Source organism: Lissotriton helveticus, chromosome 3_1, assembly GCF_964261635.1.
Source record: "Lissotriton helveticus chromosome 3_1, aLisHel1.1, whole genome shotgun sequence".
Taxonomy (NCBI): domain Eukaryota; kingdom Metazoa; phylum Chordata; class Amphibia; order Caudata; family Salamandridae; genus Lissotriton; species Lissotriton helveticus.
In genome coordinates, this window is record NC_136061.1 from 776,404,557 (window position 1) to 776,548,735 (window position 144,179).

The window sequence follows — 144,179 nt, forward strand, 5'->3', positions numbered from 1 at the left end:
GAATCAATCTCAATTCCCAGAAAAGACATGGTCGCGCAAGGACCCATTGTCTTCTCTGGCGCCAGCGGCACCCCCAAGTCCTCCATGAGCTCTTGGAACGTGTCCAGGACTGCCTGGCACTCCGTGGAGCCCGGGAAACCAACGAAAAAGAAATCATCCAAATAGTGTGTTACTAACTCATGATCAGTGAATTGTGTAAAATACCATTGCAAGAAAGTGCTGAAACATTCAAACAGAGCACAAGACATTGAACAACCCTTTGGCAATGCTTTGTCCAAGTACCATTTACCAGCAAAACGGATCCCCAGAAGATTCCAATCATCTGGAAGGACTGGAAGCAATCTAAATGCAGATTTTATATCGCATTTTGCCATCTCTGCAGTTGTGCCCACGGTCACTACCAGTGACATAGAAACGTCAACTGAGGTATATGAAACAGAGGCCGCCTCCTCATCAATAAAACCGTTGACAGAAGAGCCCTTAGGCCATGATAGGTGTTGAATTAATCTGTACTGTCCTGCCTCTTTCTTGAGGACTACCCCAATCGGGGAAATAATCAAGTTCTCCAAAGGCCAATCATCAAATTGCCCTGCCATCCTCCCTTCCCGCACCTCCTTGTTCAATTTTTCTTGCACAACTGCCTCTGTTCATCAGCCGATTTCAAATTCTTTGACCAGCGCCGCAGCCGCGGCCCATTGTAACCTAGCCGAAACCCATCCTGAAATCCCTCCAGTAGTACCCTTCTCTGCCTCACACCCCCATACCCCTTCAGGCCTTCTACTAATTGCAGTATCTTAACCGGAGTAGGAGCCTTTGGGCCCAGCCCCTTGTGGACCCTTACCCCCTCTGGTACCTTGGAATTGCTGAGAGGAGCCTGGAGTGGTGGTACTTGGCTGTTGCCACTGCTGACTGCCTGTATTCTTAGCCCCCTAACACTTGACCAAGGGATGCTTTTTACCACATTGTGAACACTCATGCCGGAACCTACAGTATTCCCTTGTGCACATGCCCTTGTTAAAGTCCCAGCCCCAGTTTGTGTTGTTGTTGCGCTCCCCACCCCTCCCCGGGTGGGCTTTCCCTGAAAGGGCCGGTATACTAACGGTAGACCACTAGCTGTGAATATAGTCTTACCCCCAGCCGGTGCCCCCATTGTGTGTTGCCACAAATCAGTATCCAACTCTCCCCACTTTGCCTCCGGATCCCATGGGCATCGTATTGAGCCCACGCAAAACCACTACCAGTGATCTGAGCCTTCCTAATGACGTCCATGTATTTGAAAATGGAAATGCAGCACTCCGTAAACTTTTCACAGTAAACGCTGGCATAAATTTAAAATGCTGCTGTCCAATTTTCAATTGTTAAAGACACCTTTGGTCGCTTAGCTAACTCGTACTCCTCCTCTTTGGGCCCCTCTTTTGAACGTACTTCCCTGTGCAATAGTTTTCCAAATCCGCTCCTTGGTTGCTAACATCAAATGTGCACTTAAAGGCTTTGTCACGTCCATATAGGGGAGCTTATTCATCTTTAACTCCTTGCTATGTAAGGGTTCTTTACCTGTTTCGACCGCCTCAGTGTTCATCCCACTCTCCACCTTAGTGCTCATCCCACTCTCCACCTTCCCCTTCACTAATGCCCACACCTTGATCTTTAACATAACAACCTTTGTAAAGCTTCCCCTCCCCCACCCCCTTAACTTCTTCACCCCCAGTCCCCACAGACACCATTTTTGGTTTGGCCCGTGGTTCACGAATCTCACCTGGCTCTAACAAGGGGGCCCGCCAGGGCGCCGACCGCCATGACACTTGTTCCACGTTGTCCACCATCCGTGGAGCCCTCACCGAGGGGCCGTGCTCTCTTCTGGGTCCAAACACCACTGCCCTCCTAGGCTGCACCACCTCTGGTGCCTGCAAAAAACTATGAGAAACATGATAAACCCCCCCCTCCATCCTCATTATCACACAGTTCCCCTTCGTCGGGCTATCCTCATTATAATCCAGGACCAATGGCCCCTTTCTGTAAACCTGGTGGGGTCCTCCATCTGTGAAGGGCCAGGCACCAACATCATACCAAGGGCCTTACCGGACCCCTCATGACCTGTAACGGCCCTAACGACCCCTTTCTGTAAACCTGGCAGTGGAGTCGACTGTACTCGCCGATACTCCCCCAAACGTTGACCACACCTAGAATCTCCATCCGCTGTCCATTCTGTCCGTCGTGACTGAATTATAGTTTGGGCCAGCGAGGTTGCGCCGGACTTTCATCTGCTGGCCGCGCCGGGGTCCCCCGACGGTATGGAATGTGCCGCACCAGGCTCTACCATCCCTTCTCCTCGGTGCCACTGGGCCGCACTTCGCCCTACCGAGTCTGCTGCTCCGTAACACTCCCTGCCCTGTGGAGAAAAAGTTCAGACTGATGTACTGGTTCCCTCACGTCTAACTACCCCCCAGTTCTCCCGCCTACCTGAAGTACCCTCACCTGACCACGTACCCCCACTCTGCACCACATGACCTACACCCCCCATACTTACCCCGTGAGCATCAGAGGGGGGATTCCCCCACTTCCTCTTCACTACTCCATTCCAACATTGCTTGAACCGTCGAAACCGACGGACCAAGAACTTGGCCCCATGACCTTTGCCACCTGCGCTCGGAAAATCCTTTGCTGCCTCAACCCTACCTACCCTAACCCCATATGACCTGGCAAAGCATCTGTGCCCGCAACTCGCTGATGAGGACAATCAATTTCCCCACCCGCTCCTACACCAGCACCCCTTCTGCCCAAGATGGAAAAATATCCAAACCATCCCAGGATCTGCCCTCCCCCTCATGCTCCCTTTTCCCCACCCTTGCTGTATCCACCACCTTCACACTACCAGCGCACCCAGAAAAAGGCCCTCCTGAAACCCAATTAGAGGGTGGGGTGGCAACAGCCCCGTATTATGCTCAACCTCTTGTGTGGGAGAAATAACCCACCCGTGCACCTGGGCCTACTCCCCCTCCCCCACAGAGCCACTAGCTACTGCTGCCACATCACCCCTATTAGAATACTGAGGAGAAAAAAGGAGGGGGCTCAAGGGAACCATCTCCCCCCTGCCACATACATCACTATATCCTGTATGGCCCTGCTGCTACCTGCTATGCTGATTGGCCCCATTACAGAAGGGGCCCGCACAGGAGTGCTGATTCCAGCCCCCCTTCCCTCCTGGACCTTGGCCTAACACACTGGAAGCGGAGTGCAATCCCTGCACTGCTCCTCCCTTGCTGGTACGACATTCTTCTCCCATTCACGAATGGGAGAAAAAGCTCTCAACTCCCCCTCCCTCCCTCCCTCCTCCTGGCGCTGAGTCCACACTGCCCTGACACGAACCGCAGAAGCGGGAAGCAGCTCCGGCAGTTTCACAAACACTGCGCCCTCCTCCAAGGGACACCTACCGCCTTCCTGCTCCAACACGGACACAGCGCCAGCATCAAGCACCACAGCAGGACTTAACCCCCTTAGCCACTTAACCCCCGGGGCCGCCTTTTTAAAGCGCCGGCAGCCCCGTTCACTCACCGTCTTAATCCTGGGTCGCTTTGGGGACATGCACGCAGCCACGACCGCTGCGACTTCGGCGGAGGCCTGTCACGCGGGGCACGACGGCCCGACGCGTCCCCATGACTAAGTCCAGTCTTCCTGCCTCACTCAAAAGCCTGATGGCTTCAAGTACCCGGTAATCCTCGGCCACCATTGAATATAAAGGCAATAACAACCCTACCTCTGACAATATACTCCACAAAAATTTAACTGACTAAGAACTCCCAGCCACCAGGTCACTGAACCTAAAATGGTGGCTGGGAGAAGGAGCCCAAAGCATTTATGCTTGGGCTCCCTTTGGGCTACAAGAAAACAAGCTCAAATTGAAAAGCCCGCCTTGCCTGCTGCAAACCCCCTCCCCCCCACCCCTCCTAACTGCCCAGGGGGGACCTCCCTGCGGTCGGCTGCCCCCCCAAACTCCCTCTGTCATTGTTAGTGAACATGGTGCAACAAACCAACAATGGCAATAAATTGAGGTGTTTCCATTTGGGTCCTCTCGCCTTCTATTGTACTGACCCACCACACGCATTTTCTGAGACCTTCCTTCATGTCCTATGTGAATTACACGTTCCAGCACACATGTTCTTTACAACAAACTAGTATCCGATGTTACTTTCCCTGGCTGACCAAGCATCTTGGAAATATACTAGCCCAAGGACATGCAGATTATGTGGTGCTGTAAAAGAGGACCTTACCCGTCTGATCTGTATATGTCCCTTTTTAAAGATTGCTTGTGTTTTACTATTAAAAAATGCTTTTAATGCTATGGGCATTGGATCATGCAGAACAGCCATAATAAAAGGTGATGATCCAACCCACCCTCAGCTCAACTGCAAAATGATGACATTCTTGATTCTATTTGAAAAAAACAATTTGGGCAGAACTTCTTACCGGCCCGCAAGATACCTTGGTTACAGACTGCAGGTCCTAAAACTTAATGTCTCTTATGACAGCCTTCACTTACAAAAATCATGGTCCTCAGGAGTAGAACGGCATTTTGTGATGTTTACCAGTCAACAACCTCTGCAACTGCACAATCTAAAAAACATTCAAGAACTCCGACACCCTGGCTGTTTCAATTCTCATATTTGAAATAGCTGTTAATAATGACTCCTTATTATTAATTAAATTATTATTATTTTAAATTTATATAACTATGGCACTAACTGACGGAATTATGGTGACTTTACTTTAGATCAAATGAATGATGAGTCTTTTATCATTAATCCATTTGCTATTGCTATATTTTAACAGTACAACAGCACTTTATTGCGGGCATTATGGCAGTTTTACTATTGATGAACTTACTGTTTATAAGGTCCTATTAATAATTGATTTAGGTGCGGATAATTTCTGGCCTCATTGTAGACACAATGATTGTATTGTACTCCCGTAGTTTGATTTGATCACCAGGTCAGGGTCTCGGTGAATCAATATCCTAAGTATTTGTCAGGGTCCTGACTCCACATCAGTGGAAATTCCAGCAGGGCATCCAGGGTGCACGGTATGAGCGGGAATATGGTTGACTTTGTCCATTTAATACTCAAATCCGATGTATTCTCTAATAAATGGTGACAGGTGTCATCAACATACAAGGAGATAATTATAGGGTGGAAGCAAAATTAGTGGAGGAGTGTGGCTCACTGATTAGAGTGGCAGACCCTGATGCAGAGGTCTGGCCCGGGACCAGGGTTCAATTCCCGACGCGGCAGGGTCCTGAGCCCAAAATGTCCACGGACTCGATAATTCTCGCCTCGGTGCCTATTCTAATCATGGGGTCCCACGCTGCAACTCTGGGCAATAGTTGCTTAATCTCCACTACAGCAGCCCACCCGCTGCGGGATGCTTGGCTTTCACCCTGGGGATACCCAGTAGGGGTTATCTTCTCAGGGAAAAGCCAGGACGGGTTCCCAAGGCAAGCGCCTTGATGCCTTCGGGTGATACGTGCGCTATATAAGTTGCAATACATTTACAAAATTGAAGAGACGATGCAGCATGCTTTTGACAAAGAACACAGGCCTGTGGTTCTAGCATTAACGTAAATAATATGAGCGATAGTGGACAGCCCTTTCTTGTACCTCCGCTAATAGGGAGTTCCTGAGATATGTGCCATTGATGAGTATGTGTGCTACAGGCACAGTGTACAGTAGGTGTATCCAGGGGAGTAACGCCTCTGGGATTCTCATACGTGCAAGTACAGTAAACATGTACTTCCATTCTATGGAATTAAATCCCTTTGCGGAATCCTGTTAAACCGCCCCTGCCAGCAGGGAGGGGTTGATGCAATAGAACAAATACGGTGCATAAGTTAGTGAACCCAGACACCAGATTGGGAAGTGGTGGTTGTAGTAGGGTGGCGATTATTTTGGCTAAAAATGTATTATCTATGTTGATTAGGCACTGGGGCCCATATGACTCACATTGCTTCAGAGGTTTGTCAGGTTTCAACATTGTTACTATAAATGATGCGTGCAAGTTGCCGCATGATTTACACCTCCTCATACATAGCATATAGGTGTTGGGCCAAATGTTCTGTATAATCCTAATAAAATTCACCACTCAGACCATCCACCCTGGGTGCCTTAGCTTTGGGAAGAGTGCATATACTGTCTTTTATCTCCTCTACTGCGATTGCTAGTGCCATTTCCTCAAGGAAAGCTTCTACCTCCTCCATTTTGCTGCAGAGTGAGTGCCATAGAAGTATGTTTAAAGTTATTCAAAAATTGTTAATATGAAGGGTGTATAATATTGTTCACTCAGGGCCGTAATCTCTACAATGTCGTCTGACCCTTTAGTCTTTTTCAACTTCCTAGCTAGACTGTGCTCTGTGCGCTTTTCCTCCCCATAGGAGTGTGCAATATAGCATTTGGATAAGAACTGCAACTCTTGTGCATCTGAGTCTTGAAATTCAGTTACTTTCTCCCTAATCGCAGCCAGGGTGGTATGATGTGGGTTGGTCTTGTTAATATTGAGAAAGTCAATGTCATTATGAATAACAATACATTCATGTATAAAAATGTATATGCATCTTTATTGATGAATTCGCCCGTTGTGAACTCCACATCAACCCCGACTCAGGATGCGTGGTTAGGCAGGCCCTGAGACCCAGACCTGAGAATACTGATTGACAGATCAGAGGTGAGGGTAGCACGTAGCTGCATAGCAACTTGCAAACAGGAAATTCCAGATCAATCCCACAGATAGGCACAGCAACAACACAATGGTCCAGGAAGATTGACCCCAATAAAGCATACATGGCTGTAGGCGTGCATGCATTCCCAAAGCACCATAAAGTCAGGTGCCACATGAAGTTGGGAACACTTAGCCAATCAAGACACAGCAGACACAGTACATACAGTGATCAAGCGCTCCCCATGCTGAACATCTAGACATTTTACTCACTGGCCGCATTGTGGCCACGCAAGGTTGAGGCCCACCCTGATTCCACATCCAAAACCCTAATTTATGACTTCAAAGACAGAGGTACACACAGCCGCTGCAGGTAAGAGCGGTGTGTGGTGGGGCCAGGTGAGGGGGGATTTCAAGAGACTACCAAGAGGGAAAATTAATTATTTATTTTTTCATTTCATTTTCCCTCGTGGTAGTCTCTCAAAATCCCCCCTCATCTGGCCCTACCGCCCACCGCTCTTACTTGCAGGAGCTGCAGCTGGGTACACATTACTTACCAAAAAGGATCGCCAGAAACATTTTATTACTCTCAATGAACTGTATAAAAGTCTGTGTTAGACCAATTGGACAATGAGACAATCCTCAGACGCTATGCCTGTGACTGTGCTCCCGTCCACATGTTTTAATTAAACAAACTGTTGCTTTTTTGCCAATTGTATCCTTTCTTTTTTTCAAGGTATTTCATGTTAAAGCAACATTCTCAAAGTCTCTTTCAAGGGCCCGTAAAGTACATTCTGTCTTTTGTAACTGAGTGTGTGTTGATTTTAAGACCCCTGCCTGTGTACTGATGCATAGGCCTCTAATCGTTTCCTTCCCACAGAGTATCCTTCCCCTCCACAGAGCTGATATTATTTAGAAAGTATCCAATAATTGCAGCTCTGAGCCCCTCTTGAACACCACATCCAATAGGGCAGTTGCCTGAAATCTCCGGGTAAATGAGATATGTGACACTGTGGGGACTAAGGGCTAGGTAAATCTATTTTACCACTTCTTAAATATCGAATTTTACCGATTCGGTATTTAAGAAGTGGTAAAATAGAGGGGGAGAGATGTAGGTAATTCCAGATGTGGAATTACCGAATCGGTAATATTCGGTATTTACCGATTCGGTAAATACCGAATCAGTATTTCCTATTGATTCCTATGGGCTGTGAAGCCCGTAGGAATCAATGGGAAATACCGATTCTGTAATTACAGAATCGGTAAATACCGATTTTAGCAAGGGTGCAGGGGGTGTCACTTTGACACCCTCTGGCACCCCAAAAATTGACATGTGCGCCATGTGGCACACAGACATGCCCTAAGGGCATGTCTGTCTGTCACATGGCATAGGTGTGCATGCACACATGTGCATGCACACCTGAATTCGGTATTTTAACACCCAATTGAATTGGGTGGTAAAATACCGAATTTGTAGGGCCTTTGGGACTCTGAAGAGTCCCACCTACATGTGAGATTTACCGAATCGGTAAAAATACCGATTCGGTATTTTACAGAATCGGTAAATTTACCGATTCTGTAAAAAAGTGCCCCTACATACCAAAAACCCATTTACCGGTCGGTAACGGCCGAAATCAGCCGTTACCGGTCGGTAAATGGCTCCTACATCTGGCCCTAAGAGTTTTAATTTCACTGGTGTGTGATCCGATAATGTTCTGGGCATGTGTGTGATCTCCTCCACCCACAGCCATATCTTGCGAGAGAAGAGTCAATACTCCAGTCTGAACCATGACCCATGGACCGGGGACGTTAATGTTCCGCCCCTCTGTGTCGGGTTTAGTAGCTGCCAAATGTCTTCCAGTTCATATTCCTTAAGTCCATTACGTAGCACCATTGCTATTTGCTACCTGTGCAAGTCACCACCGTGGACCTATCCATTGCAGGTTCTCGATACATGTCTCCTCCCCAAATTATATTGGTAGGGGACAGAGTGTTCACGGAAGCCATATGGACATAAAAAACTCCAGGTTGTCAACATTGGGAGCGTAAGTGTTAATTAAGGTTATGTGCAGTTCCAGTGCGAACTGGCGCTGCTCGTCCACTACGGATTGAGTCACCACAAAGGGTATCCCTTTTCTGATCAGTATCATGATCCCTCCAGAGTAAGTATGATTACATCAATCTACAAACTGGCCAGAAAGAGCCTATAGTGTGTTCTGTACTACATGTCAGATGCGTCTCTTGTAGGAAGACGAACTGTACTTTATGGCAGTCAAGGTAGGAGAGAACTAGTTGTTGTATTATGTGAATGTGGAGCTCTGTGTACAAGTTAAGACCCCTGCGGGCCTCGTGATAGGGATCGCATTGGTGAAAACGATGGCCACAAACATATACCCCCTCTAACCCCAACAAATACAAACAGTCATTGAAGCACTTCAGTTTGCATTACAGACAAAACAAATACAGAACAGTCAGAAGTGTGTAACATGTAGCATGTGATGTGCTTTTGCAACCTAGGGGAGATATCCCCCCCACCCACTTCAGCATCCCAGAAAAGGGATCCTGAATTCGCTGGGCGTGCCATCCGAGCCCCTTAGTCAGGCAGCCCAACACCTGCCACAAGGTCACTCCAGTCCCTCTTAGTCTCCCAGTGCTGCGTCTCACTCCGCACCAGTATGGGCCGCGTCGCACTAACTGCCTGTGGCCAGACCACTCCACCGGGTCCCCATCACATCATGTAGGAGCCCCCAGCTGATACCAAACTCCAGCTCTGCAACACCTCGGGGGCACCAGTTCAGTCCTGCCGCACCTTTTATTATTCAAGCACCACAACTCTACTGCGCACTTGCTTATCAGTGCCCTGTGGCCCACCTCAGCCCAGGTCCTGCACACCAGACGTCACCATGTTCAGTCCTCTGGCCACTGCCTCAGCTCATTATGCAGCTGCTCTAACATGGGGCTAGTCCGCTCTTCTTTTTGCCAGCTGCAGCAGCAGCTCCCAACCACAGCCCCACCACGTCAGCAACCACAATCACTTTAGTCTCCTATCTGGCGCACCGCCTCACCACCATTTTCTTGCTGCTCAGGCCCATGCACGGCTTCCCAATCCATACACCATATTAGCGTCACCTCTTCTCTAAATGTTTTTTCCTGGGTTGTTGTGGTACCTGTTGCTTCTTATTAAATATGCCCCTACATTTACAGCGGATGGCAGTCTAATTGCAGGATTATTGGAAGATTGGAGTTCCTTACTGGCAGAGCTGCACTAAAGTGCGGGAATCTTGCCGTGGGCTCTCTAGAGCCCCCAGCACTTTGAAGCACCCATGTTGACATGTTGCACTATACACTATCTTGTATAAATACGTACATAAAAGGTTATTTTTGCTCAAAATCCAGAATGACAGACTTTTACCCTTGCAGACAAGATTTAAGAACTCTGGAAATTCTACAGCACGGTTGATTGCAGTGCAAGAGGAGGCTTTTTGTCATTCTCAAGTGGATCCACCTGCAAAAGATGGAAAGCCCTAAAAAACTCACATGCTTGTGCATATTCACCTGCAACTGACAGTAATTGCACCATATTGTACTTCTGTATCTACTTCCAGGTTGAGAAAATGAAAATCTGTTAAATTTACACATGCAGAAATGGGTAAGTCATTGAATTCTCATTGCTAGTTATGACTTACAAAGACATCCCACAGTATATCTGTAATTGCTCCAGGGTTTAAAAAAATATACTCTATCCATACAGCAGAGATCTTCAAACTTTTATAGGCTGAGCCCCCCCCCAGATGAATTTTTTCACATGATGGGCCCCCCACCACCTGGCGGAAGTTTCTGGAATAGACCCCCACGCTCATATTCCAGGCATATCCAGTGAATAATGTTCAATAGAATAAGAGTGTTTAGTAAACTGCAGGTTTGTGAGTGGGTGTGGTGAAATGACAGAGGCGTATTACACAGCTCAAAACATCACGTTCCAAGATAAAATGTTCGTGAATTGTTTTTACTAGAATGCTTTGTTTTACACATGACATAGATTGATAATAACACCACCAACATAAATGTGACAGGTGTGCCTGTTTTTCAGACACGGTCAATTTGTGGATGGATTTTTACTACTGCCATCCTCAGGTTGTGCCCCACATCCAGTCTTGAACGGTATTTAGCCTTTAATATTGCAAGTGCTGAGAACCCAATCTCACATAAATAGGACGAGCTGAAAGGCAAGATATTTTTATTAGCAGTTTCTCCCAAAGCTGAATATTCTGCAGACATTTTCAGCCAAGACAGGGACTGTAAGGGAGACAGTGTTGTCAGATTTTTCGAGCACTCCCTAGCTCCGAGCTGATACACGAGAAACAAATCTTCTCTAGAAATCCTTACCAAAGTCTTAGGCAGCATTATAATGGGAAAATTGCCCACCAACCAGTTATGGATCCGAGGACAGTTGAAAGTCCGCAGAGAGGGCGCTGAACGAACACCTAATTGAGTGTTCCTTAATGGTACGATAAGTTGCTTGCCTGAAACAATGGGGTTTAGGACACGTCAGGCTTATGTTTAAAAAAAATAATAATAATAAATTAATGATGTTGTCTATTTTACTTCGGAGCAATGTTGTCTGACAGACTTTGTGATGGCATGGACAAGTTAGAGATTTTGGGTGCCCTGGGCCAAAACATTTTTGGGGGGCCCTGTTCAGTACAGATTTGAGTTTAAATGATTTACTTTCAGCTCTGCCATACCCTTTTTAGCCAGGCTACTAACGGTGCACAGGCGCTGTAGTCGAAATTCTAAAAGCGTTTACATCTAATATTCAGAGATAGTGATGTGTTTTCACTGTTGTAACTAAGCAGCAGCCCACTAATTTTACAGTGAATAATATCTGTTATATCTTCCAATTTCTCTTATGTGAGGACCCGCTTGGATGTAACTTTTTTATAGTTAACTCTGTTATGGTTGTTGCATGAAACAAACACATTTCTTTGCAAATAGTAATAGACTCCCTCACATCCATCACATTAAACAAAACAGTATTTGCAAGAATCTGTTTAGGAATTATTCCAGGCCATCAGGGTAAAAACAGAACTGTCTCTATCAGGGGGCCCCTGGATGGCTGGATTGCAGTGCATGTAAATGTGTCCTTTTGTAATTTAGGATGAAAACCTTGATGGGCAGGACATTCCCATACTTGTTTACAGGGGTGAGTGAGGTGACCATATGAATTTGGGTGTGCATGTTAGTGCAGAGTGGGACGAATGAATGTATGGTTAGTGGTAGGCCTATTTGAGTGAGATTGCAGATTGAGCAGTGAGGGGGACAGGTGAGTGAAGTGTCACGAGTGCAGGTTGAGTGGGTGCTCGTGTGACTGCAGGGTGAGGTACAGGGTGAACAGCGCAAGTGCATTGTGAGTGTAGAGTGATCACTGTGAGTGGAGGGTACGTGGGTGAATGGTGTGAGTGCATGGTGATCAGTGTGAGCCATTGTGATTGCTGTGAGGGCAGAGTGATCACTGTGAGTAGAGGATAAGTGTGTGAATGGTGTGAGTGTATCAGGATCAGTGTGAGGGTGAAAGTGAAGTTCGAGAATGAGGAGCGAGTTGTCTGAATGCAAGGTGCAATCCCAGACACTTGAAATAACTCAGCATGTTATTGGGGGCAGTGTAGGGTTTCAAATGTGTTAAACTATTGTTATTATGGCCGTAACCAGGGATCAGGGCGGTGGAAGGAAATAATGTGCTCATCCCTCAACAAACTTCCAGTCTTATGATTAGGGTTGCCAGCTCATTATTTTGATGTCACAGATGGTATAAAAATAAGCAATCATTTAAAGCTGTATTTTTAGCACTTGTCTGTACATACTTTGAACAGCAAATATAAATAGAAAGAACTTTTAATTGTTTTTTTAGAGCTGCCTGAATGATCCATGACTGATAAAAGGGAACAAAGACAGAAAAGTCACATTACAAATTAATACATATGGGGCCGGCTTTAGGGCAGTGCAACAGGTGCGGCCGCACTGGGAGCTGAGCTATGGTGGCTGTGCCGACCTCGTGGGGAGGAGCTGTGTTTAGCAATAACTTATGAATGGCACATATGCCTGGTAGTGAGAGAATCCGAGGAGACAGTCATTGGGTGTGGGGGCACCAAAAATGATTCTCGCACCAGGCACCACCAGCGCTAAAGCCGGCCCTGAATACATACTATTTAGTGTCAAGACAAGCAATTTGCACGCTGTTTAAACAGCACATGGCAGGTTGGCATTTTGCGCGCCTGCCTGTGTATTTTTAAAAGAAACTTTCAGGGACGTTTTAAGGATTTTGGGGGCCCTGGGCCAAATGTATTTTGGGGGCCCCAGTTCGGACCAGCTTTGATTTTATGATCCACTCTCAGCTCTTTCATGCCTTCTTTGGTCAAATACTAAATGTGTGTACATCTGATGTTCAGAGATAGTGATGTGTGTTTTCAGTATGTAACACAACAGCAGTTCACTAATATTACTGCAAATAATCTCTGTCACACCCTCCCATTTCTCATATGTGAGGTCCTGTATTGATCTAAAATAAACTTTTTACATGGATTTTGCATGACGCATAAACACATTTTGTCTGCTAAATGTCTGTGATAGACTCAACATTAAAAATGCATGATTGAAAAACGCTATTTACAACATTGTGTTTAAAAAAATGTCAGGGTCAAAAGGGCAAGACTCTGTAGAACAGAGCTGGCTCTTTCAGTCACCCCCCCCCCCTTTGAAAGGCTGGGGCCCTGGGCCAGAGCCCACCTTGCCCATGCTTTAAAGCGTCCCTGGAAACTTTGCCTCCTCTTTGGGAAGAGCTAACTCTCCCGGGAGGGGGTTACTTCATAGTGCTGAATTGCTTTAGCTGCAATGGCAGGGAGGCAAGGGGTCTTCTCTGCTATGATATCGTAATGGTTTTAGCAGAGGAGACATCCTGCCTCACACTGCAGCAGATGCATTTCAGGTCTAAGAATTAACCCCCTCCTGGGAGAGTTAGCAAGACAAAAGCATGGGCACAGTAGTGCCCCATCGATTTCCCCTCCCTCCCGCCTCCAACCATACCAGAGTTCTTCAAGGGAACGAAGGTCAGATTACAGTGGAGTGCACGCCCCCCCTGAGATGGTGTCATGCCCCCCTAGGGGGGCGGGCCCCACAGATTGAAGAACTCTGTCATAGAGTAATCATAATGGAGTAAATGTTTGAATGACATCCACATTTTTGTGGTTGTTTGTTGATGGGTGGATGGGATAGAGACCTACCTTTCCAGCTCAATATCTCCCACTTCATCCAGAGGCAGGGAATGTTCTGTTTTTCCATCGTCAAAGTCATAGTTGGTTTGCCCATTCAGAAAGCTGGCATGGTGTTGGAAAACTTGCTCTATTTAGGATGAGCTTTCTGTTGCCATGTCTGCCCTTTATTTTCTCCTGTTCAGGACTATTGCGGTGTCATACAGGAACCACAATGTGCCCCATGAAGTGAATAAATATCTGAGCTACTCAGGTGTCTTGATTTTTTTTACAAACACTTTTTCTTTGTTTTCTTTTTACAACTTCATTCGGGTACAAGGATCTCTGGACCTAAATCCACTCAAATTGACTGTTATTTTGTGTATACAGTTCTGGAAGCCTATTCTACTATGCAATTTTGTTACTCTTTAGCTACTATGTTTCTTGTTGTTTCTTTTCTCATTTTGTATGCTTACCTGTTGTTACATGTATTTAATGTTTGCTTGTCCACTTGTTGAACATGGCTGGTTCTTTTTATAGTTCTCTGATACCCAGACGGGTCATGTTTGTGCTATATAAAACTTCTCAAATAAATAAATACCATGCTGTTGACCTTCTGGGAGATTGACTATCCCTGTAAACTTCCTCAGAACAGTCAAACTGCTCAGATTCCAGGCCGTCAACCTGAGATGTTGAATTTGGATGGATTACTGGGAGAAGAGGGAACTGAAGAGGGCATTTAAACAGATAGGTGAAGATAATCTCATCTAGACAGAAAGATTAGGAGGGAGAACCAAGGCCGTCAGGGCCAAAATGGTGCTACAAGAATTCCTGAAGTCCTCTCCTCCTGAATCTTCTGAAGAACCTTCAGAAATAGTGGAATCAGAGTGAAGGCATACAGAAGCTCCTTGGACCACCAGACAGAGAGGTCATCTACTGTCCAGGCTTGAGTGCACCCTATCTATAAACAAAATACCAGAATCATCGAGTTGTGTACTGATAAAAAACAATCTATCCACAGTGTTACAAACCATATATAGATATATCTCATTGAATTCCTGGTTAGACTGATGATACATCTCAGAGGATGGAAGGTTCCCTGAAATTCACTCATCCCTGTAAGTACACTAGGGCAGATTTAGAAGAAACCGATGCATCTCTTCATCATAGCAGAGATGCATCAGTTTACTTGTGTCATGCAAAAAAAGGATTGACAGATGCATCACGCATCTGGATCTGTTGGCACAAAGGTCACCCATTGCTGGAGTTGTGTCGCAAGCACAACACAAATCTACCAATGCTCAGGAAGGCATATACCTATTGTGCTGCATCACTCCTTATGCCTGCTTCAAGCAGGCATATGGTTTTGATGCAGTGGCATCGTAGAAGTGGAGCAGTGAAATCATGTAGATTTCACTGCGTCACTTTTACGAGTCTTTCTTACGTCGGATCACCCACCCTGCATACATTATACCTGACTCGGGTATAATGTGGCGCAGGGCTTAACAATGTGACGCATCTGTCTAGATGCGTCACGTTGTAATCTGTTGCAACGTGGCACATTGTTTACACCACCGCTGCCTCACAAAAGTCGCGCAATGAAGGCGCAAAAGTGTTGCAAGGGGCTTATAAATCTGCCCCACTGTTGTTAATGCGAGGAAGTGACCCTCTGCCCAATAGAATATTTGTGTTGCAAGCAGGTTGAGACTAGTGTTGTTTGTCCATCCTTGTCAATTCAAATATGTTCTTGTCACCTAATTGTTGGTCCTGACGAGAATATTGGAATCTTTTAACTAGTGACTCAAAGCCTGCAGTTCTTTCCACTCTGCCACTATGTCTCACCAGTTTGAGGAGTGTAACTTTTATTCCTCCAACCAATGGCCCTATATCGCTAGATCCGCTAGGGTTGCTCACCGCCTCCAAAAGCTAGCATCAATGGTAATCTGCTTTGGGGAGGCAGCAGAAGCAGACCCCTCTTGGCAGGTTGCCTTCCACCAACAACCACTGTAATTTCTGATGTATTTGAGGGGTCACCAGAACCTGTTGATTGAACCACTGAGAAGTTGATAACCAATGGAAAATCAAGTGGTTTACCAAGGGCTTGAGATGCAAATGTGTCCAAGAGACTACTGCTGTAGTTGCTGCCATTAGTCCCTGAACGTTCAACCACCCCCGCCGGCTTCCAAAAAGTGATGGATGCCCAATTGGAGCAGGATCAAGATTGATTTGCATATGGCAGGAACCAAACTGAGTTGGTATGGTGTGAAAAACAACGAAGGACTGGGATTGCTAGTGGCTGAGCTTATTTTTTTTTTTTTTTTTTTTGTAAGACGTTTATTAGTGTTCAAAAAGTGCAGTACATATAGCAAAGCCTACAACCCCTCGGGCCGGCTGCAAAAAACGTAGTAGATCTCAAGGGTGATGGTTAGCAGGGGAGGGTGCCCTGTGGCGCCCTACTTGTCTCAAGCACGCTGGTCTTCAGGCATTATAGTTACAGTACTTTTGTGCAGCAAATAAACAGTTCCATAAATGACGTCTCATTTTACAATTTTTCTATAATGAAACCATGAATTCTACAAACAAATCAGAACAGTTCGCATCGGCATGTCTCGATGACCTATTTGTGGCCGCTCCGCGTCGTGCCAGTTCTACATATACGGTGCCAAAAGGAGACCCCTCTAGATGGTACAATGCACTCTGATAATGTGTCAGGGTGCTGAGGGGTCTGTGGTGCGCATGTGCTGATGAGCGCAGGCAGGTTGAGGGGCAGCACCTGTGGGCCGAGGTACCTCGCCAGTCGTCAGCCTGGCTAGCAGTGTGTGTGGCAGACAAGTGGAGCAGTCTAGCTGCTGTTGTGTCAAGTGTCGCCCGCGCTTGGACTCAATGTCGAGGGCGCGGTCAGTGTTGTCTTTCCATCTTGACGTGGAAGGGTGTTATGGCCACAGCTGGGAATCAGGAGTCCGATATTAGAAACATGTAAACATAAGAGGGGGGGAAAGGGTGGGGGGGGGGGTGGAGTGTACCTGCGGGAGCGTTGTCAGTGCCTTGGAGCTGGGGGTAAATCGTGAATCGGCGTCTGCTGAAGAGCCCTCGTGTGTGTGGTTAACCGCATCTGCGGTCTGTGCACCCGGGGGTCGGCGGCCAGGTCGGGGGGGGGGGGACGACGCGATGTGTGGTGTCGTCTGCTGAGCTGTCGCCCCTGTGGCGCCCGCCCAGCACCGCCTCCGCTACGTGAGTCCTCTGACTGCTCCTTCTCCCTGTAGGGACCCCAGGATGTCGTCCCAGAGCTGCGCGATCGGGAACTGCCTCAAACCCGCTATCTCCTCCCGGTGCAGTGCCGTGCCCTCTGCTCTGGCCCAGTTAGTGAAGGACGCAAACCAGTGTGCTGGGGTGGGTGGTTCCCGCCGCTTCCAGTGCCTGGTGAGCAGCCGCTTGGCTGTGATGAGGCCCAGATCCCAGAACCGGGCTTGTGTTTTGTTCAGTTTAGTCCTTCTATACAACCCAAGAATGCATGCCTCCCACGTGTTAGGCAACCCCGGGCCCGTGCTGTGGGCCAGGAGCGATGTCACCTCCCCCCAGTATGTGGCCAGAGATGGGCAGTTCCATAGCATATGTAGGATGTCCGCGCCCAGCAGGTCGCATCTGGGACAAGCGGCAGTAGCGATCGCAAAGTATTTATTAATCCTATCTGGTGTTAAGTACGCCTGGTGTAATATATACAACTGGATGACTCGGAAGCGGGAATTGCAGGGTATGTTCACAGGGCTGGCTAGAGCCAGATTCCACTCCCTATCTGTCCAGTCCCTCCCATGGTGGGTTGCCCATTTATCCCTGATCCGCTGCGTGGGTTGTTGTGTGTGAATGAGGAGTGCCTGCGCCAGCCAGTGTGTAATGTGTGAGCCTCTGCCCATGACGTGTAGGTATTGTATTAGATAATGCATTGGCGGCTCTTCCTGGATGTCCCCCCAGGAGTCAGTATATGCCCGCAGCACCGACGCGTGAAGCAAGAATTGTCCAGCTTGCAGGCCTGTGCCCTCTGACAACCCCGCAAATGGAAGCAGGGCCCCATCTGCATACAGGTCGCCCATGGTCTCTACTCCAGCTGCAGTCCTATGCTCTAGGTGACGTGGCGTCACCATCCCACTTCTCCGGGGGGTGCCCACCAGGGGGAGGGCAGGTGCATACGGCCTGACATTTTGCGTCAGTTTTAGGCTACGGACAAAGCATTTGCGGGCCACAGCCACGTGTAGGGGTAGAGGGTGGGGTCCCTTCGTCAGTGGGTGAAACAGGGCGCACACCTGTGGGTGATTCCATTGGTAGTCTGCAGTGGCCGTGTCATCGAGGTGTGTGCCGCTAAGCCAGAACGTCACCCATTGGAGCTGTGCGGCCAGGTAGTAGAGCTCCATATTGGGAACTGCCAGCCCTCCCTCCGCGGTCGGGGAGTACAGTTTAGCCAGAGCCACGCGTGGGCGTCCCGTGTTCCAGATCAGGTCGCGAAGCATCGATTCTAGTTCGTGGAATATACGCGAGGGTACATACAGTGGGATATTCGCGAAGTGGTATAGTAGCCTGGGGAGCGCTATCATCTTGGATAACGCAATCCGGCTGGGCACGTTCAGTGGCAGAGTCTTCCAGAAGGCTACCTGGGCCCGCAACGAGGAGATAGCACGCACCAGATTGCCCTCTAGTATGGTCTGCGGGTCCCTGTAAATGTGGAGCCCGAGGTATTTAAATTTGGTCGGGTACCATGTGAGTCGAGCGCCCCCAAGGTGCACATCACACTCCCCTAAGGCCTGGCTGAACGAGTATACACCGGACTTGGTCCAGTTGACCTTGAGGCCCGACACCTCCTCAAAGGACCGGACAATGTCCGACAACGCGGCGGGCACCGCGGTAAGGTCTCGCACATAGAGTAGCAGGTCGTCCGCATAAAGCGAGACCGTGTGCATTCCATCCGCTAATGGGATCCCCCACTCCGCTCCTCCGTCCCGCAGCAGAGCCGCCAGGGGTTCGATGGCCAGGGAAAAGAGGAGGGGCGATAGAGGGCAGCCCTGTCGGGTGCCTCTGCATACCCTAACCCTCTCCGATAGCAGCCCGCCCGTCCGCACACGGACACTGGGCCTCTGGTAGAGTAGCCCGACCATGTCTTCGAAGGTATCCCCCAATCCGAATCTCTCCAACACCGCCCCCAGGTATGGCCACTCCACAGAGTCAAAAGCCTTCTCCAGGTCGAGGACCAGACACCCCGATCTTGGCCAGTGCGTCATGGCCCCTTCCAGTACCCGGAAGAGGCATCGTAAGTTGCGGGAAGTGCTCCTCGCCGGCACAAAGCCATTCTGATACGCATGCACCAAGGTCTGGACCTCTAAGGCCAAGCGCCGGGCCAGTAGGGAGGTGAAGATTTTATAATCTGTGTTCAGCATGGCTAATGGCCTGTAGGACCCCATGCACGTGCCATCCCTGCCCGGCTTCAGCAGTGAGACCAGGTTTGCCTCATTGAGCGAGTCAGGGAGCGCCGATTCCTCAATTGCGTTATTGTACAGTTTGAGCATTTCCGGGATCAGCACGTCCGAACATGCCTTAAAGAATTCGGTGGGTAGGCCGTCCGGTCCAGGGGACTTGCCATTGGACAGCGCGAAAATGGCTTCACGCATTTCCTCCGGGGTGAATGGTGCCCCGAGATCGCCCTGTTGGGCGTCTGTGAGGGATGGCAGCGGGATGTCCGCAAGGTATTCTATAATGCGGGCCGTGGAGACCCTCAGTTGTGATTTGTACAGGGTCTGGTAGTGGCCCACAAACGCTTGATGTATCTTGTTTTGGGTGTACACTATCTCCCCCTCAGCCGTACTGATAGCAGACACCGGCTCCGTGCGGTTCTCCTGCCTGACCAGCCAGGCCAGCAGTCTCCCGGGTTTGTCACCGTATTGGTGCACTCGCGCCGAGTGGGCCGCGAAGTTGACATGCCTCAGTCTTTCCAGCAATGCTTCATGCTCCGCTCGGGCCTCCCTCAGCCGGTCTCCCGCGTCACCCACCGCCTCCTGCTCCCATCGGAGTAAGTCTGCTTCTACCTTGCGCAGGTCGGCCTCCAGCTGTTTCTGCATGCTTCCCTGAGTGCCCAGGCAGTGTCCCCGTATCACCACCTTGAAGGCGTCCCACTCCACCCTCGGGGAGGACGCTGTGTCAGAGTTGTCAGCGAAGTATTGTGCTACGCTGGCCTGCAGGGAGTCTCGAAAGGGAGCGTCTAATAGCAAAGCAGGTTGTAGACGCCATGTAGGGATGGGTGGGTGCGGGCGGTCCCAAGCCATGTGTAGGGTGTGTGGGTTGTGGTACGAGTGTGTTCGGCCTAGGTATTGGGAGTCAGTAATGTGCGGCAGCATTTCTGTTGACACCATGTATCTGTCCAGGCGGACGTGCAACGCGTGCGCCCCTGAGAAATAAGAGTATACCCTAGCATCGGGATTGTGCGCGCGCCATGCATCTTTCAGGTCCCACTGTGTTGCCCATTGTGTGAGTGCCCTCGTGGCTCCCAGGGATGTTGCCTCTGGCCTGGGCGGGACCGATCGGTCCATCACCGGGTCCAGTACCATGTTGTAGTCACCCCCCAGCACCCACGGGACGCCATGCCAGGGTGCCAGTTTCTCCGAGATGCGTGTCAGGAAGTTACCCTGGTCCGTGTTCGGAGCGTAAATGGACGCCAGTACTATAGCTTGCCCGTCCATGCGGCCCCTCACCAGAACATACCTCCCCTCCGGATCCGTGTGAACTTCCGACATTGTGAAGGGGGTGCCCGGCCTGACCCACAACAGCGCCCCGCGGGCAAATGAGGAGTACTCAGTGGCATATAGTTGTCCCCTCCATCTCCGCCGCAGCGCAGCCACCTCCGCCCCACACAGGTGCGTTTCCTGTAGGAGTGCAACCTGCACCTGTTGCCTTTTCAGGTAGGAGTAGATTTGATACCTACGCGCAGGTGTGTGCATGCCTCTGATGTTCCAAGTACATAGCTTTATCGCAGTCATTCTAGCAGTATATACATCACCCCATCTGCTCTATTAACAGCAGCTTCACCAATTGCGCTCGCAGCAGTTCTCCCAGCCCTCCCGTATCCACCCCCCCCAGTACACTCTGTAGTGTTCAGGAAGACATTAGGGTGGGGAAAAACAGAAAATAACAGTAACCAACAGCGGGCGAGCCCCACTAAAATGCCAAAAGGGCAGTGGCCAAACGGGCCACCGTCCATGCTCTCAAGTGAGAGGAACGACCTTACTAATCTAAGGGGCAACGTGCACTAAGCACAGTCTCGGCTGTGAAGGCGTACAGTTAGTTAATGGAATCAGGCCCCATCCCCGAGCCTCACTATGCAAAGTGCCGGTGGCCACTGCCCGCCCTCCGTTGCTTGAAGTTGCTATGCTCGTGGTGGGCTTCACCAGTGTGACCCCCCGCAGGTGGAGGGCAGAGTGTTACAGTACGGGATCCCTGGGCCCCCTTTAGGAGGAATCCCCTCCCGCCAGGGCCCACACATGGAGGTGACCTAGGTCGGGTGCATGCTGAAAAAACAACCCCTTCAGTACCCTCCCCGTCGGCTATCAGTGCCGCAGGGGGCATTACTCACTGTTCCAGATGTCCATTGTTCAATCGGCAGGTAGGGGGTGGGGAGGGGGACATTCCCAGCAGTGGCGAGCATCAGCTGCGCTTCATCGTCCAGTCGGCCACTGCCCGACCCCCCTCACCATGGCAAACTCCTTGCAACCTTCCCCAACGGAATCAGTGAATCAGGTCAGATGCTTGCGGTGTGACTATAGGCAGGTCCACTGAGATCTGTGAGTTTGGGATCCCATATATGGCCTCATCTTCATCGCTGTGTGCTGTCTGCTGGCCTTCCTCTAGGAGCGCCTCCTGGGAGGGCGGGTTGCTCAGCTGGGAAGCCCTCCGGAGTGCGTCGCGCTGTTCTTGGAGCATCTGGTCCTGCGGGGGAGAGTGTCCCGACCCCGCCCCTGTCCGTTGGGACTGTTGATTTCTGTGTCTGCGGCCACGCCGCGGCCCGCGTGGCCTGGACCTTGCCCCCCCTGCACGAGAGTGCTTGGGCGCCGTGTCCGTGCCCCCGTCCAGCCACTCACTGGCCTCCTCTGGGGTTCCAAAGAAGTAAGTGTTATCTCCCGCCACCACTCTCAGTTTCGCAGGGAAGAGCAGAGAGTACTTGAGACCTGCGGTGCGCAGTCTCCGCTTCACTTCCATGAAGTCGTGTCTCTGGCGCTGCACCTGGATGGTATATTCAGGAAAGAACATGACCGTCGCATTTTCTATGCGTATTTCGCCCAGTCGTCTTGCCTCACGCAGCACCGTGTCCCTGTCTCTGTAGTTCAGTATCCTGAAGAGCAGTGGTCTCGGGTTAGCGCCGGTGGTATGGGGCCTCGTCGGTACTCGGTGTGCTCGTTCCACGACGAAGTGCGGCGACAGCGATCCTTTGGGCAGCAGGGTCCGGAGCCAGTCTTCCACATGTTGCGCTGGGTGGCTCCCCTCCCATTTTTCAGGGACTCCCACGAGTCTGACGTTGTTGCGTCTCGCTCTCCCTTCCGCATCCTCAGCCCTGTCCTCCAGGAACTCCACCCTGTTCAGGAGATCCTGCATCTGTCTGTCCGTCTGGTTGACCTTGGGCTCAATCTCCTTCACAGCACCCTCCAGGGTCTTGGTCCGGTCGGATAATTTCCTGTGGTCGTCTCGCAGGAGGGTTAGATCCACAGCGACACCATCTATTTTTGACTCCAGGGAGGTTCTGGTCTGCTGAAGTGACTGCTCCATTCGCTCCACAGCTGCCAGCACGCTATCCAGTCTCGCGGCCAATTGTTCGGCGGCCATTTTGTGTAGTGATTTGCCTGTCCTCCCCTTCGGCGGGGCCCCACCAGTCCCAGTGCGGGTCCGCACCCCCCCGGACATGGGCAGGGGGCGTCTGTTTGGCAAAGTCGCCGCCTGCGCTGCTCCGGTGGTGCCCCCGTAGTCACTCCTCTCCTGTGTGGGGGGCCTGGTGCTCAGCAGTTATCTCCACAATGGAAACTATTCAGTGTTGCGATCGGGGGGGGGGAGGCCGCCAGGCGGGACCCCACCTCACCATCCCATGGTGTCTCCTCACCGGTCCGGGGGTGGCAGAGGCCGAGGAGGCTTGCGCGATGTGTGAGCCCAGGGAGTCTGAGCGATGCTATATGGGCCGGATCCTCCCACCACGTGTGTCTCGCCGACTCCTGGACCGCCTCCACCCCCCGCGGGACGGGGCCCGCAGGTGGGCCCGGTGTTGGATGCCTCTCTGTGTGCCCCCGGTGCAGGGGGGGGGGCGGCCGGCCAGGCCCCCACAGTGGTGTAACTCCCGGGCCCGGGGTCAGGACTGCGGCGGCGGGCTCGGGGACGGCCGCTCCCCGCCGACCCCTCTGAGTCCGTTTGGGGCCTGGTGAGCCCACCGGGCGGTACCTGCTGCTGTGTAGCTTCCCGGAGGATGGCCTCAGTCCGTCGGGGCTCCCGACTCCGCCCGCACCGCTCCTGGGGCGATCCCTGCCCCCCAGCCGCTTCGGGTGCGTCAAGGGGGGGAGGCTTGGGTGTGCCTCACCTCCGCCAGGTGCAGCAGGCGTGTGGAGGTCGCGGTGTGGGTGAGGGACGTCCGACCCCCCCTCCGTCCGGGTCCGTCACTGGTGTCCTGCGTCCACGCAGGGCGTCCCCCGGGCCCTTGGTGTGTGTACCCTGTGAGGCGGTGGGCAGCCCGTGGGTCCCAGGCAGCGCAGTATGGACGCACTGGTGGGGCCTTTACGCCAGGCCCAAGCCTCGGTCTCTCCCGGCTGTTCCGCCGGTCAGGGTGCTCCCCGGCCCGCAGGAGGGCTGTAGGACAGGTCGGGGTCGGCCCCTTCGACGTCCAGAAACGAAAGTCCGCCAAAGTGTCGCAATGGGCTCCGGGGAGGTCCGCTCTTAAATTCAGGCGGCCACGGTGGAAATTGCCGGAGAATCGGCTCGGGGAAGGGGAGCTGATCACGGAGCTCTACCCAAGAGCGTCCGTCGCCATTGCGTGCTTAGCCACGCCCCCCGCTAGTGGCTGAGCTTAATGCATGCATTCCATCATTGTTTTTGCATGTACTTCTTTAAGTAAGAGGATATGTCCAGATGTCCGTCCTGTGCACACAGTGCCCCTGGAACCAAGCTACACCAACTGATGAGTCTTAATAAGGGTGAAATTGGTCTTGGGTTGCATGTGTTCGATTTCTGGGAATACCTGGCCTGGGTTCGGGCTGGACTGTTCCTATTGGAGTAGGATCAATACTGATTTGTATATGACTAGATCTAAACTGAGGTGACATGGTGTGAAAAATAACAATCGGCTGAGATGTGGCCCAAACAATTTCCAGTGGATGAGATTAATTCAAGTATTCGATCCATCAAGTTTTTTGTATGCTTTAGTTCAATCCTATTGTAAGGCAAAAATAATCAACCCAACTCAGTATTGAATTCTGCTCCAATAAAAGTCTTTATCGGCAGGGATTAAAGCTGAAACTTCTGAAGATTTATCATGAAATCTATTCTCTCTAATAATTTGATCACATCCTTGATATCCTGTTGGGCCTTTGAGACAGAAGAATCAGACAAAAAAGCCAGTCATCAAAATGCGGACACATGGACGTACCCTTTCTTGAAGTTAAGCAACAACAGGCGCTAATACCTTTGTGAAGACTCTGTGAGATGTTGCAAATACGAAGGGAAGAGCCTGAAACGGTAGATGTTGATTCTCCACAGTGAAATGCAGGATCGCCTGCCTGTTCGGATAGATAGGGACATGGAAATAGGCATCCTGTAAGTTGAGAGTCACAAGAAAATCACCTTCTGATATTAGTGGTATAATTATTATAATAATTATAATAATTATGATGGAAATCATACAGAATTTTTTCACTAGGAAATATTTGTTTAATGCCTTTAGGCCCCATACTAGCTGGTATCGCCCATCTGCTTCTCGCGCTAAAAAGAGAATAGAATAAGACTGTGTTCATCTTCAATATTCTGGAACAGGAATTACTGCTCATTGCCATAACACTGCTATAACAGTGCCTGAATCCCCTTTGTAAATCTTATTTTGGTAAGGATGTATTAACAAACTGGTACCTGGGTGGCTTGTGACAAAATGTAATACTCCTGCTTGATGATGTTGAGAACTCAAGTGTCCAAAATGCATTCCAACCTTCAATGAGCAAACAGTTTGAGCCTCACACTGACTCCGGCATGGTTACTTTTATGACTGTCCTCGATCTTGGGGCGTGACTGGTCAGGTTTTATTAGCGAACGGAGCTTCCCGACTTCGTGTTCAGCCAGTAAGGAGATATTTATCCTGTGCCATCTGAGGCTGTTCCTTTGAGAGGAAAGGATTCTTTCCTGAGAACAGCTTTATTGGTTTAGGAATTTTCTTCTGCTGCTTTTTGAACCATGGTATTTAATTCATCACAAAACAACCTGGGATCCATGACGGCAATTTTTTTAATTAGAGATCTTTGAGATGGGTCAAGCTTCCAGGCCTTTATCCACAGCAAACATCTCTCTGCAACTGGTGCCCTGGCTCAAAAGGATGCTTTGGAAAGGAGCTCGAACTTAGCCAAAATGGTAGTAGGATCACCATTCTCCTGAAGACAATCATAGAGCTGTTAGAAGTGCTTAAGGAGAATCTGTGTGTCTTATTCCAGGTAGGTGTTAGCTCTAGTAGCAAAATTAGATGCTGCAAAAATTATTTTGAGCATTGCCTCCACTTTGTTATCGACCACTTCAGGTAAAGACACACATTTTGAGGCCACAGAGGATGTAGAGGCCATCAAAGCCAGAATAGTGTTCACTTTAGGAGTTTGTGGAAAATGAGTATTAAAGTATTCCAGGAAATATATTTTTTTATAAAGAAATAAAAAACTGACCGCTTTTTGTTAACAGTTCATTCTTTGAGTAGGATCTGCTTTAGCACATCATATGAGGCATGTAATCCATTATGCTGGGAATAAAACCCATCTTCCTGTGAAGATTTTTCCTCAATGCCAGGTACCTCCCTGCTATGTCTCAGGAGATCACACATTTAACTAACTTGTGCATATTGCCCCCTTTGATCAGTCTCTTGATCATCATCCTGATCCTCCCTCATTTTCTTTGTTTGAGGCTCTGCAAGAGCGTAATTAACCACCTCTTTGATCAGGACGTGTAGGCCTTGTCTCGATATCTGCAGAATCTCCCCTTTTTCTTGTACAGGCTTTATATAGTTTTGTTTAGAAGAAGCCTTTCCACTTTCTATAATGGTCAAAGCTGAGCCTTCATACTACAGATGAGAACAGCCAATCTGAAACTTTCCTACACACCGGATGCACTAGAGTAGTGTCTCTTAAATAAAACCTTCTAAGAAATTCTTACCAGATGTTAGAGTAAAACAGTAGAAACTGGCATCCTTTTTGCCTTCCTGCGCCTGCTGAGCCAACCTACACCAGCGTGGGGCTGAGACACCACTCTTGGTTCCCAAATGGCTCTAGTTGCCAGCACTATCAAAGCTCCCGGTTCTAGCCCAGCACGAGTCGGGAATGCGTTGGTGACGGGAATATAATTGTTCCAGCAGAGAGCTCTATTGCGTCTTCTACTGTAAGTACAGTGACATATTAATTGCTTTAACAATATGTTCTAACCACAATAATTAGAGCCATACCTGCTTATAGGTTCAACGAGGACAGAAAAAATACAGAAGATGTGGTGGGTGAGGGACATGCGTCTACTCAGTTTGCATAGAAATAGAAGAAAGACTTAGGCAAAATTAGTTAAGGATACCATTATCATGTTAAAAGGTCTGTCAGAAGCAGGAATGCCTCAATCTGTTACGATGGGGACAAGAAGGATGGAGATGAGGGGGTAAGAATTTTACACCAGGGTAAAAACATGGTCCAAAATTAATTAGATTTTTTTCTGCAGTATTTACTCAATAAAGAATAAAAAACGAGTCTATCTACTTTTTAAAAGTGAAAGAAAAAATATGTTTGAGTAAAATTAAAGGTCATCTTCATCAAAGGTTTTGCAATGCCCTTGCACCATGCAGAGGGGCGGCAGGGTGAGGCAAAACCTATAATGAGATTTACCAAACCATACAAGGCCACAATTACAATGTGCCTATGGTAAATGTAGGAATGCTGCATCAGCACATTTACCATGAGTTGTAGATTTGGGAATGCACCAACATGCAATGCCTTCCCATGGGAGCAGTAACAAGGAGAAATATATTTATTTCTCCTCGTTTTTCTCTCTTTCTAAGTATGGTGCATTGTACAGAACACACATAAAGAGGAACAAACCTCAAAGGATTGTTTTTGTGCAGGAAAGTGTCTCTTCCTGCACAAAAACAATCCTCCATGAAACTCCATGGTGCAAGGGTGCCTGCATGGACGCTAGGCAGAGGCAGCACATAGTGCATCAGTGCAAGGAAAGGACAGGAAAGCACCATTTCATGTTTAACATGGAGAATTCCTGCCCTCTCCTCGTCACGCAAAGCAGCACAGCAAGTTGTCTCGCTGTGCTGCATTGCGAGACATTTTGATACATCTGACCCTAAATGCGCTACATTTCTGATTGGAAAAGCAGCATAAATAGTATAAAGTTAGGCTGCTACTTTTCTGGTAACAAAAACAGCATGGTAAGTGGGAAATCATTTTGCTTTATCTTTTTAGTGAAGGTTATTCTCGCATAATTTAGTTTCTTTTTCTGAAAAATATGTTCTGGTTTTTTCAGTCGTTTCAACGATTCCTTTCTCTGCTCCTGTCCTGGTGCAGCAATGATTGTATAGTGTGCTCTGGAGCTTAATCTGTGTGCTCCATTTTTTTGCAAGCAGCCAAAGGGTTCCAAATAGCATTACCTGCATTTTTTCATTAGCGCAAGGTTTATATAATCGTCTAGTGTATAAATATCGCCGTACAAATTAAGAACTATAAATCCATGCAGTGTTCAACAATATTCCACGCCTTCAATTACATACATCACAAGGTGGGCCACATCTTTGTTCCCTCAAATATTTCTTATTAACGCTGCTCCATGTTTTCGAAAATTGAAATAGTTTCCAACTTTGCCCCCACAATTGTACGTCTACATTTGCTTGTCATCTTTTTTCTGAGGTCTGAAATTATGAGCCAGCTATGTTGGTCAAAGGCCATAATAATTTGAGCTCCTTTTTTATAAACTAATTTCTTCAGAGTGATATCCTGATAGGAGCACGAATAATAAATCACAAACATGTCCCTAAGATTGCATTGTAAATGTCAAACTAGACAGGAAATTGTAATTAAAGAAAGGAAATTGCTACAAAGAAGCACTTGATTTTAAAATGAGCTAAGCATAGAATTTTCTAAGCATTTAATTATAGTCCAATTTCCACTGACTGCCTTGCTGCTGCAGTTAAATTTCTTATTATAACTGCAAACACATATTAGCCGAATCTTCTTACTTCTTTTTGTCTAACGCATAACAGTGTTCATGATGTGGCATGACTAGTGCTAAGCGAGTGTAATCGTCATTTTCTCTGACGGGCAAACACTGATTCTACATTTAAAAAAATGATGATGATGTCACCTTAAGGTTACATAGCACATTCTGTTGTGAACTTAGATGATTTTTACTTGCTAGCAATTCCCCCGTGGATATAAAATGTAGCACAAAACAACTTCTTTCTGGAACACTGGAGTCAAATAAAGTATGAAAAAAGGTCACCAATGAAATATAAAATTTAGCAAAACCATTCTGCTGAAATACTGAAATACAGGATTCATTACTAAGCTTACACTGTTTTTGCACAGGTATTGCTAATAGGAATTAAGAAGAAACGGAATATAATTTTTAACAACGAGAACAAGTGGTACGGGGAATGTCAGGCAGGGAAATAACAGGCACCATTTCGATGTTGGTTACTAAATGTTGGATGACCACATGGGTCGGCACTAAAGCAGTCAAGTTGCCCTAAAGTGTCAGGTTAAAGGCGAAAGGAAGCTCTTCCTTTACGTGCAACTCACGACAAAAAGAGACAGACTTCCTTTCGTCTCTCCTTGTTTTCTCTTCCCCTATCCTCCCTTTCTCACATCCCCTGCCCCCTCTTCTACTTCTCTCTCTCCTTTCTCTCCTCTCCTAATGTATTCCCTATTTTTTGATGTATTGTGTAATTGTTGATATTTTTCTGTTACATTGTTGATTCTCATGTAAAGCGCTCTGATACCTTCGGGTCTAGCCAGCGCTATATCAAACTCTTTAAATAAATAAATAAATAAATAAGTTTTAGAAAGGAAATGCACAACTCTGAGAGCCTGAACTGCAGCTGTAGCAACAGATATTCAATTTCAGCTACCAGTGCACAGGTGCAAAATGCAGCCCCAACATACCCTCCCATGGGAAGCTATATTGCAATGGGTTTAAAGTTCAACTCGCACAGCCACCAGAGAGAGAGAGGAAACATCGAGACAGGATGGGACTTGGGGCTGACTTTAACATTTTTGTCAGGGCTTCTTTTGGCATCCAGTCCGGCCTGATGGCATTCGAATTTCTACTGCTATAATTTGCACCCCTAGTGCACCTGCAGCCATAATCAATATTTCGCCTTCACCTGGTCAGTCACATCTACTGTATGCAATCCCTTTGGTGCAGTAAAATGTGTTTCAACAAAGAAACCCTCAGCGACAATGCCTTCAGCAGTAAAGGAATGCCTTCTTGTTGGGGAAATATCAGTCAAATCAGGAACAAATAATTGAGTGGACAAACCAGTGAGTGGTGGAACTTATCATGCCACAGACAACTGCAAGTGATAAAATATGGAACACATCTGTCCCACAGCTACAAAAGCAATCTGGTGGCCCTTTCTGCACAGTCATTCCCAAACTGTTTGCCTTCATCCATCTGTTTTCTGAACACGTTTGTGTTGGCTTTCAGGATGCTGCCCACTTTACCACTGCTAACCAGTGCTAACATGCTTTAGCCCTTTCCTTTAAGGTAAAATTGGCATACACCCAAGTTTAACATTTAATTTACTTGTAAGTCCCTATTAAGGTGGTACTACATGTATCCAGGGCCTGTGAATTAAATACTACTCATGAGCCTGCAGCACTGATTGTGCCACCCACTTAAGTAGTCTTTTAAGCATGTCTCAAGCCTTCCATTGCTCGCCGTATATGTAGTCTTAAACTGCTGTTTCAACCTGGAAAAATAAACCTTTTGCCAAGCCTGAACCTTCCTTTTTAGTACTTGTAAGTCAGTCCTAGCATAGGCCCTAAAAAGCTAGAGGGTCTATCAAGAAAATGAGTTTAAATGGACAATCTTAGCAACAGTAAATGTGGCCAATAGATTGATTGATGTTGACAGTGTGTTGCTACAAAAAGAAGCCTATTTAATTATAAGGTTCAACACTATTGCTGTAGGATTTAATAGTATGAGTGAACTGAGTAGAATATAGAACCACACAATGGGGCAAAATCACTGGTGGGTAGAACTGTATGAATGGCTTGAGAAAAATTATGACACCACACATACAAGTGTGCATTCTTGTGGTGGAATGAAGAAGCTGTAATAGCCTCGCCGCCACCTTTTACACTGTTAATTGTTTTAATAAGGTTACATGAAGGAAATCTAATACAAGGTCCACTTAACAGCATTATCGAATGCAATTCAAGACCTAGAATGCATTAATACCGCATTTCAATTGTGGTCAGCCGTGATTGGCATAGTAGCCGAGTAGCTGGCATAGCCTCGCCCCCAGCTTTTACACTATTAATGGTTTTAATAAAGTTGCAGAAAGGAAATTGAATATAAGGTCCCTTTAACAACATTAGCAAATTCAATTCTTCCCCAAAAAACCACATGCCCCATAATGCATTTATATCGCATTTCTACTGTGGTCAGTCGTGATTGGCATAGCTTTCCTTCCCCCTCCCCTTCCACCTCCATTTTTTTAAAGCCGGCCTAGTAAGGCCACAATATGGCTACCAGCGCAAACACGGCGAAGAAGCTGTGATACAAATGGTGCAACATTGAGCATAAGGTGAGCGTTTGACAAAATGGTGCAAGGGCGGTGCAATGACCTAAACCAATACGGAGGCTAGAATCACATTCGTATACCTTTAATTTCAGATAAATACGAGTGCGAAAGAGTAAACCGGAGGGACCACGAAGCGGATCATTCTGCTTCAACTGAGCCGCAAGGTATCGTTCTTGATACAATGTAACAAATATGTTAACAACAAAGTAGCATCAACCTGTTGTTGACGGTTCAACCTTTCCTCACAGTAACAAGGTACACACAGTGACTGAAATTCAAAGAAAAACGGCTGGCGATAATGTTCGCGAAATAAGGTACTTGACTTAATTTTTTAGTACTGAAGTAAAAATCTCTTTTTAGAGTTTGATTAATGAACATTATAATAAGATACATAAATTGTTGCAGGAGTTCCCTGTTTCTCCCGGGCCTGCCCAAACTACCCCGCAACCCTACCCTTTATGTAAGACAAGGCTGACAAATGTGCAGCAATAATCAAGGTAGGCATATGAAACTGATTTCGCTATTAGAGAGTTGTCTTTCCAGTATTCACAAAAACTAAAAATTGCATACTATTATCTTTAGAAAAAAGAAAGGCCTTGAAATTGTAAATACTCAATGGTTCATACAGCCAGCTGGATCCTGGGTTAATAAAAGAACAAGACTCAGGTATGATGGCAAATAAGAGATATGATCGTAGAGAGGCAAAAAATGAGAGTTGCATTCCCAAATTTTTTTTGATATCACATAAATCTTTTTACAGATGTAATTGTGAAAGCCCTGATGAAAGTCCAGTGAAAGAGATATCTGAACTCGAAACGCGTCGGCATATTTCTAGAGGCATATCCCTAGGAAACTGCGAGGATTTGTGATTAAATTCCACTATTTTAATAAGGACTAAAATTCCCATTTTGTATAAACTTTATTGAAAAACACACAAAAGGGGCATTTGTATAAGTCGGATGATTTATTACAGATAAATGCTGTTTGTTTTGTTGTTGTTGTAGATTGTCCTCTGTCACAGATGTAAATTTAAACTGTGTGATGTCTTTTGTAGAGCACAATTCATTTTGCCAGTATGTTTGTAATGTTTTGTGAAATGTTTGGTTATATGGGTATGATTTGACCATGTTTCCATTCTTCATGTGAGAATACAAAAATATTTCTATAATAAGTTAAAAAGAATAAGGTAAAATAAAAAATACCAGGATAAAGAAGAATCTGTTTGTGTTTAAGAGCAGTATAGAACTTTGAAAAATCGAGGTTTTGGTGCACTTTCTTTAGTTTGTATTTGTAAAACTGCCCTGCCCTATCCTCGTCCCTTTGGGCCTGACTCCCCTTGTTTTTGAACTTTTAGAAAGTTGGCATTTTCATGTCCTACCCAGTTGGTGCCTGCAACCTGTGTCCTGGGACACATAACTAGAAGTAGCTGGCAGTTGATCTTTGTGTATTGCTCCCAGGCAGTCACATAAAGGGAATGGTAGTTGGCAGGATGGTCTGTCTCTCACTTGACAAGGGGGGAAAACTGTCACCTACCACACTTGCACATCACAGAGGGTCTGCTTGAGCACACTCACAAAGGGTTTGACACTAATCTTTTGTGACCACAGAAGCTGGGGTCAGGGCAGGGAGGCAGGACATTCTAAACACCTTAGAGGGGCTAAACCTCCAAACCTTTCTGCTACTTCAAAGTGGGCACCAGGTATAAATAGTGGGCTCTCCCACCCAAGTCTTCAGTATACCTCTGGACCTGTGAAAGACTTGGAAGGACTGCTGTGCTGCTCTGCAAGAAGATCAGCCATTCTGCTGCCATGCTGCTCTGCTGCACTGCTACCCGAGTGAAAAGGACTGGGCATACATTTTGAACCCAGGAACACCAGAGTGACTCCAAGTTTTATTTGTCTGGCCTCCTATTGAGGGCATCAGGGACAGAAAAGACTTTAACCACCTTGAACCTTGCACCTGGACTCTGTGAGTCCTACCTCCCAAGTGGTGCTTCCTCAGTCCCGGATCCTTGGAAGTGGGGCTGAAGGTGCTCTGCCATCCTAGCTCTGATACTGTGGGCAGAACCACATCATGATGCATCCCTTATGCCTGACCTCACATCACAGCCCGTAGTCTCCTAGGAAGCGCTACTGTGTGATCCATCCTCAACATAGGCCTTCACATTGCAAGCCCTTCATCAACGGCATTCTCAACAAAGAAGCAGGACTTCGCATTGCAGCCACACAGATTCTTTGGAATATCTGCTGCAAGATACATCCTCGACGCTGGCCTTATATATTGCACATCCCTCATCAATGAAGCAGGGAGCTGTGTCACAGCCCGTAGCTTCCTCAGAACTGCTGTTGCACAATACATTCTCGACATATGATCTCGTAACACTCTGCAAACCAGGATTTATGTTACTTTGTTCAGTGGGCCAAACTTGTCCCTGTCTGTGGCACACCCTTCATAGTGGTCAGCCTGAACTTGTGATTTTGTCCCAGTCTGATGTTAACAGATAATCACACGTTGCGCTTTGTGCTTCTGGGCACTATTTTCATTTAAATCTTTAAAATTCCATATTTTTGGTTCTACTGATTGGATTTTGGTCATTTTGGTCTAAAATCATTTATTAACTTTTACTCTATTGTTCTAAATTGGAGTGGCTATTACTTGTGTTGTGCTTTCACTTTCTTACTGTTTGAAGTGCTGCATAAATACTTTACATCTTGCCTCTAAGTTAAGCCAGACTGTTTTTGTGCCAACCACAAGTTAATTGGGGGTTTGCTTGTGATTCTACCTGACAAGAATTATGGTTGTTTCTTGAGTAGGGTTTCATCCCACCTCAGCCAGTAATCCAATTTCCAACACAATCAAACCACAGAAGCTGTGGTTACCCAACACTCATCTGGTACACTGCCTCAGTCCTGCCGGCACAGAACACATTCAAGGTCATGACAAATGTGAAACACACTGCAAGAATCAGATGGCAAAATACAGCTCGTTCAGCATGTGGATGACAAATGCCTCACACACCGTCAAGCGGGATCACAAAAACAGACATGGTGACAAGTGTTTGATAAAAGTTCCAAATATCAGAAAAAGTAAATGTAATCTACCACAGAAAAAATAATATAAAGCCACGAGTTGTGAAGCAAACTGATAGGCAAACTTGAAGTGTGCTAGTATAACGTGTGAAAGTGGAATGCAGGCTGCTTGGAGTAGAGGGTCCAATGGCTTTGATCAGTGCCAGACATGGTGCACATGGTTGTTGTTGTAATGCTAATATTTTCAGCTGCACCTAGAAGTCAACATGATATCAACAAGAGATGAAGTGATCTGTGTGTAGCCAGAAGCCAGAGAGTATGCCCAAGTATTTTGGGGGTGAAGCCTCTGCTGTTCTCTTGCATCCCAAGAACAAGATGCTAGTTATATTGTTGATGGAAGGCGTAATCGGCGTAGAAGACAGCAACAGCAGGCAAGGCAGCAGTTATATTGCAGGGGCATAAGAAACAAGGACCAAACAGTGTCTGCTTGTGCAGTTTGCCTACCATCTTTTACATCAATGTCCGTTTTACAGCAATACACACTTCCACCCACAACAAATATAGTGTGTGCATAAACTAGTAGAAATATTACTGTACACGTTGGAAAAATATGAAATGGCAATAGTTCTTATGTATTCATAGATTTATATTGGTTGCCGTGTTTTACTAGGTAAGGAAGGTGCCATGTATCCGTTTCTAAGTTTTGTGATTAGGAGTGGCAGTACTTTTTACTCTGGTGAAGCCAAGTAAGATTTCTTGTTACACAATTTTAAACTAAATAAGCCAAGAATCGAAACATAGGGGCCGATTATGATGGCGGACGGACCTGAGTCCGTCCGCCACCATAGAGAAGGAGGGACCGTCCGCAGGGGCAGCGGCGGTCCCTCCGTGCAAATTAGGATGTGACCGCCACCCTGGCGGTCACATCCTGTATTTTTATCATTGCGGCAGGTGCTGCTTGAAGCAGCACCCGCCGCAATGATAAAAAAGCAAGTTGTGCATTTGCATGCACAAAGCGGCAGGCACCTCGCGGTGCCTGCCGCTTTGTGCAGGCAAATGCAGGGGGGTACCATAGGTACCCCCCATGTGCACCCCCCACCCCCCCTTCACCCCTGGGTGCCCGCAACGGGCCCCCAAACACAAATCCGTATGCCTTTACACGGCGGAAATGCCGCCGTGTAATGGCATTTTTCCACAGTCATCCTAATATGGCTGGCGGTGTCTGAAAGACACCGCCAGCCATGTTAATGCTTTTCCGTCGCGGGCGGAATCCGCCCGCGGCGGAAAAGCGGCGGACAGATAGTAAGACCCACCAGCCATCCTAATATGGCGGTGGGTCTTGCAAGGCTCCCCGGCGGATTTCCCGCATCCTCCGGGCCGGCGGTGGCTTCCGCCGGCCCGGTGGATGCGGGAAATCCGCTATCGTAATCGGCCCCATAGTGTTGTTGTGTGTATGTATGTTTGTGGATTTTTATAGCTCAATTATTTCTGTATAACAATGAAGCATTGCAGTGGAGTAACAGGATGGGGCCTCCCTGCAGAATGTGATGAGGGGTCCCTGAGACGACCATATCTCACCGATACTCGTAACCTTTGGCTTGGAGCACAGAGGCTGCAGGCACCTGTCTTATGTCCAGTAGCATAAAGCAAAATTATGACCCCCCCTGCAGAATGTGAACAGGAGACCCCAAGTTTCACTTTTCTCCCAGATTTGCATTGACCTTAGACTGAATGGCGGCCCCCTGAAAGATAGGGTGTCCCCTGAATGGGTTCCCTTTCTGCCCCAGGGGCTGCAGGGGCCTGTGTTATGCCCCAGGATACACCTCTGAGAGAACTGTAAATTGAACTGTGTAAATTGCAGAGGTGGCTATGGTGGAGTTGTAGCAAGGAAGGTTCTAGAGCAGTGGTTCACAAACTTTTCAGAACCATGACCCACTTTTTGGAACAACAAACGCTCACAACACAAGAACCTCTAAAGTTGTTTCTCACTATTCTAAGACCTATCTCTCCCATAGACTAACATTGGGTTACCTAAATACACTTGATAAGTGAAAACCTAAGTTTGGGAGCAGGTCGAGAAATTATGTCTGCACTCAAATTAAAATAAATGAAAAATTCTCTTTAATGTTAAAGCTGCATTTTAAGTCACAAATCTGAGGATGGCACTTTTAAAGAGTATGTGCTGTTTGTGTCTATACCAGTGTGCCGTTCTGCCAGTGTTCTGGGTCATATGACAGTGAATGACTGTCCTGCTGTGGGATGTGTATTCCTCCCAGACATGGCGACAAAAGGGGTTTGCTGTGACAGGATGGGCCATCCTAGCAGGATGGATGGAGTAGGAGGTTTTCATAGCCCTAAATTATACTTCACATGACCATGCTTGCAGAAAATACAAAGAACCTGACTTTTGTCACCCCAGACATTTGGGAGGCAACCTGAAGAAGGGTGCAGGAGTATGCCAGGTGTTGCTCCCTACATAAAGGCTGGCACTGGGAATAAAAAGTGGCACTCTCAAATCCCAAATCAGATCACTTCTGGACCTGGTGAAGTCTGGGAAAGAGGACTTCCCTGCTGCATGCTACTGAAAGTACTCCCCTGCTGCCCTGTTGCCTGAGGAAGGAGACTGGACCTCATCCTTGAACCCAGGACTTTCAGAATGACTCCAAGAACTAGCTGACTGGCCTCCTGTCTGAGCTAAAGGGAAACAACAAGCTCCAGAGACCCTGCGTCCTACCAACTTACTATCCTGCTGCTACTGGTCCCTGCTGGATGGAGTACTTGCGCCCCAAGTGGTTCCCCTGCCAGATCCTGAACACTTGGTGTCATTCTTAAGAGGCCTCCTCCTACAAAAATCTGAATTCTAGAAAACTTTCACGAGAAACTGCCCTATGAGCTGAAAAGAGACTGTTGCTTGAATGTTAACTTTCCTTGTAAAAATAAAAGACAAGAGGCGTTTGGCAAAACAAGAACAGTTGATTTAATTAAACGCAGCTGCAGGGAGAGCAGGCAACAGAGTTTGGCCTGAAGATAGTATCAAAGCACATTGGATTTGGCTGTCTTTTTATGTATTACATGAAGAGTCATCAAGTAATTTGTACATTCCTTTCGAGACAGAGATCTGTGCCTAATCACGGTCCACAAATCTGGTCCACAAATCTGGTCCTTTGATACGAAACATAGGTGAGTCTCGACCTTGTATGGACACAATGTGGGGCCAGTGGATACGTGTCCAGATGTCTGGCATGTGGAGGGTGTATTCACTGAGTGTAGTGTGCATGCTGTGTTCCAATTGACTGCGTGTTCCTAACTTAGTGTGGCTTATGGGGAGGTCATATCAGTAAGTCTGGGCGGTAAATCCTGCTCCGCTCACAGAGTTTGCAGAGTTTTTCACACTCTGCATTACGCAGAGCTCACAGAGTTCTGAAAAACGTTGCTCGTGGTCGTCTACGTCAAGTTGGCGAGCTCAAGCAAGGAAAATCCACCTCCCAGTGAGATTTTTCTTCATTTGCGCTCGTCAACCTCAAGTTGGCGAGTGAGGAAAAACAACCTCCCAGTGAGGGTTCTCAGCACAGGCGATTGGATTTTTCAATGCGAGTGGCCGCTATACTCGTGCCCACTCACATTGAGAAATTGTCTGTTTGCGTTGAAAAAGCTGCCGCTCAAGTTGAAAATCTGCTCGAGTGGCAGAAAGGAAGCAGCGCCCGCTTGCGCTGTGCATGGTGCTGTTTGTGATAATTTCACAGTGCAGACAAACACCCGGTGCTGAAAATGACTGTGAACTGCATGTTTTCTAACTCACTCGCCGCTCGCATGGCAGATGTTTTTTTTCACCTCGCGGAATTCCGCGTAGCGAAACCCTGCAAACTCTGCCCAGGCTTACATATGGGGTGATTTCAACAATGGTGATGCAAGTTCATTATAATACGTACATATATTGTGACATGTATTGATGTCGTATTTTCAATATCAACATTTTCCCCCCTCTAGTGACTTTTCAGCTACATCATTTACCCAATATTTCATGACGTCACATTATTCAAGATTTGCTGTGTTTATGTTGTGTCTATAACTAATTCTGTAGTTACCTGCATTCTACCTTACTTGTGGACTGCGTTTTTACAACAGTAAACCCCTACTTGTACGATACCACACAAAAATAGCACAAGAAAAGCAATTGGAAGCAATGACAGGCACAGTCTGATCACCCATCAGAATAATCAGGAAAATATGTGTATGAATGAGTTCTGCTGAGGGGCACCTCCCTCCTTCATCATGTCAGTTTGCCGATGATACAGCTGGTGGATGGCAAAAGCTAGTGTCCCATTTTCTAGGTCATTTTTGGGGATGAAAGTACAGCAGGATGCACCGATTTTGGCACACACCACACCCTCCATTGCGGTCATCAAGTCTCACACATACCAATGTTGCATCAGCATGAGGCAGATGGCTCTTAGTTCTTCCATGATAGGATTTAGGCTGAGATCAGTATTGTTGATTATCTTCAGCATTTCCCACCCTGTAATTTGCAACCAGTGGGCGTTCACCTTTGATGGCGAGGTGAAGAAGGGTATGGACCCTCCTGTGTTTACTTGAGTATCAGAAAACAGTCTGAATGCTTCCGGAATTTCCTTATACTAAGTCCAGCCAAAGTAATCAGCAGTCTTTTATCTCGACCATGATTCAATAAAGTTGTTTCCTTCTGTATCGTATGTTGGAACAACTTGAATAGATGTTTTCCAGGAATGACCAGGATTGGAGTGTTTATGGTTATGAGGGTACAGACGCCCCGCCATCCGGTGATGAGCTGGGTTTAGGCAAACTCCCCACATTGCCAGTAGGTATCCATCAGCATGGAGGTGCCCCATTCATTATCTAGTACATGCAGCGTTGCTTCACAATTCACGTTAATGCCAAGCAGTATTGTTCCTTTTCCTCTGAAACACAAGTAATGTAGTGTAAGTTTTCATGCAATTCATGTTAGCCCCATCCCTTCTAGCCATGTGTACCTATCTTCGAGTGTCCCACATTTCCTGATGTGGTATCTATGCTGGCATTCAACCCTTCCCTTCTAGACTCATTTCCCCTTGTATCATCAAGGTGATTGGCCCTGCACAGGAACTATATATCTGGGCACCAGTGTTTCCCAAACTGGGGTCCGCGGACCCCCAGGGGTCTGTGACACATTCCCAGGGGGTCTGTAGGCAGCAGTTTTAAAAGCACAGCAAAGTTACTTGTATAATTAGCAGCTTTAGAGCAACAATAAAAGTGTCAAGATAATGCCTGTGATTAATGTACCTGCTGGAGAGAGATGAGAGTTTAGTTCAGTGGCAGCTTTGACTTAACTAATGTAGCACAGAGGGTTAATATACCTACTGCAAAGAACGTGCAACATGCATTTTAAAAAGCAGTATTTTATGTGCATAGGTCGGTGGTTACTGCTTTTGTCACAGAGATTCTTTTGTTACTGTGCACTTCATAAGTGACAATCATAATTTAGCAGAGGGACCTATAAACTGTCATCAAAGAGCTGCTTGCAAACTGATTGGTACCAGTTAGTTACTTATGTTTTTTCCCAGTCATTCATTATCCTGATGCTGCTAAAAAGCATCGTACTGCAAAATACAAACAACCAGCAATTTAGTTAGCCACGGAGATGCAGTACCAACCTTCACACTCAATGTTTTCTTTATTTGAAAATTCCTTCAAGTTAAAATACTAAGGGCCAGACCTACGAAAAGTTTTAATATGCGCAAACAAGTTTGTGAACCCGTTTGCACATGCAAAAACCTATTGGGCCATGTACATAGCCTATTTCGCGAGTCTCAAGTTTTTTGCGACTCGCTAAATAGGTTCTGCAACTTGCTATTTGGATGGGGCATTCCCTTCCAAATAGCGAGTCTCAAAACCATGTGCAAATGTTTTGCAACCGCAATTGCGGTCGCGAAATATTCGCAATTACCACCTACTTCAAGTTGATGGTAATGCATTCGCAAATGGGAAGGAGTCCCAAAGGGACTCCTTCCCCTTTGCAAATGCATGCAAAATTATTTTTTAAGGACAGGCAGTGGTGCCCTTAAATAATTAAACGAAAACGTTTCATTTTCTTTTTTTTTAATAGATGGAAAACAGGCTGCATTTAAAAAAAAAACTGCTTTAGTTAAAAGCAGTCCCAGACATGGTGGTCTGCTGAGCCCAGCAGGCCACCATCCCTGGGAGGGCTGGCATTCCCAATGGGCTTGCAAATTGCAAGAGGCTCATTATTATTAATGAGCCTCGCAATTTGCAACCCCATCGGGAGTACCAAACAGTGTTAAACACACTGTTGTACATTTCATTTACGACTCGCAATTTATCACTGGAAGTGTGTTGTCAATTGCAAGGCGCTAAATGAAATGGTCGTACATCTGGCCCCAAAATGCTTAGCAATTTGAGTATTTGTTTTGTGTGCACACGTGTGTTTTTTTTCGAATTACTGTTTTAATATTTGAAATTTAAATCATGCAAATTGCTTGGGGGTCCCGGCTTCCAGTGGTGACTCATTGGGGGTCCTCAGGAGTCAAAAGTTTGGGAACCACTGTCTGGGCACCATATGTTAATAAAGAATACTGCCCCAGATATGCTAAAGGACTACTTAGGACCGCAGACAGAGTCAGGCACAGACATGTGTGTGCACTGGTATGGTGGCCTTGCTACCTCCAAGAACTTCTTCTCTGGAAAACCCTTGGGGCCAAGCAGTGTCCTCCAATGAAGGTTAACTATGCTCCCCGCTCTATCCTATACACCCACGAAATGGGCCACTGTTTTTACATAAGTTTACAGATCAACCAGAGGATAACTGCTTTGTTGTACTCAGGTTGGAGCCCGTCAGTGGTACAGAGAGATCTCATATACCACAAGGACAGGAACTCACTATAGAAGGGGGAGTCCTTAGAAATCTTCCAGATGATATCAGATTGGGTACCGACAACCCCAGGTTCCTAGAAATTTTCTTAGCCATGTTAGAGAAAGGACCCCAGTCCGAAGGCCCACAAGAGAACACTGTGTCACAGAATGCTTTACTGACCCGTGAAACCTGAGCAATTGATCAGCATTTTAGGCAGAGACAGATACATAATGCTATCATAAGCAATGCATGACAGGAGGCCAAAACAAATGCAAACAATCCCCAACCCTCTTACCTCCACTTCTTGATAACGAACAGGCTCTTGTACCAGGTAGTTAAAGAAAATGAGATACCCCAATTGTTGGTTCCCCATGAATTCAGGCAGCAGATCATATTTTGTGCCCATTCACATCTGTTGTCTGGACATACCGGATCCCAAACGACCAGTCAGGCTGTGTTATGCCACTTTTACTGGCCTGGTATTGTTGCCCAAGTAAAGAAGTATTGCCAGGAATGTGAGCTGTGCCAGATGAAAAATCCACACTGTCCCCGCCCCGTCCCCTTAGAGGCCTTACCCTTCATTGCCACACCATTTGAAAGGATCCCAATGGTTTTAATTGTACCCTTACCTAAATCGAGTAAAGGTATCCAATACTTTCTGGAATTGGTTGAGTATTCAGCCTAATACCTGGAGGCTATTCCATTAAGATACCCTACCACAAAAATCATAGCCCAAATTCTTGTGGAGGTGTTTTTGCAAGTTAGATTACCAAAAGAGATCCTCACGAAGCAAGTAACACCTTTTGTTTCACAGCTAATGATGCAGATTTGCAAGCAGTTGACCATTTCCCACATCAAAACCTCTATGTATCACCCCCAGACAGACGGCCTGGTACAGAAGTATAATGGTCCTCTAAAACTTAACCAAAAAAAATGTTAACTGGGACCATCTGTTACCTTTGGCTTTGTTTGTCTGGGCAGGTCCAGAGCAGTTCGGGTTACCTTTCATTTGAATTCCTGTATGGTCACAGGTCTTACTTATACCAAACAGCTATGGAACAGGATCGCTGAGCTAAGTGAATTGGCCCACAGAAATTTTGAGGAGAGTCAACTCAAACAAAAACATATTTATGACAAGGGAAAAAAGCAGTGAAGTTACCATATGGGGTTTAGTTCCGCCTACCAACTTCAACCAAACAAATTAAATCTGAGTATTACACTCAGACCAACACTCTGACGGGCTCTGATGCGGTCCATCCGCCCGCTACCTCCATCCGCAATATAATGCACCGGACGGACCGCAGCCCCAGATGCCGGATCGGCGGTCAGTCAGTGGCAGTCCATCCCACATCATAATCGGGCCCCAAATTGGTAACACAGGTGCAGCTTGAAATTCCATTGGGCAGAAACTCCTTTGAGAAGAAGTGCAGAACAGGGTCGTTATGGCTTAGCATTTTTCATCTCATTCTGGATATAAAAAGAGTGGCAGGAGTGCTCGACAATCCTATGAAAGGTAGTTAATTTTGGGTTGCCTTGGTTAATTTTGGATCACCCTGGCTTTTAAGGATAAAATGGTACCAGGTAAAGTAGTTACCACTGCCATTGCACATATAATGTTAGATCCACAGTTAGATGTGTAAAAATGAACATCTAAATCACTTGCTTAAGTAATTCAAAAACATAGTCAAGTAATCAGGCTGCATACCCCGGTGATACTTTATGGCCTTTTATTAGTAAGGCCAGTGACTCTCAGAGGTGGTGCTCCCTTCACAAGTCAGCAAGCAACTGCCAGCGAATGGATCACCTCCACAAAAGACAATACACATGGAACACTTGGATTGCCTGTTTGCAAGAGAATTCCCATTTTAAAGCCACAGGTAAACAATGTCATTTCATTACATCACATAGGCGTTGAATTCCATTGGATATGATGGACACAGCAATGATGACATGCCAGTCAACCCCAATCTATATGTCAGTAGAGGTGGAAGTTGCCTAATGTACAAGCCTCAAAGGTAGCTCAGCGCAACAAGTGCTCCACAATGTATTGTCCTGTGAATTGTGTGACGTGTTGCCTCCGTCAGCGTGTGTGCAACAAAGAATAACATTGTTCTGAGATAAAGACTTGAAAAGCATGTGTTGTTTAGTACATTCCATTTTTAGAGAAAAAGGCCTCCATAATTTCATGGAATTCCTTTCTTCCCATCAGGAACTTCAGTAGGGGTGAAGAGCTTTCCTTTTAACCAGTGACATGGTGTAAATAAGTGGCAGATGAAGGTTTCAGGGGTACATACTGAGCCTTGATATAAACCTGTTTTGGCCAGTGGCTTAATAGATTCGCATACATGTGCTGTGCATTTAACAGTGCTTGTCACATTATCCAAAGCCATTAGAAGAGCAGGACTAGTTGCCCAATCGGGTTGGAGAGACAGACACTGTATGACTTACGGTTGTGATTTCGAACATCCCACTTTTTATTTTTTGGTCTCAGCAAAACAATACAGCAATAAGGGCAGCCTACAGCAGGCACTAGGGAAGTAGTAGAAATAAAACAAAACATTTTGTTTTTAAACCATGCCACTTTTATTCTTCTCTCAGTATGCGTATTATTTGTTTTTACACGTGCTGGGCAGGTGGCTCTGTTTTCCCTTAAGGCATTAGATTAGCAAGGCTTCACACAATGCATGGGTTTCTTTCAGGGTTTAGAGCCTGCATATGGCCTTATTTATACAGAGTGTAATAAAGTCAGTACCTGCACTGTGTGGCTGTCACTTTCAGGAAGCATAATGCAACAGGATCTTAGGTTGTTTCACTGCTATCTGTTGGTTGACTAGTATGGGCAACACATTGTTTGGATTACTCCTGGCTGCTAGTCGGAACTACAGTTATAATTGAACTCTGGTCCAATTTATTTTTCTTTTGCAATAAGATTGAACATTTCTCTGAAGCTGCTTGAGGGGTCTTCGCCATCCCGAGTGTCTCTTCTCATCACGTGCGCAGGTCTGCAAGTTGTTTCAATACATAACACCGTGTAGTTTCCTTCTAGACTTCCATGCATTTCATGCTAATAAAACCACACTAACACGTTACTAGTGTTTGCACCACCACACACATACATGCTTCTCATCCATCCTCTATCTAAGTGATCACCCTGGCATTCAACGGTACCAACCGCCCTACACTGCTAACAATCCCCACCACTCTAGCAATCAACTGATCACTTGTTGATTGACTCTTATCCTTTCTTTTAGACTGCTGATTTTCTGCCGTGGGAGCTCTCTGCTTTCAATGTGAACAGATCTACCTGTTTGTATTGCTCAAGTTTCATTTATGGTGCCACCCCTTTCTTCCTTAGCTCACCCTTGTTTGTCTTATCATCTTCATCTGCTTATTTGCCTCTATAATCACCTCTACACAAGACAACTAAATATGTTTCATTTCCAAACTTTACATCTCCCCTACGACCTCAAATTTCTGCCTTATTGTATGGAAGAAGGAATTTGTTGAGGAGGTAGATGCCCACATCGAGTAATAACCACAATACACTTTACGGTGAACCACAATTTTACACCGAGCTTAATCCCCTGGCAGATATGGCACAGAGCCGAACTTATGCAGTACCAAACAGTGGTAAAGTCAATACACAACACAAGAAAATCCCAAACCAATTTAAAGAAAATATAGTACATTTTAATAAATAAAATGACACAAATACTTTAAATAAACAATAACGGAAATCAGAGATATGAATTTTTAAAGTTTAATGTCCAAAATAAAGCCAAAAACTATTTAGAGCTAACTGCAGTAATCTGGTTTGCGCTTGAATAGGCACCAGATAAGGGTATTGCAATGGAGCACGGATCAGATACAGAAACCAGGTTTGTTCCAAGTGGACGATTTCACCTCCGCACAGGGACTGTCAAATGAAATAAAAAATCCTCAGCAGGGCAAAGTGGCAGGCTGTGGCAGAGGAGGGCTCAACGTCATCGGATAAACACTGGGTGGCGTCTAGTTGAAGTTATTAATTTTTGGTGGGGAAGCTCTGAGCAGGGGAGATTTGAATATCATGCCCTAAGATCCCATCTGGCTGTATTCTTTTGGTGCATTCACCCAGGGAAGATTTCTATTTTTAGACTCAGTCACTTTTTTTGGAGTTTGGATATTTCCAGCAGGGCAAGGCAACATGCTTTAGGAAAAGAGGGCTCCTCAAGTGTGGATACCTTCTGCTGGACCAGCAGAAGTGGATTTGCTGATGTGAAAAGGTCAGTGCGGTAGCAACCTGAATCTTCAGCCCAGCGATGACATACCTTTTTTAGTGAAACTTGGCAGGTTTGCTCTGGTCCTCCAGAGATCTTTCGAGCCAAAAGTTTCTAAGTTACAGATTTCAGAAGATGTTGCTAGAAGTAAGCCCAGAATTCTAGAACCTCAGGAACAGCACTTAGGAGATCAAGGCTCACTCCAGCAGTACCAGCGGCAGGGTCCACGTAAGGTCCAGTTTGAACTGGTCAGGTTGTAAGTTTCAGGAAAATCACCTTGTAATTTGTTGTGTCCCTGTCGCTTGCTAAATGACACTTAGAGTCCACTTATTTAATCTGGGTACAAGAGGGAGAGCAGATCGAGTCTTCTAAATTCTTTTCAGGTCAAATTCAGAACACTCATTCTCTTCTGATCTTTCACAGTTCCAGTAGTGTTCTCAGAAGAGAACTGTGGAAGCCACATTTATGCCTGGCACAAGCCTGCGGGTCGAGGAGATTGCAGGCCCCTACCTTCCTAATAGAGTAAACTTTTCCAGGGTTATCCCTACTCAGTTTTGCAGCAGGTCCTGTGCGTGCCACTGAAGAACATTTCACTGTGCTCCTCACTGCCTGAATCCAGGAAGACAACACTTTTTGTCCCCTGTATAGAGCTTGTGTGCCCACCCCAGAGGTATGACCATTGAAATGAGCAACCCCTCCCCCAATGGCCACTCTAAGCCAGTTCTGGAGGGAGCTTCACTCCAACTGGGATTGGTGTCTGCTTGACTGGGGGAGGGTGGAGTAGGAAGGGCCTGCCCAAGTGTCAGCCTGTTACATGGTAGGCCTCTTCAAATGTAGTCAGTTCCTGGGCACAATCCACAGGCAATCCTGTCAGGGAACAACAACACTTCCTTTCGCCCAAGTTCTTTGTCCTGCTCTTGGAGAATATTTCACACCTCATAGCAGCTATGCAGCTGTGAGGTGAAAGTTGGAGCACATGGAAATGAGCCTCCAAAGTGTTTAGTGAGAGAAAGGGTACCTTTCTGTAAGTACCTTTTCTTTAATAATTATCAAAATATACATTTTACCATTACATTGTATATTGAATATCTATTAAAAAGGGTCTTTGCATTATATTTCTAGCTGTTTTCTAAGTGGAATTAACAATATTGTTATGTTATGTTATTTGTATTTTCAGAGTGTTCGAGGGTTCAACTTCCTGCAGAACTCAAGGAGGAGTGGAGGTAGTTCCTCACTTTAGGAGTGATGTACGAGAAGGCACGACCTTCGGCTCTGATTCTTTGAGTGCCTGGTATATGTGAGAATAGGGCTCCAGCTGAGCGGGGGTGTCTGGAAGGTTGGTGGAAGAAGATGGGATTGCTCAGGTATACGGGGCCTGTGTTGGCCAGTGCTTTGGACTCATAGGTGAGGAGTTTGAAGTGGGCCTGTTTGCGTATTGGGAGTCAGTGGAACTCCCTGAAGTGAGGAGTGATGTGTGTCCTGCGGGGAAGGTGGAGGATGAGCCTATCTGCTTTGTTCTGAATGGTCTCGATACTTCAGGTGAGTTGTGTGGGGATTCTGGTATAAAGAGAGTTCCTGTAGTCCAGCCAGCTGGTGATGAGGGCTTGGGTGGCAGTTTTTCTTGAATTGTTCAGGAGCCATCAATGTGAGGAAGCAGGGTGTTGTAACAGCGTCCGCTTGAGTGGACATGTCAGTTTGTTCTTAATGGCAATTCCGAGGTTCCTAGCATGGGAGTTCGGGGTGGGTGTAGGACTGTGCTCAGAGTCCCTGGAAGAGGTGTTTTTTCTGACGATCATTCCAGGTGCCAGCTTAGGTTAGGGAGGTAGTAGAGTTGTTTCTCCCGCTGGGGTTCTGTCTAAGAGGGACAGTATGAATTACATGTCATTGGCTTACTAGAAAATATTGATGTTTTGGGCATGGATGACGTCAGCCCCAAGGAGTCATTTGAGAGTTGAAGAGGGTAGGACTGAAAGATGACCTTTGAGGCACTCTGCAGATGAGTTTATGGGCTTTTGAGGTGTGCAATTCTAGGCTGAATACTTGTGTTTTGTCAGGAAGGAGCAAACCCATCAGTGGGCAGTTCCCTGAATGCCGAACTTGTGTAGACATCTGATGAGATTGGGGTGAGATACTGCATCAAAAGTCACCAAGAGGACCAGTCGGATAAGGGCTCTGTCTCTCCTTTGTCCATTTCCTGCAGATGTTGTTTATTACACTGATGAGTAATTTTTTCATGCTGTGGGTGGGTCTGAATCTGGACAAGGAATTAGAGGTTGAAAAAGGTGGTTGGTGAGGTGTTTGTCAATAAGCTTTTCTAGTACATTGGCTGGGTAGGTAGTAAAAGGCTCTTTGTCTGGATGGTGAGTTTCGCTTGATCCACAGATGGTTTCCTGAGGAGAGTGGAGCCAGTGACATGTTTCAAAGTTTCAGTTAAGGAGGCTGAGTAGGTGGAAGATTTGTGGATAGCAGTGAGAGCTTCTCTGATGGGGTGAGCCCATTGTTGAAGGCTTCCGTGCAGGCCATAGCACAGAATCTACCATGGCACACATCATTGACGACGCGCTGCAAATACTCGACCAAAACAGATCCTGTCTTCTCATCCTACTGGACCTCTCCTCGGCCTTTGATACGGTTAAACATGAGAACTTATTAGACTTCCTAAAACGCAGAATGGGTCTGTCTGAGTTAGTTCTTGCTTGGTTCACCTCATTTCTCCAAAATCGGACACAACAATTCATAGTCAATAACACCCTGTCCAAACCCGTCCCAGTATCTATAGGTGTCCCGAAAGGATCCGCACTATCCCCAACACTGTTTAATCTCTTCCTAGAACCTCTCACTAAAATCCTACAAGCCTCTAACGTGCAATATCACATGTACGCAGATGATGCACAACTATACCTCAAGATACACACCATAGAGGACGTCAAACTACTTAATACATCGCTTAGGAACACCCAATCTTGGCTGGCAGAGAACCATCTTAAACTGAATGCCCTAAAGACCGAATTCCATTTAATAGCTCCTCCGGCCCAAATCCCCAAAATGCAAGATTGGATCAAACATATCACAGCGTTTAACGTCCAACCTACCATCGTAGACTCAGCAAAATCACTAGGAATCACTCTAGACAGTAACCTCAACATGCAAAAACATATCAGCAATGCTACAAAAAGAGCCAATTTCCAGATAAACACATTGACGAAATTGAAACCCTTCATACCTCACAATGACTTCAAACAGGCAGTACAAGCTCTGGTTATACCCAGAGTTGAATACGGATGTGTCTCTCTCTGTGGCCTTCCCAAAACATCAACTGCACCACTCAGAGCATCAATCAACGCCGCAGCAAGACTCATAACTGGATCTAAACGTACCTCCCACATCTCCCCGGACCTTCAATCCTTGTACTGGCTACCCCTGGCGGCGAGAAACCAGCTGAAAATTGCCTGCATGACACACAGAGCCATGCATCACAAGTCACCCAGCTATCTGGCACAGAAATTGACGATTTCGGGTGGGTCCAGATCCTCAAGCAGTGCGGCAAAACTACTTCTGAAACCACAAAAATTCCATAAGAAAAAAACTTAACACAGATCCTTCTCTGGGATGGCACCCAGAATTTGGAACGCCCTACCCCCAGAAACCAGATTCAACCCTTCCACTACCTTGTTTAAAAAGGAAGTTAAAGGGGTTTGCGCTAGGAGCCTTATTGGGAGTTGTAAAGGGTGGGGGTTGCTGTAGCAATGTCTGGTGTTGAAGCTGGTTTCAAACATGTTTCTGTGTGGGAGAGCAGGCCTGGTATGTGATTGTGCACCGGGTCTCAGATTTCTGTGGTGTGTTTTCTTGGCGAGCAGGTGTTGAGGAGGATGCATGTGAGTGTGGAGTGGTGTGTAGGTGATGACTAAAAGGCGTATGAGTGAGAAGGTGGCAGGTACATAGGGTGTTGTTGGTTTTGGTATGGCGTATATAGGAGTGAGCAGATTACAGGTGAAGCTGCATGACATGCTACAGGGGCGTGGCAGCAGCACTGCTACGGGCAGTCGGGGTTGAGAGCATGGAGGAATGCGTCAGGGTAGCAGTGGGTCAGTGGAGGGTCAGGCTGCTGGGAGCTGGGCTTGGTCCAGGAAGAGACTGGTGCAGACAGCCTTACCTTTGGTACACTCTATTAAGTAGGTTCTGGGAGAGGATTGCAGAGGAAAGGGGGCACAGGAGGCAGGAAGCAGATGAGCAGGAACATCTATGAATATTGTGGAGTGAAAAAGGAAGGAAAAATCTGTGGTGGGGGGCAGAGGTAAAGAGAGAATAGAAATACATGCAGAAAAGAGGCACCAGGAAGGGAAAACTAAGCACAAAGTAAATTCAATATTGTAATCCAGTGTTTTCCTATGGAACAGTCACCCTTTCTACAATGAGAATAGCTTTTGGTGCTTTTTTACATTAAAACATGTTTAACATTAAACTTTTATATTTCCTACTTTTAAACTCCATGCTCCCTGCCTTATTCGAAACAAGACCTACTTATAGACCTTGTAAACAAGTAGGAGAGAAAGGGTGGTTTGACCCTAGGGGTCTAGTGGGAACTCCTGGTCCCCTTGGATGCAATGAATAAAAAAATGAAGGAGTAACCACTGTGGGTACTAAATACCTGTACACATTAGTATGGTATTGGGGTGCAAGCCCTGCCACCCAGACTGGGACAATCCTTTGTCCTTAGAAGACCCCTCACTCACCAACCTGGTTGGTGACATGCTTCATCATCGGGGTCCCACCCGGATAGCCGAATGCCATCCAGGTGTTCTGCGACACCTGATTACAGTGGAGCTGGTTATTTTGATTTATATGTGATATGAATAAGGAGGTGTGATTAAAAGTTGTCACAACACTTTCCATAATTTTTCTATCACTTGAGGAAGAATATCAAACTTTTTCCTGGTGTGGAGTTTGAATAGTAATTAAGAACCTTTCGATATTTTGATAGTATTTGCAATTTCCTTATTTTTTCAGGACTCGATTAAGAATCGTAAATTCGTATTTCAAGTGCCAATAAAATCGGAGGCCACAACTGAAGGAAATAAACATAAGGCTGCTGCTTTGATCTTGGAGATTGTTTTGGTGTCAGTTAGGGAGTTCTGTTGGTATTGTTGTTTTTAATGTTTGATTTTTAGTTAGCATTGATTTTTGGCTGAGTTTTATAGTTTGTTTATTCTAAGGTTAGGGGTTGGGCAGTGCTAACATTTGTGCAGGAGTCTGGGTTAGGAGTGTAGTTGATTTCTTAGTTGGTTTGTTCATTACGAGAGATATTTTAGAAGATGTTGGATAGAAATCTTTATTGTCATTGTTTATTAATAAGTTCACATTTTAAACTGTTTTTGTCCTATATGTGTTTGAAATATATGTACAATTTTAGAACAATAGTTCTATTTTTTCACATTTCTCTCACATCTTAGTTTCTTGTAGCATATATAAAACATCTGCACATGCCATACTTTTATAAACCTTTACATTGTGCATTTTCAAAGTAATTTAAAAAAATGTGGTACTAGTCCGAACCTCGTCACCTAATTAGGCCTTGAACTGCCTCGCTACCCTGAGAGGGCCAAAGAGCTGCAATGGAGTAATTGTTTCCCAGAAGAAAAAATATCACAGACTCATTACTTGTGGATGACTCACATACTTTCCAACTAGTAATCCACTTTCTTACATATACTACTTCCAGCTGTTTCCTGCCCCTCAGGCTACAATCACCCATTCAAAATGGTCTTTTTTGTGTTTAATATGCTTTATTAAGTAAGTAGTAATTACTTAACAATTGGCCATGAACAATAATTATCCATAATATAATGCCATAGTAGAAAGCTGTTTACATTTTAGTAATAATAAAGGAGAAAGGGGAGGGGAGGCGGGGAGGGAAAGAGGAAAAATACTACAATTTTAAAATTGAAGATCATGAGGATAAATTGCAAACATATTAAAATTAAGCTGTTAAATAAACATATTAAATGTCTTAAACCAATCTTATCATGTCCTAACTTATGTTATCTTATCTTATCTTATCCAAGAGGCAGGTAAAAATAAAAAATGCTAAAATAAGAAAAATGCAGATGAAATCAAAGGGAGAAAAAAACAATAAATGAAATATCTATGGGGGATAACAAATTCTCAGCATGCTTACGTGAAACCTGAAGTGAACATTTAGACAAATAGTTGGATAGAGATAGCCAAAATAAATCCCTGTTTACATAAGATTTAACAGAAGAAGCAAAAGCAATGTCAAATCTATGATAGAGACAAACATTGTTCCACCAGGCTTTCACTGAAAGTTTAGATGAGTATTTCCAATTAAGTGAGATTTGCTGGAAAGCTAAAGCCAACATCAAATCAAATAAACCCTTATCGTGTAAGGACAGCCTCAAAGAGCCCAATAGACCACCAATGAAAAGAGTGATGTTTGATAGTGAATTGTGAAAATTGAAAATAATAGAGTGGTGTTTTCAAACGTCTTTTCAAAAGGAAACAACAGCGGGGCAAAGGAAGAGAAGGTGCATCAGATCAACCAAGGGGGATTGGCATGACCTGCAAGCATCTTCATCGGAGTGAGTAAATTTTGCTATAGATGAAGGGGTATAGTATAACCTATGATATAGAAAAAACAAAGATTGAGTAGTGGAAGCAGATCTAGAGATCTTCAAAGACCTTCCCCAGAGTTTGTTTAAAAAAACTATTCTCCAAACACAACCCAGATCTGCCTCCCAAGCAGCCTCGATCTTAGACTTAGGACGCACAGGATCAGAGGAGAGTAGAACTTTATAAAACAAGGAAGCCTTGGGACAAGCATGCAAAGGTGTGAGTATAGGATCAGCTATGGGAGAGGGAATATTAGAGGGCAGAGAATAAAAAACATCCAAGATGATTGCCATAAGGACAGAGAATTTGTGCCAGAACGAGCGAGGCCAGTTAAAAGTGATTTGAAACTGAGGGAAGGAGCATGGGGAAAACCTGTCAAAGGGATCCTGTACCCATATAATTCCCTTACCTCTCCAGGATTTCTAAAAAAGGGGTCTGTTGTTAAGGGTAATAAGGCGATTGTACCAAAGAGGAGATTGAAGGAAAGTAGTTCTAGAAATAATCTCCAAATTAAAGTGGAGTTTTAATAATGAACAAGTGTGCCTAAATAACGGAAGAGAAGAAACACTAACTTTGGTAAAAAAAATAAAGGATTTCCTTGAAAGAAAAGGGCGCAAGTAAGAAATGTTCAATGGAGACCCATAACGGTGTAAAGGTGGAAGGTTCGGGAAGGAGCCATTTAGAAGGTAGCCGAAGACAAAAGGCATTTGGGTAGATATTAAAATCAGGAAAATGTACTCCTCCTAGAGATTTGGTTTTACAAAGAAATGGTAAGGAGAGTCTAGATATTTTATTATTCCATAAAAACTTAGAGAGCAGGGAATCAATTTAAAAAATATATATATATTAGGAATGTGAATGGGTATCATAGAGAGAGTATACAATAAAATAGAAGTGATCATCATTTTAATTGAATCAAGCCGTCAGGAAAAAAAGAGAGGATTCCATGAGGATAGGAGTTTAGCGATACGATCAATCACCTCCTACATATTTATTCTCACTGAGTTTAATACAGCGTTACTATACCAAATACCAAGGTATTTGATTTCGGAACTATTCCATTTAAAGCCAGTAGCATCAAAATGTTGCCTATAACAAAATTTAGTGATGGGAAGGATTTCTGTCTTGTCAGAGTTTATCTCCAGAAAGGAGAGAAAAATCTAAACTTTCTTGCAGAAGAGGAGTGATAGAAGATTCAGGGTGGAAAATGAAAAGTAAGATATCATCAGCATAAGCTGATAACTTTAAATGTTGGTTCCCATAATCAAAGCCGGATATTGATGTGTTCCGATGAATATGTGATAGGAAAGGTTCAAGTGCTAAAATAAAAGGAAGGGGCAAGAGAGAACAACCTTGACGCACTCCATGATGTAAGTTAAAAGAATTAGAGACAAGCCCATTTACTACTACAGAATCTTTAGGAGCTGAATATATTAAAGATATTAAGGAGATGAATTTAGGGCCAAAAACATGCCAATGGAGGGCTTTAAATAACAAAGACCAATTAACTCTATCGAAAGCTTTTTCTGTATCAATGGAAACAGCAGCAAGAGGGTAAGAAAGAGATGAGGTCTTATTTAAAACATTAAACAATAAATGGGAATTATCAGAGGTTAACCTGCCCTGAACAAAACCGCATTGCTCTAGACCAGTAAGCTTCGGTAGAAGATGTTCAAGACGTAGCGCGAGTAGTTGAGCAAAGATCTTATAATCAAAGTTTACTGTAGAGATAGGGCGATCATTTTTACATTGTTTGGGGTCTCAGCTGTCTTTGTGGATTAAACAAATTAAAGCATCAAAGAAAGAGCCTTGTGTGTTACCAATATTATGAAAAAGAAGTAACACTTTGGGAAAAAGAAGATGCGAGAAGTGTCGAAAAAACTCCACCATAAAGCCATCGGGACCAGGAGTTTTATTTTTCTTAAGTAGATTTAAGGATTGGGAAATTTCTTGGATAGACAGATCTGATTCTAACTAGCTGAAATCAAGGTCTACATGGGGGAAAGTGAAACCTTATTTAGATATGCGTCAATAGAAGAGGGCAACGGATTGGAATCCGGGGTATACAAAATTCGGTAAAATTCTGTGAATTCATTTAAGATGTCTTGATTTTTTCAAAGAAAACTTCCATGCGATGTTTGAATGGAGTCAATCAAAACATGCTCCTTCCAAGATTTAAGATAATTTGCCAGGAGTTTGCTAGATTTGTTCCATCCACTACGGAGAATAAACAAAGAAGCATTATCAGTAGTTATTTTATTAAAATCAACTTTGGCACAAACCATTTCCTGTAGGAAACCGTCTGAAGAGGATGTGTAGAAAAGGTTTTCAAAACGTTTAATATTGGCTATCAAGAGTTTCCCCTGATTGAGTAAATGCTTCTTTTTTTTGGAAACATAATCTATGATAAAACTGCGGGCTGTGGCTTTAAACGTGTCCCATAGAAGTGAAGGAGAGCTTTAAGGAGAGGAATTTAAAATAAAAATTATTCTGCAAAGGGAGTAAAGGAAGAAGAGAAATTTGGGTCCTGCAAAAGGGAATTAATAAACCGCCGCCTACACGATCAGGGATGCGATCGGAGAAAGCTCCTAAAACAGCAAAGACCGGGGTATGGTCAGAGATGACAATGGGTTTAATTGAAGAGGAAAAAAGATTCTGAGATAAAGCAGGGGAAAGAAAAATATAATCTAATCGCGTTAGAGTGCCATGAGGGTGCCAAGGGAGAATTCAACGTTTTTAGGATTACAGAGTCTCCATGCATCAATCAGATGTATCTGAGCTATTATAGGGTGAAATTGTTTATGTGGTTTGCGATGTAACAAAAGGGTCCATAATTTGATTACAATCACCACCCAAAATAAAAACTCATCTTTATGGTGGATACATTTTTTTGTAATACTAGGCCAAAAGGAAGAGTCTGGCTGAGTAGGACCATAGATATTAAAAATAGTGAGAGAGATATTATCAATGAGCAACTTGACTAACAACCATCTACCATCCGAATATATTTCCTTTGAAATAACAGAATAGAACATTTCAAACATTTATGAACTAAAATAATTACCCCATTTTTCTTCGTAGTCGTAGGAAATACTAAAACTAAACCGACCCAATGCCTTTTAAGTTTCAAGGCTTCCAATTCTGACAGGTGAGTTTCTTGCAATAAAATTAAACAACCAAAAATAAATTTTTATCTCAATATTCATATTTTACCCCAAAACACACCCCAATTTCCTGATCACACACCCGAAACCCATACCCACCCTAAAAACGTTTAATTACCCCATTACTGACCCCACAATGCATTGTAATCAAATGCAATGTAAAGCCACCTGCCTTGTCGGAGTTGCGTTGTTAACGATGTACTGCCTGCGTTGTAATGGTAGTCTCCCGTGCCAAAGGCAACCCAGTGGCTACGCTGTTTGTGCCCGTCTGCCCCTGGACCATGCTGAGCACCAATGAGCCTTCCTCGTGGACACTCCACCGCTACGATACCAGCACCCTCCTCGGCATCAACCCTGGATGCCACCTCGCCTGTCAGGACCAACCTCTTCTCTGGAGCAGACATCACAATCACCATCACTGACGGCTGCAGTGTCACCCGCAAGGAGCACCCTGACCGTCAAGAAGGAGGCATTGACATCACCTACAGAAGCACACTCCGACTGACCATGCACTCTAATGACCCACGGGTGATCTTGGACCACCTCAACTCCCAGATCCGGACCAAGCCCAAGTACATCCTCTGCGGCACCCTCATGTGCAGACCCCCTGGGCAATGGCCGCCATTCTCCAATACCAATGTAGACCTCATTGCACTCCAGGGTCTCCCATCCACCGACAACATCCTACTCAGTGAACTCAAGTTCCACCTGGACAACCCCAGTGACCAGAACACCACCCCCTCCTGAGGAAGGTCCCGTGCATCAGATGCAAGCAGCAAGTCACCTCAACAAGCCACATTGCAGGCCACATGGCAGAGCACATCACCTTTGCCAGCTGGAACTTTAACTACAGTCAAAACACCGGACTTTCCTGGACCGACCATCATTGGTAACATCACGTCTTCACCTTGCCCAACGGACGCCACTGCCATCATTGCACCACCTCGTACCTGGATCAAGGCCACTGAAGAACGTCTCATCAACTCCCTCTGCACCAACACTCCACCAATGTTTCCAAACAATGACACCGCAGCGCGCAACCACCACCGATGGATCTCCAACAGCGCCGACATTTGGGCAGCCCTCATGAATGGCACTGTCAGTACCTTCTGCCTGCCTGATGGCAGGCGTAAAGGGTGAAGCAGTGCCACAGGGATAGGTTGGCTGGCCCCATGCATTGATGTAGTTGTGTCATCGTTGTGACAAGACTGCAGCAATGTGTCACTTTAGTGCAGACAGATACTCCAGGATTCCTGATGTATCTGTCATTACTTGCGTCATGGAGGCTGTCCAGTGAATACAGCGCATCCATGCTGTCGCAAGAAGGGCGTAGTGAGAAGTGTTGAAACGATGTCTTGTCGCAGCGCTGCAAAACTGTTTATGACGGGGGTTATTGATGGTGCACATTCCTGCACTGTAGTTTTGTCGCAAGGCCTCGCTGCAACATTGCTTGCAACGCTAATCAGCACCAAAACCAGCTTAGAAGAGGCCCCAAGTGTTATCCCCATTTTTAAGACCAGCTATTTTCTGGTCATAAGTAACTGGCTCTAACTGCAGTTAGAGACAGTTTTTTTGGTCTTCAGAACTTCAAGAATCCCCTTGTGAATATGGAGAAGTGGGGTTTGCAGCTGTTTTTGCTCAGGAATGCCTCTCCTGTATATAATTATCGCTAACAGAAGTGGTGATCTTTACAACAGATGTTTTTGCCTAAAAGCTGTCGCTAACGGCTGTTAGCGACAGCTTGTTTATAGGGCAATACAATTATTGGCGCATTAGCTGCAGAAAGCTGCCTCTAAAGCTTCAATAACTACTTTTGAATATGCCCCAGTGTGCTTCTGTTTTAAAGCAGGGTTCTATTCCGAAGAAAAAGATCTTGAAACCAACTGTGCAGACATGAACTGACGTTTAAAACGATCACCTTTAATTTTACAAACTCCCACCATCTTTACCTTCAACATCTTTACAACTTCCAAAACTTCATTTACAATGACAATAGGATCTTTTCTGAACAGGAATGAGTCTCTTGACAGAAAGTAATATAAGCACAAATGTCAGACACACAGGTTTATCGCCCGTGTTGCTCCTTTTCAAGTGTAACAAAAGTTAAAGATTATTAGACACACATCTCTGAGCCTGCATTTTCCAGTGGATATATGTCTCCCTGTCACAGTAAAGCTGCAGGAATAGTGTTAAGGCGTGAAAGTAAAAGCATAATGTTAAAAAGATTATAGCGTAAAACTCCATTGCTATGTGATGTCCCTTAAAGCATACCAGAGCATAGTAAAATGAAGTCACCCTCTAAAATGAACCATTATCAATAAATACAATATGGAAAAAAACATAGCAGGAAGCTTAAAAATGTTAGGAACTTAAAAATATATTAGAAAATACAGTCTAGCAACGAGATATATTAAACGAAAACATTTATAAGTGTTAGCCCACCGGTTTTGTACTTATAGCTATATAGCATAGGAGCAAAAGTGTTATGAATGAGTATTATCGATTCCATGTGATCTGAAAAAGAAAGAGAACATTTTAGGTTAATTGTTGTATTGCTTTCAACTGAGATGTATATTAAGGTCTGTGTTGAGCACTGCTGTGAATCATTTTGTGTATGATTCTTTATCCTTGATATTTTGTTTGATTACTAATATATATATTGTGTATATCAAATTATATGTCAATAAACATTGGGACTGGCTGTATTAGTGTGTGTTGTGAAGAGCGCGTGATGGATCTTCATACTCATCATTTTGGGATGGGACACTGAAACTAGTTAATAAACTTTTACTGGAAAGCAGTTAGATGCTGACATTGGCATCATAGCATGTTATACTACCATGCCAACATTGAATTTCCATTTATTTTCATTGACACACAATTGACAGACAGAATGTGCAGTCTGAGAATCTGTCTTGCATAGATATTTATATTTTTTTAAATATTTCTTTCTAACACTATTTTACCTTATATTTAATTTTTAAATAATAACTATATTGTGAATTAAAATTCTATTTATTTACTATTACTTACTTAGGATATATTTTTATTTCCATTAATTGATATATTGTGCCTGATACGATTTTTATGTTAATATTTGTAATATTTAAAAAAAATATTTAGTGCTTTTATTCTGTATTATTCTTTTTTTCTATTTCTTAGGATTGGTTCATATGTTTTTACTGCTACTCAGGTTGGGTGGAAAAGAGTAAATCTGATCTCTCCAAAGGTGAACACTTTCATTACTGTTGCTGTGGATGAAGTGGGAATAGTAAGCACAATTTCCCTACTGTCCCTCCGCTTGGAGTAGGAATAGTAAATATCATTCTTGTGGAATAGTACACTTTCAAAGTCCAACACTTCCTACAGTTGCTCAAGTTGGATTGGGAATAGTTAGTCTGACCGCTTGAAAGTCCTGCATTTTCCCTGGAGTTGCTCAGGTTTGACTGGGAATATTATATATATATTTTTTTCTGTATGTTCTTTGTTGCATAATTTTTATTTGACTAGTGTTAATATGGTTTAAATATTTATTTCTAGGTGCTTTTTATTGTTTGTTAGCTTGGAATTAAAACATTAAATAGTTTTCCACTTGTATCTCAGTTGCATCTACTTTAATTTTTATTTGTTGGTGGATGTTATTTATAGCTCTATTTTATATACTTTTTTTGTTTAAATGTGAGTTTTTAATAATTTTATATTTTTAAATGTAATTTTAAAGTTTACATTTCTTTTAATTTTATATTTTAACTTTACTTTTAATTTGTTTGAGTTTTATTTTCAGAATACCAATTGTGTTAGTATTCATTATTTGTTTCATTTAAATGGTTTAGTAATGATGTTTTATACATTTATTTTTTATAATTTATCATTAATACATATATATGTATATTGTGTTTAACATAATTTAAATTGTGCTTGTATATATGTATTTCTTTAGCATATTTTTGTTTAATAATTTTATTTGTTTATACATTGCTCTTAGTATTTTTTCTTTAAAAGGATTTTATTTTAAAGTTACATTTGAACGATTATTTTTATACAATTCAGTGTATGTTTTCTTTAATATATATACATATACATATTATGTACATATTACTTAAGGGCAGTAATCATTAGGAAGTTTTAATTAGGTCTACTTTTCCATGGAGAGAGCATTTTTTGGGTTGCTAATAATTTTGGCCCCATTTGGCTAATCTTCACAAAGCCTTCCAAAAAAAAGAAGTTTGTCCACCTCAGCTTTATCCTGGAAATTTTTGGGACGGGCTACAGCAAAAGCTTCTCAATGGAATTACACCAAATTTAGCAGAACGCTTGATGTTGGTCCACAGATTGTGCTTTATTGTGATTTAATGTAAATCCATTCAGTAGTTTTTGAGCTATTAAGGGTCGAAAATAGTTGTATATGTGGACCCTTGGGTCTACGAGAGACTGGTAAGAGTCTCGCGAGAGCACAAATTAAAAATTAGAGCACTGTGATTGGTCGAGAGGCATGGTTTTTCCTGTGAGCCTTCCTGCTCTTGCAGGAGCGAAAGATTCCTCTGAGTCCCGTGAAAGCGAGTGCTCTAATTGACTGGCTGTTGGAGGTTTGGAAATGAAATGGGCGCCATTACAGTTTACTGTGAAAAACCGCAGGTGTTGTGGGAATGAAGTAAAAAAGCTATATAAGGGGTCAACAGAAAGGCATCCTGTCCCCCTAGATTTGGAGAGGAGTTCTCTAAAGCATAACTACAGAGATGAAAATAATGTATATTGTTTTTTTTTTAAATGTATGATCTTGCAGGATTCTCACAGGATCGTGAATAGTGCAGGAGTAGGTGAGTTCTCAATACACTCTACTAGGAGGAATGCATATTCTGACCCTTGTTTTTGAGAGGAAGTGTGTAAAACAAAAGTACTGCAATAAGCAGAATGTTAATTCTGTTTTCTAAATGATCTCACAAGAGCCTTGCCAGAGCATGAACAATAGGAAGGAGTAGGTGATCTTTGAACAAACCCTGGTATGCACTCTTGTTACTGTAGGAAGGAGTCTTACTGGAGCTAGTGTTTATAGAGTGTACTATTTACATCCATTGACTTGAGAAGAGCAGTGAGTAGAGTTAAGGCTCTTTCCACACCCTAGTATGCACACCTGTCATCCAAAAGAGAGGTCTCAGTCAAGAGGCTAGTCCCTCCCCACACAGTAATACACATGCTTCTTACACTGTGGGATGTAAATGGAGAGATGAGTCCCACCCCACACCTTACTATGCACAACTGTCGTCCTGGGAAAGCTGTCAGAAGAAAGACCAGTACCTCCACGCACCCTACTACGCACACCCGCCATCCCAGAGACATATCTCAGCAGAGAGGCTAGTCTCTCTCCACACCCTACTGCACACACCTGTCATCCAAGAGAGAGGTCTTAGCAGAAGGGCCTATCTTCCTTACCCAAACCCTGCTACACACTTCTTCATCCAAGGGTGCACTGAAAGTGTGCCACAAGAAGGTAGCACACTTTCAGTGTGCCTCCTAAATGAATATCTCTGGTGGGAAGAAAGTGGGTCCAATGGACCCCCAGACATCCCCTGCACCCACCTACAAGGGGATCTCTCTCCTGTTTTGAAAATGCAGGTGGGTTGCTGCCAGCACTGTGAAACATGGAGCAGCTTTGAAGCAGCTACTTAGTATTTCACTAGAATGTGCTTCCTCCAGGGCAGCGAGTCTTTGTGGCGCAAACAGGGAAACTACCCCCTTACGATAATAAGGACCCTGGTGTGATACAATGTCTGTATTAAGTCAGTCTTCAGTTTTAACGATAATATTAATGCCTAGCCTAGTCTTGTTTCTAAACTGCCTGATTTCTACCCAACAAGTTTGAAAACACATCAGCCTGGGTGTGACTCATGATGATCCTACAAGGAGATATATCAGGAGGAGAAGTGGGGCCCAGTGTCTTATCTGTACCTGTTAATGTGCTGGCAGATTCCCTTAGAGGAGTAAACACATACTATTAGTTGCAAATGTTGCTAATGATAAAATTGATGCCTGTGCTGATAATGATACACTCGCATATATCACATCCCTATTATAAAATTCGCCCATCATGAACTCCCCATCAACCCTGACTCAGAAACACGTGGTCATGCAGGCTCTGCAGCCCACACCCAAGGTAACTGATTGACAGGTCACAGGTGGGGTGGCACATAGCAAGCAGACAACCGTCCAAAGAGGAAACTCAGGTCCATCCCCCAGATAAGCTCAGCAACACCATTATGGTCCAGGGAAATTGGCCCAATGAAGCACATATGGCCAGAGGGGGGCGCACTCTCCCAAAACATTATAAAGTCAAATGCCACATGAAGTTAGGAATACATAGCGAATTGGGACACAGCACACAGTGCACACAGTACATGCAGAGATCACAAGCCTCTCATGCCGGAAATATTGTCACATTACCCACTGGCCCACATTGTGTCCATGCAAGGTCTAGGTCCACCTGAATTTTTTATCAGGAGCCTTATTTATAACTCCACGGACAAGGCCTGGATTCTTTTACCAAATAATTATCGTTGGACATATTTATATGATACCCAAAAATTGTATAAAAAATTCACTCTAATTGATTGTACTTTGAGACAGGCCCACTTCTGTAACTGTGCTTCTGGCCAAAGTGTTTAATTAAACCAACTGTTCCTATGTTTCCAAACCCCTCTTGTCTTTTTTTTTTTAGGGTAAGTTAATATTCGAGCAACACAATCTACTGGCCTCTTTTGTCGTGGTCCTTTCTCCCTTTATTTACAGTGACGGGGCATCGATAGGGTCTCGATCACAGGCAAGTCTTTATAAGGGGGATCCGGCAGTATGAGATGAGAAAAGGGAAATATAGAAGGTGGGGACAGGGTGTGAACCACTATGAGTTTTGTGATATCCTGTGCTGCTGTTTCCCTTACCCGCCATTCGTAAAGCTTGGAACTCTGTCTGGGCGCGTCTAGGGCTCCAGCCCAGCCCAGGTATGTGAGTGGAGGTCCAGCAGGCCAGCTTCCTGGCCCCCTCAATTTACTCCACCTTGGCAGGCAGAGGAGCTGCTTTCATGCTTGGAGCTGCTCAACCTCAATGCTGGTATAAAGGAGGTGGGAGGATGTAACCAGCTCTTGCCCAGAGGCCCCACTGACCATGACTCCTCGGTAAAGCAGAACATAATGCCAGTGTTCTCACAGAAGCTAGCCGAGAATGACACCAGGATCAGTTTGCCTCCCATCAAAAGTGAGTGCATTTAATTTTCTCCATCACTCCAGCAGTCCTCAAAGCCATTGCCACAGTGGAAGGTGCCAAACTCCAATACCAGTAAAAAAGGAGGTGATGGGATGTAACCTATACCTGCCACAACTTTCCACAACACAGTACTTGTGCACATTTAGGCTTAGGTGATAAATCACTCCAGAGAGCCCATAGGAGCTGGTCCAGACCAACACTAGGACCAGGCTTCCTCTCACCACAGGATAGCTGCATTAAGTTTCCGCACAGAAAGGCAAGAGCCCCAACTCAGATCCTTCCAGGTCGGTGTAACTTTATGAATTATGCCAGAATGTGATAGGCATGGCTTTATGCTGCTTGCGTCACCTTCAGCCCAGCAGTGCAATGACGATTAAGGGTGGGCGGAATTTGCGTAGTCGCGCTACTCAAAGCCCCGCGAAATGGTAAATAATCTATGCGAGCACGCAAAAGTTCAGCGAACATGCGGAATTGCTTGTTCCGCCCGTTTGCAATGCTTTTTTGCTGATCGTGAACGCTGTTTGCGTAGTCGGGGAGAAATATGTCGCGAACATGCATTTTGAGAGAGCGAACTAGCAAAAATTCCACGAAGTAGCGGATCGCAGATATTTGGGCAATTCCGCGTTCTCCGCAGAACTCAAAATTACCCAAATTCCGTGAGCTGTACAGAATTTACCGCCCACACTTAATGATGATGCCTCACCCCGGAGTTCTTTGCATCTTGTATCTTGACGCATCTTTGATGGTGTGCAGCTCGGATACAACGTATGATATACATCTGCAAGTTAGATGACGATGCATCACCTCCCTTGCTCCCCGATTCACCCTTGACGTCGATGCTTTCGAGGTACTGTTCAATGGGCACTGCTGGCCCCTGTATCTCACCCATTCTACATTGCGATTTGACCTGATCAAGTGCGGTCAGATAACTCCGGTTGGCGCTATTTGTTGCTAATTACTACAAAACAGTTTTTTTCTTGAAAAATTTATATCTCGACTTCTACCTATTGGATTTTTGTCATGTGGATCTTGTTTACTTATTAAAATATAAGATATTTTACTCAACTTGTGTGGAGCGTTTTGGTGATGTTTTAACTGTGTTACTGTTTGATGTGTTGCACATGTACTTTACACATTGACTGTTAAGTTAAGCCTGACTTCTCTGTACCAAGCTATCAGAGGGTGAGCACAGGTTACTTCTAAGTGTGTTATCAACTTACCCTAAATAGGACTGTGGTTCCTGCTTGGACAGGGTATATATCCCTGCCAACAAAAAACCCAATTTCTAACTATGGCAGTGGCAACCCCTGGTCGCCATCATTCTGGCCCCCCTCTCTCGGCCCTCCTCCCATCCCCTCTCGTTCAGTTAAGACCCTCTGCCTCACACTCAATCATCATCTGACACTTCACACCCACATTAGTTCTGTTGTTTCTTCTTGTTTTTTTACCCTGCGCATTATTAGGAAAGTCTCCCGTTTTTTTTCCCCTGCTGCACTTAAACTGATTGTAATGGCCATGGTCTTATCCAAGATCGATTATGGGAACATTATCTATAATGGTGCCCCCGCTTATGCACTTCAGCGCCTTCAGCTGGTTCAGAACCAGGCGGCTCGCCTGGTGCATGGCCTATCTAAATATCATCACTCCTCACCCCTTCTCACGTCCCTTCACTGGCTCCCCATCTGACAAAGAGCCCTTTTCAAACTCGGCTGCCTCACTTTTCAGGCCCGGGCGGGCACTGCTCCTGCTTTCATTAACTCTGCCATCTCCAACTACAGCCCTTCTAGAGACCTACGCTCCTCCTCTAAATCCTTATTACTCATCCCCCGCTTCAAGAAAAAATGATCGGGAGGCCAGAAATTTTCGGTTCTTGCGCCCACCTTCTGGAACACTCTTCCGCCCCCCCGTCAGATCCTCCCCCTCTTACATTGAGTTCCGCAAAGCTCTTAAGATTTTTCTGTTTCAGAAAGATTTTAGCCTATAGTCCCCGGTGCCCTCCCCAGCTCAGGAATCCTCTAGCGCCAAGAAACTGCATAGTGAAATGTGCGCTCTATAAATTATTAAAGAATCAAATAAAATATGGTGATCAGCGGTGAGGATAGGGCTTGTATTTGTGCAGAGCCATACAGTAATTGGTGTCCACTGCTATCCATATCAAAGACCAATTCGGGCCTTTTTAAATTTTCCTTGAGTGGCATTTTGTAATGTTCTTGTCTCTTATGGAATGTTCTTGCAATGTGTTCTGATCTTCTGTTCCATTTAGAACCTGTTTTTGAATGTGATTTAGACAGTTATGAGGCTGTGAAGTAGGCTGCTGCGCAGCACCTGTGCCACATTAAACTTCTTCTTTCCAAGTTACAACCGTGTTGTGGACTTGTTTACTACACATTTCTATTCTTTTCTCAAAATCATGCCTCTGACTGGAGGAACAGCCCCGGAAACATAGATTTTGAGCTGGCAAAACTTGAGAATTATACTGTGGTTGAGCTCACGGATTTCTGCAGGGAGTGTGAGCTTTCTACAAAGGGCTTCACCAGAAGGTGAAGCTGCAAAGGTCACTGAGGGCCTCAACAGAAGCTTGTGATGCATACAATGGCTCCTCCTCCTCCTTGAACAATGGACAATTTAAAGCATCTGCTGAAAGAGACATTTGGAACTATAGTGTGTGCACGCTTATCCCTAGCCACCAACCTTGGCCACACTTATCCCCAACCACCAACCTTGGTTATTGTAAAGATTCTACTTTTATTCATAATGTCGGCAACAATCTCATCTCTTTAATTTGAAAGAGCAAGGCATCAATGATTTAATGGGTTATGGAATGGCTGTAGTGTGCCCCTGTGTTATAAGGTCATATAACTTCTTCGTGACTTGCAGTAGCCGTACAATTTACTGCTGGGCGTACCTTATACTACATATAATTGAGACAGAGTACACTCTGGGGCATATTCTCAAGGACATATCGCCAAGGTACTTTATTGCAGCCAAAGTGGTGATATATGTAGCCCCTATTCACAAGTTGGTGCTAATTTTCAATTGGAGGTACTGTTTATATTTTTATGTTTGCTGCAGCAGCGTGACGAGAGTGGAGGAAGGCCCAAAGTGATCTTGACATCACTGCTCTTATCCTTGAAGTTAGCGTGCCAGTTTCTAGCGGCGGACATCTTGGAACTGGGAGGGCAGAGGTTTGCGGTGTTACGTACTACACAAGCAACGTAAGCGCCATCTTGGAGGTGTTAAAACTCAGGTCATCAATTCACGTTGACACGCGCAACGCAGATGCCATTTTGGGTGTTTGCGCTAGCTTTTTCTTCGTTGAAAAATGTTAATGTGAAGAGAGTGTTGCTACAGATGTGCGCACATGGTGACGCGCACACCAGTTAGTATTCTTGAAGTATTGTGTGGGTTCACGGTGACACGCACACCAAAGGGTTCTGTTATGCAATTTTTGTTTGTCTAACAGCATTGAGAACTCATCGTGGCTGGTCTAGCAACATCGAGGTAACATTGAAGGAGCGTGCATTTTCGGTGACACGCACACCAAGTATCAGAATTTCTGGGAATTTTCGAAGTAAGCCAGTTTATTAACACTTGAAGGACAGTGATTCTGCGTGCTCGTTTCTGTGACAAGCAAATCTTGATACAAACTTACATTGTGCTATCTATTTTGAAGAAGAATGCTCGTTTTTAGAAGACTTTAGTTGGATTTTGTCAGTAAATAGAAAGAATAAGGTTTTTTTTCTTATTTTTTGTAATTTATTTACAGAAAAAGTAGATAGCTTTAACATTTTTAGTCAATCTTAATGGTATTATTGTATGTTTGTTTTGAAAAATAATTTTAGCAACAAACATGCAAGCTGTTACTCCTCCTCCTCCTTTCCTTGAAGTGCCTGGTGAACCACCTATTGTTTGGAAAAAATGGTATGATGCTTTTACTACCTATGTGGGGCTATAGGGGCTTCACGTTATAGAGCTGAGAGAAAAAAATATCTTTTATTACACGCTATTGGGTTTGAAGGGCGATCTATTTTCAAACACTTACCACCCCTAGTACGTGCTCCAGAGGAAGAAGATATTGATGAGTTTGTTGAAACGGTGAATACATTAGAATTGCGCTTCGACATTCAACCGAGTTTGGTTGTAGTTAGGCACAAGTTCTTCAAGCGAGAGCAGAGACATGGGGAAAAAGTAGAAGATTTTATTTCTGCTTTGCGTATGCTGAGTGCAGAGTGTCAATTTGAGACATTTAGAGATCAAATGATCAGAGATCAATATATTTGTAAATGCACAGACAAAAGTATCCAGCAGAAGTTACTGTCCTTAGGCAATCCTTCTCTTGAGGAAACTGTACGTGTTGCTAAAAGCATAGAGTTTTCTAAATTGTCTGTCAAGGAACTAGAAGAAAAGTCATCTTCAACTACATCTAATGATGCTTGTGTGAATGTAGTGAAGGTTAAAGAAGTACAGAGAACAAATTTTTCAAGCAAAATATTATATGTTTTAAATGTGGTAATTATCCGCATTTCAGATCGGGACGTCCGTGTCCTGCTAAAAATGTCACTTGCAGAGTGTGTGGGAAATTAGGTCATTTTGCTAAAGTGTGTCAGAATGTGAAACGTGATATAATGCAAGTACAAGACAACAAACAAAGTGGGATTTCTTCTCCTGTTACTAATGTGTGTGTGTCTGAATTTAAGCAGGATGATTTGAGTAATATCCATGACGATTTGGGAGACATGGTAGTTGTTGTTGGAGATTTGTGTGGTGGCCCAGAGTCATCTACAGAGTGTGTTGATCCATACATTGATATTGGAATAGGTGACAAAATTGTGTGTTTGTTAGTCTGTGGAAAAGTAAATTTTGCCATGTTCTGTGTCCCTACGCGTCCTCCATCATATGTTATGCGTGCATGATTAATATGCATATGTATTCCCCATGTTCGATTAAAGACGCAATTATATTTGTGCCCACCTCTAGTATGCCAGTTTCCAGTTCTCGTGAATACTACGAATATCAGGCCTCTTTAAAGTTACATTGCCACGTTTCTCAGTGTGCACGTTATTCCATTGTAAAGTCCCCGTTTCTAGGCCTCAAAAGGGCCTGGACACCAGATTCAGCTTCTGTCTCCTGAGCCTCGCTGAGGAGCGATACAGCCCCCACCTGTGTTCCTGACCCTTCACTTACTTCCTGCCTTGCAGTGCCCGGTTCAGCCTGGCTCTGCCTCTGAGTCTGCCAAGAGTATGTTATGATTCCAGTTATCAGTTAGTCCTCCTTCTCTGCATTCCTAAAGCTACTGAACTGCATCAATAGTTACCATCATAGTCTAGCCTTTGCGTCTCCATGTTGGAGAAATACTGTATTAATGATCATTTAATATTCTTCATCACGCACTACATGTAGAATAATGCATGCTCCAGTCTTAGAGTCTGTTCGCCTTTACCCCGATAACTTTTGGATTCTATCAACATGTTCTCTAAACATCAGATACTAGATACTGCTTAGGTACATGTCGCCCTGACTCTCCAGACTTCAGTCTCTGCTCCTAGCACAGAGTTCGTAGCCCCCAGTTTCTTCTAGTAACACGTCATTGCCAGTTTGCGCGCACCATTAGGTCAGAGGTCCCGGCTCCTTAGGTAGCCCCCTCCATGTTTCCGCCCCATTCATGACATATTCTGTTACGTTTGCATCACATGTCTATGTATACGCCTCTGTTACACCTACTTTCACCCTTATCTTTCGCGACTGCTATTGACCACACCCACTGCTCCGCCTATCGTATGTACTGTAATGCAACTGTTTTACTATATATGCTTGTGTATTGTTATTAAATGTTACGCCAGTCCTTTCCCCAGAGAGCGCGCTCATCCCAGATCCTGCCCGGCAGCTGTCGGGGCCCCCCTGTCGGGCTCTGCCATCCTATTCCTATGCAGGTTGTCCTGTTCCTGTCCTTTATGCTGTAATAAACCTGCAAACTCCTACTACCTCGAATCTTGACTCTTATTTATTGAGCTATCTGTTATTGCTATGCCTAGACAAAAATAGATCCGGTATTATTTATTTATATACCACATAATGGCGCCCGAATAGGGACTTGCCCTTTCCCCACGCGTCGGTGAAGCCACGCCGACCCCCTGACCCTCTGCAGTCGTGACGGAACTCTTCTGCGCACCGGCAGATATTTCTGCTTTAAGTATCCCTCAGGCCCACGGAGGAGACGGAGGAGGCGGTCCAGCATCCAGACGAGACGGTGGAGGAACGCGGCGAGTCCCGACCAGAGCCCAAGCCGAGAGTCCAAGGTCCGAGGTATCCGGAGGCCCACCCGTAACAGAAGTCCGAAGTTCGTCCGTCCGGCGTCGAAGCAGTCCAGTCCAGTCCGAGGCCTTCCGTTCTTGCTGCCCGGTGAGTACCGTTGCTGGGGTAGTATCTAGACAGGGTCAATCTAATTGACTCTGGTCCGTGGGTTGGTGGTACACAGACCCACAAACGAAGTGTCCACTTCGGTGGATACGGGTCCTGATGTGTCTCTTTATGAGACCGGTAAGTTTCGTACTGTTTCAGCAGTGCATCTAGTTTCTGTTCTAGTCAGTTCTGTTCTCGAGAAAATTCATGTATTCTGTTTTCCGTATTCCAGGTAGTATTCTGTTCGAACTGTTATTCTGAATGTTATTCATGTATTTTAATGTTGTGGTATGAGTGTGAAGTAATTATCGTGTTTATTGTGTATTGTGTTGTGTCCAGATTATAGTTCAGTCATGCCGCTCTTTTCAAAACTGCGTCAGTTAAAAACCAGAAAAGGTCTGCTAGAAGCAGCAGTTCCTGTTCCGCCTAGGGACAGTCCAGGTCATTTTATGTATCAGAAGCATGGCATAAGCGCCATATTGTATCTAGATTTATGGGTAGAGTATACCAAAGGTTTGGAAGAAAAGTATAGATGGCCCGTATCAGGTACGTGGGATGCCGAGTGCATCATGAGAGTAGAAGAAGCATTATGGAAAAAGAAAGCCAGACAGTCACAGAAAGATGCCATCGAGTTATGGCGCAAAGAATCTCATAAAAGAACCGAAAAAGAAATCAGAAAGTCAGAATTAAGTAGAGAATCCTTAGAGCGGGCCCAAGAAAGGGAATTAATCGAGATTGGTGAACGAGTTAAAACCGAACAGTCAGACAGACAGAGGCATGCTCTTATTAAGGGTATGTATCCTCTTCTTGCCGAGGGCTTGCCAAAAGCGACCCCAGAGGCATCCAGTAATTTCCCGCCACCACTAGTTCCGACCAAGCTACGTCACAAACCGACCGCAGCTGATATTTTCATTTCGTCCTATTTGGACGACACAGTCCCAGAATATGCAAATCCCGCTCCGCCAGTCCCTGTAAATCAGGCACTTCCCGCTCCTCCAGACACCGGAGTACCTGTTACGGTACCCCCGGTCCAGCCCGCCATACAAGTCCAGCCTGCATTTCCATTTCCCACTCTGCCAGGACGAAGAGCATCAGTAGACGACTCTAGTTTAGGGGCCGCAGGGGGAGGTCCTCCAGGAACCCCGCCGCCACACAAGCGTTTAACGTTAGCCGAATTACATGCACAAGCGTCACAGCGTACGCCCAGATATCAGTCTGTTGCAGAAATAAGAAAAGCCCTTACCGAATGTGGCTATGATCCAGTCCCAGGCGAGGATAATATGGTTTTATATTCATTACGCGTGAGAAAGGTGACCGAGTATCTAGTCACCCTACCAGATATGAAAGAAGATCTAAACAGAATATATCGTTTCATCCGTACAGGGAATGATCCAGAAAGTATTAGTGACGTCATGTACCAAAGAAAAGTTGAAGTCCAGCTCATGTTATTAAAGTTCCTGATTAATTGTCTAATAAGAGAACAAGATTCCCCGACTAAAGATCAGGCCGAAATGAAAATCCTGACAAGGTGGAGTGATAATATAGCCGAGGGTAAGCATAAGACCATCAGTAGTATAGAGAGTATGTACAAGAAGATTCGTAAAGAAATAATAAGGATACACGAACAACGCAAAGAAACACGAGTAAGCGAGAAAGAGAGTAACTCTGATACTGAAGAGGTAGAGGACGAGAATCCCGCCAGAATAGCGTATGTAGGAAAATCTAGATTTCCAGATCGCCATTCACGTCTAGAATACAAGCCAGTTTTTCACCATCCAGCATCAGAACAAGGTTCTCTAGAACAAGTATTTCAAGCTACCGATCACATTCTGAAATCACGAATCGGTTATAGTGAGTTAAGTACTATGCATGAACAAGAACTAGTCCGATCAGCAGTCCGATGGATTACTGATTCTACCACTTTTCCAGACGAAATAGTGGCACAAATGTTTCTGAAAATGCCCCCAGCCGAGCAACGACTGGCGGGTATGTATATGATCCAGCACCTCATTACATTGTATGAGGATCAACATTCTGATCCAGGTCCGTTACACGATGTCCTGAACAAGTTACTCCAGTACAAATGGAAAGGTTTAGGTACCGATTTGATTAGTGTCATTCTAGAACAGCGCCACAAATACAGAACGTTTCTGAACCCACATTTTGTTCATGTCTCACCCCCAGAAAGTAAACCCTTTTACATAGACAGACAGAATCCGTTACGAGAAGTGCATCCAATTAAGACAGACGGTGGTGAAATGCAACGAGTGTTTGTTTACACCCCGATCACAAAGATGGAACTCCTAGAGATGAAAAAGTTAATTCCCTGTCATGATAAAGATCCAGCAGGGTTCCACCGAGAATTAAAAGACATGCTCCGTATGGGAGAATACACGTATCCAGATATCATTAAAATGTTAAAAGTCTTGTTGCCCGCAGGGGTATATGAGAAACTCAAAGAAAAAGAATGGGAGGTGGGAGAGAAAAAGATCGATTGGGCAGTTCTAGAAGCCGAAGATAAGGCACGAGTACCAGGTACCGGTCTTGGAGATAAATGTAAAGAATTACCAGAATTATTAATACAAGTTTTGCCTAGGTTATTGACAACTAGAAAAGAAGACTGGGATGCAATCTCAGCCTGTAAACAGAAACAAGATGAAGATATTAGTGATTATTATTCCAGATTTGAGAAATGTTTTACCATAAACAGTGGCCTCAAGACAAGTAGCGAGTCATACCCTCATCTTTTTGTTACTAAATTAGTCGAGAATTCAAGTCCACAAATTAAAAACCGAGTTTTGAAAGTCGAAAGTACCTGGCAAGCTAATACCCCGTCCCAAATGTTACAGATGCTTCAATACCACCAGAATAGAATCAGAGAAGAGCAAGATCATGAAAGGAAACGTATGAAAGACACGAAAATGAAAGTACTAGTTGCACAATCCGTTCCTCAAGACAGTCAGAAAAGGGGTCCGAATCAAGCCAGTCATCCTGCAGCTCCCGTTAAAGGAAACTGCAATTATTGTAAACAGCCAGGTCATTTTATAAACGAGTGTGCAGTTCTGAAACACAACATAGCTACCGGTAAGACTAAAGAAAGACCACGTCCGCCTAGACAAGAACAAGTTACACAGACTCCTCAGTCACAGAATGCACCACAGACAGTTACAGCACCGCAGCCTATCGCTGCAACACAGCATGTTACACAGCAGATGTACCAGTATGCACAGTCTGAGTATCCAGAGTATCAGCCATATTCATGAAACAGCCTAGAGAGGGAGGTAGGCTTGCCTCTCATCGAGATACCTGTAGATCAAGAAGGTCCCTATGTTCACAGTCAAGTATTAGGGAAAGACAGAAAGTTTCTGATTGATACAGGGGCAAGTAGGACCACCATAAGTCACGCTGAAGTTCCAGGGGCTCCGCTCTCAGGCTCTAGAAATGTTTCCCTTGGATTTTCAGGAAAACCTATTGTAAATGAAATATCAAAGCCAGTTACTCTAGAAGTAGGTCCATTGTCCCGCACTACTGACCTGTTACTTACTAAGTCATGTCCAGAAAATCTATTAGGCATTAAGACACTGAAAGAGTTAGGTGCAGTCATATGCTGCTCCCCAGAGGGAATACGATTGTTCCTACGTGACTTCAAGGGTCACTATGTATTACGAGATTTTGATCCGAGATTGTCTAATGTTCCGCAGCATCTATGGGCGCAAGGTCCAACTGATGTTGGCTTTATGCAAATCACACCCCATCGTGTGACTCTCAAGCCAGGTGTAGTCCTGCCACGAATAAGACAGTACAGATTGCCATCTGAGGCTGTAGCAGCCTTATCCAAAATTATTGACGAGCTCATGGCTCAAGGAGTAGTTGTAGAAACTGACTCCAATGTATGCAATTCTCCGATCATTCCTGTTATGAAACGTACTGATCCAAATGCACCTCCAGTATATCGTTTAGTGATTGACCTTCGAGAACTTAATAAATGTATTATTCCCCAGTACCCAGTTGTCCCAGATATCTCTTCCCTGTTGACAGCCATTGATTCCGAAGCCACATTTTTTACAGTCATAGACCTCAAGAATGCGTTTTTCAGTGTCCCCATTCATCCAGACAGCCAGTTTCTTTTCGGATTTTGTTTAAATGGAAGGAGCTATATGTTCACACGCGCTCCTCAAGGTTTCACAGAAAGTCCTAGTATTTACAGTCAAGCACTCAAGAGACAACTAGACAACATTCACATGCCAACTGACACTGCCCTGCTCCAGTATGTCGATGATCTACTGATCACAGCCCGTTCTGAACGTGCTTGCGAGCGAGCCTCACTTACAGTCTTGTATTTCCTAGCCGAGATGGGACACAAGGTGTCCCCTTCGAAGCTTCAATTCTGTGTCCAGCAAGTGGTCTACTTAGGACACTTACTGTCCAAGAGGGGTAGGCAGTTGACACCAGACCGTATCCAGTTAATAGCGAGTCTTCCTCAGCCCAAGACCCAGAAGGAGGTACGTGCTTTTATTGGCCTCACTTCTTACTGCAGACAATGGATTCCTCAGTATGCATTTCTAGCTAAACCACTGATACAGTTAACGACACAGGAGGCAGCCGTATCGACTGTCCTCCCTTGGACATCTGAACATACATTTAGTTTTAATGAGTTAAAGAAAGCCCTATGTCAAGCTCCAGTTCTAGCAACACCGAACTACAGTAAGTCTTTTACACTTTTCGTCACAGAACGCGAAGGTACAGCATTATCTGTCCTCACACAAGATCAAGCAGGACAATACAAGCCTTGTGCTTATTTTTCGAGCACATTAGATCCTGTAGCCCAGGCTCTGCCTGCGTGCCTTAAGTCAGTTGCAGCCACAGCACTTGCTATCAGACAAAGTGATTCCATAGTATTAGGACATTCCTTGACAGTACAAGTTCCACACTCCGTGGAAGTTCTTTTAAACCGAACACAAACTCAGCACTTGACAATTGCACGTTTAACAGGTTATGAATTGACACTGTTCCAGCCACACATAGAAATCAGACGCTGCAACGTTTTAAATCCTGCTACATTGTTACCATCAGTTACTTCGAATCCTGCCACACACGACTGTGTGGAAGTAGTTAACATCATGACAAAGCCAAGACAAGATCTGACAGATATTCCATTACCAGATCCCGACCTGACACTTTATGTGGATGGTTCATGTATGAGAATAAGTACAGGAGAACTAGTAGCCGCGTATGCAGTGACTACTGACACTGAAGTTATTGAAACACACCGTATTGACACCCTGTCTGCTCAAGCAGCAGAGCTAGTTGCTCTGACACAAGCCTGCATACACGCCAAGAACCTGAAAGTTAATGTTTATACAGATTCACGTTACGCATTTGGAGTTGTACACGACTTTGGAGTGCTCTGGCAGGAGAGAGGTTTCATGACTTCTCATGGAACCAAGATTCAGCATGGTCTCCTTATCCAAGCTCTGTTAGATGCCATACACTTACCGACATCCATTGCTATCATGAAATGCAAAGCACATACGAAAGTTACTGACACTATTTCTCAAGGTAATGATCTAGCAGATCGCACAGCCAAGCTTACAGCACAGACACCAGACATTCCAGTTAATAAGACACCGACACACACTCCAGATCCGATTACATGTATGACAGTTAAAGACCCTACTCAAGATGTCATAGATATCCAGTTACATGCTACTCCCGATGAAATCAAGAAATGGTCCGAACAAGGAGGGGTCCAGACAGATCAGGGATGGGTAACAAAGGGTAAAGCCACATGGTTTCTCCCCGACTCCATGGTTCAAGTCATTATCAATACCGCACATAGTCCAGCACATTTAGGAGAAAAAGCTATGTTAGACAGTATCCAGAATATTTGGTTCAACAAGCATTTACGAGCTGCAGCCAAGCAGAAAGTCCGTACCTGTATGATATGTTGTCAGTTTAATCCAGGTAAAAGTGTCCCGGTGGAACAAGGTGGATTCCAGCCCCCTGACCACCCTTTTGAAGTCCTCTAGATGGATTACATTCAGATGGAGCGATGTCGAGGTTTCAAGTATGTCCTTGTAGTTGTATGCGCTTTGTCCAGGTGGACGGAGGCATATCCAGTTCCAGACTACACAGCCGCGACCACTGCCAAGCAGTTGGTTCGTGAGTTCTTCCCCCATTACGGACTCCCTAGGGTCGTATATTCTGACAACGGCCAGCCATTCTCATCCGAGCTAATGAAACACGTTTCCCTTTTGTTAGGGTACCAGTGGAAGTTCCATTGTGTACGCCATCCTGAAGCAGCCGGTCTCGTAGAGAGACATAATCAGACTCTGAAAATTCGAATTGCAAAGGTTTGTCAAGAGAAAGGTGTGGACTGGCTAGTAGCTCTGCCGGTCGCCCTGTTCTATATGCGCATGGTCGCACATTCCAGATCAGGTCTGTCCCCGTATGAGGTCGTTTTCGGCCGCCCCCCTAACATGTGGGGTACTCCTAGACCCCGAAGTATTACCGATGTTTCAAGTAATATGCTGACAGATTACCTAGCTTCCTTGATGTCTGCCCTCAACTCTTGTCGTTCACAGGTTGCCGCCGCATTTCCAGACAATACCGAGGTGGCACCGCATGAAATCGTTCCCGGATCCATGGTCCTAGTGCGAAATTTCGATCGTTCAAGTCCGCTGGAGCCTCGCTGGAAGGAGCCCCGACAGGTCCTCCTGGCCACCCGCACAGCCGTGAAGTTGGAGGGACGCAAAGGCTGGGTGCATCTTTCGCATATCAAAAGGTTTTATGGATTGAAACCAATTTCAAAGAACATTTCCGAGGATTTAAAGGACTGCCAAAGTACTATTCTTAAGGACTGTCCCGCAAAAGACACTGATACTGCACCCTCCCTGTTAGAGAAAACTCCGCAACAGGAGTATAAGAAGAAATTAAGGTCTAGTAAAATAAGTCAGCCAGTTTGATTGTCTAAGTCCTCCCCTAGGTGAAACGGTTAGACCGGTTTCTGACATGTATAAAATAGACCCCCATAGTGAGAGAGTTAGTCAAAACTCAATCCGATGTATCGTTTTTCTATGTTTCATATTATTTCTCAGTATTATGATTTCCTGCACCAGTTATGCGTTTTATCTGTATTTTCCAGTTCCTCATGTAAATAAGTCTTCTAATGTTACAGTAGAGCACACGTTTAGTGATCTGCCTCCTCATGAACTCTCTTACCGCCTTGCTATGCGTAACAATTCTTTTATCCGCATGTTACATTATTCACACCAGACCAGCAATGCCACTAATTGTTGGTTGTGTGGTCGACTCCCCCCTTTCCAGACCCCGAAGGGAGTTCTGCCACTCTTTCCTTATCCATTTTCACATAATGGTTCGTGTGGAGCATGGTCCACGTTAACGTCATCCTCAACAGATATGTCTTTTCTTAACAGTACATGTTTCCCAGACAAGCAAGGTCTTCCCCACAGAACAGGGTTAGATCTAGAAAACGAAGTTTACAATTTAGGTAATTATTCTTCGAATTTCATGGTCCTGAATGTTCAGTCTGATTCCACTCCAGACTTACCTGCTATTTCAGTACTACCAGTCAAAGGCGAATTATGTGTTAGAAATAATGGTTCCGTACATGTAGGACACAGCGATTGTACTACTATTGTCAAGTACAGTGACAGTGGGAAATCTATTTTCAAAGCTTCACGTCATTCTTATTTTATTTGTGGTCAGACCGCATATGTTCGTCTGCCCCTCGATTGGGAGGGAACCTGTTACATTGCCTTCCTACTGCCACCTGTTTTCCTAGCCCCATCTGATTATCACAGAAACACACATCTAGTACACATTAGACATAAAAGGGAGATCGAGTCCCCCATTGTCGATTATACTGAAACTGCTCTAGAACAGTATACAGATTTCAATAGAGGTTTCTTCTTCTTTATAGGACCTATCCAGAATAGTAAGCTAATTCGTAGGTTAACCAGAACCCTTGAAGCAGTAGTCAATGAGACTGCCTCTGCTCTAGGTAACTTAACTGAAGAGCAATCTGCTATGAGATTTGTCGTTTTACAGAATCGTCTCGTCCTTGACGTCATATTGGCCGATAGGGGCGGGGCCTGTAGAGTCATCGGATCTAGTTGCTGCATTTTCATTCCAAATAACGCACCGTCTGTTTATTCAGCTATTACCAGACTCCATAAAATTGCCCATATGTTACACCAAGATCCAGGCACCTGGACATGGTCCGGTTGGTTCTGGAATATAATTTCCGCCTGGGGATGGAAAGTATTGTCATTTCTGGGTATTGCAGTAGCGATCATATTCAGTTGCTGCCTCTGTTTACAATGTGGCCCTGCGATTTGCGGCATTTGTGCTACCTCTTGTATTCCTAGTCCCAAGCCCCGTTCTAAATCCCGTTCCAAGAAAATTCGAGACGAGCAAATGATACTGTATGAAATGATAGATGGTATCATGAATATTGATGTTTCCTGATGGAAACGTAGTGACAAGGAGGGAATGTGGAAAAGTAAATTTTGCCATGTTCTGTGTCCCTACGCGTCCTCCATCATATGTTATGCGTGCATGATTAATATGCATATGTATTCCCCATGTTCGATTAAAGACGCAATTATATTTGTGCCCACCTCTAGTATGCCAGTTTCCAGTTCTCGTGAATACTACGAATATCAGGCCTCTTTAAAGTTACATTGCCACGTTTCTCAGTGTGCACGTTATTCCATTGTAAAGTCCCCGTTTCTAGGCCTCAAAAGGGCCTGGACACCAGATTCAGCTTCTGTCTCCTGAGCCTCGCTGAGGAGCGATACAGCCCCCACCTGTGTTCCTGACCCTTCACTTACTTCCTGCCTTGCAGTGCCCGGTTCAGCCTGGCTCTGCCTCTGAGTCTGCCAAGAGTATGTTATGATTCCAGTTATCAGTTAGTCCTCCTTCTCTGCATTCCTAAAGCTACTGAACTGCATCAATAGTTACCATCATAGTCTAGCCTTTGCGTCTCCATGTTGGAGAAATACTGTATTAATGATCATTTAATATTCTTCATCACACACTACATGTAGAATAATGCATGCTCCAGTCTTAGAGTCTGTTCGCCTTTACCCCGATAACTTTTGGATTCTATCAACATGTTCTCTAAACATCAGATACTAGATACTGCTTAGGTACATGTCGCCCTGACTCTCCAGACTTCAGTCTCTGCTCCTAGCACAGAGTTCGTAGCCCCCAGTTTCTTCTAGTAACACGTCATTGCCAGTTTGCGCGCACCATTAGGTCAGAGGTCCCGGCTCCTTAGGTAGCCCCCTCCATGTTTCCGCCCCATTCATGACATATTCTGTTACGTTTGCATCACATGTCTATGTATACGCCTCTGTTACACCTACTTTCACCCTTATCTTTCGCGACTGCTATTGACCACACCCACTGCTCCGCCTATCGTATGTACAGTAATGCAACTGTTTTACTATATATGCTTGTGTATTGTTATTAAATGTTACGCCAGTCCTTTCCCCAGAGAGCGCGCTCATCCCAGATCCTGCCCGGCAGCTGTCGGGGCCCCCCTGTCGGGCTCTGCCATCCTATTCCTATGCAGGTTGTCCTGTTCCTGTCCTTTATGCTGTAATAAACCTGCAAACTCCTACTACCTCGAATCTTGACTCTTATTTATTGAGCTATCTGTTATTGCTATGCCTAGACAAAAATAGATCCGGTATTATTTATTTATATACCACAAGTCGACTCTGGAGCAAGAATAACTATGCTAACTCAAGAACTTTTTAATGAAGTTTGGGGAGATCGCGAATTACAACCACCAGATAGATCCCCTGTGTCATATGAAGGTAGGAAAATTGATCTTGCTGGTTATTTTGAGGACACACTTGAGTTCATAGGAAGAACATTTTTTGGTAAAATCTATGTGTCCATCAAGGGATGAAACATTCTGTGATGGTTTCATCTAGGTTTGTTTAAGATGGTACTTAGGCCAGGGACTAAAGACCCTGTCTCGGTTGTTCAAACAAATAACTTTGTGGATATTTTAGTGGAACGGTTTCCGTCTGTTTTTGGTGATAATCTTGGAGAGGTGAAGGGATTTAAACATACCATTAGGGTTAAGGACAATGCTTTACCAGTCAAACACAGAATGAGAAATGCACCATTTAGTGGCAGAGACCAGTTAGAACAGTAACTAATTATGCTGCCTAAATAAGAATATTTGGGTGGATTCGCACCCTCTCCCAAAAATACCTGACATGTTGTCCCTGATAAATGGTTCCAAATGGTTTAGCAAGCTAGACTTAGCGCCTGCTTATCATCAAGTCGTTTTAGATCCATCCTCCAGGCATCTCACTGCCTTTGTTTCTCCTATTGGTTCTTTTCAATACTGTTGCATGCCGTTTGGGTTGGCCTCTGCGGCAGCAGTCTTCCAGAGAATCATGTCTAATCTATTAAAGAATATTAAAGGTGTAGTTGTTTTCCAAGACGACATGTTAGTTCATGGTCCCACTTGTGAATCACATGATAACACTATGTTTAGATTACTCGAAGTTTTACGAGAAGGTGGGGTAGTCTTGAAGAAAGAAAAATGCGTATTCAGGACTCAGAAGGTAGAATATCCGGCCCATGTTTTGTCTGAACATGGTGTAGAACCTAGGCCAGGATTAGTTAAGGCGATTGTGGATAGTTCTCCTCCTGAAGATAAAATTGATCTGAAGTCATTTATTGGTTTGTGTGAATTTTCTTCACGGTTTATACCAGACTATGCATCAAAGGTTCAACCACTTTTTAATATGCTCAAGAGGGATGTTCATTTTGTTTGGGATACACACTGTTATTCAGTTTTTAGTTGGATTAAGCAGCAATTAACAAGCGCAAAGATACTCAAATCTTTTTATCCCAGTGCTATGTGCACCATCACTGAGTGTTGATGCCAGTGGGGTAGGTCTGGGAGCTGTCCTCACTCAGAAGGTCAATGGTTTAGAACAGACTTTAGGCTATGCCTCTAGGGTTCTGCGTGGCTAAGAATTCAATTTTTCAGTTATTGAAAGATAATTATTGGCGTGCTGGTGGGCTATAAGAAAATTTAGCCCTTACATTTGGGGTAAACATTTCCAGTTAAGAACGGATCATAACCCGTTAGTTTCAATTCTTTCCAGAGATGAATTGAAAGAACATACCCCAAGAATTGCTCATCTTTCTACTAAGTTGTTACAATATGACTTTGAAATAATGTATATTCCACGGAACAAAAATGTTAGGGCTGATTATTTCTCAAGGCATCCGGTGGAGACTGATTGTGACAATGAGGGTGAAGAAGATTATGATGATGAAGATTGTTTTGTTGCTTCACTTGGTTTGGATGATATGTGTTCAATTAGTGAAGCTGAGTGGAGATAGCAACTTTCTAAGGATGTTTTCCTTGGCGAGGTCATTAAATGCGTGAGGACTGGTTGGCCAAGAGAGAAAAATATTCATTATTCCTTACAAACTTTTGTGAAAGTAGGTCATGAACGTTCTGTTGAGGGAGGACTTTTAGTTCGTGGAGACAGGTTAATACCTCCAGATGTGCTTAGGGTTAGAATTGTGAAGGGAGCTCATGAAGGTCATTTGGGTAAAACCCTTACCAAGAAAAGAGTTTGTGAGCATCTCTGGTGGCCACATATGGATAAAGTTATAGATTTGAATGTAGAGGAATGTGTAATTTCTTCGAGTGCTGAGAAGAGTTTAAAAATACTTTCACCCCCTCTTCAACCTATAGCTCTTCCTGACAGACCATGGCAGAAAAATGGGGTTGATTTGGTTTGACCATTTTATTTGTTGCCTTCCACTTCTAGATTTGCTATAGTCGCCATTGATTATTATTATTATTGATTATTATTCTAACTGGCCAGAGGTACGTTTCATAGGTGAACCTAATTCAAAAAATGTCATTGACTTTTTGAAGGATCTATTTTTACGTGAAGGTTTTCCTTTCACAATTGTGAGTGACAATGGGGTACAATTTGTCAGTCAAGAATTTAATTCATTTCTATGTCAAAGTGGTGTTAGTCACTCCAAAAGTGCTTTTTATCACCCACAAACGAACAGTTTAGTGGAGCGCATGAATAGAGTTTTAAATAACTGTGTGCAATGGGCATTGTCTCAGAAGTGTAATGTGCAAAATGCGGTTAGATCCATGTTATGGTTCTATTGTACTACTCCGCATTCCTCCACAAAAGTGTCTCCCTATGAACTTCTGCGAGGTAGGAAGACTTGTTCAAAGATTTGTCCGGGATGGATGTGACAATGGGTAAAATTGAATTTGTTGGGAAATGTGGATGAGGTAGTGAGACACAATGTAACACAAGCTCAAGCTAAACAAAAGTTGGATTTCGATTCAAGAAAAAGGGCCATTACTCTCGGCTTTGTTGTTGGTGACAAAGTTCGCATTAAAATACCTGTTCATAGAAGCAAGGGAAGTTTCAAATTCTCTGAGCCATTCACGATAGACGAAGTTTGTGGAAATGCTATAAGAGTTAATTTCAAGAACTGGTGGAATGTTGCCAGAGTTGTTAAAGTTACCAAACAATCTAGTCTTATGTCTACTTCTATGTTCAAAATATTTTATTGAGGTTTTTATTAACCCTGGGCGTCCGAATCGGCTACGCCCACGGAGTAGGCGTAGTGTTGCCTCCTACGCATTTTGCGTAGACAGCGTAGCTGGCAACACTACGCCCACTCCGTGTGCGTAGCCCAGTCGGCCGCCACCCGCCTCCCTCCGGCCCTCCCCTACATACATTATTTAAGCAAAATACCCTTAATAAAGCAATTTTAAAGCATTTACCGTGTCCGGGGCTCGTCCGGGGCTCCCTCTTGGAATAGCGTCCCTTCATAGATACCAATGCGCATGCGCGGGTGGCCGCGCATGCGCATTTCTCGGGAGAAATGCGCATGCGCGGCCGCCCGCGCATGCGCATTGGTATCCATGACGACGCGATTCCAAGAGGGAGCCCCGGACGCGCCCCGGACACGGTAAATGCTTTAAAATTGCTTTATTAAGGGTATTTTGCTTAAATAATGTATGTAGAGGAGAGCGGGGGGAGGTGCGTAGTGGGGCTACGCGGAGTGCGGGAGTGGGCGTAGCTTCTCACCCATTCCGCGTAGCTCCGCGTAGCCCCACTACACCCACTACGCCCGGGCTTAGTTTTTATCATAAGTAACAATAAACAAGACATACAGAAAAATTTAATAAATTCATGGTTCCAAGTGTAAGTACAAGTAATGCAATGAGACAACTAAAAGAAAGGGGAGGGAGGGGATGGGATGGGAAGGAAACATATAATATCAGATAAATAATAGGCAATAAATTGAGCTACTATATACAATAACCAAATATGGACTAAACTGATAACATACGATACTTGAAATTAATTCGATAAATAAATATCGATAGGAATCCAAAATAAATGATAAGAAGATGAGTTTTGACAGACCCCGGATAAAGATAATTGTGCTCCTCTTGTTGTAAAAATAACCCAGGATCACCATGCATGAACTAATAACTTTGAAACATCTTTCCAACAACAGGTAATGGATTTTACCGCAGCTGAAATTAGGAAATGAAAGAGTTTACATTCAAGTGTATTTAAATCATGAGACAAGAGTATGGATTTGCAAATCAACAGATTATATGTTAAATCCTCTTGAATATGAATAATCTTCTTAATAATGTCCCAAACATCTGTCCAGAATTTAGAAACTAAAGGACAAGTAAAAAGCATATGTTGTAGTGCACCAGTAGCTTTGAATAATCGCAAAGGTGTCCACATGCAATTAAATAGAATATAAGAATTAGTTTGAAACAAAGAAACAGGAAACCAACCAGATATATTGTTAATCCAAATAGTTTCCCAAACTGTGCAAACACATTAATATTCAAACCTAAATTATTAGATAATTTTTTATATAAAATAGAAACACACTGAGGATTTGATGATATAGTTTGAATATAAGTGAATAAATCAGCATGAACAACAGAGGGAATGGTTTGTGAAAATGAGTCCAAGATAGAATTAATTAAACATTCATATTTACTAAAATCTGAATTCGCCAATTTGAATGTAGCTTGTAACATTTGAAATGATATGAACGTATTGGCATTATAAATATCCTAAAGATAAAAAATTCCAGCTTTAATCCATGAGGACCAAAAACTAATATGTCTATTCAATTTAATAACAGAACTATACCATAGTGATACATCACTAGTAATAGACATGGGGTGTTAAAAAATAGAATCAAGATCATTAAAAATGAGTTTAGTGGATTTAATGATATGAGATTTATGAACATAGGAAGATTTAATTGACATGGTCAGTAAAGTGGGAAGTGGAAAGGGATTTACAATGGATTTTTCAATAAGGAACCAAGTGGGAGGGGTATGTATAGAGGAGTGGTTAAGCCAAATAGCACTTTGTTTCATAATAAAAGCTTAATGATAGAGGAGAAAATCTGGAATGCCGAAACCAGCATTACCTTTTAACATCTTCAATTTGTTATAATTAATGAGTTTAGCTTTTTCATTCCAAAGAAAGTTAGAGAGTAGTTTATCAATATCTTTATAAAATTTCAATGGAAATTGAATGGGGATCATAGTCAATGTGTAAAAGATGGGGCAATATTCATTTTAATGCATTCCATTCGTCCCCACCATGACAGATGCAATGAAGATCATTTAGATGATTTATTCTTAAGATAACTTAAAACAAAATCACTATTTAAAGTCATTGTTGATTTAATAGAAGAGGAAAATAGGGGATCCAAATATTTCATCTAAATATCATCACTCCTCACCCCTTCTCACGTCCCTTCACTGGCTCCCCATCCGACAAAGAGCCTTTTTCAAACTCGGATGCCTCACTTTTCAGGCCCGGGCGGGCACTGCTCCTGCTTTCATTAACTCTGCCATCTCCAACTACAGCCCTTCTAGAGACCTACGCTCCTCCTCTAAATCCTTATTACTCATCCCCCGCTTCAAGAAAAAATGATCGGGAGGCCAGAAATTTTCGGTTCTTGCGCCCACCTTCTGGAACACTCTTCCACCCCCCCGTCAGATCCTCCCCCTCTTACATTGAGTTCCGCAAAGCTCTTAAGATTTTTCTGTTTCAGAAAGCTTTTAGCCTATAGTCCCCGGTGCCCTCCCCAGCTCAGGAATCCTCTAGCGCCAAGAAACTGCATAGTGAAATGTGCGCTCTATAAATTATTAAAGAATCAAATACAAATATGGTGATCAGCGGTGAGGATAGGGCTTGTATTTGTGCAGAGCCATACAGTAATTGGTGTCCACTGCTATCCATATCAAAGACCAATTCGGGCCTTTTTAAATTTTCCTTGAGTGGCATTTTGTAATGTTCTTGTCTCTTATGGAATGTTCTTGCAATGTGTTCTGATCTTCTGTTCCATTTAGAACCTGTTTTTGAATGTGATTTAGACAGTTATGAGGCTGTGAAGTAGGCTGCTGCGCAGCACCTGTGCCACATTAAACTTCTTCTTTCCAAGTTACAACCGTGTTGTGGACTTGTTTACTACAAAAAAACGTGGCAACGAGGGCACAGGTGTATGCTGAACCCACAGAAGTAAAGAAAATATTGAAAAGTACCTGTGACATCCAAGGAAAGTTTCGGCGAGTTGGCTCTTTCTTCGTGTTGACAGAAGTTTGGTGCTCGTTGAGGACAGGACGTGACGTATTTATTTTCAATTGAAGGTACTGTTTATATTTTTACGTTTGCTGCAGCAGCGTGACGAGAGTGGAGGAAGGCCCAAAGTGATCTTGACATCACTGCTCTTATCCTTGAAGTTAGCGTGCCAGTTTCTAGCGGCGGACATCTTGGAACTGGGAGCGCAGAGGTTTGCGGTGTTACGTACTACACAAGCAACGTAAGCGCCATCTTGGAGGTGTTAAAACTCAGGTCATCAATTCACGTTGACGCGCGCAACGCAGATGCCATTTTGGGTGTTTGCGCTAGCTTTTTCTTCGTTGAAAAATGTTAATGTGAAGAGAGTGTTGCTACAGATGTGCGCACATGGTGACGCGCACACCAGTTAGTATTCTTGAAGTATTGTGTGCGTTCACGGTGACACGCACACCAAAGGGTTCTGTTATGCAATTTTTGTTTGTCTAACAGCATTGAGAACTCATCGTGGCTGGTCTAGCAACATCGAGGTAACATTGAAGGAGCGTGCATTTTCGGTGACACGCACACCAAGTATCAGAATTTCTGGGAATTTTCGAAGTAAGCCAGTTTATTAACACTTGAAGGACAGTGATTCTGCGTGCACGTCTCTGTGACAAGCAAATCTTGATACAAACTTACATTGTGCTATCTATTTTGAAGAAGAATGCTCGTTTTTAGAAGACTTTAGTTGGATTTTGTCAGTAAATAGAAAGAATAAGGTTTTTTTTCTTATTTTTTGTAATTTATTTACAGAAAAAGTAGATAGCTTTAACATTTTTAGTCAATCTTAATGGTATTTTTGTATGTTTGTTTTGAAAAATAATTTTAGCAACAAACATGCAAGCTGTTACTCCTCCTCCTGCTTTCCTTGAAGTGCCTGGTGAACCACCTATTGTTTGGAAAAAATGGTATGATGCTTTTACTACCTATGTGGGGCTATAGGGGCTTCACGTTATAGAGCTGAGAGAAAAAAATATCTTTTATTACACGCTATTGGGTTTGAAGGGCGATCTATTTTCAAACACTTACCACCCCTAGTACGTGCTCCAGAGGAAGAAGATATTGATGAGTTTGTTGAAACGGTGAAGAAATTAGAATTGCGCTTCGACATTCAACCGAGTTTGGTTGTAGTTAGGCACAAGTTCTTCAAGCGAGAGCAGAGACATGGGGAAAAAGTATAAGATTTTATTTCTGCTTTGCGTATGCTGAGTGCAGAGTGTCAATTTGAGACGTTTAGAGATCAAATGATCAGAGATCAATATATTTGTAAATGCACAGACAAAAGTATCCAGCAGAAGTTACTGTCCTTAGGCAATCCTTCTCTTGAGGAAACTGTACGTGTTGCTAAAAGCATAGAGTTTTCTAAATTGTCTGTCAAGGAACTAGAAGAAAAGTCATCTTCAACTACATCTAATGATGCTTGTGTGAATATAGTGAAGGTTAAAGAAGTACCGAGAACAAATCTTTCAAGCAAAATAATATATGTTTTAAATGTGGTAATTATCCGCATTTCAGATCGGGACGTCCGTGTCCTGCTAAAAATGTCACTTGCTGAGTGTGTGGGAAATTAGGTCACTTTGCTAAAGTGTGTCAGAATGTGAAACGTGATATAATGCAAGTACAAGACAACAAACAAAGTGGGATTTCTTCTCCTGTTACTAATGTGTGTGTGTCTGAATTTAAGCAGGATGATTTGAGTAATATCCATGACGATTTGAGAGACATGGTAGTTGTTGTTGGAGATTTGTGTGGTGGCCCAGAGTCATCTACAGAGTGTGTTGATCCATACATTGATATTGGAATAGGTGACAAAATTGTGTGTTTGTTAGTCGACTCTGGAGCAAGAATAACTATGCTAACTCAAGAACTTTTTAATGAAGTTTGGGGAGATCGCGAATTACAACCACCAGATAGATCCCCTGTGTCATATGAAGGTAGGAAAATTGATCTTGCTGGTTATTTTGGGGACACACTTGAGTTCATAGGAAGAACATTTTTTGGTAAAATCTATGTGTCCATCAAGGATGAAACATTCTGTGATGGTTTCATCTAGGTTTGTTTAAGATGGTACTTAGGCCAGGGACTAAAGACCCTGTCTCGGTTGTTCAAACAAATAACTTTGTGGATATTTTAGTGGAACGGTTTCCGTCTGTTTTTGGTGATAATCTTGGAGAGGTGAAGGGATTTAAACATACCATTAGGGTTAAGGACAATGCTTTACCAGTCAAACACAGAATGAGAAATGCACCATTTAGTGGCAGAGACCAGTTAGAACAGGAACTAATTACGCTGCCTAAATAAGAATATTTGGGTGGATTTGCACCCTCTCCCAAAAATACCTGACATGTTGTCCCTGATAAATGGTTCCAAATGGTTTAGCAAGCTAGACTTAGCGCCTGCTTATCATCAAGTCGTTTTAGATCCATCCTCCAGGCATCTCACTGCCTTTGTTTCTCCTATTGGTTCTTTTCAATACTGTTGCATGCCGTTTGGGTTGGCCTCTGCGGCAGCAGTCTTCCAGAGAATCATGTCTAATCTATTAAAGAATATTAAAGGTGTAGTTGTTTTCCAAGACGACATGTTAGTTCATGGTCCCACTTGTGAATCACATGATAACACTATGTTTAGAGTACTCGAAGTTTTACGAGAAGGTGGGGTAGTCTTGAAGAAAGAAAAATGCGTATTCAGGACTCAGAAGGTAGAATATCCGGGCCATGTTTTGTCTGAACATGGTGTAGAACCTAGGCCAGGATTAGTTAAGGCGATTGTGGATAGTTCTCCTCCTGAAGATAAAATTGGTCTGAAGTCATTTATTGGTTTGTGTGAATTTTATTCACGGTTTATACCAGACTATGCATCAAAGGTTCAATCACTTTTTAATATGCTCAAGAGGGATGTTCATTTTGTTTGGGATACACACTGTGATTCAGTTTTTAGTTGGATTAAGCAGCAATTAACAAGCGCAAAGATACTCAAATCTTTTTATCCCAGTGCTATGTGCACCATCACTGAGTGTTGATGCCAGTGGGGTAGGTCTGGGAGCTGTCCTCACTCAGAAGGTCAATGGTTTAGAACAGACTTTAGGCTATGCCTCTAGGGTTTTGCGTGGCTCAGAATTCAATTTTTCAGTTATTGAAAGATAATTATTGGCGTGCTGGTGGGCTACAAGAAAATTTAGCCCTTACATTTGGGGTAAACATTTCCAGTTAAGAACGGATCATAACCCGTTAGTTTAAATTCTTTCCAGAGATGAATTGAAAGAACATACCCCAAGAATTGCTCGTCTTTCTACTAAGTTGTTACAATATGACTTTGAAATAATGTATATTCCACGGAACAAAAATGTTAGGGCTGATTATTTCTCAAGGCATCCGGTGGAGACTGATTGTGACAATGAGGGTGAAGAAGATTATGATGATGAAGATTGTTTTGTTGCTTCACTTGGTTTGGATGATATGTGTTCAATTAGTGAAGCTGAGTGGAGATAGCAACTTTCTAAGGATGTTTTCCTTGGCGAGGTCATTAAATGCGTGAGGACTGGTTGGCCAAGAGAGAAAAATATTCATTATTCCTTACAAACTTTTGTGAAAGTAGGTCATGAACTTTCTGTTGAGGGAGGACTTTTAGTTCGTGGAGACAGGTTAATACCTCCAGATGTGCTTAGGGTTAGAATTGTGAAGGGAGCTCATGAAGGTCATTTGGGTAAAACCCTTACCAAGAAAAGAGTTTGTGAGCATTTCTGGTGGCCACATATGGATAAAGTTATAGATTTGAATGTAGAGGAATGTGTAATTTCTTCGAGTGCTGAGAAGAGTTTAAAAATACTTTCACCCCCTCTTCAACCTATAGCTCTTCCTGACAGACCATGGCAGAAAATTGGGGTTGATTTGGTTTGACCATTTTATTTGTTGCCTTCCACTTCTAGATTTGCTATAGTCGCCATTGATTATTATTATTATTGATTATTATTCTAACTGGCCAGAGGTACGTTTCATAGGTGAACCTAATTCAAAAAATGTCATTGACTTTTTGAAGGATCTATTTTTACGTGAAGGTTTTCCTTCCACAATTGTGAGTGACAATGGGGTACAATTTGTCAGTCAAGAATTTAATTCATTTCTATGTCAAAGTGGTATTAGTCACTCCAAAAGTGCTTTTTATCACCCACAAACGAACAGTTTAGTGGAGCGCATGAATAGAGTTTTAAATAACTGTGTGCAATGGGCATTGTCTCAGAAGTGTAATGTGCAAAATGCGGTTAGATCCATGTTATGGTTCTATTGTACTACTCCGCATTCCTCCACAAAAGTGTCTCCCTATGAACTTCTGCGAGGTAGGAAGACTTGTTCAAAGATTTGTCCGGGATGGATGTGACAATGGGTAAAATTGAATTTGTTGGGAAATGTGGATGAGGTAGTGAGACACAATGTAACACAAGCTCAAGCTAAACAAAAGTTGGATTTCGATTCAAGAAAAAGGGCCATTACTCTCGGTTTTGTTGTTGGTGACAAAGTTTGCATTAAAATACCTGTTCATAGAAGCAAGGGAAGTTTCAAATTCTCTGAGCCATTCACGATAGACAAAGTTTGTGGAAATGCTATAAGAGTTAATTTCAAGAACTGGTGGAATGTTGCCAGAGTTGTTAAAGTTACCAAACAATCTAGTCTTATGTCTACTTCTATGTTCAAAATATTTTATTGAGGTTTTTATTAACCCTGGGCGTCCGAATCGGCTACGCCCACGGAGTAGGCGTAGTGTTGCCTCCTACACATTTTGCGTAGACAGCGTAGCTGGCAACACTACGCCCACTCCGTGAGCGTAGCCCAGTCGGCCGCCACCCGCCTCCCTCCCGCCCTCCCCTACATACATTATTTAAGCAAAATACCCTTAATAAAGCAATTTTAAAGCATTTACCGTGTCCGGGGCTCGTCCGGGGCTCCCTCTTGGAGTAGCGTTCCTTCATAGATACCAATGCGCATGCGCGGGCGGCCGCGCATGCGCATTCCTCGGGAGAAATACGCATGCGCGGCCGCCCGCGCATGCGCATTGGTATCCATGACGACGCGATTCCAAGAGGGAGCCCCGGACGAGCCCCGGACACGGTAATGCTTTAAAATTGCTTTATTAAGGGTATTTTGCTTAAATAATGTATGTAGAGGAGAGCGGGAGGGAGGTGCGTAGTGGGGCTACGCGGAGTGCGGGAGTGGGCGTAGCTTCTCGCCCATTCCGCGTAGCTCCGCGTAGCCCCACTACACCCACTACGCCCGGGCTTAGTTTTTATCATAAGTAACAATAAACAAGACATACAGAAAAATGTAATAAATTCATGGTCCCAAGTGTAAGTACAAGTAATGCAATGAGACAACTAAAAGAAAGGGGAGGGAAGGGATGGGATGGGAAGGAAACATATAATATCAGATAAATAATAGGCAATAAATTGAGCTACTATATACAATAACCAAATATGGACTAAACTCATAACATACGATACTTGAAATTAATTCGATAAATAAATATCGATAGGAATCCAAAATAAATGATAAGAAGATGAGTTTTGACAGACCCCGGATAAAGATAATTGTGCTCCTCTTGTTGTAAAAATAACCCAGGATCACCATGCATGAACTGATAACTTTGAAACATCTTTCCAACAACAGGTAATGGATTTTACCGCAGCTGAAATTAGGAAATGAAAGAGTTTATATTCAAGTGTATTTAAATCATGAGACAAGAGTATGAATTTGCAAATCAACAGATTATATGTTAAATCCTTTTGAATATGAAGAATCTTCTTAATAATGTCCCAAACATCTGTCCAGAATTTAGAAACTAAAGGACAAGTAAAAAGCATATGTTGTAGTGCACCAGTAGTTTAGAATATTCGCAAAGGTGTCCACATGCAATTAAATAGAATATAAGAATTAGTTTGAAACAAAGAAACAGGAAACCAACCAGATATATTGTTAATCCAAATAGTTTCCCAAACTGTGCAAACACATTAATATTCAAACCTAAATTATTAGATAATTTTTTATATAAAATAGAAACACACTGAGGATTTGATGATATAGTTTGAATATAAGTGAATAAATCAGCATGAACAACAGAGGGAATGGTTTGTGAAAATGAGTCCAAGATAGAATTAATTAAACATTCATATTTACTAAAATCTGAATTCGCCAATTTGAATGTAGTTTGTAACATTTGAAATGATATGAACGTATTGGCATTATAAATATCCTAAAGATAAAAAATTCCAGCTTTAATCCATGAGGACCAAAAACTAATATGTCTATTCAATTTAATAACAGAACTATACCATAGTGATAAATCACTAGTAATAGACATGGGGTGATTAAAAAATAGAATCAAGATCATTAAAAATGAGTTTAGTGGATTTAATGATATGAGATTTATGAACATAGGAAGATTTAATTGACATGGTCAGTAAAGTGGGAAGTGGAAAGGGATTTACAATGGATTTTTCAATAAGGAACCAAGTGGGAGGGTTATGTATAGAGGAGTGGTTAAGCCAAATAGCACTTTGTTTCATAATAAAAGCTTTATGATAGAGGAGAAAATCTGGAATGCCGAAACCAGCATTACCTTTTAACATCTTCAATTTGTTATAATTAATGAGTTTAGCTTTTTCATTCCAAAGAAAGTTGGAGAGAAGTTTATTAATATCTTTATAAAATTTCAATGGAAATTGAATGGGGATCATAGTCAATGTGTAAAAGATGGGGCAATATTCATTGTAATGCATTCCATTCGTCCCCACCATGACAGATGCAATGAAGATCATTTAGATGATTTATTCTTAAGATAACTTAAAACAAAATCACTATTTAAAGTCATTGTTGATTTAATAGAAGAGGAAAATAGGGTATCCAAATATTTCATCTAAATATCATCACTCCTCACCCCTTCTCACGTCCCTTCACTGGCTCCCCATCCGACAAAGAGCCCTTTTCAAACTCGGCTGCCTCACTTTTCAGGCCCGGGCGGGCACTGCTCCTGCTTTCATTAACTCTGCCATCTCCAACTACAGCCCTTCTAGAGACCTACGCTCCTCCTCTAAATCCTTATTACTCATCCCCCGCTTCAAGAAAAAATGATCGGGAGGCCAGAAATTTTCGGTTCTTGCGCCCACCTTCTGGAACACTCTTCCGCCCCCCCGTCAGATCCTCCCCCTCTTACATTGAGTTCCGCAAAGCTCTTAAGATTTTTCTGTTTCAGAAAGCTTTTAGCCTATAGTCCCCGGTGCCCTCCCCAGCTCAGGAATCCTCTAGCGCCAAGAAACTGCATAGTGTAATGTGCGCTCTATAAATTATTAAAGAATCAAATACAAATATGGTGATCAGCGGTGAGGATAGGGCTTGTATTTGTGCAGAGCCATACAGTAATTGGTGTCCACTGCTATCCATATCAAAGACTAATTTGGGCCTTTTTAAATTTTCCTTGAGTGGCAATTTGTAATGTTCTTGTCTCTTATGGAATGTTCTTGCAATGTGTTCTGATCTTCTGTTCCATTTAGAATCTGTTTTTTAATGTGATTTAGACAGTTATGAGGCTGTGAAGTAGGCTGCTGCGAAGCACCTGTGCCACATTAAACTTCTTCTTTCCAAGTTACAACCGTGTTGTGGACTTGTTTACTACAAAAAAAACGTGGCAACGAGGGCACAGGTGTATGCTGAACCCACAGAAGTAAAGAAAATATTGAAAAGTACCTGTGACGTCCAAGGAAAGTTTCAGCGAGTTGGCTCTTTCTTCGTGTTGACAGAAGTTTGGTGCTCGTTGAGGACAGGACGTGACGTATTTATTTTCAATTGGAGGTACTGTTTATATTTACACGTTTGCTGCAGCAGCGTGACGAGAGTGGAGGAAGGCCCAAAGTGATCTTGACATCACTGCTCTTATCCTTGAAGTTAGCGTGCCAGTTTCTAGCGGCGGACATCTTGGAACTGGGAGCGCAGAGGTTTGCGGTGTTACGTACTACACAAGCAACGTAAGCGCCATCTTGGAGGTGTTAAAACTCAGGTCATCAATTCACGTTGACGCGCGCAACGCAGATGCCATTTTGGGTGTTTGCGCTAGCTTTTTGTTCGTTGAAAAATTTTAATGTGAAGAGAGTGTTGCTACAGATGTGCGCACATGGTGACGCGCACACCAGTTAGTATTCTTGAAGTATTGTGTGCGTTCACGGTGACACGCACACCAAAGGGTTCTGTTATGCAATTTTTGTTTGTCTAACAGCATTGAGAACTCATCGTGGCTGGTCTAGCAACATCGAGGTAACATTGAAGGAGCGTGCATTTTCGGTGACACGCACACCAAGTATCAGAATTTCTGGGATTTTTCGAAGTAAGCCAGTTTATTAACACTTGAAGGACAGTGATTCTGCGTGCTCGTCTCTGTGACAAGCAAATCTTGATACAAACTTACATTGTGCTATCTATTTTGAAGAAGAATGCTCATTTTTAGAAGACTTTAGTTGGATTTTGTCAGCAAATAGAAAGAATAAGGTTTTTTTTCTTATTTTTTGTAATTTATTTACAGAAAAAGTAGATAGCTTTAACATTTTTAGTCAATCTTAATGGTATTTTTGTATGTTTGTTTTGAAAAATAATTTTAGCAACAAACATGCAAGCTGTTACTCCTCCTCCTCCTTTCCTTGAAGTGCCTGGTGAACCACCTATTGTTTGGAAAAAAATGGTATGATGCTTTTACTACCTATGTGGGGCTATAGGGGCTTCACGTTATAGAGCTGAGAGAAAAAAATATCTTTTATTACACGCTATTGGGTTTGAAGGGCGATCTATTTTCAAACACTTACCACCCTTAGTACGTGCTCCAGAGGAAGAAGATATTGATGAGTTTGTTGAAACGGTGAAGAAATTAGAATTGCGCTTCGACATTTAACCGAGTTTAGTTGTAGTTAGGCACAAGTTCTTCAAGCGAGAGCAGAGACATGGGGAAAAAGTAGAAGATTTTATTTCTGCTTTGCGTATGCTGAGTGCAGAGTGTCAATTTGAGACGTTTAGAGATCAAATGATCAGAGATCAATATATTTGTAAATACACAGACAAAAGTATCCAGCAGAAGTTACTGTCCTTAGGCAATCCTTCTCTTGAGGAAACTGTACGTGTTGCTAAAAGCATAGAGTTTTCTAAATTGTCTGTCAAGGAACTAGAAGAAAAGTCATCTTCAACTACATCTAATGATGCTTGTGTGAATGTAGTGAAGGTTAAAGAAGTACCGAGAACAAATCTTTCAAGCAAAATAATATATGTTTTAAATGTGGTAATTATCCGCATTTCAGATCGGGACGTCCGTGTCCTGCTAAAAATGTCACTTGCAGAGTGTGTGGGAAATTAGGTCACTTTGCTAAAGTGTGTCAGAATGTGAAACGTGATATAATGCAAGTACAAGACAACAAACAAAGTGGGATTTCTTCTCCTGTTACTAATGTGTGTGTGTCTGAATTTAAGCAGGATGATTTGAGTAATATCCATGACGATTTGAGAGACATGGTAGTTGTTGTTGGAGATTTGTGTGGTGGCCCAGAGTCATCTACAGAGTGTGTTGATCCATACATTCATATTGGAATAGGTGACAAAATTGTGTGTTTGTTAGTCGACTCTGGAGCAAGAATAACTATGCTAACTCAAGAACTTTTTAATGAAGTTTGGGGAGATCGCGAATTACAACCACCAGATAGATCCCCTGTGTCATATGAAGGTAGGAAAATTGATCTTGCTGGTTATTTTGGGGACACACTTGAGTTCATAGGAAGAACATTTTTTGGTAAAATCTATGTGTCCATCAAGGATGAAACATTCTGTGATGGTTTCATCTAGGTTTGTTTAAGATGGTACTTAGGCCAGGGACTAAAGACCCTGTCTCGGTTGTTCAAACAAATAACTTTGTGGATATTTTAGTGGAACGGTTTCCGTCTGTTTTTGGTGATAATCTTGGAGAGGTGAAGGGATTTAAACATACCATTAGGGTTAAGGACAATGCTTTACCAGTCAAACACAGAATGAGAAATGCACCATTTAGTGGCAGAGACCAGTTAGAACAGGAACTAATTACGCTGCCTAAATAAGAATATTTGGGTGGATTCGCACCCTCTCCCAAAAATACCTGACATGTTGTCCCTGATAAATGGTTCCAAATGGTTTAGCAAGCTAGACTTAGCGCCTGCTTATCATCAAGTCGTTTTAGATCCATCCTCCAGGCATCTCACTGCCTTTGTTTCTCCTATTGGTTCTTTTCAATACTGTTGCATGCCGTTTGGGTTGGCCTCTGCGGCAGCAGTCTTCCAGAGAATCATGTCTAATCTATTAAAGAATATTAAAGGTGTAGTTGTTTTCCAAGACGACATGTTAGTTCATGGTCCCACTTGTGAATCACATGATAACACTATGTTTAGAGTACTCGAAGTTTTACGAGAAGGTGGGGTAGTCTTGAAGAAAGAAAAATGCGTATTCAGGACTCAGAAGGTAGAATATCCGGGCCATGTTTTGTCTGAACATGGTGTAGAACCTAGGCCAGGATTAGTTACGGCGATTGTGGATAGTTCTCCTCCTGAAGATAAAATTGGTCTGAAGTCATTTATTGGTTTGTGTGAATTTTATTCACGGTTTATACCAGACTATGCATCAAAGGTTCAATCACTTTTTAATATGCTCAAGAGGGATGTTCATTTTGTTTGGGATACACACTGTGATTCAGTTTTTAGTTGGATTAAGCAGCAATTAATAAGCGCAAAGATACTCAAATCTTTTTATCCCAGTGCTATGTGCACCATCACTGAGTGTTGATGCCAGTGGGGTAGGTCTGGGAGCTGTCCTCACTCAGAAGGTCAATGGTTTAGAACAGACTTTAGGCTATGCCTCTAGGGTTTTGCGTGGCTCAGAATTCAATTTTTCAGTTATTGAAAGATAATTATTGGCGTGCTGGTGGGCTATAAGAAAATTTAGCCCTTACATTTGGGGTAAACATTTCCAGTTAAGAACGGATCATAACCCGTTAGTTTCAATTCTTTCCAGAGATGAATTGAAAGAACATACCCCAAGAATTGCTCGTCTTTCTACTAAGTTGTTACAATATGACTTTGAAATAATGTATATTCCACGGAACAAAAATGTTAGGGCTGATTATTTCTCAAGGCATCCGGTGGAGACTGATTGTGACAATGAGGGTGAAGAAGATTATGATGATGAAGATTGTTTTGTTGCTTCACTTGGTTTGGATGATATGTGTTATATTAGTGAAGCTGAGTGGAGATAGCAACTTTCTAAGGATGTTTTCCTTGGCGAGGTCATTAAATGCGTGAGGACTGGTTGGCCAAGAGAGAAAAATATTCATTATTCCTTACAAACTTTTGTGAAAGTAGGTCATGAACTTTCTGTTGAGGGAGGACTTTTAGTTCGTGGAGACAGGTTAATACCTCCAGATGTGCTTAGGGTTAGAATTGTGAAGGGAGCTCATGAAGGTCATTTGGGTAAAACCCTTACCAAGAAAAGAGTTTGTGAGCATTTCTGGTGGCCACATATGGATAAAGTTATAGATTTGAATGTAGAGGAATGTGTAATTTCTTCGAGTGCTGAGAAGAGTTTAAAAATACTTTCACCCCCTCTTCAACCTATAGCTCTTCCTGACAGACCATGGCAGAAAATTGGGGTTGATTTGGTTTGACCATTTTATTTGTTGCCTTCCACTTCTAGATTTGCTATAGTCGCCATTGATTATTATTATTATTATTGATTATTATTCTAACTGGCCAGAGGTACGTTTCATAGGTGAACCTAATTCAAAAAATGTCATTGACTTTTTGAAGGGTCTATTTTTACGTGAAGGTTTTCCTTCCACAATTGTGAGTGACAATGGGGTACAATTTGTCAGTCAAGAATTTAATTCATTTCTATGTCAAAGTGGTATTAGTCACTCCAAAAGTGCTTTTTATCACCCACAAACGAACAGTTTAGTGGAGCGCATGAATAGAGTTTTAAATAACTGTGTGCAATGGGCATTGTCTCAGAAGTGTAATGTGCAAAATGCGGTTAGATCCATGTTATGGTTCTATTGTACTACTCCGCATTCCTGCACAAAAGTGTCTCCCTATGAACTTCTGCGAGGTAGGAAGACTTGTTCAAAGATTTGTCCGGGATGGATGTGACAATGGGTAAAATTTAATTTGTTGGGAAATGTGGATGAGGTAGTGAGACACAATGTAACACAAGCTCAAGCTGAACAAAAGTTGGATTTCGATTCAAGAAAAAGGGCTATTACTCTCGGTTTTGTTGTTGGTGACAAAGTTCGCATTAAAATACCTGTTCATAGAAGCAAGGGAAGTTTCAAATTCTCTGAGCCATTCACGATAGACAAAGTTTGTGGAAATGCTATAAGAGTTAATTTCAAGAACTGGTGGAATGTTGCCAGAGTTGTTAAAGTTACCAAACAATCTAGTCTTATGTCTACTTCTATGTTCAAAATATTTTATTGAGGTTTTTATTAACCCTGGGCGTCTGAATCGGCTACTCCCACGGAGTAGGCGTAGTGTTGCCTCCTACACATTTTGCGTAGACAGCGTAGCTGGCAACACTATGCCCACTCCGTGTGCGTAGCCCAGTCGGCCGCCACCCGCCTCCCTCCCGCCCTCCCCTACATACATTATTTAAGCAAAATACCCTTAATAAAGCAATTTTAAAGCATTTACCGTGTCCGGGGCTCGTCCGGGGCTCCCTCTTGGAGTAGCGTTCCTTCATAGATACCAATGCGCATGCGCGGGCGGCCGCGCATGCGCATTTCTCGGGAGAAATGCGCATGCGCGGCCGCCCGCGCATGCGCATTGGTATCCATGACGACGCGATTCCAAGAGGGAGCCCCGGACGAGCCCCGGACACGGTAAATGCTTTAAAATTGCTTTATTAAGGGTATTTTGCTTAAATAATGTATGTAGAGGAGAGCGGGAGGGAGGTGCGTAGTGGGGCTACGCGGAGTGCGGGAGTGGGCGTAGCTTCTCGCCCATTCCGCGTAGCTCCGCGTAGCCCCACTACACCCACTACGCCCGGGCTTAGTTTTTATCATAAGTAACAATGAACAAGACATACAGAAAAATGTAATAAATTCATGGTTCCAAGTGTAAGTACAAGTAATGCAATGAGACAACTAAAAGAAAGGGGAGGGAGGGGATGGGATGGGAAGGATACATATAATATCAGATAAATAATAGGCAATAAATTGATCTACTATATACAATAACCAAATATGGACTAAACTCATAACATACGATACTTGAAATTAATTCGATAAATAAATATCGCTAGGAATCCAAAATAAATGATAAGAAGATGAGTTTTGACAGACCCCGGATAAAGATAATTGTGCTCCTCTTGTTGTAAAAATAACCCAGGATCACCATGCACAAACTGATAACTTTGAAACATCTTTCCAACAACAGGTAATGGATTTTACCGCAGCTGAAATTAGGAAATGAAAGAGTTTACATTCAAGTGTATTTAAATCATGAGACAAGAGTATGAATTTGCAAATCAACAGATTATATGTTAAATCCTCTTGAATATGAAGAATCTTCTTAATAATGTCCCAAACATCTGTCCAGAATTTAGAAACTAAAGGACAAGTAAAAAGCATATGTTGTAGTGCACCAGTAGCTTTGAATAATCGCAAAGGTGTCCACATGCAATTAAATAGAATATAAGAATTAGTTTGAAACAAAGAAACAGGAAACCAACCAGATATATTGTTAATCCAAATAGTTTCTCAAACTGTGCAAACACATTAATATTCAAACCTAAATTATTAGATAATTTTTTATATAAAATAGAAACACACTGAGGATTTGATGATATAGTTTGAATATAAGTGAATAAATCAGCATGAACAACAGAGGGAATGGTTTGTGAAAATGAGTCCAAGATAGAATTAATTAAACATTCATATTTACTAAAATCTGAATTCGCCAATTTGAATGTAGTTTGTATCATTTGAAATGATATGAACTTATTGGCATTATAAATATCCTAAAGATAAAAAATTCCAGCTTTAATCCATGAGGACCAAAAACTAATATGTCTATTCAATTTAATAACAGAACTATACCATAGTGATAAATCACTAGTAATAGACATGGGGTGTTAAAAAATAGAATCAAGATCATTAAAAATGAGTTTAGTGGATTTAATGATATGAGATTTATGAACATAGGAAGATTTAATTGACATGGTCAGTAAAGTGGGAAGTGGAAAGGGATTTACAATGGATTTTTCAATAAGGAACCAAGTGGGAGGGTTATGTATAGAGGAGTGGTTAAGCCAAATAGCACTTTGTTTCATAATAAAAGCTTTATGATAGAGGAGAAAATCTGGAATGCCGAAACCAGCATTACCTTTTAACATCTTCAATTTGTTATAATTAATGAGTTTAGCTTTTTCATTCCAAAGAAAGTTGGAGAGAAGTTTATCAATATCTTTATAAAATTTCAATGGAAATTGAATGGGGATCATAGTCAATGTGTAAAAGATGGGGCAATATTCATTTTAATGCATTCCATTCGTCCCCACCATGACAGATGCAATGAAGATCATTTAGATGATTTATTCTTAAGATAACTTAAAACAAAATCACTATTTAAAGTCATTGTTGATTTAATAGAAGAGGAAAATAGGGTATCCAAATATTTCAACTTTTTCTTCTGCCAAATATTTTCACGCATGGGCACCATATCAGGAGTACAATATATATTTAAGGGAAAAAATTCAGTTTTATTGCAATTTAATTTATAACCAGAAACTAAAGAAAATTTAGAAATTATGTCTAATAAGGAAGGAAACGAGGACATGGGATCACTGATAAACAAAAGCACATCATCTGCATATGCCAGTGTTTTAACCACTATATCTTTAACTTTAATCCTTTTAATAGAATCACATTGTCAATAGAAGCAAGAAAGGGTTCAATACCCAATAAAAATAAAAGAGGAGAAAGGGGACATCCCTTACGTGTACCTCTGTAAAGGGAAAATTGAGTAGAGACTTGGCCATTATTAAATAATCTAGCAGTAGGGGCAGAATATAAGGCTGAAACCATATGGATATAATTATCACCAAAATTAAACGAACATAAGGTACGAAATAAAAAATGCCAATGAAGTTTATCAAAGGCTTTTTCAGCATCTAAAGCCATAACACCGGATGGAGTATGTAATGTTTGTGCTTGTTCAATGACATGTAATAACGTTCTTGTGTTATTAGCTGAATATCTATTTTTCATAAACCCTGATTGATCAGAATGTATGATAGAATCTAATATTGGGGATGAACGGGAAGCTAATATTTTTGCATATAATTTACATTCTTGATTTATTAAAGAAATGGGACGGTAATTAGAAACAAGGGTGGGTTCTTTATCTGGTTTAGGAAGAACAATAATTAAGGCTTCTGAAAAGGACCCAGACATAGTTCCTGAAGAGCTAAAGAAAGTAAATAGTTGAAGTAAAAAGGGCGAGAGCTGGGATTGAAATTCTTTATAAAATTCAGCTGGTAAGCCATCAGGACCTGGGGATTTATTTTGTTTAAGGGATTTCATAGCAGATAAAATTCCATCTACTGTAATGGGTAAATCTAGTCCAAGTTTATCCGTCTGAGAAAGTTTGGGTAAGTCACAGGAAGAAAGGAAAGAGTCAACTATAGAATCATCGTTAAAATCAGGCTTATTATATAATGTAGAGTAAAATTCTAAAAATTCATTAATAATATCCACGTGTGAGATCGCAATTTTACCAGTAGGATTACGAATGGAAGCTATCTGTGTTTTGTCTTTTTTAATACGAAGATAATTAGCTAAAAGCCTTCTAGATTTATTTGCGTTGAAACTAAATTTAGCTTTGGCTCTGGAAAGTTGTACTCCAGCTCTTTTACTAAGAATAGTATTGAATTCGTAACGTAGTTTTTGCAATATATCTCTATATTTCAAATCATTGGAGGTAATAAAAAGTCTTTCATATTTCGCTATTTGTTTCTGCAGCCGAACAATGTTAGCATTAAAAGTTTTATTTTCATGAGCCATAATAGAAATCGTAGCCCCTCTAATATAAGCTTTAAACGCATCCCATCAATTAATCAAAGAAGTTAAGCCTTCAGTTCAGCTGAAAGTAATCTGATATAGCAGATAAAAGTCTTCGTTGAGAGCAATGCTAGAAATCATTCTCCATCTAGATTGTTTAGGGAGTATTGTCTGGAGATTTAAAATACAGGAAATCATGGCATGGTCAGAGATATCAATATTTCCAATGACGGGGTTCGTGATAGATGCAATGAGTTGTACTGAAACTAAAATATAATCAATTCTAGAATGCAAATTGTGTGGATTAGAAAAGAAAGTAAAAATTTTGTCTGTAGGGAAATGGAGGCGCCAAATATCGACTAACTTTGTGGTTTGGAGAAATTGTTTAAAAGCAAAATAAACTTTAGAGGTGTGAAATTTTGTGTGAGACAATCTATCCAATAAAGGGTCAGCTGCTACATTAAAATCACCTGCAATAATCAAAGGAACATTTCCAATTTTAATAACCTCAGTGGTAAAAGTAGACCAAAACGTAGGTTCATCTGCAGTAGGACCATAAACATTTATCAAAGAGATAATAGTGTCATGAACTTTTACAATTAAGTACCTCCCTTCAGCATCAGCAACTTTGCTCAATATTTGGCAATGAGACTTTTTTGCAATTAGTATTGCTACACCATTTTATTTAGCAATAGCAGGAGATGAAACTATACAGTCAACCCATTTATTTTTCATATAATCCAATATTTTATCATCAACATGAGTCTCTTGAAGATAACAGAAATCAGCCTTGGAAGGACCTAAATAATCTAAAATCTTAGTACGTTTAACTGGATGTTGCAAACCTTTCACATTTAATGAAATTACTTTAACATTAGCCATAGTGAAGAGTTAAAGAAGAGAAAAAGAAGAAGAGTATGATAGAAAAAAGAAGAAATAGAAGAGTATAAGTAGCTCGAAGGATTATGAAAAGTGAAGGATAGGAGAAAACATAAAACAAAAAACAAGACAGAGACAAAACAGTACACATAAATAAGAGCAGTGAAAAACACACACGATCTACAAGCATGACCGTAACCGTTGGAGCCTCTAGGTAAAATAAGAATTCAAAAACCTGTCAGCAGACAATGAACAACAAGAATTCAAGAGTCAGGATGAAGATCATGAGTGTCCATTGGACGTTGAAGTTGCTGATCAAGAAAATGGCGAAGATCTTCAGGTCTCTGAAAAGATTTGGAGAATGAGTCCTTCCAAATGCGCATAGTTGAAGGATGAAAGAGACCATTTTTATAACCAAGACTTCTTAATTGAGGGCGAAGAGCAGCAAATTCCTTACGTATTGCAACAGTGTCTTTTGCAAAATCTTGATGAATAAAGATTTTGTGACCATTAACCATCAATGAAGGAATGTCTCTTGCTGCCTTTCTGATCATAACCAAATGATGATGACGAAATACCTTAAGCATCATTTGTCTAGGTTTGGTATGTTGTGGGTTACGATGTGAAGGAATTCGATGGGCCTTGTCAATTTCGAATTTTTCAGGAAATTTGAGGTTTAAAAGGCCAGGAAGTAAGGACTCCAAATATAATCGACAATTATTTCCCTCAACTTCTGGTAAATTAAAAATTCGCAGGTTATATTGCCTATCTACTTTGGTTTTAATATCTTGGATTTTGATTGAGTTATCTGAAAATTTCATCGTTAAACAAGCCATTTCTTTACGCACATTTTTAATTTCTGTCGCAATAGTGTCAGTATTCGCCCTGAGTGCTTCAATTTCCTCTAAAATTAGAGATAGGGAAGGCTCTGAAGACTCCACCAATTTTGATTTTAAAGGAGGTGGTGAAACTTGTTGTTTCCTTTTACTGGGAGCTTTATTATCCATTTTATCAGAATAGTATTCAAAATTACGTAAATCTGGAAAATATCAGCCAAAGAATATGAAAATAAACAAAATAGCTCCAAAGTATTAGTGCAGCAGCTAAACTGTATCGTGGGAGTGGCTAGGCCCAAGCCAGGCCCTCTCCTAAAGTACACTCCACCCCCCTGACAGAGATTTCAGGCTGTAGCTTGAAGCACGACAGGGAGCAAGAACCAAGAGGCTAAGAAACCCACTTGCTGTGCAGAAAAGCGGCTGAAACTGCCTCCAGGATCAGGAGAGGGCTTTTAAAACACAGCGACCTCCTCAAAACGAAGCCACTGACAGTATTTAATTGTTTTTGACGAAAAACTGGCTCAAAACACGACGGAGCTCTACAGGCGGCGGCCATCTTGGTCACGCGCTCGCGCGTCTCATTATGTCTTCTGATGTTTGTGGAAAAGATTCTCCTTTTCCTACTGATGTTTGTGAAGAAATTGGACCATCAAATTCTTCTCCCTCTAGTGAGGGTTTACGCAGGACTAGTCATCAACATTGCATTCCTCTTCGCTGATTTGTTCTTTATTTTTTTTATTGTTTTTATCTATATAGCTTGTTTTTGTATTTGTTTCTTCTATTTATTTATTTTTTGTTTTGTTTCATTGTAGAGAAGAGGATGATGTAATGTTCTTGTCTCTTATGGAATGTTCTTGCAATGTGTTCTGATCTTCTGTTCCATTTAGAACCTGGTTTTTAATGTGATTTAGTCTGTTATGAGGCTGTGAAGTAGGCTGCTGCGCAGCACCTGTGCCACATTAAACTTCTTCTTTCCAAGTTACAACCGTGTTGTGGACTTGTTTACTACACATTTCTATTCTTTTCTCAAAATCATGCCTCTGACTGGAGGAACAGCCCCGGAAACATAGATTTTGAGCTGGCAAAACTTGAGAATTATACTGTGGTTGAGCTCACGGATTTCTGCAGGGAGTGTGAGCTTTCTACAAAGGGCTTCACCAGAAGGTGAAGCTGCAAAGGTCACTGAGGGCCTCAACAGAAGCTTGTGATGCATACAATGGCTCCTCCTCCTCCTTGAACAATGGACAATTTAAAGCATCTGCTGAAAGAGACATTTGGAACTATAGTGTGTGCACGCTTATCCCTAGCCACCAACCTTGGCCACACTTATCCCCAACCACCAACCTTGGTTATTGTAAAGATTCTACTTTTATTCATAATGTCGGCAACAATCTCATCTCTTTAATTTGAAAGAGCAAGGCATCAATGATTTAATGGGTTATGGAATGGCTGTAGTGTGCCCCTGTGTTATAAGGTCATATAACTTCTTCGTGACTTGCAGTAGCCGTACAATTTACTGCTGGGCGTACCTTATACTACATATAATTGAGACAGAGTACACTCTGGGGCATATTCTCAAGGACATATCGCCAAGGTACTTTATTGCAGCCAAAGTGGTGATATATGTAGCCCCTATTCACAAGTTGGTGCTAACAGCCGACATCAGCCGACACCGGCAACTAACGCTAATGAGATGCAGAGTAAGCTTTCCTGTGAAAAAAGCTGTGACAACACCACTTCACAACAATCTCAATGACCAGCCAGATCGGCGATAAGAACCCAAAACCTGCGATAAGGCGCGTTAGCAGCAGTCGGAAGACAACCTGCACCATGAAAGGGAGCCTAGCCCAGAGCCACACCTGAAGAACAACAGATGCCATGGAGCTACTGATCGTGCAGCTTGGACACCCAGGAGGTCCACAACAACCACCGCCACCCTCCGCCACCCCACTCCGCCACAGACTACCACCGAGACAGCACAGACAAATACAGCGTATCTTCAGAAAACCAGCCACACCGACTTTTAAAAAAAACTTTATTGAGCATTTTCGTAAGGACATAAGCAATGCGCTGAGAGCAGTCAGATGTCAGTATCAGTACTCATATATGATACATCAAGCCACATTCTTTACATGCACAGTGAAGCACATTTAGTATATGTACAGTGTGTGCAATTCTAACTTAGCCTGTTTCAAGCGACCTGCGTTAGTCCCCTTCCGCATCACATCTGTAGTATCCTCTCCCTCCCACATCCCAAAATGTAATAATATCTGAGTGCAACATATTGTGCAGCATATAAGTGCCATATGGATTGCCATTTCTGTGCCATTTTAGCCTATGCCTGTCAGGACTATACCCTGCTCTTGTTGGGTGGGGAGGTCTTGTTGCTGTTCAGTCAGGAAGGCTCGGAAGGGGCCGCATATATCCTTAGGTCTCAAGGCGGGTGGGCTTGTATTGGCATAGAGTTCACTTTTCATGGAGCAGGACGCCAAGCTGTGAAGCCAATTCTTTTTTGTGGGTTTACGCTTACTGCCCCAGTGTAAAGCGACTTCTCTTTTAGCCAACAATAAACAAATAGCGACAAACCTGCCCATTTTCTGTGGAAATTGCACAACATAGCCTAAAAGGGCAATCTCTGGCAAGGGTTCCATCGGTATCTTTATAAACTGCTTATTGCCTTGTATATACCCGCCCAGAAAGCATGTATGCCTGGGCACGTCCAGGCAAGGTGTGCAAAATCTGCATACGGGGAGTTGCTCCTCTGACAGCAGTGCGACTTAGTGGGATCTATTCTGTGTGTTTTGGCCGGGGTGATATACATCCTGCGTAAAAATTTAAAATTAATCAATTTATGACGACTGTTAAGGGAAACAGATTTCGTAACTGCACAACAGGCCGACCGCTGCTCATCCAATATTGGGTTACCCAGGTCTGCCTCCCAGGCGTCGAGTATCTTGTCATCTTTAACCAGAATGATGTCGGTACACACTCTGTAGAGCCGGGACATGAGATGGACCCCCTTACTACTGTTTATCAGTATTGTGAGTGGGGGAAGGAAGCAGGTTCTAACGGATCTTCTGGGAACTTGGCCCTCAATGCAGAGTGTAGTCTGATTAGGACAAATCTGTCCATGAATGTCAGGGAACAGGGCCTCGTCATCTGGGTCAAAAACATGGCCTTCAGGATAGTCACCAATTTTAATGATGTTAAATTTAGTACAAGTCTTTTGCACTAGTTTTTCACCAGTAATGGGTAACCATTTGGCGTTAGGGAGTGGAAGGGCAGAGGAGTATAGTGACGGTGCATTCATAATGCGTCCCAGTTTGGTCCAGGCCCAGCTAGTCATCGAGACTGGCTGAATGTCTTTGGGTCTCTGGGGATACCCAGTGGCAGAACTGAGGCTAAAGTGTTTGAAAGTACAAAATCTGATTCAGGACGAAGGAATGGTATCCTGGTGTCTGGGTGGTACCATGTTTGTGCAAAGCTACATTGCCCTGCCAAATAATACAGTTGCAGATCAGGGACTCCGTACCCTCCTCTATTGCAAGGAAGCATCGTGACTTGCCAGCGCACCCTGGGTTTTCTGTTGCCACACACCAGCTTGATTAAGTGAGAGTGAAGAGTATCGAAAAACCTGTTAGTGAGTGAGATCGGTATGTTCTGACATAGATATAAAAATTTCGGAAGCACATTCATTTTTATGAGGGCCACCCATCCGGCCATGGAGAGTGGGAGCTTAAGCCATGACTCTATTTGCATTCCCAAATTGGAGATCGCCACCCCATAGTTACGGCGGATAATCTGGTCTGTCTCAAGGTGGATATGAACGCCCAGATATTTCACTGAGTCTGATCCCCACTCCAAAGGAATTTAAGGTCCCATTCGGAATTGCTAGCTGTGAGTGGGGAAAATCACCGACTTGTGCCAATTTATGCCCAATCCAGAAAAAGTACTGAATCGGAGTATTTCCCGAAATAGGGGATGCAAATTTACCCGAGGTTCACAAACATAAAATATTGTATCATCCGCATATAGCGAAACTAGCAGTGGGCTTGTGGTAAATTGTAAACCTCTGTGTAGGTTCTTCTCCTGAAAATGTTTGACCAAGGGGTCAATTGCCAAGATAAATAGCAAGGGCGATAGTGGACAGCCCTGCCTTGTGCCGCGCGATAAGGAGAAAGGAGCCTAGCAGTGGGTTGGCTGTATAGCAGGGCCATAGTGGAAATGAACCCGGTGGGAATCCCCATTCGTTGCATTATGGTAAAAAAAGGGACATTCTTGTAGTGTAGTTCCTATATTCCCAATAGGCTCTGCGCATTGGAATAACATAAACAATAGTTTAGACGTAGGACTGAGGTCGACTAGGTCTCTACTGAATATGTTAGACTTAAATATGAATGCCAGCTAGCTCAGAGGTCACTAGAAACTTTCTCGAGTGAACAGGAAGGAGTTAACTTTCCTGAATAGACAAGAAGGGATTAGTTTTTGACAACCGCATTAACATGACAACTTTGCTCCCTCCAGAATAAGGAGTATATCTCCAGAGTCGCGAAAACAATAGATAACTATTTCAATCAGTCAATCGTGCATACTTAGTTTCACCAGAAGCGCAGAGAAATAGAGAGACGGGCGTTTTCAATAAAAGTGGTTATTTATTGAACAGTCTTCTTTCTCATGCAAGAGAAGTGAGTTGCCACAATTGCAATACTTGTTATAAAGTAAAGTGCGTACAGTAAAAGGAGTATTATGAAATAATACTGTAAAAGCATGGATCAGTTTCTAAGCCATACCGTGTTTAAAATAGATAAAATATATACATATATAAAACCATGACTAAACATACTCAACTGGTGCTTCTACGATACGCCTACCCCGGTGTATCTAACCTAAGCCTAGTACGTGGGTAGGAGTATATGAGCTGCAGTTTAAGTTTAGATAGTTTTGCCAAGAATCTGAATCAAGAATTCTCTAAGGATCTAATTAGCTCCGTACCTTGGTTAGAGAATGAAGGAGGTCTTGTATCTCATTCTCAGGACTCGAACTCCCAGCAACCCGCAAGGGTGACTGAAAACACTGGGGCTGGATTTCTCGGCAAGAGAAAAGACAGCGTCTCTCTCAGTGCGTCAATGGGAGGGTCGGCTTCCTTCAGCTCTTGCCAAGGCAGGGCGTCGGGCAAGTAGATAGTCGATCTGCTCCAAAACCACCGTGTGTTTGCTGGGGCAGCTGTTGGTATATGTATACCTAGAAGGTGCCGAGTTTGACGTAAGGTTTGGACATAAGACGTCACTAAGAACTTACAGTTCTTTCAGGACTCCAGGAGTTCTTGGACAAATCAAAACGAAAGCAGGTGGGATTTCCCGGGCTGCTGGAGGCTTGGTTTGTTTAAAGAACGTGTTGTACTTTCTAGGAGTCTATGGGAGTAGCCTTGCCGTATTTGGACTGCATTGGCTATTACTAAATATGGATATGATTCTTATGCCTTTATAAGGATATGACATGTTATAACCACATAAGGGCATAAATTGGGAATATCTAAATAGGGTCCTAGATACGTTCACAACATTCTAAGGAATAAAAGGTCTTTTCTGTGTCCAGTAGTATCGGGGGTGTCTGGCTTTATTCTGTGTAGGGTGTTAAATAATGTACGGAGGTTGGGGGCTGTGGAGAGATGAGGCACAAAGCTTGATTGAGCCAGGGAAATTATAGATTCCATCAGTAAGGAGAGACGACAGGCAAGAGCCTTGGCAAGTATCTTATATCAAGGTTTAAAAGCGACAAAGATTGGTATGAACCGCACAATTGGGGATCTTTTCTAGGCTTAGGAAGCAGTTTTATAACTGCTTCATGGAGAGTGGGAGGTAATACCTGCCTCTCCAGCGCTTTGGCATGCACCCCCAATAAATGGGGGATCAGTAGACCCTTGTATGCCTTGTAGAATTTGCCAGTGAAACCATCTAGGCTGGCGGCAGTGGAGGAGTTGAGGGCAGTGATGGCTCCACCTATCCTGTCCTCCAAAAAGGGAACCAGCAGGAAATCGTTTAAGATACACCAGCGCAACTTCCGACAGGTAGGTCTCCTGGTCTGCCCATTCCTGCCCTAGTCTGGTTGTATACAAGATTTTAAAATAAGAAAGGAATTCCCTCTGGATGTCAAGCGGGTCAGTGATTTGCTGTCCCGACGCCGTCTGTAGCTCGGTAATGTATGCTTTAGTGTAAGGGGGTCTGATCATCTGAGGTAATACCCGCCAGGGCGGTTTCCTTCCCCATATACTCTGGCGTTAAGGTATTTCCTCATAAAGAGGATTTCCCTCTGGGCAGTGTCTCTGTAGTCCATGAGCAAAGCTGCCCGCTGTTTGTCTATTACCAGCTCCGAGGACAGTGCCTGTCTATTATCTAGTGAACTAAGCTCTGCTTCCAAGCAGGCAAGAGTACCGCTCAAATTCCGCAGCACTCCGGCGCTCTTGGATATGCATACACCTCTCATGTAGGCCTTAAAGACCTCCCACAATACTGCCTCTGAATCAAATGACCCTGTGTTTATGGTGAAATAATCCTCAATTGCCTCCTAGAGTTCCTGGCTAATTAACTTGTCCTATAACGCACGATTGGGAAAGCACCATTGTCTCTCAAAGCCCTCAGGGCGGGGGATCCTCAGGGACAATAGAACTGGGGAGTGATCAGAATAGGTCATGGGGATTGTTTGAAGTCCATGAAACCAATGGGAAATCTCTGGGGTCGTGAGCCAGTAGTCGATCCTTGTCCATGTGTTATGAGAGCTTGTATAGTGCGTGTACGTTGTATTGTTTGAACCCCGTGAACGGCCCAGGTCTAACAGTGAGAACTGGTCGCACAGGGACTCCAAGGCCTTACGTGCTCAAGGCCTGGGGTCTGGGGCGGTCGAGGTGCTGTCCACAGGTCGGTTGAAGGCAATGTTAAAATCGCCCCCTAGAACCAGAGGCATGGGACCCAACTGCATCAGTTTAGAGAGTAAGGAATAATAAAAATCAGGGGAATCTACATTGGGCCATAGACTTATATCAATGCCACCCTGTGACCCACAAGTGTTACCACAGTGATCACAAACCTGCCCTCATCATCATACATTACAGAGTGGCATTTAAAAGGGATGCGCTTGTGTATGAGAATGGACGTACCCCTGACATAATTACTGTAATATGCAAAGTACCTATTCGATCCCCAGCTCGCGGCAAAACAGGAGGGATCGTTGGTGGGAAGATGAGTGTCCTGTAAAAAGGCTATGTCAACCCCGTGCGTGAGTAAATAATGGACTACCTGTCTCCGTTTGCGAGTGTTATTCAAGCCCCGGACATTCCATGTGGCAAAGGTTTCACTCGAGGGGCCAGAATTGAAACCTAACTGTGCCATAGCAATGCGGTAGGATGGAACCTAGTGAACAGTAAATGTGTGCATCTGCAAAGTGCTTCTATGTACTTGTCTACATTTTTCTGAGTGCAAAGCAACAAAAACCAATACCCTCCGACCACCCCCCACCCAGCCTTCCTGCCCATCCGGAGAGGCAATACTAATTTCAACAAACCAACACATGGTACCACTAGTAATCTCAGCATACTGAAAAGCAAAGATTTAAGGTACATTCTGTCCCCACAACAACTATTACAAGGTGAACACCAAATAGGGGGCGATCACGCTCCCACGGCCAAGTGACATATTTAACATTCTTCATTCCGTGAACCATTTCCCAATGTAAACAATAGTATCTCAAATGCGCAGCCTATATTAGCAAAATGGCAAATCCAGACTGTCAGCCATGCCTGGAACCTGAGAACAGTTCCATGCTTCCGTCTGACCCACTGTGCAGGGGGAAAGCTTGTCTTTTTCCAAGGATTGTTTGTTGTTAACTTTATAAGTATGGCAAAACTCCCGCACCGCTGTAGGATTCTCAAAGACACGGGCCCGTCCGTTGACCTCCACCCACGGTCTAGCTCGGTAGAGCATGCCATACTTCAGTCCAAGGTCTCTGAGTGTTGCTTTGACTCACGTGTATTTCCTCGTAGCATCCTGGACCATAACAGTAAAGTCCGGGTACAGAGACACTTTAGAGCCCTGCCATATCGTTTCACTGCGCTTACGTGCCAGTCTCAGTGCAGTGTCCCTGTCTCTGTAGTTCATAACTCGGGCGATGATGGGTCTAGGTGGGCATCCAGGGTTGGGTCTAGGGCCAAGCAATCTGTGGGCTCGCTCTACCACAAATCTCGGGGTAAAGGCTTCTCTCCCAAACAGGTCAATCACTATCGTCCCTACCATGGTGTCCATACGACCAGCAGCTGTAGATTCAGGCACACCCAAAATGCGAAGGTTGTTGCGGCGGCTGAGCTCTTACAAATCTTCGTTCTTGACTGCGACCTCCTTACCAATAAGTTCCATACAATCAAGCTTCTTCAAGGATTGAGCCATCCCACCCTCCAGATCCGATGTGTGGGATTCTACTACATCAAGGCGCCTGTCATGCCCCGTGATCTTGGAACCCAGTTCTGCCCTGTGTTTCTCTAACAGGTCAAAGTGTACATCCAGGGTTTTAAATCCTGCCCTCCTTTCCTGCAGTAGTTGGTCCAACTGAGTGGTGGTGTCCTCTGAAATGGAGGATGGAAGTAAGCGCTGCTTAGGGTCCTTGCGGCCCATGCTGCTGCAGCGTGGGAGAGCACGTGAAGGATGTGAGTGTGCTGACCCCTGGTCGTGATACTGTAGGAGTGCTATAGGCAGGGCACTGGTGGATCAGGCTACTGCCTGGCGAACCAGACTGCGTAGAGGCTTGTCTGAGGTGCGGATCTGGGCCACACGCAGCAGATGGTGCATGGGAGGGCAGAGGTGGCAGCCAGCTCGATTTGGGGCCTGAAAGGAGAGCCGCGCAATGTAGGATTGAAGCCTCCTCAGGGTGTGTTTTTGCCTTATGCAGAACTCTCCGCTCTGCCCACTGCGGTGTCTTGTCTAATGGATTCTATAGGGCCCCCACTGATGGCTTCCAGACGAGGGGGGGCAGCGGTGATGATCTTTGGGCCGGGGGATTGGTGGGAGGCGGGTGGCGCGGGCCGTCCCCAGGCGCTGGCACACGCTGCTGATCGTACCCCCAATAGTGCAGGCCTAGCGTCGGAAATTGAGGCCGTGGATGAGGCCTGTACGTGAATGTGCGAGCAGGTCCTGTCCCCGCTCACACCGACTCGCATTGCTCAGCGTTCACCCCACAGGAGGCCAAATGGACCACCCACACCAGGACGGGCACACCAGGCTGGAGCGCGGTTCGGCACCGGTCAAGGGCACAACCAGAGACTCACCGCACTGCCACGATCAGAAGTCCATGCTGCTCGTTCACTCCGACTCAGTCTCTGCTCTTTAAAGCTGTCTCCCCGCCGCCATCTTGCGTTCTGCTCCGGGAGATTAAGCCGCCGATTCTGCCTGATCCGCTGCTTGCAGGAACACTAGACGACAAATAGCAATGCCTGGACTGTTCTGCCTCCTGTCCCCGACCTCTGCACGGTCGTTGGCTGCCATGGAATATTGGAAAAAGGCTGCTGTGTCACTGCGGCCGGGAGAGAGTTAGCTGCGTGCGACCATCTTGGCCTCCTGCTTAGCCACGCCCCCACCAGCCTCACAGACTTAACACCAGAGGATGTCATTGCCCACTACAGGCTCAAAAGGACAACCATTCTCTGCATCCTGACCATCATTGCCCATAGGCTGACGGTACCAACACAGCGGCAACCAACATCCCTCAGCAGACAAAGCTGCTGGCTGTGCGGCACATGTTGGCCGCTGGGACCTTCCAACCAACAACCACCAGAGTTGGAGGAGTCTCACAGCCAGTCATATCAAAGTTCCTCACACCTGTCTTGGATGCCATCATCAGCTTGGTACACCAGCACCTTCAATTCCCTCACACTGCACAGGAACAGCTGCAGACCAAGCAAGGCTTCTACGTCATAGCTGGCTTCCCGCACGTGTTGGGGGCAATTGGCTACACACATGTCCTACTTGTGCCCCCTGCTGACACTGCACACAATTACTGCAACAGAAAGCACACACATTCCATCAATGTGCAGGCAAAACTGGACCACCGGGTCGTCGCCAACTACCCAGGCAGTGTGAATGATTCCTTCATCTTCCGACAGTCCATCAGCAGCCAGGGTTTTGAGGCTGGCACCTACGGAAATGCATTGCCTGTTGGTAAGTACCAAATGAACACACCACACACCTTAACTCCACAATCATGCAACTCACAACTCTGGAAATGCACATGTTACAAACTCACAAACAACATGCCAAACAACATGCTCACCTACCAGACACGACAGTACGGTGGTAACCTGGGCTAGCCATGTACATACGCCATCAACGGAATGGCATCTCCGCCACACAATAGCAGATTTTGGGGAGAGGTGGGAACCAGGCATGTGCGGAGGAGGCATGTAACCCATGAATGAGAATGTACACAATGCCAAGTGTGGCATGGATGTGCTGGCCAGACTGCAGTATGCAGACAACAGACATATACAAGTCGACATACACTGCTGGTGTCTGGAGTGTAGTGGACAGTGGACGCAAACATGTTACCTCAGCCAGTGGGGAAGATCGAGGAAATGTAGCTTGTTAAGTCCCTCCCTGTAAGCATGAGTTCAGTGGGCTGGCCCGGCATAAGCCAGGCTAGTGTAGGGGTGTGAATAAAAAGGAAGTAGCTTTGGGCGTGGTTCTCTTCCAGAATGGCCAACGTGTCTGCCAGGGTGGTGCCTCTCACCCCACCACAAGGCCGACACTGTGAGATGTGTTGCCTGCAATCCAGTGCGCCTCCTGCAGCCAAGGCCACTGGTCCCCAGACCCGTCTTGCCACCCCTGCACACCCAGGCCTCACTGCCCACCTGCCGATACCGGTGTGCATCAAAGAGGGCCCACCATGTGCCGGTGCAAGCTCCAAGCCCAAGGCCCTCGACCTTGGCAGCCTCCGCGACACAGACCCCCAGCACTCCACCACTGCCTCTGGCCTACACTGTGATCTAGTAGGTCACACATTTGGAACTGAGTGTTGATATCACGATGGCTGAGTTCATATGTTAATGGGACGTTTGATATCACTGTACTCCCTTCGATATGGTGCCACCAACTCTGTGCATAGGATTTCAACGACACGTGTCTGTGGTCCCTTGCTGACTTCTGCCTTTGGCCCATACTGCGGTCAAGTAGGTCACACATTTGGAACTGAGTATTGATTTATTTATGGCAGAGTTCCTATCATTGTAATCAAGTAGAAGAGTAAGAGGAAGAAGCGGTTCAGTCCGGAAGAAAAAAGGATCATCGTTATGGAGGTAATCAAACACTACCAACAACTGCTCTGGTGCCACTAACTCTGTGCATCGCAAGCCAATGACACGTGGCTGTGGGCTCCTGCTGATCGCTGCCTCCGGCCTAGACTGCAGTCGAGTAGGTCACACATTTGGAACTGAGTCTTAATTTATTCATGGCAGAGTTTATATCATTGTAGAGGCCTCATCGCAGATTGCATCCTCTTTCAGCTCTGGTGACACTAACTCTGTGCCCTGAAATTTATGAACACTCTCTAGTTGAACTTTGGTGGCATCTGAGTATATGGCCTTGGGGTTGTCTTCATAATCATGTGGCTGATACTGACTTGAGGTTAAGAATGAGTCTGTAGCATTCATCTCCTCCATATTGCCTGTTTCTGTTTGGTTCTTCCCTCTACATTATGTCCTGGAAGAACACCTTCCACTGTCCCCCGAAACACTCCACAACATTCACCTTGGACATCGAGGAGGACCCGCTCAGCTCTTGTGGCCCTAACTCAGTGCACCGCAAGTCACCGTCCCTTGGTGGTGTGACTGTGCCGGCCGCAGTGGATCCGGATCACTTACTCTGTGCAGCTCAAGTCATGGACCCTTGCTGTTTGAACTTTGTACTTCTGATTGTCTGATCACTGTTGTAGTTGTTGCCAACACCAACCACTCTCTGAGGGCTGACTTACACTCACGCCACACCCATCTAGCACAGGCGTCACTGGACATGTGACCCCGGCAATAAAAGGGGCCAGGCACTCGTGCCCATAGCCAGTTCCACAAACTATCTAAGTGTGTCCATGTGGTCATATGTATACACGAGGGCCCCGGACCCTACCACATTACATTGTACATTGGGTTGGTCGGCGGTCTAGCTGCACGTCCTCCCGCACCTATTTAAACACAGGGTGTGGACGCGCAGTGGACCTGCAACAACTTTTAAACTAACGTCGCAATCTGATAAGAAATGGACAGGAGCCTTAGTCTATAGACAGCCCGGTCATAGAGCCAATTTCGTAAACCAACTAGTCGAATGTATTGCTCCTTGTGTCATGGGTGCCGATAATTTCATACTTATCGGCGATTTTGATTATCATGCTGAGCTGGCTTATGACCCGGACACCGACCAATTGATCACATCTCTCCAGACCTTGGGGCTGAAGCAATTGGTGGTGGGGCCCACCCATCAGGCTGGTCATACTCTTCATTTTCTGTTATCGAACTCCACCAGGATCATCGTGGATCTACCCGTACAGCTCCTTTGGACAGATCATTATTTAATTCAGTTTAGTCTTCCTGCCAAGGAGACGAAAATAAGATCAGTCAATGAAAGCGTCATGATTAGACCTTGGAGCAAAGTTACATCTGTCTCCTTCGCTAATAATTTCAGCTCTGAAGCCGAACTGAACACCAAAGATATTGAGGTAGCTACTACTTATTTTGAACAGGCAATTACAATGTCATTGAATAAAATAGCGCCTTTCTCTAGAGTTAAGACGAAGCATAAACTGTCGTCTTGGTTTTCCGCTGAACTCAAAACTCAGAAACTAGCTAATAGGAGGGCTGAGCGCCTTTGGAGACAAACGAAAACAGCCAAAGATCAAGTTAATTATAAAGAAAGTCACTGTGCATATCTAAACAATATCAAAGAGACTAAAAAGATGTATTTAGCTGGATTAACAACGCAGCCCATTCATGTAAAGAACTCTATAAAATCATGAAAGAGTTCACCACCCCTGAAGCCATACAATCCTCTGTGGCTCCTTCTCAGGATTGGGTCAACAAACTATCTTCTTTTTTCGATCAGAAAATATAGGCTATATACCGATCCTTCCCGCAGGAGGACGGGATCAATCCGCAGACAACCAACAGAAGTGACCCACAAATCCCCCTGTTGACTAAATTCCAACCAGTAACCAGTGATCAGTTTTTGGAGTCTATTGCCAAGATCATATCCGGATCTCCTACAGATCCCTTTCCGCCATGAATGATTAAGGAATTGGCAACCTCTCTGATACCAAGGCTTACTGAGATTTTCAATCTTACTCTGGCCCAAGCTATCGTCCCGGGCAGATGGACGAAAGCCCTAGTCAGGCCCATCTTGAAGAAGCCTACATCAGACGTTAGCAAACTAGCCAATTATCGTCCTATCTCGTCCCATCTCATTGTTGCCCTGTTTTGGGAAATTCCTTGAAGCCTTAGTAAATAGACAACTAACTAGCCATCTAGAAGGGCCTAGTCTTCTCTATCCTTCTCAATCGGGGTTCCGTGCGGCGCACAGCACCGAAACGGCGGTAGTCGAAATGATCAACAATATCAGGCTTGCCCTAGATAAGAAGGAATGAGCTATTTTGGTGCTGTTGGATCTATCAGCCGCTTTTGACACCATCTACCATGACATTTTGTTACAACGGCTCTGGGAGATGGGGGTACAGGGGAAGGCCTTGGATTGGTTCAACAACTATTTAAAAGATCGTTCTACCACTGTGCACCTTGGCCCCATGGCAGCATGCAGCAGATCAGTATGCTTTGGAGTACCGTAGGGATCCATTTTGAGTCCCATGCTTTTCAATCTATATGTTACTCCTTTGACCAAGATAATTAGATCCTATTGCTTTGGAACGGTATCATACGCCGATGATACCCAATTGCTGATAACCTTCGGCCGGTTCAAGAAATGTATGACCCACATTGACAGCTGGATGGGTCAAAATAAACTACAACTGAACAGCAGAAAACTGAGATAATTTTCTTTGGCAGAGCTGAAGATCATTGGTCTAGTGACTGGTGACCCCAGTCACTGGGCCTCTGTCCATCTCCTAAACCAACTATATGCAATCTGGGGATCACTATCGCCAATAAACTTTCAATGGAAGCTCATGTAAACCGTGTAGTGGGCACCTGCTATGGCATCTTGCGCAAATTGTGGAAAATTTTCAACTGGCTACCAATCGAATCTCGCAAGCCACTTATTCAGGGCCTAATCATGAGTCGAGTAGACAATGGCAATGCCCTACTGGCTTCTATTAACAACAACCTTTATGCCAAACTACAAACCCTCCAAAACACTGCCGCTAGACTTATTCTGGATCTACATATGAGATCATCGTCCTGCGCCAATCTGAAATCTCTTCACTGGCTACCAATCAGGTTGAGAGGCAAATTTAAGACTCTTTGCCTCATAGATAAGAGTCTCTATCACACTGGCCCAGGGTACCTTGGCAAAAAGATGCGAAAATACCAGCCTACTAGAACTTTGAGATATAGTTCTAAATTTCTTTTAACCCCTTTAAGGATATCCACCGCGAGACACGGCGGTCGATATTTTTCTTATCTCGCCCCCCATCTTTGGAACAAGCTTCCCCCACATATCTCGTCCATCTCAGATCATCTGTCCTTCCGTAAGGAAATAAAGACCTGGCTGTTCCCCAACTAAAGCGACCCGGTGAGTCTGATCATGTCTGCAAGCACCCTGAGACCTAACGGTGATATGTTGCGCTATACAAGACCTTCTGACTTTGACTTTGACTTTGACTACAGCGGACGCAACCATGTCACCTCAATCAGTGGGGTAAACTGGGACATGTAGCCGAGTCGTACCCCCCTGTAAGCGTAAGCGGAATGGACTTGAGTAAGACAGTCCAGTGCAGGGGTGAGGTTCATCAACCCGGGGCTCTTGGCGTAGTTAAGTTTTGGCCTTGCCAAGGAAGTTACTAATGGGTGTGTCTCTGTTGTAGTGTCGGCACCACCCGTCCTGCAATGGACAATGTTGCAATGTAGCATGCTCCCGGAGTGCAGGCTCGGCCGAAGATGTAAATGTGAGAGCACAAGCCCGCTCGGGGTCCGGGATCGGACATGCCAACTCTTGTGTGTGTCGCTATTACCGCAGCATAAGCCAAAGGTTTACCCTCAACCGCATCACAAGTTTAGTCAGCCATGAACTCTACATCTGTGTGAGCAGGGGTTATCTGACTAGAGTGGTGGTGTCTACCTGGCTTTGGCGCAAGCCTTAGCCAACCAGCGATCCCATTTCTAACACCGCTCATTTCCTACTAGCAGTACATGTCAAGCAGGAATCACTAAGTCACACATATCACACACCAATGAACCCGTGAGCCTGCCAACACATCATGCAGAACAAACTATTGAATCGTGTCTCTCTGCACTGTCACAGGTGAGCATGGATATGCACTCTGCCCTTGGATGATGACACCCCTCCGAGCCCCGAACACACAGGCCCAGAGGCAGTACAATACGGCCCACAAATGCACCAGGGGCATCGTGGAACGCACATTTGGTGTGTTGAAGTCACATTTCAGGTGCCTGGACATCACAGGTGGAAGGCTTCTTTACAGCCCAGACATCGTGTGCAAGATGATCGTTGCATGTTGTGTATTGCACAACATATGTGTACGCACCAAGGCCCCATGGCTACAGGTGCCAGATGCACCGGATGAGGATGAGGAAGATGAGGCAGGTGGACCACACCCCACTGCAGGTGCAGCAGGAACAGACCGTAGGAACACCATCATTGACAATTTCTTCACATGAGCACGTCACATTGTCACAGTCCTTAGCAATCATGGGACAGTACAAAATGACCACAGGCATTGTCACTCCTCTGTACAAGCACATCACTCTGACAAGCGTAAGTGCAACATGTAATGCTAACAATCTCAAGAATTGAAAATAGATGGTGGGTGTGTCACCTCTGTACAGGCTGTTTGGGGTGTCACATGTTCAAAATAACAATTCTGTATGTCAAAGATAGTATGGAATCCCACTCTTCAGCATGAAATGAAATGAAAATAAAATTTGTAAAGCGCTACAGCTGCCCTCAGGCGTCCAGGCGCTAAGACTAAAAGAGAGTGCCCTCGGTTGGACAAAACAAGAATTCTAGTTACTGAAACAAAAAGTTTTAAGCTGCTTGCGGAAGCTGGTTAGATTGGGGTTGTTTCCCATGTGCAGAGGACGGGTGTTCCATAATCTTGATACATTATAGGAGAAGGAACGTCCTCCCGCTCTGGCTCTAAAGATTCTAGGAGCCTTGGCCAGAGATGCAGACGAGGAACGAAGCACCTTGTTGGGCAGATAAGGGGAAATCAAGGAACGGTTGATTTCTGGGCCCATTTTCCAGAAGGCCTGGTGAGCGATACACAGAGATTTAAACTTTACTCTGTCCTTAACTGGCAGCCAGTGCAACCTTCTTAGCCCAGCTTTTATTGAAGTTCTTTGTGGGACTCCAAGTAATGCACGAGCCGCACAATTTTGGGTGCGCTGAAGTTTTTGTAAGGTGTAGTCCGGTGCTCCGAGATAAAGGGCATTATTAAAATCCAGGCGGGATTGAACAAGGCCCTGTATAATTATCTGCTTGGCGTCAAATGGAAGGAGGGGAAGGATTTTTTGTATCACCCTAAGGAGGCCAAATCAGGTGGCCGCCACCTTGGTAGCCTGTGTATTGAAACTCAGCGACTTATCTAACCCTACCCCCAGACTTTTGATGTTATCTCTGGGGGCAGGGGCCGCCCCCATGCTCCCGGGCCATAGCAGCTCCAAGGTAGAAGGGGCTGCCGGGCCCAAGAGCATGAGCTCGGTCTTATCGTCATTGAGCTTCAAATATGAGCTCATCATCCATCTCCTCACCTCCTCCAGACACACTGCTAAATAAGGCGGTGATTGGAGGCAACTCTTCTGCACAAGGGAGACCACCAGCTGGGTGTCGTCCGCATAGGAAATGATGTTAATACCATGCGGACGAACAATCCCAGCCAGCGCCCTCATATATGTATTGAAGAGCGTAGGGCTCAGTGATGAACCCTGAGGAACTCCACAGCCTAGAGGCCTGCTCGAGGAAACGGATGTGCCGTCAAAGACCTGGAAGGTTCTATCCGTTAAAAAGACTTGAACCAAACCAGGGCTTTTCACATGTGTCCCAAATCATTACATATAGGCTGTCATTTGTGACTTACAATTGATAACAGGGCTTCTTTTGGGGTCAGATATTTACCACCATGATGTAGGGATGCACCCTGTGACTCATGTCCCACAACATGAGTAACATGGACGTAAGGGGGAATCACTGCCCCTACATTCGTCCATGCTTTCATACTTGAATAATCTTGGAGATGACACATCTGTGTGTATTAGACTGTATTATTCACATTCAGTGGAGTGTTGAAGTTGTCTTAGTACTGGGCCATGCAGACAACACTTTACAATGTTGCCCCGTGGTGGACCAGCCAGAGTCCTTTAGGGATTGACAAGTTTCTCGGAAGGGGAAGTGTCCACTCCGCAGGCTCATTGCTGTGTCATGGTTTTGCAAACAATATATGGCACTCCATGTCAAGGTGCAAAGGTTAGAGTCGCATAGTGTATCGGGGGACAGTGGAAGGTGTTATTCCAGGGCATGATGCAGAGGGCAGAACCAAGCAGAAAGAAGCCATCTGGCGTAGATGATTGCAACTGCTTCCTACTTACCACGAAGGCAGGTTCATCCTCATCTTCGGCATCTGACGTTTCATGTGCCTCACATTTGGGTGGTGGTGTTTGGTGTGCAGCACTGTGTGACATTGACAAATCAGGGGCTGGAGATGTGGATGTAAAAGTAGCAGCATTCATCTGCACAATGTCTTGTGGCATCACTCCCATGATGAGCATCTGCAGGGCATGGAAGATCCCATCTACAGCTTTCTTGTTTGCAGTGTGGTAGCCATTTGTTGCGCCTGCATCCTCTCCATGTTCTCCATGACCCTCCTTATGTTTCCCAAATCATGGATGACATTGCTGTAGCCACTCTGACTAGACAGTTGTTGGTGTCTCCGAGTCATGACACTAGCGATTCCAGCCATGGATTGTTGGAGGGAATGGGGCGGACTGCGGGCTTTTGTTAGGGAGTGTAAGTGGTCCCTGATGGGACTTAGACACCCACATATGGCATCAAGTTTGGCTGCCATGAGTTCGAACCCCACCTGCAGCTGTTCAGCCAGCTCCTTCTGGCAGTCTAACACACGGCGTTGGAATGCCATGTGTTCTTTGGTGAGGTGCTGGGAGCCAGACGTGGCGGTGGGTGCTTCCTGCTGTGCGGTCTTTGCAGGGGGTAGGCTCACCTTGATGGTGCTAGGCTGCCCCGCTACTAGAGGTGAGGTGCGGAGGGTGTCCATGAACGGTTGGAGTCCGTCTAGGTTGATGTACTGAGGGTCGTCTCCATCATCACTGACGAGATGTAGGGTCTGCTCTGTAGGAGGTGTTGATTGTCCATCTGCAATGTAAAGGAGAGATGCAGTTTCAGGGTGTTCCGTGTATGTTTACGCATTGGCGAAGTTTACATACAGACTGCATGACAATGTACATCGTGAATGTATGTGAGGAGATGCCTATTTGATGCGGGACAGTGGACATTTGTACTACATCATGGATGTGAAGTTGTACCCGTACATTGTCATCTCACAGTTTTTTTTCTCTGCTTTTATTGTGCATTTTCCCACATGATTCGTGGGAATTGCAGGCCTGTCGCTGGTTATCTCTCATTTTTGTTTCGCGGTTTGGAACATCGCCGCTTTTTTCGCATTCGTGTTTCGCATTTTTTAGACTTCGCATTAATTTTAACGCTGTAATCTGACGCGTTATATACCGCCATGTTGAGAATACAACGTTAACGCAGTGTTATTTTCCCGCAATAGGCTGCGAAGTGAAAAGTTGCATTAAGCGAATTTTACGATAATTATCACGCGTTCTTGAGAATATCCCCTTCTGTTTCGCATATTGACTTAATTAAGTTGTATCAACTGAAGTCTTACAAAAGAGATTGGATACCATTGTATTCATCCTTGAATGTAAGTATAATGTCATTGTTATTCTTTATTTTTAATTTTATGTACATTTTCTGGATTTTTGACAAAAATAAAAGCGATAAAATGCACAATTATTGCGATTAATTTAAGCATCCCAGAGTGAATTCTTAGAACACAATTGTTAGGAGTGTTTTTTTAAATAAAAGTATGAAGACTTTTAAGATCTACATCTTACCTTATGAGTACATATATTTGCTGCATAATGTTAAATAAACTCATAATTGGAATCGTGTATTTCAGACTCGTTTAAATTTTCTTTACGACCTGTAAAAAAGAAATGAAAGGAAATGAATATATTTTTCTATGGCATAGTCTTGACAGTTCACCACTAATGCTACTTTCTATTGACTTATAAAGAAACAGATCTACTGATCCCCGTCAGACGGCCAAAATATTAATTTATTCAAGTACCATGCCTCCCTGACCAATATTCTGCAGGAGTGCAACAGACTTTACAGGCATGGAATGTTGAAATGGTTTCTGTTCTTACACATGAAATTCTTCCATTTAATTCACATTGTCAACACTTCCATTGGCCAACCTCGGATTTCATGTTGCTTATAAAAAATGTGTGTTTGAAATGAGGCTGGAACCAGTTACAGCAACAGCACGTTTACCATATGCAACGAGTGACACGACCAGGCTGTCAATTGTAATATATTTGAAGGGTCACCAGAAATCTATAAGCGGTCAAGAAATAAGACAAACATCGGCCAGCAGTCTGATGGGAAAGGCAACATCCATTAAGGCCATTACGTTTAACATGGAAATCAATGTTTAAACCACACCAAGTAATTAGCGTAATTTATATTACAGACCTTTTTGAGTTTTGAAACCAAGTTTAATTATATTTAAAAATGTCAGCTTCTTTCCTTTTTCTTTGATTCGGGTCTTGCAGTGTGCTAGACATTTTTATTAAGTCTTTGTGCTGATCGATTTTTTTTTTTAAATACCATTAAGAAAAATAAAGGTATTTCAATTAAATGAGGCGTGATAAATCACCGTGTAATTGCTTTCTATTTTTGAGCTCAGACAATGAACATTAAATAGGCATTCAAGCACCTTTTCTAGTTTTCTGCTTTCTACTTTCCACTATTGTATTGTTTTGCTGCATTGAATGCCATTTACTGCCCTATGTGGGCTACTGAAGTGCCTGCCTACATGGGTTACGAGACACGTCAAGTAGGGTGTGTGGTTGGAAGTGTTTCTATGTTGTGCATGATGACCACCAAGGTGCGTATATTGTGTTCTTTATGGTATGAAGTGCTTTCCAGTGTGGTGAATAATACGATAGGAGAAGCAGACGTGCAGTTTATGGTTTCCGTAAGCTGGCATCTTTGAGCAGCTCGGCAACAAGCATAAGTAGGAAGGGACTGAGCTACAACATTGGTTTTTGTTAAAAAAGAGTACAATTTTATTCAGAGTTTATCAAAACACATAATTTCAAGTTACAAATTCACTATTTGCAATTAACAAATATGACACAATAAAATGAAAATACAAAACATCATTAAAAAAGAAAAATCCAATTATATATATGGATGTACATGAAATCGAAACAAGTTAAAAGAGAATGTGGCAAATTAAATCTCTACGCGCGTTTCGGCGGACCAGCGCCTTCTTCTCGAGCAGCCACGATAGTTTCTAAAAGGAGAAAATATCATACAGGGAAAATTATTTTTATTTAAATCCTAGTTATGAATACATAAAAACTCTAATTTCCAATGTTGTACCAATAGTCTCAGTCTTTCCATTTTATAATAACTTAACCTATTGACATTTCGACATTTCTTTTATAAATTTCATTTCCTTGCCTTACTGGTGATCACAGAGTTAAATTGCATTATTGGGGTTCAAACCAGTATATATCGACCCAAATAAGTAGCTGTGGTTGGCGGATATTAAGATGGAGCCATTCAGTTCTAACTATAGCCTTAGTCACAGGAAAAGATATATTGCATTGAGGTAGCGAATCCTCAAATTGGAGATGAGAAACTTTAGGATGGATATGTAATTTAAAGTTTCTAATATAGATCCCTCCATAGCGAGCCATGTATCTAAAGATAAAAAGTTGTACACATGGGGCATGAATTAGTAACAGTTGTCAATGAAAGATTTATGCTTTCCTATTATTTGACCATGAGGGGACCCATCGGTTTGTTTAAATGCGTTTATTCAATGAATAGGACCACTTACTTAAAAATGGAGTATGCTACGTATAGCACGATGAATCAATCTGGTTTATGAACGAGAAAAATATCCTTTCTTAATTTTTGATGATAGTACTATAAACCAAAAAGAGACAATAAGAGGACAAGGTGATGTTATAACCAGGTCCATGATTATTATTTCGAAACAAAAAATTGTATGTAGCTTTCATTGCTTTCATTGCTTCAGTGAGAGGAATATTGCTATACAGGGACTCTACGTCCATCGTGACTAAAAGATCTCTTCTAAAGTTAAAGGCTAGACCTTCTGTCTTTTGTATCATGTCACCTGTGTCACGCACATATGATTTGATTTTGGATACAAATGGACGTAAGTAGTTATCTATGTATTTGGATAAGGGCTCAGTAGCCGTACCTATGGTTGAAACTATTGGGCGATATGGTGGATCATTTGGGTTTTTGTGAATCTTAGGGAGCCCGTATATACATGCAGTTTTACCTAGATTGTGATTTAAAAAATCAAATTCCTTAAGGTTAATGAAGCCATCTTCTAGAGCTGTTTTAGTCAAAGACCTTATTTTTTTAGATAAGTTCAAGGGGGAATATGTTTGAATAGGGATGTAAAATGACTTGTCATCCAACATTTTTAACATGTTTAGTTCATATTGGGCAGTGTCAATAAGGACAATCCCACCTCCCTTATCGCAACTCTTGATGGTAAGGTCTTTATTCGAGGAGATAGTTGATAGAGCTTGGTGTTCTTCTTTGTCTATGTTATAGATAGGTTTTGGAATAAATCTCAATGCATGATCTAATTTTTTTAGGACTACCAACTCAAAAGTGGCCACTTCTGGTCCTAGTTGTTCTAGAGAGGGAATCATCATCGTCCATAGCCAATACGATTTCTCCTCTAGAACTAAGCCCTCCTTCTACTGCTCCGACCAGTTGATCCGTTTTCAACCACTTACACCGTCGTTTATTTCACTGCCGGAAAGCATAATCGTCCGGAGCCAATGCGACTTTCCCATTAGAATTTAGTCCTCTTTCTATTTCTCCGACCATTTGGTCCGTTTTTTATCTTCTCGCACAGATCAGCTGCATTTAATTTTCTAATTAACGAGGGTATAAAAATTGCAACCCCAAGTGCTTTCAAACGCTATCGCTCGTGAAAGGACCACAGAACCCCCGTGTCCCGCCGCCGGAAACCAGGAGCCCTGTTGATATCTATTGGGTAAGAGTAAATAAGCCCTCAGCATGATACTTGTAGCCTAATCGCTCTACTGCTGACTTTCTATTCTTAGTCATCAGTTGCTTATATTATTCTTATATTTTTACTTTGCAGACAGGGAGTTATTTTAACCTTATCTAACCAACCCCATTGGAATATAAGCAAAAAGGTAACCACTATTTGATTTTTACCTCCTGAACAAAAGCTCACTAAGTTGTTATCTGATCAATAAATTAAACAGACGCCTATTGTAAAATATTTCCCTTTAATATATAGGAAATCACCGTTAACAAGATCCCCACATCAGGAGGACTGTATTTTCGCTGCATCAAGTAAATACATATTCCTGTGACCTCCACGTTTTGTTTCCGGCCGGCGGGTCTAAATGAAGCTCTTTTTTACATTTCAGGTAAATTCATTTACCTGAGTGAATATTGTGAAAATTTATATTGTACAACTCTTTGGTTATAATAATCTACAAAAACTTAAAGATCTAACAATTTCTTTAGGAAATATAAAACCAAAAACATCAATACCTGAAATCATCTTACAGCATTAACTTCATTTGGAAATCCATCCGTGAACTCAAATCAAAATAGGTAAACACCAATTCTGTTTTAAAAAAAAAAAAAATTTTGTTTCGAAATAATAATCATGGACCTGGTTATAACATCACCTTGTCCTCTTATTGTCTCTTTTTGGTTTATAGTACTATCATCAAAAATTAAGAAAGGATATTTTTCTCGTTCATAAACCAGATTGATTCATCGTGCAATACGTAGCATACTCCATTTTTAAGTAAGTGATCCTATTCATTGAATAAACGCATTTAAACAAACCGATGGGTCCCCTAATGGTCAAATAATAGGAAAGCATAAATCTTTCATTGACAACTGTTACTAATTCATGCCCCATGTGTACAACTTTTTATCTTTAGATACATGGCTCGCTATGGAGGGATCTATATTAGAAACTTTAAATTACATATCCATCCTAAAGTTTCTCATCTCCAATTTGAGGATTCGCTACCTCAATGCAATATATCTTTTCCTGTGACTAAGGCTATAGTTAGAACTGAATGGCTCCATCTTAATATCCGCCAACCACAGCTACTTATTTGGGTCGATATATACTGGTTTGAACCCCAATAATGCAATTTAACTCTGTGATCACCAGTAAGGCAAGGAAATGAAATTTATAAAAGAAATGTCGAAATGTCAATAGGTTAAGTTATTATAAAATGGAAAGACTGAGACTATTGGTACAACATTGGAAATTAGAGTTTTTATGTATTCATAACTAGGATTTAAATAAAAATAATTTTCCCTGTATGATATTTTCTCCTTTTAGAAACTATCGTGGCTGCTCCAGAAGAAGGCGCTGGTCCGCCGAAACGCGCGTAGAGATTTAATTTGCCACATTCTCTTTTAACTTGTTTCGATTTCATGTACATCCATATATATAATTGGATTTTTCTTTTTTAATGATGTTTTGTATTTTCATTTTATTGTGTCATATTTGTTAATTGCAAATAGTGAATTTGTAACTTGAAATTATGTGTTTTGATAAACTCTGAATAAAATTGTACTCTTTTTTAACAAAAACCAATGTTGTAGCTCAGTCCCTTCCTACTTATGCTTGTTGCCTAGATTGATACATGTCATTCAATTGTTTTTCCCTGGTCTAGGAACTGTATTTCCACATACTCAGGGGGTCCTTGTTAAATATGTACTCATCTTTGAGCAGCTCTGCATGCCCATTTATGGTAGTTCTTATGATCATAGTCTACTTAGCTGGTTAATGCTCTGGATTGCCCAGCCTGAAATTTGTTTATAAATTTGGTCCTGCGTTGGTCTGGTTGGAGAGAGAAAAAAGTGGAGAAATCTGCAGGAAGGGGCTCTGTTACTATAATCCCATATTGTGAGAAGTAACGAAGATGTCACAGTGCATAGTTATTTGGGATCTACATTACAGTGCTCCAATTGACATGTGGCATGTGGCAAATCTTCTCAGGTATACCAGGCCTGTTCAGTTGGTGGAGACTAGTTTATTGGCTGGTACAGTACTGGTGATCATCAAGCTCCATAGAAAGTATGTCTTATATGAATGCAAGAGGGTAAGTTACAGTTGACTGCCACTCATATCATAATACTGTTGGTGGGGTCAGAAATGTCAACTATGAATTGACATAACTTTGTAGTACCCAGGTAAACCATATGTTTACCTGGCCCAGACGTAGCCTTCCTGACGAGACCTGGTGGAACGAATCCTCGGCGCCCGACATCGCCATAACCATCCCGGACAGCTACAAGGTCACCTGCAGGGATCGCGACAACGGAATCGGAGGAGGAATAGCCATCGTCCACAAGTCCTCCCTCAAGGTCGCCACCCACCCCAACATCACCCTCAGAGGAACACTCGTCTACAGACCCCGGACCCTGGGCATTGTTCAACAACTCCATCACCGACCTCGCCAGCACCAACGCACTCGCCTTCACGCACTACATCCTCCTCGGGGTCCTGAACTTCCACCTCGAGAACAAGAACGCCAACTCCGCCACCCTGATAGACAACCTCGCCAATTTTGGCCTCAGACAACTCGTCACCACACCCACCCATGCCGCCGGCCACACGCTGGACCTCGTCTTCTCCACAGGCACCCACGTCGCCTTCAACCACACCACCGAAATCTACTGGACCGACCACCGTTGCATCCATTTCACCTTCGAGAAACCAACCACTCACCGCCGCACCCAACAGCTGCCTCGCCGCTGCTGGAGAAAAGTCACCGAAGACCAGCTAATCACCACCCTTGCCCAGAACCCACCCCACCAACCCAGACGCCGCAGCACGCAACCTCAAACAGTGGACCGACGACTGCGCCAACACCCTCGCCCCACTCAAGAAACCCTTCAACAAACACACCAGCAAGAGAGCCACCTGGTTCACCAACGAGCTCCAGACCTCCAAACGCGCCGGAAACTGGAGAAGAAATGACTCCACGAACGCACACCGGACAACCACGCAGCCCACAGGACGCCACCCGCAGACATCACCACCTCATCAGATTAGCCAAGAGAGCCTCCTTCAAAGACCGCCTGGACAACAACACATACAACAGCAAAGAGCTTCTCAGCATTGTAAAGAAACTCTCCAACCCCAGCGCCAATGCCAATGACATCCCGCCCTCACAAGAACTGTGCGACTCACTAGCCACCCTCTCCCACCGCAAGATCGCTGACATCCACGACAGCTTCAACACCACAACCGCCCGACTACACCAGACTCCACCTACCCCGCGAACACCACCAGCACCAACCACCTGACCTCCTGGTCCAACGTCACCGACGCTGAGACACGCAAGGTCATGAACTCCATCCACTCAAGGTCTCCTTCAGACCAGTGCCCACTCCGGGTATTCAACAAAGCAGAAGCAGCCATCGCTCCCCAACTACGGAAGAACATCAACATCTCCTTCGAAACAGCGACATTCCCGGAAAGCTGGAAGCACGCTAAAATCAATGCCCTCCTCAAGAAGCCCAAGGCATACCCCAAGGACCTCAAGAATTTCCGGCCCATCTCCGTGCTCCCGTTCCCAGTGAAGGTCATCGAGAAAATTGTCAACATACAATTGGCCCACCACCTCGAAGACAACAACATCTTGGACCCGTCCCAGTCCGGATTCGGACAAAACCACAGCACCGAGACAGCCCTCATCGCCGCCACAGACGACATCAGGCGCCAACTAGACAACGGCGAAACATCAGCCCTCATCCTCCTGGACCTGTCAGCTGCCTTCGACACGGTTTGCTGTCGCACCCGAAGGACGCCCCAAAGAAGCCGGAATCCAAGAGAAGGCCCTCGACTGGACCACGTCCTTCCTTTCCGGCCGAACCCAGAGCGTCCGCCTCCCACCCTTCCGATCCGAAGCCACCAACATCATCTGCGGCGTCCCCCAGGGCTCATCCCTCATCCCGACGCTGTTCAATGTCTACATAGCCCCCCTCGCACAAGTGGCCCGCCATCACGACCTCAACATCATCTCCGACGACACCCAGCTCATCCTTTACCTCACCAAGGACCCACACACTGCCAAAACCAACCTCCACGAGAGAATGAAGGTCGTCGCTGACTGGATGAGGAGCAGCCGTCTGAATCTGAACTCGGACAAGACGGAGGTCCTCATCCTCGGACCCACCCCCTCAGCCTGGGATGACCCCTGGTGGCCGACCACACTGGGAACAGCAACGACACCCACTGACCAGGCACGCAACCTAGGATTTATCCTTGACTCCTCCTTCTCCATGTCTAAACAGGTCAGCACCATCTCCTCCTCCTGCTACAACACCCTCCGCATGCTCCGCAGGATCTACAAGTGGATCCCGACCAAAACAAGAAGAACGGTGACACAGGCCCTCATCAGCAGCAGACTGGACTACGGCAACGCACTCTATGCAGGAATCCCAGCCAAACACCTACGATAACTACAACGCATCCAAAACACCCCGCCCGACTGATCCTCAACATCCCCCGCCGCAGCCACATCACCCCCCACCTGAGAGACCTACACTGGCTCCCCGTCAACAAGAGGATCACCTTCAAGCTCCTCACCCACGCACACAAAGCACTCCACAATGCCGGACCAGCCTACCTGAACAGCAGACTCAGCTTCTACACACCAACCCGCCAGCTCTGCTCCGCCAGCCTCGCCCTCGCGGCTGTCCCCCGCATCCAACGAACGACCTCCGGCGGCAGATCCTTATCCTACCTCGCCGCCAAGACCTGGAACACCCTCCCTGCCCACCTACGGCAGACCCAAAACCTACTCGCCTTCAGAAGACTCCTCAAGACCTGGCTCTTTGAGCAGTAGCAGCACCCCCTCCCCTCAGTGCCTGGAGACCCTCAAGGGTAAGTAGCTTGCTTTACAAGTACTCTGATTGATTGATTGATTGATATGTGAGCTCTTTCTTGCTTACCTTCTTAGAGAATTTAATTTGCTGATTGGGTGGCTCCCTATCTCTGGGTTAAAAGCTGAAGATTGAACATAAGGATTGAATATGGGATGATGTAATTATCATCATCATCATAAATTTTATTGGGCTTTTCAAAATAAAAAACATAAAAGTTACACCTACAACTGTACGAACAAATATAAAAAGGTACATCATGCCCCCAATCAATTAATGTAAACAGTTTGCTGAGGGGATACAATATCTCACAAATGTTAGCAGAATAAAATAAGATCTAGCAGTAACATGGGCATAAAATTCTAATCACAGCCCGATCTGAGCCTACATGCCGCCTTTTAAAAACTAAGGACATACATACTATAATGAGGACTCTGAGATTAAAGCTAAAAATGTAAAAGCGGGACGTACCTGATTAAAATTTAGGGATTTTAAAAGTGGAATTATAAAAGTCTTCCTCTGTACCTCATAAAAAATGCAAAACATTACAAAATGGATCATGTCCTGCGGAGATCTGTTGTCGCAACGGCATAAAGGCAAAGTCTGGCCTTTAAAACACCCGCGGGTGGGGAAGGAGAAGATATAAATAGATCAAATTGGAACCTTGTCAACAAAAAGCGATCGTACGTGTTAGGGAGCCCAAGGAGGTATGGTTCCGTTGCTTGTTCTGTTTTTAAAATAATGTATCCCCGTACGCTGGGCTTCATTAGTTCTGACTCCTCCCTTTTTACTGCCTGCAAGCTAAAAAAATGATCCTTAGCCCAAGCCCGATCTTTCCTGGTGATGGTTTCCTGGTCACTATAGAGTTCCGCCCTCCACAGGGTCCTGAATCCATCCCCGATATATTTTGTCCAGGAGATACGGTGTGCATGATCTAGAGCCATGCTGTCCTGAATGATATCTTTGTGTAAGAAGGAAGGAGTTCCCTGAGGCACACATAGGAGTCGTCTTAAAAAAACATTTTCAATTCTTTGAAACTCCTCGGCCTTGGAGTAACCCCAGATTTGGCTACCATATGAAACCTGTGCTAGCACTTGGCTCTATATATCTCTAGTAAGGCACCTATTGGTTTTCTACCCAACAGAGAGGCAAAGTTAAGAATTGCCGCATTGGCCCTTAAAAAGTCCCCATTCTTCTTTCTTCTTAGGGGGGGGCCCTATTTAGCTTTGCATTCAGCATGACCCCCAAACAGGAAAAAGGCCCTGTTTTGGGAACCGATGTGGACCCCACCTTAAAATTAAAGGACTTCCCTGTATCAGGACCCACCTGCATTATGTAGGATTTGGAGTTATTGACTAACAGGTCCCGGTACTCCATAAGTTTCACAAAAGAATTGAGGAGGGTTTGTAATCCTCTCAGTGTCCTAGAATTGAGGACATCATCGTCTGGGTACAATAGTATCGGCAGAGTACACCGACCCACTTGTAGGGCATCCACCTGGGTAACGGTCAGGGCCTTAATCAAATCATTAATATAAAGATAAAGTAAAAATGGGGTCAGGATACAACACTGGTGCACTCCTCTCTGGCTAGGGAATTGCCGAGTTACCTGACCCTCTTTCGTAAATCGTACCACAGCTTTAGTGTCCCTGTGTAGCTCTCGGAGGAAAAGGACAATCTCTTTCTCCACGCCCATACACTGTAAACACTCCCATAACTTCTTTCTGTTGACACAGTCAACTCCGGATGACAAGTCGATAAATAGGTATATCATGCCTGGATGAGCCATGTGTATTTACTGATAGTCAGATACAGGTTCGGGCATTGGTCGATTGTGGACCTCCCTGGGCAAAAGCCATATTGAATTTCTGTCAAGATATTGTTTGAATCAGCCCATGTGAACAACCTTTCCAACAGGACCTGTCCTAGCACCTTCACAGATGAGTCCAAAATGGATATGGGCCTGTAGCATAACGTACCGTCTCTATTTCCTTCCTTAAAAACCAGAACTGTGGTCGATAGGGACCAGGCAATTCCTTGCTAATAGCAGCATTTATAACTGTAGTGAGGATTAGCACCCAAAGTTGAGGTTTAGATAAAAAAGGTCCGGAGGGATGCCATCAGGGCCTGGTGTTTGTTCTTGGACAGCCCGGCTATGCCTTTACTAACTTCTTCAGCTAGTAATAAGGAGGGACGACTTCCTTCCCACTCCAAGTTGACACATATCTGCCTGCTGGCAGAAGATTCCCTCAAAGTGACAGACCCAATCCTCTTCTGTGATATGTGCGTCAAGGGGCTCAGCGTTTTCCCCTGAAGTTGGCAATGCTCCAAAACTGGGTACAATTTTTGTGGCGACAGTCCTCATTAGGTTTACTCCAAGCCTTCTCCTTGAGCTCAATCTTCCGCCTTGCTAATTCAGTTTTGCATATCCCTTGACTCACCCTTATCGCGGCGGGATTCCTTGGAAGCCATGATCAAACCAGCTCCTGGCACGTCCTTTCCGGCACATGGGTGGAGCCTCATGAAGGAGTCCAATTGTACGTGAGATGGTCGAGAATGCCTCCAATGCGGCATCTGCCTCCTCAGGTCCAGTTATACAAATGCCAGTTTCCTTCTTGCATTTTGCCATAAGGGTCTCGTAAAAAAGTCTGGGGATATCGATACCTACCTCAGCCTTCTGCCCTAATCTGCTACCCTTAGTGATCCACTAGGGACAACGCTGAGGGATATCCCTACCTTGGGCCAGGTGGACAAGATGCACAGAGGGTTATCATCACTATGGATACTATCCTCCAATGAAAAGTCTAAAAGGAATAAAAAAAAGGGGGCTACAAAAACAAAGATATAATCTGTTAACGTTGAGAACCCCCTTCTCGTAAAAGTCGGGAGAACGTACTTCATACTGTGGACCGCCCTGGTCCTTGACATAGTTAAGTCAAACTTGTCAGCTAATGCATTGAGACTGTCTCAGTGTGTTCAAAATGCAACCTCACCAACCAGGGGCATCCCATCCTGGATTCGAAGCCTACATCTGAATCCCCACATAGGTAAATGTTAAAATGTCCTGTGATCACAAGGTTACCTGTCAGGGAACCCTTTGTGTCCAGAGTCCTTAAGAAAGTACCTAATCTAGTGATATTACAAGGGGTTTGATGCCCAACATTAGTGTTGTTGATCCTTGAGTGAATTAAATGGCCTGCAAACAAACATTATCAGTGGGTATTTCCTTCAAGCGGCATGGAATGTTCAGGGAAACATATGTTAACAGACCCCCCCTTAGGTCTACCCATCTGTGAAACAGTAGCTGGTCCAAAAAAGAACTTAAAACCCTCAAGGAAGAAAGTGTTCGATGTAGCACACATCTCCTGTAGACAAATAATGCTGAATCCTTTGATAAAAGTGATCCATCTCGGGTTGTTTATTATTATCTGCAAGCCCAGCTATGTTGCAGGAGATACATTTGCATGTTTTAGCTTGATGAGCCCCAACTGGGGGAGGCCCCACAGTAACTTCTTGTAGGGGTGCTGACTCTTCTGACCCGTCGACGGTGAGTCAATCACAAGCGTCCAAAAATGCCAAGGGAGAAAAGGGGTTACAGGTTGGGATATCTTGGGTTTCTGGCTGTAGAGCCTGTCTAGCCTGTTCCGTGTAACCTGGATTGAAAGAAAATTTCTGAATGTCCACCCAGTTAGGCCCTAAGGTAACAGGGGGGTTACTATATAAGTAATCTAGGTGGAAGGGCGTTATGGTTGAAGCAGGACCCCTCCCCAATTGTTCTTGGCCACTGAGTGTGAGATTCTCTCTGCTAGGTGGAGTCTATTAAAGTTGATGATTACACAGTCCCATGCCCAGGTTTTGGTTGACCGGCCCACCCATGAGACTTTACAGACCATGATGATGTGTTTCTCCACCCTTAGGCCAAGAGTTGTATCCAGCCAGTGCAAAACCTTATTCTTAAGCTTGTTGAATTCCTCAACAGCACCTCAGGGAGTGCTGAAACGTTACCAATAACCACCACATATGGAAGACATTCCGGTGGGAGATGTACTGTTGGAAGCATCTCCTGTGGACTTGCCCCCTTAGAGTCTAGTACAGTAGAATCTGAGCGGCCATCCACACCTCTTGCGGCTATTCCTGCAGGAGAGTTAACTGGGCCGGGACAAGATGTTATGGACTGTGACTTTAATACCCCTGCTCCATCCTTTGGGCTCTCAGAAGGCTGTGTAGAGAAGATATTACTATTTTTCACTGGTACCACCAAAGACTGGAGTCCACTAGAGCCAGCTGTTCCCCTCTTCAGGTAGGATGGCAACTGCACCATGACCTTGGGAATCCAGAACCCCTAATGGCCTCCATTGAGTGGTCTCCTTTAACTCCCGCTCAATTGCATCTAAACGTGTCTGAATGGGATCTAATTTGCACTAAATTTTAGACATTAGTGAGCCCCTCTAGGCGTCCACTAAGGCTTCCAAGTCCGCGTTAGTTAGTGGAGTGTGTTTCCTCACACCATGTCCATTCCCTTCTTCCATTGGACATTTGGCTTTTGTACCTGTAGCTGGACCTTTCCTGTTTACCCCCGTTCTTCCTCCCGCTTTAGGCATCTCTGGATTGAGCGATTTACCCTCATCCTGTAAGGCGGTGGGTGCTAATGAGTCAAGACTGGTAGAACTGGATCTAGCTACCTCTGGACCATGCAGTCCCTCTTGCTGGTCTCCCTCAGTCACGTCTCCCAAGACCAGAGAGCTAGTTAGGCCAGATGTATTTCCGGTTACAGTTACAGGATTGCTTACTTGGGCTCAGTGCAAGGTACTAGGCCCCACAGCACCTAAAGGGCTAGAGGCAAGTCGAGGTATAGGCGAGTGGGAAAGCCGACGGGACACTAGTTAAATTTCTTTGTCGTTAATCCCTGCTGCCAGTTAAAAAGGCATCCATCGTGGTATGTCAGGAACCCGAAGGACCCAAAGGAGCCAGCACCGCACCTTTACGTCTTCCCATCTGTCCAACTTAGAAAAACAACTTGCAGTACCAGAGCGAATGATAGATAGGAAAAAGGATCAGGGTCAGCAGCTAAGTATTCGGTCACAGCCGTGCTACTTCAGCATTGACATACCAATACATAAAAGGATCTCATACCTCACAAATTTCACATCAAGTAGCAGTCTGGGATATCCGTGTGGCCCTTTCATAGTCCTTGAATGACAGGCCTGCACGATAGACCAGTCTGCCGAACACCAAGCCAAGAGAAGGGGCCCAGCCTCTTCTGGGCTATTACAGGTGCGTACAGGCCCGCCCTTGGCCCGGGCTTTGCCATGGCGTGGCCCGCACAGTGGGAGGCAACAGACACTTTTCAGTGCGTGCGGTGTGGGCAAGATGTCAGGCTCCTCCCTCACTCCTGGGCAGTTCTGACAAAGCGAGTCCTCCCCAAAGGTCCTGAATGTCCTGGCTGTCCAGCAAACAACAAGCAGTCAGCAAGCTCGTCCCATGCCAGGGAGGCAAATGCCGCTTTTCAGTGCATGAGGCGCGGGCGAGATGTCATGCTCCTCCCTCACTCCTGGGAAGTTCTAGGAGAGCGAGTCCTCCCCAAAGGTCCTGAGTGTCCTGGCTATGCAGCAAACAACAAGCAGTCAGCAAGCACATCCTGCGCAGCGGGAGGCAACAGGCGCTTTTCAGCACATGCGGAGTGAGCGTGATGTCAGGCTCCTCCCTCACTCCTGGGCAGTTCTGGGAGAGTCCTCCCCAAGGGTCCTGAATGTCCAGCTGTGCATGCAAACAACAAGCAGTTCACAAGCGCGTAATTATATTGGACAGTTGGACAGCGATGTAATTATATTGGACAGTTTTTCAGTGGTCCTCTGAAGTCTATGTGTGCCTGGATGCTCTGCATATTGGCTGGTAGAAAGGTCCAACGTTACATACATACAAACAGCACAGTATCCTGTTTGTATGTATTGCTTGAATTTAACTTGTAGTTATAGTGGTCTTTTTCCTTCTCAGACTTTGTGCATAATGCAGAGTGATTTGAACATTGACCTTCTAGCTATAGGTAGCCAGTGGAGTGACTGCAGGACTGGAGGCATGCATTCTCTTGAATGAAGGTGGAGAAGAAGTGTTGATGCAGCATTTTGATTGAGTTGTATTCTGTGTATGATGAATGCAGGCGCACCAAAGTGTTGGCTGTTGGCATTGTCAAACATGGCGAGTATGAGTGTGAGGATGGCTTGCAGTTTCTGTTGGTAACCAGGGTATGGAAAGATATGATGCAATGTTTTCATTGTTTAGAAGGCACTTTTCCTCTTTGCAGTGATGACATTTAGATAGTTATCGATCATCTATGTGTTTATGATGTGAAGGCAGCCATCATATATTTGTTGTAGAGGTATTCTGGGCCATCCAGTTTTAGAGTTATTTGGGTGCTATCTGCATAGCGGCAACAGATGAGATTGAATGTTTTAATCATGTTTATTAATGTGGTTAGGTAGATGCTTAATAATAGGGGAGACATGATGTACCCTTGAGGGATTCTATGGTGTTTGGTGTAAGGAGATTATTTGAAAGGTGGTAAGCAAGCTACATGTTATCTTTGAGATAAGAAACAATTCATTTGGTAGCATTTTCATGTACTACGAGATGATAGTGTATTTGTTATAGTGTGCGGTGGTGGACAGTGTCAAATGTAACTGATAAATCATGCTCTCCCTCCTGGACATGTACTCATTGAACCTTCCATCGACTGTGGAGACCCTGTTATTTGACCGATGCCCTGTGAAGCTACCTATTAGCTGAAGAGGAGATGGGTTGTGGATTCCCCCTCGGCCGTCACATACCCAGACGGATTTAGGGCAGACTTTCCTTTGTCTCTCTGTTGTATCCCCCTCATACTCCTTCTCCTGACCCCCTTCCCCCGCTATGCTCCCTTCTTCTCGCCTCCTACCCATTTAATGTTTTTCTTGGGACTTAGCCATTTGACCGATGCCCGGTGGAGCTACCTGATAGCTGAAGAGGAGATGGGCAGCGAATTGCCCCTCTGCCTTCACCTACCCAGCCGGACCTTGGGCAGACTGTCCCTTTGTCTCTCCACTGTATACCCTACCCCTTTTGCCCTCACCCCCTTTCCATTCCTCACCCCATTTTCCTACTCCTCTATGCTCCTCAAAAGTTTTTATTGGTATCTTTGGTATCTTGTAACTGATATAAGTTTGTAACTATGTCGGAACCTTATGTAAAGCACCCTGATACCTTCGGGTCTAGCTAGCGCTATATAAACCTCTTTAAATAAATAAATAACAATAAATCCAGAAGAAATTGAGAAGCCACTCCATTCTTATCCACTGTGAGCTTTAGGTCATTTGAAATGCAAATGATGACTGACTCAGAGTGTACCTGGTCTTAAGCCGGACTGATGGCTTGATATTGTCATAATCTACTGTAAAATGTGAAAGCTGGCTATATGCTGTTCTTTCAAATATTTTCCTACAAATTGTCTATTTAATATAGTGCACTAGTTTCCTGGGTTGGATGGGCCAATGCTTTTCCTTGTGAAGAGTGGTCTAAAGAAGGAGGTTTTCATATCGGGTGGTAAACTAGTATGCACCCAGTTCAAGCAGGAATGACAATGCTAGTCAGGGTAAGCCACAACACACCCTAGATTATGGTTATGATAAAACTAAATAGAAGAATAGATTATGATTTTATAAATAAAACAAGACCAAAATGACAAAACTCCAACAAGTAGAAGTCGAGATATGAACTTTCAAAGAATCAATGTAAAATAGCGTTTTGAAGCAATAAGCGCTTAAATGGGATATCTGGTAACACTGGACCGGGACACAGCCAAAAGTGTAGGCTAACCGCTATAGAGAGCGGGCTGAATACAGGGACCCACTTGGGGCCGCTGAACCAAAGTACTTGGATCAGGAATGCGTCGTTGTTGATGAAGCTGAGAGGTGCAGCCACAGCGATCCATCTTTGTCAAGCCATGCAGTGGACAAAATGCGCTAAAGTTTTCCACGCAATTGTGGCGATGCATCAGTTCTGAATGCAATGTGCCGGTTCCAAATGCTAAGCATGTCTAATGCTCATGTTGTTGGTGCTGCATTGATTCTGAGGGTGATGCACAGGTTCCGAAGGTGGTGCGCAGGGTCCGCTTCAAGCAATGATGAGAATGTGCTGGTTCTGTCTTACGCAAAGACAAAGATGCACCCGTTTCAATGAGAATGCATGGGTTCTGGTTGAAGCAGCACTTTATACCCACTTCAAGAGTCCAGTACTAGATTGACACCACTTGTCAGGCCAATACTTACAGCAAACAAAGTCCAGGTGCTGTAGCGATGAGTGGAAGTCTTTGAAATCCCAGAGACTTAGAAGAGAAGACAAGTCAGCAAGCCCTTGGAGCCTCTCTGGGTTCAAGCGATGCAGGTCCAGTCCTTCTCACCCAGGCAGGAGAACAGCAGGCAGCAGGCCGGCTCAGCAAAGCAAGAGAACAGCAAGGCAGGTGTCCAGCAAAGAAGCAGCCCAGCAGAGTTGCAGTCTTTCCAGCAGCACAGCAGTTCTTCTTCCTGTAGAGTGGTCACAGGTCCAGACATGTACTAAATTCATTGTTTCACCGGTCCAGTACTTATACCCAGTTGTGCTTTGAAGTGGGGGAGACTTCAATGAAAGCTGTGAAATGCACAGAGGTCCTCCCTTTCAGCCCGGGCTGTTCAGCCCGGGCTGCAAACTCACTCTGGGGTTATGCAGCCCTTTGTGTGTGGACAGGACACTGCCTAGACAAGCATAAGTGTGAGGCTGTGCCAAACTCCTCTCTCCAATTACCAAGGATGGTCCATCCAGACACACCTAAGCTTCCTTTATGTGTGTGGCTGTCTGGAGGGAATACACAAAGCCCACCTGTCACCCAGCCCAGACTAAACAGAGACATGCAGCAGGCACCAAATGGCTAAAGTACTTTCTAAAAGTGGTATTCGCTAAACTGTAATTCACCATAAGTTGGCATCAAACTCGGAAAGTCTAAGGGTCCATTACGATGTCGGGCGGATTTCCTCCGCCATGCTGGCGGTGGCCACCGCCAGCCTGGCAGAGGAAATCCGCCCGACATCTATTGCCCAATGCCCCCCGCCATATTAGGATGGCGGAGGGGACTGTGGCGGACCGGGGCGGAAAATGATTAATATGGTGGCGGTGTCTGTTAGACACCGCCCGCCATATTACAATGGGCTTTTGCTGACGCAAAGGCATGCGGAGACTCCCTGCGGGGGTGGCTTGGGGGGGTGCACATGGGGGGCACCTATGGTACCCCCCGCATTTCTAAGTGCAACATGCCAGGCACCGCGCGGTGCCTGTCATGTAGCGCTTAGAAAGGCACAACTTGCACTTTTACCATTGCTCCGCCCGCCGCAATGGTACATATACAGGATGCGCCCGCCTGTGTGCGGGCGTATGCTAATGCCCTGATCGGAACACCCCCCCTTATGGCGGGCGGTCCCGGGTCCCGGTATGATGGCGGGCGGACTAAGTCTGCCCGTCATCATAATGGGCCCCTAAATCTTCACAATTGGAAATTTCACTTAAAAGATGTAGGGCCAGATGTAGGTAGCCAAATACCGGTCGGTAACTGCCGAAATTCGGTAATTTCGGCCGTTACCGACCGGTATGTTAAAAAGGAGATGTAGGAGTAAAAAATCTACCGAATCGGAAAATTTGAGTCGGTATTTTACCGAATCGGAATTTACTGAATTCATAGTTACTGATTTCTTATTTACCAATCGGTAAATAAGAAACGGTAAAAAATGTCAATGGAGATGTAGGAAACCAAAAAAATACAGAATTTCATGAAATTCGGTATTTACCATGGATTGAAAGCAGGTGGTAACCAGATGCGGGCTATAAAATAAGGCCCCAAAATGCAACAGTGTTACCAGAATGGCGGCATTCTACGTCATAGCAAGGCGGCTATGGCTACAGGCAGCTGGAGAGAGGGTATGGAGAAGGGAGGAGCAAGTGTACAGGCAGAGGATAAAACTCTTCCAATTGACTGAGCCAGAGATACTGCAAAGGTACAGGCTACACCCCAGAACCATCCTGGACTTGTTCAGGAACCTGCACCCACTCCTGTATCACCCAACACCAAGGGCGCTCGCCATCCCTCCCCATGTGCAGGTGCTGTGTAGCCTACACCTGCTTGCCTCTGGTAGTTACCAGAGTGTGATTGCTGCAGTAGGTGGTGTGTCCCAGAGCTGCCTGTCCCGTTTCTTTAGGAAGTTCCTTGAGGCCATGATGCACAGAATGCATCATTATATTCGGTTCTCTGACACACCTGCTGAACTTGCGAAGACTAAAACTGATTTATATCAACTGGCACACTTCCCTCACGTGATAGGCTGCATAGATGGCACCCACATCCCACTCTGCCCACCTGCAGCCACAGAACACATATACAGGAACTGGAAGTCAATGCACTCCATCAATGTGCAGGTGATATGCAACGCTGACAACATCATTACAGACATTGTGGCTAAATTCCCTTGGAGTACCCATGATTCGTACATATTCCAGAACAGTGGGATATACACACGCCTTGTTGCTGGAGAGTTAGGGGAAGGATACCTGCTAGGTAAATGACTGTGACACACCCTGATAGTTATAGCAGATGAATGTATCATGAGAATGTAACTAATGACACTCTCTTTTCCACCTAGGCGATAGCGCATATGCCCTGCAGTCCTTCGTGCTCACCCCCTACCTCAATCCATCTACCAGGAGTGAGAGGAGTTACAACGTGGCTCACAGATCAACACGCAACGTTGTTCAACGCACATTCGGACTCCTCAAAAGCAGGTTCCGCTGCCTCCACAAGAGCGGAGGTGCACGCCAGTATACTCCAATCATGTGCTGCAAAATGATAGCGACCAGTGCCATGTTGCACTCTCTTGCCACCAAGGAAGGCACAGAGGTGGCGCTCACACATCATGAGGACATTGATGATGACACAGAACAGGCAGAGCCCTATGCAACAGGAGCAGCACCAGCAACAGATGGGAGACTGAGACGGGCAGAGATCACACGCTGATATTTCTAAGTAAGTAAGGAGACACGGACAGGCTTAGTTTCTTGAAGTACGTAGTTTAATAGTCACTACGGCATTTAAATGATACAACACCATGGTACTACAATGTCTATTTTTCTGACTGGGTGGTCACAGTTAACCTCACCGTGACCTGTCCTGTGGGTTGAGGACATGTTCAATGTTTGCGCCCACGCACTACAGTGCGGGATGCACGAGGCTGGGTCTCCACACTTTCAGTGGTGCCTGGGTCACCAGATTGGGGCCTGCTGCTCCTACGCATGTCTGGGACAGGAGTGCTAGAGCCACTCCTGCCTGTGGAGTCTTCTGTTTCCCCGACACCTGTGTCTCCAGCATTGGCTGCTTGGTTTGTGAGCATCAGCTCCATAGCAGAGGTGACTCTCCCCATCCCCCTTGACAAATCCGTGCAGCAGTGCACAATTGCATCCCTCATGGTGACAGAACGCCGGCACAGCAGGGAGGTTCCTGTAGCAAAGCGGTTCAAGGCTTTTGACTGTTGCCGCATATACTGACGATTTCTGCACCTCTTACAGTGGTCTCTATCTAATTTGTCGCACAGAGCACTCATGCACTGTGTCATGTCTGTCATCCCCTTTGCCATGGACTGCATGCTCTCAGTCATGTTGCCAATGCTATGGTCTATGTTTGACATCTTGCAATTTATACTGCGTACCTGCCTGTGCACTGCTAACATTGCCTTTGCCTGCAGGCGCTGGACTTTTACCATGATGGCCTCAAGACCACAGAAGACCCCCTCTCCATCCTAGCCTTTGCCTCTCTCCCGTGCCCTTTGGCCTCGGACACTGGCCCGCACAGCTCCTGAGGTAGTCTGCTGCCCAGCGTTGTCAGCCACAGGTGGATTACTTGGAATGACACCCTCCTCATCTTCCTCATCTGACGTTTGCAGAATCCTGAGAGGGGGCACATCAAGCCTCCTTGACCTTCCCTGCACAGATGACTGTGATGTTGGTGTGGGGGAAAGTGCTGCTGGTTCCAACTCTTGTGTCCCAAACAACAGAGGTGACTGACGCTGTGGTGTGGTGAGTCGCTAAGGTGTAGTGGCTTCCTGCGCTGTGGTGTTGTCTTCCTGAACAGCGCTATGACCTGCTCTTTCTTTTGTCTTCTCCCTCCTCTCAGTTGTCGGTGCCCTCTCCTCCCTCTCCTGTGCTTTACTGCGCGAAGACTCTCCTGTGGACAGATATGGACATTGGGTCAGTGGTGTAGTTCACCTGTGTGTCATGATTAAATCACACTTCTATCACACAATTGCCTAGTTTTCATCAGCTTCTGGAAGTAGTGTGTGGCATGCCTTGCTGAATTCTATGGTGACTGCATTGATGTATGTACCGATGACTACATCTCCCATGATACATTGCTGGACATAAGTGAAACCTGTTCTGGATTGTGATGCTGACACACACAGTGGGGAAGGGGGACAGGGAAATGGGCGAGGATTAATGTCTATGCATCTTACCTTCTTTCTTTGCAGCTCTGGCAGAGCTGTCAGTGTCCCCAATTCCATGGATGCTTTCAGGCTCCAGGGTGGATTCTACCAGCTCCTCAAGGTCTGTCAGTCTTGGGGCTTTGTTTTCCCTCCACCTGTGGCTCCAGCTTCTTTTCTCAGTGCAGCAAGTTTTTTCTTGGTGATGATACGCAGATCGTACCATCTTTTTTTAAGGTAATCTATGTCCCAGTTTAAGACCCCAATGGCATTGACCTTGGACTGGATGTCAAGCCAGGTGCTACGTTTGACAGACTCTGCAACATGCAGAGACTGTTTTCCAAAGATTGTGGTGTGGTGTTTCACCACCTCCTCAACCAGCACCTGCAGTTCTGCTGGGCTGAATTTGATTTTCTTCCTGCGCTCAGCTGTATCCTTCTGGCCACCCTGGGACTCCATTCTGCTGATGAGGTATGCTCAAGGAAGCCTGCTTCTCTCTGTTTCCTCCTGCTCTCCAAACAGTTCAGTTGCTCTGCACCTGCATGGGTGTGGCCACTCCCAGGTACTGGGGAGGGATGGTTGCATCTGATTGGTTAGTTCCTCTGTGGCTTTATTGTGGGGTGTGGTGGGTGTTCCTGATTGGTTCCCAGGCTCACATGGGTTATTTTTCAAATTACCGATTCGGTATTTACCGATTCGGTAATTCCCATTCATTCCTATGGGCCAGGAGGACCATATGAATGAATGGGTATTACCGATTCGGAAAAAAAAGATTCGGTAAATACCGATTACATATTCCGAGTGTTACCGAATCGGTAATTTTTTCCTATATCCCGTTTTCCGAATCTGAAATACCGATTCGGTATTTGTCAGTATTTAAGAGTCGGAAAACAGAATTTACCTACATATGGCCCGTAATAAGGTAATCCAACTGTTTTCCTATGGGAGAGACAGGCCTTGCAGAAGTGAAAAAAACAAATTTGGGAGTTTTCCACTACCTGGGCATGTAAAACCTACAAATGCACGCTCTGCTTTTTAAATGCATTGCATCATGCCCCGTGGGTTTCCCAGGGCCTTACCTTAGGGGTGACTTACATGTATGGAAAGGGAAGGTTTAGTTCTGACAAAAGGGTGTATATTGCCAGGTCTAAATGGCAGTATAACTGCTCATACAGGCTCTGCCATTGGAGGCCTGAGCCATGGTGCTACTTAAGTGGGTGGGTTAACCCAATCAATATGCGTGAGTTCTGCAGGCACACTTGTAACATTTAATCAACAGGCCCTGGACACATGTAGAACACTTTACTAAAGACTTATGAGTACATTAAATATGCCAATTGAGTATGAGCCAATATTACCATGTTTTGTGGAGAGTGCACAAGCGCTTTAGAACTGGTTAGCAGGGGCAAAGTGCTCAGAGTTATAAGGCCCGCAAACTCAAAGCCAGAAAAAGTGGAGGATGAAGGCAAAATATTTGTAGATGTTCCAGCCAAGAGGGCCAGTTCCAACAATTAGGTCATGTGTGATGTTGTCTGTGTTCCTCTAAGGTAATTTTTTGTATTTCTCCCAGGCATTTAGTCAGGTTCAGAGCAGGGTGACTATGTCCCATTTTTTAAATTGGATCCATTGGATATACCTTTTTCCCTCCTCAGTCACTGCCATAATGGGCACACGCATAAATAGGGACAGCGTTGTTTGCATGGGCCGTGCTATTTAAATACAGTGCTGAGTGGAATCTGCAGCAGATCCTTTTCCACCATCACAATAAGCTACAACAAGCAAATCTGGCAAATGTAGCAGTTTCAAGAGCATTTTCTGTAGGAAAAACAATGGGATTTTCAAGAAATAAAGCAGATGACTAGCACAGTAATTAATTTGCTTGTTAACCCCTTTGCTGCTAGGCCTTTCCCCTCCTTGTGTTAAGTCTTGTTTGGGCTTTTTGGCATAGTTCGTGCTTAGGCCCCCATAACTTTTTGTCCACATAAGGCATCCAAACCAAATGTGCCTCCTTTTCTCCCAACATCCTGGGGATTGTAAAGGTGCCAAAGGTTTGTGAATGCC